Below are 144179 nucleotides of genomic sequence, written 5' to 3' on the forward strand. Positions count from 1 at the left end.
AAATAATGAACAGTTAGAGGGTGTGGATGGCTCTTTTTTTCCACAGAGCAAGAGCCCCAGCAAAGCCAGCAGCCTGGCTGGACGGCTGGAGCTGAATTCCCAGCAGAGCCTCTATGACCCTAAGAGTCCGGGTCCCGAGTTCCCAGAGCATGAAGGCTGTGAGTCCTTCTGAGCAGTGCCTGCAGCTTTGTGTCCAGAAACTTGTCTTTCATTAAGCAGAAGAAGCAGCAGTAACCGCAGCCCCTGCAGATGCTCTCCTGTAACACACTGGAGGGGCCCCCATAGCCTTCCCATTTGCCCCTGTTAGGTTTGAACATAGCACACACTAATCTTTCCTAGTGCTCAGCATTTCACTCTCCGGACAGCCCCTCGCTACACTCACCTAATTACACTCACCATGAGCAGAAACATGGATGCTTAACCATCTTAAAGTGATTTCAACTTAAGAAGCAGATGAAAAAATATTATACAGGAAATAAACTTTATTTATCTGATCCTCTGAGATGGCATAGCCAATAGTCACAGATCTGCATACAATAGGATTATGTACTGACTATTTACAATTTACAGTAGTATTGTTTCCTCCGAAAAATAATATAAGTACAAAAGCTAGGTAAACATGAGGCGCTGCCATTTGGGACTTATCGTAGATTAAAGAATTAGGCTTTCGCAAATATTTTAAAAAATCAATCTGTGAAATAGACAATTAAATTCTCTAATTTATCAGAAAAAAATCCTCCAAGTTTCACCTCAAAATGTATTGCACAAGTCTTTAGGAAGAAAAAGAAATCACCCTAAAATAAATAAGGAAGACAGACAGTTTTTTAAAAAGTGAGAACAGATGAAAGGGACACTGAGTGACCAGGCCACAACAGACCAATCAGAAGCCTTTAAACCACATAAAACCTCCCCAAAAAACCTGAAGAAAAAACAAACAAACAAACAAAACTATCGCCATTTCCCCACCAAGACCATCTGCATCAGCAGCAGTGCCTGTAATGACAACGCCGTTCTCCAAAAGCAGCAAACATGGACAGTTTGTCAAGCGGCAGTTGCCCAACCTCCCTCTCCTCATTTCTTCAAGATGAAGTTCGGAGCCATGACTGAAAAACAGAAAGGAAATTAGGGTGAAATAAGAAAAACAAACAAAGAAGCTTTTATAGACAACTTTTTGTGAGATTTGTTTTTTTCAAGGTAAGCAATTAACACTCTAAGGATGGCAGTATAAAAGTAAAACCATTTCAAATACTGGAATCTTGTAGAAACTGCTTTTAGAATAATTTAAACCAGCTGATAGCAATCCCAGAAAACAGTACTTGGGTGGATTTTGAAGCTGAGACGCTGACCATGAATCCAGGCTGTTGAGCCCTGAGGAGAGCCAGCCCAGAGCATTGCCTGTGCTGTGTAGAGACTTCCACAAAGATGCAGCTCTGCAAACAGGGCTTACAGGGAAGCAGGTGGTCCCACTTCCCCCCTGTGTAGATTTTCTACTTCCAGCAATGCTCTCAACATGGCACGTGTGGCAGAATGACAAATGCATTATGGTGTAAAATCATCTGTTCACTAAAACTCAAAAATGCTGTCTTTACCCTGCACGCCTTGTAGGCAGGCTGAGTTTTGGGTCAAAGTTTCTGTGGGTGGGTTGGTGTCCTCCTCTCTCTACTAGAAATCTTGTTTAGTTGGGGGGAGTCCTCTTCAGTTGCTCCTAGGAGTCTCTGCCATAGTCCCCTTCACATCCTCCCAGAGGCCTACCTGACTTAGGTCTCCAGCAAACCCAGACTCTTCCTGCTAAGGCTAGTACTCAGATTTGAGTATAGTGTTTAAGACGACAGAGAAGTACGCTTCAAGTAAGGTTACCTAAGACAGACACACTGTCAATTTACATTCAGTATTCTGAGCATTTATTTACAAAGCTAGCTCAACAACCATGTGGCTCTGATAACCTAAAAGAGAGATGGAAAACACTTCTGGTAAGGTTTTTCCTTTTCAATTATTATTTTGAAACCTTGCCTTGAACACATCTAAGAAACAAAAGTCAATTCAATAAAGTGGCACAATATCACTGTTATAAAAGCAAAAAGACCGAGAACTCTAGTTGAAAAGAGAGCTTAGAAAACATGACAGGGAGGGGGTTGGGGATTTAGCTCAGTGGTAGAGTGCTTGCCTAACAAGCGCAAGGCCCTGGGTTCAGTCCTCAGCTCTGGGAAAAAGAAAGAAAGAAAGAAAGAAAGAAAGAAAGAAAGAAAGAAAGAAAGAAAGAAAGAAAGAAAGAAAGAAAGAAAAGAAAGAGAGAGAGAGAGAAAGAAGACAGCCTGATGTAGTGCTCGCTCTTTGTGGAGCCTGGGGTCTTAACTATTTATGAAATATCTTATTCCAAAAGTGGAAAAATTGAGCATTCTATGTATCAGATAATAGTAAGTATTATCTGACTGTGTAGTTTACTGTGTGGGGTAATTCCCTTCTTAAGATACATCTATTCACTTTGTCTGCACCTGTCAGGTGTTTATAACTGCCAAATGTTACAAAATGGGGAGACGTATGGAGAGAAGCCAAGAGTGAGAACAGGGAGAAAATTTTACAACATGTTAGAAGCTGGAAAGTAATGGCAGACATGGGCGGTCACTCAAGTTATTTTTGCAGAGCTTAGGTCTGAAATGTTTCAAACTAGAAGTTGATTTGCAGATAGGCATCAGACTTACTGCTACTCAAGCCTCTTATTAAAGCAAGCTGATAATCCACTCTCTGCACGGCCAGCTACCATAATGGGGGCAGGAACGAGACAGCTCCACATAACCACGCAAGCAAGGATATTAAATGATGAGATATGAGAATCTAAAGGAGACTCACTGCAGGTGGTTAAACACTAGCTTAGAAAACAGAGGCACTGGAGAGATGGCCGTCGGCTTGAGAGCACTGGCTGTTCTGCAAAGGCTCTGAGCTCAGGTCCCAGCCCCCACATGGCTGATCACAACCACCTGTAACTCCAGTTCCAGGGGATCTAATGTTCCCTTCTGGCCTCTATGGTGAACGCACATATAGACAAACACAGAAGCATAAAGTAATAAATAAATCTTTTTAAAATAAAATAAACATTTTAAAAGCTTCTTAAAAAGCTGCATCCCAGCCCTTTACATCTTTGGTGCTGCTGTTGTTCATGTGAAGCGTACCATCATTATCACCAGGGAGGATCGGACGATAGTCACTGTGATTCGACTTACTTGTGACTTGTTAGTTAGCCAAGTTAGAGGTGCATGTGTGCCCTAAATATTTAAGGCAATGTTAAATCAAACTAATGACATGAATACTGTGCGAGGCAGAGAATCTTGAACATCAAGGATCAGGACACCATGGGAGACATTTTTGATATGTACATTTCATAGAAATAAAATGTTAATCAGAAACAGTTATATTCAATTAAGCTAGGCTGCCTAAGAACATCTACAAAACATATGTGCCATCTTGCACTGAGCTGTGAGATGCTAGGATGCAATAAAATTTTACTTTTAATCCTCTTTCTTTTCCTTCCTTCCTTCCTTCCTTCTTTCCTTCCTTCCTTCCTTCCTTCCTCCCTTCCTTTCTGTACTAGCATTCTAACTAGGCTTTGCAGTAATCTAGGTCTGGATGCATCTCTTCACTGGAATTTCAAACACAGCACACCACTATTTCCTCATGTCTCTAGGCATTACCTTTCATTTCTCTGTCACAATCTGCAGTAGTTTCAGAGGCCATACTTGGTGGCTTTAGTCTAGTTATGTCAGTCTATCTAACAGATCAACAGAAAGCAAGTACATAACCCAATGTCATAATCATGTCCACTAAAAAGAACAAAATGATGCCATAAAAAAGGTTAATCACATGCAATATACATGATTTCTGTACCAAAGATACAAACATATGACTCTCACTCACCACATGCTTACTAAGCACAGACTGATGGTTATCAGAAGATGCCACTGCGAGCTGAAGTGAACTACAAAGCCAAGAGGAAAAGCTTATTGGGTTAGTTTTCAGACAAATAGTACAGAGGTTATATTGTATTTATGAAGTGGACAGAATTACAGAGAGTACTTAAGTTCTTTTCAAATTTAAGATCATTAGGCAAAGCATAAGGAATGTGTACTACTTCCCCCATCCTAAATTTTTACTTTCAATTTTCATTTAAAAGTTTAAATGCTGAAAGGTGCACTTCATGTTAAAGGGTATATTTAACTACAAAGTAAATTAGAGGGTGCTATATTATGAAGTGATTTTTTATCATAATTTCATTACCATATAATTAAAATTTGATTTACCTAATTTTAATTTACCCCCAAGAATTTTTGGAAGTTGATGAATTTGAAACCAAGTATACCTGTATATTGAATTCTCATTCCTGAAGGCATCAACTTTATCACTGAATAATTCCCTTATAATTCAACAGACTGTCAAGAGTGGTTGCAGGAATGATGTATCATGCAGCAATTTTATATAAAGGCCCTTAATGTCAGTTTGTTTTACTGTGGCAGACCTCTTAAACAAATCCCGTGCCCTAATCTGAGGAGCCCTAATCTGAGGAGCCCTAATCTGAGGAGCCCTAATCTGAGTTACCCTAATCTGAGGAGCCCTAATCTGAGGTGCCCTAATCTGAGGAGCCCTAATCTGAGGTGCCCTAATCTGAGGTGCCCTAATCTGAGGAGCCCTAATCTGAGGAGCCCTAATCTGAGGTGCCCTAATCTGAGGAGCCCTAGTCCAGGGTGGCCACCGTCTATCATTATTAGCTTCATGGCTGGCTGTAAAATGGAAGGATGACAGCACAAAGGCTGTTTACCAAAGCGGAGTCTGGTTCTGGATGGTGTGACAAGCCTCTGAATATATAATGAAGTTAGTAAAAATTAGCAAAATTAAAACACATATTAGAAAAAATGTTTTTCAATACTCACAACCTAGTAAGGTTAGTATTCTGCAGGAAGCTCTGCAGAAACACACAAGATACAGGTATGTGGACACCCGTGTCTGTTTCGAGTTAAAAACCATTTAGAGAAACCCAGTGGAGCTAGTCAACATTTGGTCTTAAGTCTCCCACTTTGTGGCCCTCAACAGCCTTGAACTTGAGATTCTTCTACCTCAACCTCCTAAGTGCCAGGACTACAGGAATGTTCCCTGGCTTGCCACACTGTTAACAGAGATTATCTTGGCAGGGGCAAATAGTATAAGTAATTTTTTCAGTTGTTTTCAGCATTTTAAAAAGTGATCTGATAGTGCCTTATCCTAACAGTGTCAGTGGAAACCACTTTCTCAATTCAACACACATTCACATACATGCTAATTTTCATTACATATCATCTTTATTTGCACTTGTTTTCCAAACCCACCTGGCACGCATCTTATTACATGCCAGGGACTGATCAGCCTCATGGTGGAATGGAAGACTTTTCCACCTAAAATGCTGACAATTTATTAACTTAGGGGAGATTTTAAAATTCTGAGCCAAATGGAAATGAGTGAGACCAACAAGACCAGAATGCTGTATGCCAAGGACGAAGCCAGAACTAAAGGACGCCGAGGACGCGGCTCAGTGGTGCAGGCTCCAGCAGGCAGGAGGCCCTAGGCTTAGTCTCCAGTACCACACAGCACAGCAACAAGCAGACAACATGGTGGGTGAGATTGAAAGCTGAGCACAAGCAAGTGAGTGAGGAAGGAAAGCCACACCTTGCAGACCAAGGGAAGGAGACACTGCTAGAGCTGTCATTAGGGACAGACAGGTGGACTTATGTCTTTGGGGTCTGTAGCACTTCAATGAGAAAATATGCTTTTAGGGAAACTTTACAAGATACTTCTATACAACAAAACAATCTCTTGATTCCAATTTCAGCCAATTACAATAGACTTTATTAATGAAAGTCTCTTCAAGATATAGGAAATGATCCTAAATCACTCTACAAATAGCAAGAATCTCTATAGACTGACAAAAAGAACGTCAGTCAAGCTGATTAATTGTCAACATACATTATAGGATTTCTATTTCATGCCCATAAATTAATTCACATTTCCTACATGTCTATTTTTATCATTTGAATGATCTACAGGCCTATCTTTAATTCACACACGATTAAACAGAAGTTACTATGCACCCCTAAAAGTAGAGATTCCAGGAGTAGGTGGCTGCAGACTGAACTTATTCAGCAAGCAAAGGGTCGAGGCACGTGAGGCTTTGTTTAAAGCCTGGGCAGATTGGCCCCAAGGGCTAACAGAAGGCAGCCCCTTTCATCCCTTCTAAGAGTGAGTTTCCTTCAGATATGCTTAAGCGCTTCTCAGTCTGTCTTACAGAGTTTGCTTTTGGTTTTGGTATTGCTTACTACCTATCTGCCTTTAGCTGCTCAGCCATCTTGCCGCACGCACCCTCCCCCCAGATTAAATTCCTTTGAATCGATGTGAATGAAAAGACTTCACACTACAAGAGGGAACAGCGTGCTGTTTGGAAGCTGTGCTCTGTGAAACAGGAGGACAAGGGTCTTCTCCATCCTTCCCATCAGCAGCTCAGGCACTGCCTCCACACCACACATGCGGCCGCGACTGTCCACACTACTAAGAAGACCACTCTCTCCCTTCAGAGTCCCCATCAAATCAGCCCGGGAATAAACTTCCTTAGCACCCATCCACCGCCACTTTTTAAATTGTAGAGTAAAAGAACATTAAAATTTTTTCAATTTCTTTTATAAACACAGAGAAAGGCTCTACAAATGAGGCAGAAGATTAACTGTAAGAAAGCTGACTTCCGATAGCTTACTTCTAGAACTTACCATCAGCCGAGCATCTTCTCTTTCAAGAATTTTCTGGGCCTGATCATCAGGGAATTTCAGGACAGTGGTTATAACTTTGGCCATGGTCTGGAAGAACAGGGAAGCGCGTTAGCAGGCCCTGAGGCCGGGGTGCACAGCGTCCGACACTCTGCTGACGGTTCTCTAGTGCTCTCAATGGAAGCCAGGCACAAAGAAGTACGATGTGACGGTGCCGGCCGTGGCGTGCAGCCAGCAGCAGGGTTTCAGTTAAGAGGGCTCCTTACACGGCCTGCGTCTGAATTACTCTAGATGACGCATCTCCAACAGCACGAAGCTATACAAAGATCGAGCTCTTGGCTTTGGTCTTATTAAGATGAAACTCCATTATGAGCCCATCCACTAACCTGCAATGATGCCCTGCCAAGACATGTGCTGAGGACCAGGGCTCAGAGGCCCTGGCCTCAGTTCTAGCTGAGTCACATCATATATCCCATAGCCAGGGGCCACTGCGTGGACATGACCATGCTGAGCAGTTATGTTTCAAGACATGCAGCACGCTGGCCTAATAGGACTTACAAACTAAAGGAACACTAATGTTTTGTTTGGTAGAACACATGATGAATCAAAACATCACACATGGAGGCTTGCAAAACAAGATCAGAAACTGCACATCACAACAAACACACTGCTCCTGGAAAGTTCTCCTCAAAGGCTCAAACTCCCTACTGTGTATCAAGATGAGATGCTGTGAGAAGGACAGAGAGGGAAGAAGATGTCACTTATGAGAAAGGAAGGACGACGCGTTCGGTGCTTACATCTCAGGTCAGGTGGCACACTCTCCTGGGGATTCCTATAGGGCATGGTAGAGCGTCCCCGAAAAGGGAGCCAGTGCTCATGTACATGTGCTCTGTGTATAGGCCTGTGTGTGTGGTGGCAGCAGTGTGGCTCTGGGGAAAGTTGCAGGAAAAAAAGTCAGCACAATATTATCAACCCAGAATAATTTCAGAACTTTATTCATATCACTAGAAAAAATTTAATTATGAGCAAAAAGCAAGGAAACTAACATTTTAAAATTTCTATTACCGGTAGGGAGCCGAGGCAACACAGTACATATTCCTAAAAACTTAACAAGTCAACTGAGACTGTTTTCAGCTGTAAACCTCACACATAATGACTTTAGTTTCAGGTATCTTTTTTGTCTTCATCTTTGCCATTTTAATAATGTAAAAAAAAAAATCTAAAATGCTTTAAAAAGTCTAAAAAATAAAACTAAAAAAAAAATCTAAAGTGCCATTTATAAGAACCACATTCTTGTAGGATTTTTAAAGGCATCAGCAACACCTCACTTAAATTACACTAACCAGACATAACAAAAGCTAGTGCATTCTATCTGAGTACAGTGATCAAGCATAAGTATCAGGAACTGGAAAAAAGAAATAAGGAGGAGTAACTATTTCAGGATTTTCTTTTTGTTAACAGAGGCAACTTCCTGTGTACTACTTATAAAGATTCTGCCCCCACCCGACTCCAGGTACCAAAATCTAAAATTCAAAGTTTCACAGTTTCAGTATCACATAAGCTACCAAAGTAGACTTCATTTTGAAGGCACACACAGGCATGTATGTGCAAGCATGTTTACAAAAGTACACTTCATTCTGAAAGCACACACGCATGTGCAAACATGTTTATGAAGATACAACCATGAACTGTGACACTTCCAGACAACACAACACTAAATGAAAACCCACCCATAAGTCCCTCAGTGATCTACAACCCACAGCTGACAACCAACACGCCTCCAGGTAGCCAGAGTCCAGGGTCTTGCTACACCTTGGAAAGAAACTGGTTTAACCTTCCAAACCCCACCGGCGGCCCTGGGAAGTAAGGAAACGTTCCAAGGAGCCACCTGGTTCACAAACAGGCTCTTCAGCTAGTGGCTCTTCAGTGCCTCTTCAATGAAGCTTACAGAGCCAAAAGGAAGGCAGACTGGATTTCAGTATGAGAGAGAGTGTGGGACCGAAAGCCATGAAGGAGGAAGCAGAGGGGAATGAGGCAGCTCCCTACTACAGACTGTGTCCTAACTGCGCATTCTCCAACGCCTGCCTAATGAGGAATGCTGCAGCAGCAGCAGAAGAGGGGCGGGTGTGGCTCAGCACGTGGCCATGAAAGGACAGAGAGCTCACTACCCAACTTAGTCAGGACACACACAAGGTGGATCCCATGAACAGTTGACAAGGGTCAAAACCAGAAACTGATTACAACAAAAACTGATTGATAAAAAGCTCATAAAATTCCCTAACTATATTCAACTCCATTCAAGATATATTTACCAAATATCTAATTTAAGGTTTAAAATAAACAACAAACACAATCAAACTATACAAGACACAAATAATAAGGCAATTTAGACATATCAATATCCCACACATGCAGAAACGACTTGTAACAGGAAGTTACCTCTGAATGTTCCTTAGCAGCCACAGTCGTGGTGATGGCATGGTGATTCACAGTGCTAACTACAGCGTCCGAGAACCTCCTTTAAAATGCAACTGCTTCTCCTACTTTAAGATCTCAAGTCACACACATATACACACAAAGCCACACACTTCACTTTTTCTTTCTTGCTTTAAAAACTTGTTTATGAAATTTTCATTGTAGTAGTATTTAGTAACATCCAATAGCATTTTTAAAGTTAGTATTTAATAAATTGAGCAAGAATGTCAATCAGTTCACTTTTGTAAATACTTCTGCTCATATGACCTAAGGATGCGCAGACAGACCATCAAAGTGTGTTACAAGGAGCCTCACACCAAGTCACCAGGCGGGAGCTGTACCTTGGTCTCACGACCCATCATATATTCAAACAGCACTTTCCGCAAATATTCAAACTCAGTAGGTTCTCCGAAGAGCGAGACCTCAGTGTGGTACAAATTGCCACCTGTCAAAAAAGACAAAATCAAATTACAAAAGGAAACCCAAACAACTTACCACTCAGCAGACAGACACATTAGGAAACAGGGAGAGGCCTTGTTTCCCATCAGCTGCCCCGTGCTAGCCACAGGTCACACCATGGCCATCCCAGCTAAGGCAGCAGGAGCAAAACTTCCCACGGTTACATACCGTGTTTCCCACGTGCTTCTCTTACAGGAGCACACGGCCAGTGCAAAAGCTCCGGAACATCAGCATTTCTCTACCAGACAGTATGTAGATGACTTTAGACATTAGACTGTTAGGAGTGACTAACTACCATTTTCATTTTATCAGGGATTTAGTATCTTAGACATCTTTAGTTTCTTTTTAAACATCCCAATATTAAAGTACTTACCTTAAATCAAATTTTCAAAAGTGTTTGAAACACAAAATGACTAAGAAACCTGGAAGTGTGGAAACTATTGGTGTCATAGTGACTTTCAAATACCTTTATGTGAACTGTGCCCAGTGGCACAAGCCTGAGATCACAGCTAGTCGGGGGCTGAAGCAGACTATTAAGTATATGAAGGGAGAAAATACACAGAGGAGATGAGACAGAGTAGTAATGGCAGTGGATATGATAAATGTATATTGTATGCATACATGAAAATGCCCTAAAAGCTCACTGATTCGCATAACTATTGTATACAAATAAAAAACAAAATAAGGCAAATAAGCTGGATATTTAACATTTTACGAAAAAGAAAATGACAACCTAACTTTAGAAGACGTGAAAAACTTAAGACACTCCACACAGGAAGACGTGCATGCTGCAAGAACCAATGAGGGACAGATAAGGTGACCTAGTGATGCTCAACCCATTACTAAGAACAGGAACAAAATTAACATCCTGATAACACTGTAACAAATGCCTATCAGCCAAGCACTGAGGAGCCACGGCACACACAGTAGTAGAGAGGCTACGGTGGCAGCAAGGGAACGGACAGTAGTGCAATAAATTCACCAACAACTAGGTGTGCCTACTGCAGTATTATTTGCACAAAAATGTCACATCTTGTGACGTGTCAATTCTATTCTTGGTTCTATCCTACAGAAAGTCTTTCACATGTACACTATGGGAAACATGCGCAAGAATGTACCAATGGAATAAAATACACAACGTGGATGGCTCAAACTTACATTACACAAAAGAAAGGAATGGGTCATGTAAATTCCCCAACTTGGCAAATTAAATAAATGTTGCCAGAAACTTGACAGTCAGTGTCAAGTAAGAGCAGAGAAGAATGAGTAAGTCAGTGTCAGGTGGGTTCCGCATCAGGAAGGTGCTCGGTCTGTCATTGCACAAGCACACAGGTGTAGGTGGAACAAGCAATGTCCATTTTGCTCTACAGGAGGGGGCAGCATGGAGAAGACATTAGTGTGCACTGTGCACAGGTGCTGTAGGGTCTCACTCACATACGAAGTCTACACAAGCTGGAGTCAAAGAACACAGTAAGACAGTAGTTGTCATGAGCTGGGAGATCAGGTGGAGTGGAGGTGCTCATTGTTCAAAGGAGACAAAACTTCAGCATCCAGGTAGAAATAGCTTCAAGACAGCCATTGTACTGGTATAGTGATGTACTTGTTACATTACTGACAATCAGGACTAGATTTAAAGTGCTCTCACCACATGCTTGAGTGAACGAGAACGGCCAGCACAGACTCATATATTGGTATGTTAGGTCCCTAGTGGTGGGACTGTTTTGGGAAGAAGCAGGAGGTGTGGCTTTGTGGGAGGTAGTGTGTCACTGGGGAGTGCAGGCCCAGAGTGTCTCTCCACCTGCTGCCTGTGGGTCAGGACCTGAGCTCTGAGCTGCTTCCCCCTCAGTGTCTACGTCTACACGCCTGCCTGCTCTCATGTTCCCAGACATGAGAAACATGGAACTGGAAACAAGGCCCTAGTAAAGCTCTTTATTTGATCAGTTGCCTGGGCATGGTTCTCTTCACAGAAGCGTAGTAACTAAGACACACAGTAGGATGCACGAATGCGCTCAGCTGGTGCATCCCACAGAACTCGTATTGTACAAGCATCATGCTGCAGTAAGTATATATAATCTATGCTTGCCAACTACTCAAAATGATACAAAATGAAAACGAGAAGAGTATGAACTAGCAATGAAAGATAAACCCACTCATAAGCCTGCCAGTAAGAGCTGCACACAGGCGGTGTGGCAGAAGTCAGCTCACCTTTGTAAGGTGTCCCCACAGTTGTTGTACACACACTCTTTTCATATCTTTTCAAACGGTCTTCTAAATTATGGACCTAAAAACAATATTCAAACCATACCATAAAATTAATAATCATGTGTAAGAAAAAGAATAGCTATTGCCACTGCATTCTTTTTTAGTGCTGAAGGAACAACATATGCAGATAAAATTAAAAGAAATAGTTTCTTTGGTAGAAACTAAAAGCATATTTAATGGAAAAATACATAAATTGAATTTTATTAAAATCAAAAGCTTTTGTGTATCAAAAAGATTTTATCAAAATGTGAAAACAAATTATAAAATGGGAGAACATATTTGCAAATCACATATATGAGAAGAAAGCTGTGTCCAGAATACACTGTAAGTCCTTACGTCCAACAACAAAAGGAAAACAGAAACCAAAACAAGCAATCAATGCTACATCACTCCAAAGAAGAGACGCAACGGGCCAATAAGCTGATGAAATGGTTAATATCATTTATCATTAGAAAAACGTAAACTAACAGCACAAAGAAGCACTACTTCCCATGTCTTGGGTAGCTGTAATCAAAAACTCTTGTTGATAAGGATGTGAGAAACGGAATCCTTAGAAACCAGCACAGGGTAGTTGCTATGAAAACAGTGTGGCCGTTTCTCCAGAAGTCTCACTACAGAAAGCAACTGCATCCTTCACATGCATTTACTTCTTCATAAAGAACTGTAAAAGATTAAACAAAGAGGGGTCCACAGGCTCGGGCACTGTTGCACACTCCTTCAGTCCTGGCCCTCAGCAGGAGACCTCTGTGCCAGCCTGGTCTACAGTGAGCTCCAGGACAGCCCAGTCCCACAGATAAAACAAAAACTGGGTGCACATATGTTCCGAACTGCTTGCTATAGGCAAAGATGGAAATACACAAATGTGTATAAACTGGTGAACGGCTACAGACTGCTCACAGAAGGAGGAAGTGTGAGCAGCGTGGCAGCACAGGCCTCTTATTTCAGCCAGGGCTACACAGCGAAGGATCAAAGTGCTAACAGGCAACACGGGCACGTAGAGAGGACATAAGCATCATCGTAGGTTGTGCACTGTATTAAGTGAAGTGCCCACAGCTGCAAATCCACAGAGACAGAAAGCAGAGCAGCGGTGGCCAGAGTCCACGGAAGACGGCAACAAGGAGCGGCAGCTAAAGAAGATGGAGCAGAAACAGTACAGAATGACCACAACCACGAATTTATGATCCACAATACAAACGACCAGGACAAAGCTCGTGTGCTGTGGCGATTCTGACGACCTGGAGGCCCTGCAGGAAGGACTGCTGAAGCACAGGTTTGAGAACATGAGCGAGGAGCTGGCTGCTGAGAAAGGAGGGTGGCACTGAAACTCAGAGGCTGTCTTTGTGAGCTTTGAGAACATTTCAAGCACACTCAATATAGAGCAACTTAAGTGTCCCAGTGTCACCAATTTTCAAGACCTGGTTGTCTATTTTAAGGAAAATGGAAAAGCTGGGAGATTTAGTGTCCTCGTGTGGACTGAGGACACAGCCAGCCCTTCACAGTTTGAAGACAGACGTCACAAAGCATCACGGACCACACACGAGCACCTGCTGGCATGTGCTTGTGCTGGGTCCCTGGAGAGCACTAGCTCAGTGACAGACACTATCCATGGACACTGTGTGAATACATCATATAACATTAGTTCAGCCACTGGGGAAAAACACTGAAAGAGTGATTTTTCTATTTTTCCTTTTGCAAACCAGAAAAATAACTCCTTTTTAGAATAGAAGTTATTACAATGATATAAACAAAAAACATTATTCAAAATGTTAAACACCAGAAATAATAGAATACAAATGTTCAAGGTTGGGTCAGGAGCACTGGCTGCTCCTCTAGAGGACCCGGGTTCAATTCCTAGTGCCCACATGGCAGCTCACAAGTCTAACTTGTTCAGGGAATACATGGCAACAGGCATGCACACTGCGCACAGATATATGCATGCAGGCAAAGTACCCGTACACATAAAATAATCTTAAAAATATGTGCAATCATAGATGTAAGGACTGCCTCAAGCACTTGTGGATTTGGAAATAAATTTTCAAAGCAAGTAGTAAATCATTATCAACTCCACTGCTTCCTTATTGGCCGAGCCCCACGTCCAGAGCAGCAGAGGCCGCACTCGCCTTACCTGCTCTCTCAACTCCTGCTCCTTCAGCTTGGAGTCGCTGATCAGAGTCGTCTTCTGGGCTAGCTGTGTCTGAAAGAACAAAAGCCAGACCGACATGAGTGCGTCTCATCAATGCCTGGGCATGTTTCTGTACTGCTTGCAAGAAACTTTCTTTGTAGGAACAGGCAGCATCCTTACATCTTAACTTGTTAAAATGGGGGGAGGGGGGGTAGGGAGCATGTTCCTAAAATGTACTAGCGTCAGTAAACGTCAATGACGAACTAATCTTACCTGTAGCTCCACAATTGTTACCTAGAGATGGGGGAAAAAGAGAATGTAAACAATAAAGCCCACAAGTGAGGAAACAATCAAACAGCACTATGAAATGACAAGAAAAGGAGAAGCCAGTTTCGCCATCTTGAGAGAGTGAGCAAGTTCAAATCTCTGTTTTTAACCTGGTCTACTTGTGTTGTATAAAATGCCCACATGCAATCACACAGACACAGGAACAGACCGGAAGGCTGGGAGCTGACAGGCCAGCACAAGCATGGCTGGACACAAGAACATGTTCGTGGGTCACTCACTCAACTCTGAACAAACATGTCCGATCTCTCAAAGGCCTTTGGGGGTTTCTGAGCACAAGCTCTGAGGCTCATGCGGGCTCTGATTACAAAACGTTCTTTGTGTGACTCAAGGCCATCTAGACTCGAGAAGGAGTACAGCCCCAGTGAGATGCCAGCTATTCGGGAGGCCAAGCCGGGAAGACTGCCTGAGCACAAGGGTCAAGCTGGCCTGGGAACCATGCCAGCACTCCCATCTCAAGGAAAACCGAAATCAAAATGTTCAGAAACACTGGAACATGATCAAGGAGAACCAAGCCACTACAAGGAACAATTCTGTTTATAGTTATTTTCTTCTTTCTTTGAAACAAGGGAAGAAGTCAGAGCACGGACACTGGCATACTGTCCTGTGGACTGTGTACAGTTCACCCTTGTTCATTCAAATGCTGATTTCTCCACTGGTTTCAGTCCAGACATTGCATTGTGATGTTTATTCTAAGTGTCTCCTGTTTTAAGTTCGTGGAAACATGTCACCATTTGTCCTCTGTATTGCCAATAAAAACTAACTAGCCAATGCTGAGCAATAGCAGAGAATAGGGAGGGACATCCTGGTGAGCAAGGGAAAAAGAGAAGGAAGGACAGGATGGGAAACACCAGGAGAAATGAACAGGGCCCAGGAGGTGACTTAAAAGCAAGTATAATATGGGAAATCTGAATGGAAGCAAACTATACTAGCATGGAGGTTTAGGATGGAGTAATTATTGTGCAGCATTGTGCTCTAGGTTAATTAGATCCTAGTTTCTCTGTGTGGTTATTTGGGCATAAAGCTGGTTAAGGAGTAACTGCTGATTTTATTCAAATTATTATTAGTATTAAGTATTAATAATCATTCAACACATCTCTTATCAGCTTCACAGTGCGTCAACACTCTGGTAGTCAGGTGATGAACATCATGACACTACGGCAGGTCATGTTACTAAAATGCATTTTCACAGAAGTAGCTAATAGCAAAGGTGTGCCCACAGCCACGACCACTCGCTAGACAGACAGACAGACAGAAGTGCGTTCATGGCTGTCTTTCCACGCTCTCAGTGCTTATACAGAGGCAGCAAGTGAGGAGTGCTGCTTAGTGACGCCTTTTACAAAGGCTTCCACACCACATTCTGGGAAGGAGATTCAAGTAACTGCTGCTATCAGTGACTGATAATCTGTAAGAAATCTTCTCAAAGACAGAGTCACAGACCATGTCTGTCCATTTTCCCAAGAGCCTCATGACAATACTGTGAAAAAGACCATCCTAGAGAAGGGAGAACATTCCAAAAGAAATGCTCCAGTGTCAGGCTTCTCAAGTTGGGAGCCCACGTACTTTGTGGGTAACTGCTGGTGTGGAGGGCAGGACAAGCAGCCATAGGGCATACATGGCTTATCTTTCACAGCATCAATTTTACTTAAAAATTGAGATTATCTTAAAAATGCCAAGGACACAGAGCCAGCTCTCTCACGTCAGTCATCTCACTGCATCGGCAAGCAGTCCAGTGCCAAGGGAAGACTGCGGCCCAGCATGTTCACGCAGTACAACTCAGGACACATTACAAAGCCGAGTCCAGATGAAGCGTGACCAGAAAACTACCGACAGGTGAATGCTGCGGGGCTGGGGTCACTGTCTTCAGTGGGGTAACAACTAACAAGCGGCCCGTGCTTCAGTGGGGAGCTTCACGCCCACACTCATGTGGGTGGCTCAGGATAGAATCAGGGGTCACACACACACAATGCCATGAAGTGGGTGCGGGACTTGTCAGGAGGAGAGGACGGGCTGTGGAACGGAGAGTACTGAGAGGACGGGGCAGGGTGAGCGTGACAAACACGAGGTCTAGGCACGAGTGCATGCGTGCAATTGACAAAGAATGAAGAATTAAAAAAAAAAAACTAAAGAAGCAAACTTTGTTTTGTTTTGTTTAGGGGGGTGGGGTTGAGACCAGGTTTCTCTGTGTAACAGCCCTGGCTCTCCTGGACTCCTTTGTAGAACAGGCTGGCCTTGAACTTACAGCCATCTGCTTCCCCTAATGCTGTGATTAAAGGCATGCACCACCACACCTGGCTAAAAGCAAACATTTTTAAAGCATTTTTAGCACAATTCACAAAAATCTCAGTGTGTCCCATTTGCTATGGACAATTTCTGGCACTGTCTCCAGGGTGTGAAGTTCACTCTTGCTCTGCTCTTGTCTGTGGAAAGCCCAGGAAACACTGTGGGAAAAGAAAGTCTAGGCTTTGCATGTGGGAGCCTCAATTTAAAATCCACTACAACATTTAACACAAGATCTGACCGTGTGGTTAACCTCTTTGGTTTTAGTCACGCTGACTGAAAAAGGAACGAGCCCTAAAGGCTTCCTTGGGATGAAATGAAAAGAAGGTACAGCGTGGGCAAGCCAGCCGAGGGAACGGCAACATCTCAAGAACACCAGAAACTCCAAGTCTTCTCACAGTGCCCTCCGCGCTCTCCTCTTGCTCCAGCCTCAGCTCGTATTTCCTCTGTAGCTCCTCCAGCTGTGTCTGCAGGTCATTTACTTTTGCAGTCATTTCTTCTTCCCGGGCCTTTAGAATGAAAACAGCAACGTAGTAGTAACGTTAAAAAGTCATGCATAGAGAGAGCGGTGTAGAACAGCCACCACGTTTGTGAGACACACAGACTGCTTTTCTTATCACTGCCCTCCTGACCCAACTGAATTCTCCTCAGTGCCGCTCACTCTTCCTACGATGCCATACTCCACTCACACTCCCGTCACCTTCCTTCCCCTCACACTGGGTTTACCGGTCCTGTGGCTTAAGATTTGGGTGCCCCTGTAGCGGGACCCTAAAGATACTCAGGAAATGGAGTGGTCCTTTCGCACACAGCTGGCAACAGGCTGATCACAAGGAGCTGTAGGATGCTTTGGTTCCATTTTCTTTATCAACTGTGGATGCACTGAGTAACTCAAGAACTGGTCTTTGAACCCTGACATTGTCTACCTATCCATCCCCACATCATGTCAGCAGTTGGTAAGTGGCATAATAGTCTGTGTTGGTGATCAAGGGAATTTCTTCATTTTCCCAACACACTGCAAAAACAAGCAAAAAACCCAACAAGGCTGAACTAGAAAAATCTCCTAGGTGATTCTTGACCCTGTGGTGTTGCTTAGAAGTCTGACACACAATTCGCCTTCTGCTGTGTCCAGAGGGCACTGGGGTCGCCCCTCAAATCATCATCCTGCAGCGCCTCCGTGCAAAGGACAGTTAGATCAGGACTGCTGATCTGAGTGCATGCAGACTGAGCTAGCAGGAAAACCACCACAGGTGCCACTGGACAGGCGCGGACTGTCAGGGGCATGGGAAACACCGTTCTCACAGACAGTGTGATGAGCCACGAGACTCCTGAAAAGTCTGACTTGGTCCCGCCTCCAACACTATCAACCTGGACTTGAGATCTCACTGCCCGGGGTCTTAGCTGTACTGAGTCTACCATTGCACGTCCCTGTGGCTACCCAGACTCCACAGCTACTTCCTTAGGCACATTCCGACCGTTAGCAATGTCTGGCGCTTCCCTTGATAGGTGCAGACTACCAAACAATCTAAGGCAAGCCTTCTAAGAATTAGAGAAAAATCTCTGATAAGTTATCTAACTTAAAAAGCAGCGTTGGATCTGGGGGAGAACTCAGTAGTGGAGCTGCTGCCAACAAGGTCCTATGTAAACCCCCAGTTCATCAAAAAAGATAGGAAAAAAGAGGAGGAAAAGAGGGGAGTGGAGAACTCTAGTTTTCTTGGTTCTGTTCCTTAAAAACAAGAAACAAGAATGAAAGTGATTTTTCACTATACACTATTCTAGAATATACATGTAAATACATTTGATTCAAGTCTTTCCAAATAAAACTTAAATTTAAAATGTAAAGATGCAGGACAAAGTGGTCAGCGGGTAAAGCACCTGTTGCACAATCAGGACTCAGGTTCAGACTCGCAGCACCTCAGGAAAAAGCCAGGTGTGCTGGCACAGGTCTATACCCCAGTATTAGGAGTCAGCCCACCATGGGAGTGCCAGGTTCAGCGAGTGATCATGCCACAGAAAGTGAGATGGAGAGCATCTGCCTGAGGGACCTCTGACACCAGCACACCCACCATCTTAGCTGACTGCTCTCTTGCTGTGAGGAGCCACCGTGACCATGGCAATTCTCACAAGCACTTACTTGGGGCTTGCTTACAGTTCCAGAGAGTTACCGTCATCCTCCTGTGGGAGCACGGCAATACACATGGCACTCCAGCGACATCCTGATCTAGTGACCCGGCCTGGCATGAACTTCTAAAGCCTAAAAGGCCCTCCTAGTGGCACACTTCCTCCAACACCACCATGCTACTCAAACATCCACCACCTCGAGTCTAGACCTCCCAACGCAGGGGCCTGCGGGGCCCACTCTCATTCAAACTACCACAGCCACACACACACATCACGGAGAAGTAGTAACAAGTCACAGCACAAGCTGTGAGTAAGGCCAGTGAGGAACAAGCTCAACCCAAGTCTAACTGAACGGGTCCCCTGGGAGAGTAGAGCATCTCTGGGCACCTTCACAATCATCACACACAAGATAATACCGGCTGGTGGGAACTGATACACTGGGGGAGGGAGGAAGCACAGCACCCAGGAGATCAGGTGACAAGTTCAAACAGCAGGCTGGATCAGATTCGAGATGGCAGCATACACTAGTAACAGCAGTGCAGTGCAGAGAAGAGGGGCATGAACTACAAGAGTGTAGCATATGCTGACCCCATGCTGGGGATGCACACAGATCTCTTACCCAACTACAGGGCTGCACTCGTGGGAGGGGCTTAAGGACTTGTCAATCAAAGACAAGTTTCTCATTTCTTCAGATGTGGAAGATAAGAAAGTTATCTAAAGGGCAGCCAGCAATCTTGGCGCTTGGAATACAGAAGCTGGATGATCAAAAGTTCAAAGCCATCTTCAGCTACACAGTAAGTTCAAGGCTAGCCTGAGCTACATGGGACTATGCCTCAAAAAACCAAACCAAACCAAACATAAAAAGGGCGTGGTGGCGCACGCCTTTAATCCCAGCACTCGGGAGGCAGAGGCAAGCAGATCGCTGTGAGTTCGGGGCCAGCCTGGTCTACAAAGTGAGTCCAGGATGGCCAAGGCTACACAGAGAAACCCTGTCTCAAAAAAACAAACAAACAAAAAGAAACATTATCTGCAATAGAGAAGGGGAAATGAAATGTTTTGTGCTTAGATTTGTTATTAATACAGCCAGAACTATTAAAAGTGATGGGGAAAGTGAAGTCCATGGTCAATGTGACAGCAACTTTTCCAAAGGGAAAAGGGGAAGGAAAGAGGTGGAAAGGAGGACAAAACAACTTTTCTCTGGGTCCTCAAAGCATCTACCTAGCATGCTGACTTAATGTGGAAGCGTTCACATTTTGATTGGTTTAGGGCAACCGACACCCATTATTAAAATAAAGCTTCCTTGCTAGGCATGGTGGCAGGTCATTGTGAGTTCAAGATCAGCCTGGTGTACAAAGTGAGCTCAGGATAGCTAAGGCTATACAGAGAAAACCCTGGGGGGTGGGGATGGGGCCTGCTTCCCTTTCTAAAACTGTAGTTACTAGAAAATGTTCAGCTATTAAATGAGGCTTTCACTTAATTAAATGTGATTAATAATTAAAATCACATTAAATAACCGATTAGATCATGTTTAATAACTGTGGCTTAGAGTAGACGTGGAAGGGCAGTGCTAGCTGGGAGGCTAAGGAAGGAGCCTGGGAAAGCGTGCGCCTCACTCCTGCCCACCCGCACTGCTGTCCCACAGCTGCAGCGTGGAGCTCTGTCGCCTAAGTCCCTTCACACAGCTTCCAGACAACTCCAGTTACCTTCTTCCTATCCCTCAGCTGGTGACCTTGGAAGGCCCGTCATGGTGGAGATCTCCTCTCTGATCACCTGTGCATCCACAGGCAAAAGGGATGACAGGAAGGACCCCCTCCCTCCCTGAAGCGTCCAGTCTTGAGTTCTCACAAGAATGGCTGCCACCTTCTCAAGGCTCCTGTCCTGGAAGGATGTCTTTATTTATGAAGTGTGTGAAGGTGACGAAGCAGCCCTACAGCTCAACAGACAGTGTTAGGCAGGTCACTTACCTATGCTAACATTGCCTTCCCTTCTGTACAAAAGAACCATAACACAACAACAACAACAACTGCACAATAGCCAATACCAAAAGCTAGAACTAAACTAGGTGCATTAGGTGTACTAGGTACACTGCACCATCAGATGTCCCATAAGAAGTCAAAAGTGACTGTATTTATTTATATTGAGACAAGGTCTTAGAGAGCCCGGGCTAGCCTTGAACTTGATATATAGCCAGAGATGGCCTTGAACTCCTGATCCTCCTAATGCAGGTTCTGAACTGACAGGATCATAAGCATGCACCGCCAAACACCTCAATGGATTTCTTAAAAATGCATTCATTATGTGTATGTGCTACACGAGACTAGATATACCATGTGCATGCAAGTGCCCATGAATTTATGTGTACCATGTATGTGCAGTGTCCACAGAACACACAGGAAGAAACCGGACCTTCTGGAACTAGGGGTGACAGCTGTGAGCCGCCATGCAGGCGCTGGGAATAGAACCTGGATCCTCTGCAAGAGCAGCACAAGCTCTTAACTGCTGGCTGTATTTTTTTTTTCAACTTAGCACAAATAAACTCTGAAGTACAAGATAATATGCACTTACTTTAAATTTCCCTAATGAGTTGGAAGCTTACAAACTGCACAAAGGTGGTATTCTATATTCTATATTCTGGAATTTCACTCAACTCAGTTACATTTAATACAGCGATCATTACTATCCCCAGCTCACACATGCACTGCTGACACAGCTGAACATGGCTCTTCTGGAACAACAAATGTTGATAAATTCACTTTTTCCCTCCTACACTCCACCCCAGACCACCAGAACTCTGAAATGAGTGGAGAAGGAACGAGGGTGGCTGGCTATCCTGGGCAGACCCCGGCTAAGGCGAGCCACCTCAGACAGTGACCGCTCCAGTTCCCAGACTTCCCCCAAGCACAAAGCCTCCACCCAGTTTCTCTCAGAGGAAAAGACCTCTCTACATTCAGCACTACCATTTCAAAAGAGAATGAAAATAAGGTACATCAAGGATCTCCTCGTATCTTCTGGCTGTCCTTTTGAGATCATCATCTTTTTCTGCGATCTTTCTATGCAACTGCTGTGTCTCTTCTTGGTGGCTTTCCAGAAGCTCCGCTTCCACCTCCTGGGCCTTATCTAATAAAGGACAAGGGATACACAGAAGAAAGCATGCTCATTACTAAATGCCAACACAAGTAGGAATTTCACATTTCAAATTAATGTTGATGAAATTCAGCAGAATGGGCATGGGGAGACACTGCCTCTCTCCAATGGCAAGTCAGCTCCACGCAAGGCAGGCTGGACAAGGACCATCGTCCCTCTAGTTTAATGCAGACAGCACCCAGCACAAGGGCAGAAGAGAATAAGCTTCGACTGTGGACTCAGCCGGTGTAAAGCTGTGCTTACCGATGGTCTCCTTGACCGTCCTCTCTAGTTCCTGATCCTTCTGTGCCAGCTGTGTGTTAAACTCCCGCATCAGCTGCTTCAGTGTCGATGTGTGCTTCAACTCAAGGTCTTCCTGCTCCTGTCTGAGTTAACAAGAGCAGACAGTGATGACTGCTGCCTCCAAAGAGCGAGTTGAAAAGAGGTAACGGGTTTCAAAACAGTACATACATTGTGATCTCACTGCTACGGAATAACTTTGAGCGTGTGTGGGAAGGGGAAAGAAAACTAGAGAGATTCACAAGCTGTGAGCACCTTCGGCACTAACCCTGGACACTGGAGAATTGCTCTCTCCCACTTCCAACTTCTCCTCTAGACCTGCATGTTACAGTCACAGGGCTGCTACTAAAGAGAACCAGCAACGAGGGATTACTCAAGACACACAGCCAGCAGCGGAGATCTGCCTGCAAGGAAGGGTGTGTCCCCTAAATGAACATGGAATGACACTGCCTCCTGCCCCAAATTTTTATCTCTCCTCAGTACTTAGCTTACTAAATTTATGTAACAGTTTGGCAGGTAGAGGTATCTGTATCACACACACACACACACACACACACACACACACACGCACACGCACACGCACACAAACACACACGCACGCACGCACGCACGCACGCACGCACCCATGCACACACCCACGTGGGGTGGGAACACTTACTTGAGCTTCTCCTCCGCTTCCTGCTCACACTCTTTCTTCAGGATGTCCAGTTCCTGCTGATGCTCCTTTCTCAGGGCTCGAAGCTCTCTCTGCAGCCTGGCTACCTCCTTGCCCAGCTTCTGCTTTTCCAGCTCTGCCCCCAGTAACTTTGACTGCAGGTCATTGTGATGGCTGTCTATGCTATTCCCCACTTCCGGCTGGGTCACGTGTGACTTGGAGTTTTCCTCCTCGGGACTGTCCTCCAACATTGCCGCAGACTTGTCTTTCCCATCCGCCTCTTGCTGTGAAGCTTGAGATTTCCCACATCTTAAGGTCAACTTTTCCATCTCAAGTCTGTGTGCATCCTTCTCTCTCATGAGGTCCACCTCCAGCTCTTTTATCTTTTGCTCCAGGCTCTGGCAGGTCAGCTCCTTCTCCTGGAGAGTTTTCTGGATACTGTCAACCACACTTGCCCAATTCTGCTTCACTCCTGCATTGTTTTTACTAGTTTTTTCTTCCTCGAGCTGGGACACAACTAAGGAACACTTCATCATCTTTTCTTCGAGGTCTCTTTGAAGACATCCTATCACACACTGGTCTTCGAGATGCTCGTCTCTGGTGTGGCCAGACTTTACGGAGGGCTTCTGGTCCCCGTGCTGAATTTCAGACGGAGATGCCGCAGCCGCCGCCTTACCTTCCCCCTGCCCCAGCCTGTGCAGTAGCATCTCCTTTTCAGTTAAACGTCTTTGCAGCGCGCAGATCCTTTCTTCACACGCCTTCCGTGTGCAATCTTGGCCAGCTGCTGCTTCTTGCTGGGGAGACACGGCCATATTTTCTATGGATTGGGACACAACTGGCATTTCTGACTGTGGAGAACTTTCTAGGATTTTACATTTTTCTTCTAGGAAGTGAATTTGCTCCTCTCTTTCTTGTAGTTTTGCACGCAGCTCACTCAACTGGCTTTCTGTCTCCTTTTCACACTGCTGCTTTTTCTCTTCCATCTGAGCCAGTAACTGCCTCCTGATGGCCGCGACCTTCTGCTCGGCCTTCCTCTTCAGCTCCACCTTGGCAGCGCTTTCTAACTCAAGCCTGTCCTCTAGAGCCTTCACCTCCCCGTCCCTGCTCGTCACAGCCGAGGTCACACGTTCTAGTTCTTTCCTCATGACCCCAAGCTCGGCCTCCAGAGAGGATGCGTGCTTTTCTAGTTTCAGGACTTTTTCCTCAGCCTCCCTCAGTGCGTTGTCTTTCTCCTCTGCCACCTCTTCCAAGTGCTGAAGCTTCTGAAGCAGCTCCTTGCGCTCCGTGTCCTTCTGCTGGCTGTGACTCTTGAGTCTTTCGTTGAGGGCCTCAGCTTCTTTTCCTCTCTGAGTGACACAGTCCTCTAACTCAGCAACCTTTGCCGTCTGAATCTTCAACTCAGTCTCTAAGTCACGCTCCTTTTCCTCCATCTTGCTCTGCCTGTCTTGCGTCTCGCCCTTTAAACGCTCAAATCTTTTATTCTGCTGATCAAGGTCTTCCTTCAGTAAACGGATCTGCTCGTCCTTCTCGCCAGCTTCTTTGGCTTTGACGTCAAGCTGTGCCTGCAGGTCTTTAATAGTGCTTTGGTACTGCGCAAAGCGGGGCTGTGCTTTCCGTTTCCATTCTGAGAACTTGTTGGACCAATGATCCACCTGCTCAAGAGCAGATACCTTCTCTTTACTCAGAGCGTCCACTCTCACTGTCAGGTCTCGTAGCTGACCCTGCAGCTCCAGCCGCTGCTCCTCGTGCTGCCTGCTCAGTGATGTTATGGCTGCTGCCTTGTCACTCTGGCTGAGCTCACTGAGCTCACTGAGCCGCTTGTGAAGATTGTCAACCTCAGAGTTCTTCTCCGAAAGCTCTCCTCTCAGGAGTGTCACGGCATTGATGTTTTCCGATAACTCTTTCCTCAGCCGGGTGATGCATGACTCCTTTTCGGAGGCCACCTGCTGTTGCTGGCCCCCTTCCTTCTGTAAGGCTTCTTTTTCTGTGACAAGACCTTCAATATCGGCTTTCATGGTCCTAATCTGATTTTCTTTTTCTTCCAAGTGATGGGTTAGCTGTTGAAAAGAGCCCTTTAGTGTATCGTGCTCCGCTGTCTGCTGAGTAAGTTGTGCTTCCAACTCAGAAACTTGGCGCATTTTCAGGAGCAGTGCCTCCCTGACTGTGGCCACGTGCTGCTGACAGCGGGACAGCCTAGAGAACACGGCATCAGTCCTGTCCTGGCTAATGCTGAGTAGCTCCTGTGTTTTGGCTTCTAACAAAGCTTTACTTTTCTCACAGCGACTGCCTAGCTGAGATGCTAGTTCCTCAAGCACAGTTTTGAGGCTCAAGCTTCTGTCTTCCAGGCTCTTCTTGCTGCTTTCATGCAATGACTTCCAGCCCTGGAGCTCCTCCTCTGCAGCCTGCAGCTTGCCGGTGAGCTCCGAAACCCTCACCTTATCCTTTTCTGCCAGCATTTTCAGCTCAGCTAGCTCCTCTTGAAGAGAAACCTTTTCATTCAGAGAACAACCCAAATCAGCTTCCAGCTTTTCAACTTGTGATTTCAACTGTGTTTCATTCTCTGAAAGGGAAGCTATGTCAGCCGACTTCTGCTCCAGCTGCTCCTGCAGAGCGGCCAGGGCCTCGGCCTGCTTAGTGGCCGCCTCTGTCAGCCTGCTCACTTCCTGGGTCACCTCCTCTTTCTCAGACTGCACCATGAGGATCTTCTGCTTCAGCTCTGCTAACTGCTGTTCCCTCTCCTCTAGCTGCCTCTCGTGCTTGTCCTGAAGTTCTTCAGCTTGCTGACTCAGTTTCTTTTCCCAGGACTCCATGACATCATCAAGTTTCCGCTGGTGAGCCCCAGTCAGGCTTTCTATCTGCTGCCTCTGGTTCTCCTCCAGTCTGGACACCGCGTCACTGACCCCTGCTGAGTGAGCCTGGGCCATCTCCAGGATCTGGGCGTTGAACTGCCTCTCCTTCTGGCTGAGCTCGAGGACAGTGTTCTCAAGCTCCTTTTTAAGTTTGGCTTCCTGATCCAACAGCTTTTTCTTTGTTTCTTGCATTTCTTTTGCTTTCTGCTTAATTTTTTCCATCCTTTTTTCCTGATTTTTAAATTTGGTTTCATATTCCTCATGCAAAATACTAATGTTCTCTTCTTTAGAAGACAATTTCTGTTTGAGAATCTCAATTTCTTTGGTCTGTTCCTCTCTCATTTGTAAAATAAAGCTTTCCTTCTCCATCAGGATCTGCCTTGCCCGCTCCTTCTCTGCGTTGCTGTCCTTGAGCTGTGACTCGTGGAGCTGGGCTAACGACCTGACCTTCTCCTCCAGCTCACTCTTCTGCCTCTCAAGCTGCTGCACCTGAGCTCTCTGAGTTTCTAATTCCACACACGCGTGCTTTTTCTGTGCTTCCATTTCAGCTGCCTGCTGGGTAAGAAGGCTTTTCTCTGTTTCCAGCTCCAACAGTTTCTGCTGCATTTGGGCGAGCTGCTCCTCATGTGCCCCTGTCTGCTTGTGCGCGGTGCTCTGTTGTGAGTGGAGGAGGTCCAGCTGGGTGGAGGCCTGCCGGAGCTCGCCAGTGGACTTCTGAAGGTGAGCTTCAAGATCTTCTATGCGAGCCTGATGCTCTTGCAGCTGCTCATCTTTCTCCTTCAGGAGAAGCCCCAGCTGATTGATTTCATCTTTTAATGCCTTTTCGGTTCTCCGGACAGTAACTTCCTGCTCCTCACTGATGCTGTGCACCTCGCGCTGGTGCTGACGCCTCTGCTCCTCCAGCTCGGCCTCTAAAGCCTGCTTCATTTTACCCGCATCAGTCCGTAGGGCAGAGAGCTCCCCTGCGAGCTGGTCCCGGGCTTTCAGGGCTTCTGACAGCTCAGAGGACAGGGACTCCAGTTCCGACTGTTTCACGTCCAGCTTCTCCAAGGCCTTTTCACTCATGTCGTGTGCGTGGGCCTGGAAAAGACTCTCCTTCTCCTGTAGCGAGGCGTCTTTCTCCTGCTCTTGCTTGTCTCGGAGCTCCTCCACTGCAGCCCGGTGCTGCTGCTGCAGGCCCTCCACTTCCGTCCTGTGCTTCTCAGCCAGTGCAGCGAGCTCCGCACTGTGTTTCTTCTTCTCAGCTTCCAGACGGGCAGCCCAGTGCTCAGACTGAGCTCTGCTTTCTTTCAAAACGGTTTCCAATTCAAGAATTCTCTGTTAATGAAAACAGATATATTTTTACTAATACACACACTTGTTAATTAGCAATGATGTACAGGTTACTTGGGCCTAGCTAAAGGCTGTAACTCGGATGCTTCATATACCAGACCAAACATAAGGAAAGGCAGACAAACGTGCTGTGCTCAGTAATGAACACAAACTCAGCTCTGAACTTTTTCTACTGACTTGGATAATCATCTCAACTGTCTCTATTTAAAAATAAAAAATATTCTAACGGGATAGTCAAAAAGAAAATAAATCACAAAACAATAATGATAGAAAGTTTGGTAGGAAGAATGATTTCCACACTCCACATTTTTAGGTTTACAATTCTACTTTATTACTTTCATAATTTAATTTTTTTTTTGAAAATAGTATCCCATTTTCCTACCCACCAAGGCATATAGCTAAAAGCTTTTAAAATTTTATTCATTACTTATATGTGCTACGAGGGGGAGAGGGAGCAGCACACTGCTGTGGAACGCAGGGAGATCTGGGAAATGGCTCTCCCTGCACTGTGGGTTGGGATAAACTTCAAATAGTCAGGCTTGGGCAGCAAGCATGTTACGCTGCACTATCTCAGCAGCCTGGCATGGTTTTGTTATTAAAGAAGATTCTTAAACATATCTTACCAAAGGTTATTATTATCTCAAGAAATACTAATTTTTCACTGAGAACATCAGAGCTAAAAAAAAAAAAAAAAAATGCTAAAAACCTAACAGGTCCAGTCTCTTGGTGGCTGGCAAGGAAGTCAAGTGCAATGCATCTCAAAGGTGGCAGTGCAGATCCAGGCTGCTCCAGCACTATCTATGAGACAGTGTCACCTGTCTTAAGTGTCATAAGGGAAGAGCAAAGATAAGCTTACAACCACGGGAAGAAGTATGGCTGCTGGACTGTTTAACAGATCAGAAGACTTAAACACCATCAGTACCTCCTTACAACAGGTAGCACAGCTCTAATACTGAGGAGGAAAAGGGCCAGAAAGCCTTAAAACTATGTCACTGAGACCATAAACAACTGCATCCCAGCATCATGCTTAGTATGGAAAAGTGGGCAAGTTTAAACATAAGAGCAGGGCATTGGCAGACCTGCACTAAGCAAAAGCAGAAGATGGATTATACTGAGGGCACAGTATATGATGACACTAGACAAATAGGAAGGTGTCGGGACACATGCCAACTACTAAGTGAGGCCACGTCCTAGTGATCAAGAGTGGATAAGCAAGAGAACGCAGGCACTGCAGAGTGAAGAGATGCCAGAAACATGGGGGGCTGGGAGCAAACCAAGAAGGACAATGTGGGAAACGAAGCCCAAAGCCAAAAAGCAATCTCATGAACACTTCTCCCAAAAGATGAAGAGTATGCACACATGAACTCCACTCCATGAGCCAAAGCTCCTCAGAGCCTGATTCTGACTGGAGAGAAGTGCCTCCACAGACACACGCGCCCCAGCTCTGGAGCCCACCCAGCACGTGAGTGTTAGAGCGATGTTCCTGTGTGCTGTGTGAAGCTTGTCTGTGAATATTCAAATGCTGATTTCTATGCCAGGAGAGCTGAGTACAGACTGGACTTTGGTCTTGTTAGGCATCATCTCTCTCAACGCTTTGTAAACACTGCTCTCCATCACCTTCTGATTGGTTGAATAAAGAGCTGAACGGCCGACAGTAAAGGCAGGAGAGAACAGGCGGGACTTCTGGAGAGAGAGGAACTCTGGGAAAGAAAGAGGTGTCAGAGGATTTGCCTGTGAGACACCGAGGAAGTCACACCTATGAAACTGAGGAAAGGAAACAAACCATGTGGCAGAACTTAGATTAATATAAATGGATTAACATAGGTTATAAGAGCTAATTGGGAACAACAGTGAGCTAAGGCGTGTATCCATGTCATTGTTCAGAGGTGTGGCAGGCACAGACAGTCCGCACAGTTTTACATCAACTTACAGTCCGGTAAGCCTCTGCTTCTTGGCCAAGTTCCTGGAGTTTGTTGTCCCTCTCTCTAAGAACTGCTTTTCTCTGCAGCTCTAACTGTTCCAGAGCCAAGGATTCGTGCTGTTCCTTTTCTTGGGTGAGCTTCAGATATTCTGATTGACTCTTTTCCTGTGCCAAAAACAACCAGTACCATCTCAATTCCACACGAGTCCTGGGCTCCGCAGAGCACTCCGCCGCCGTGCAGAACAGGCTCTGCCGCGGTCCGGTGCAGCCTGCTCTGAGCACTTCCCATACTTAGCACACAGAAACACCCATAGCCAAGGCCAAAAGAACTTTTAAAATTAAATTAGCTGTGCTCGTCTACAGATAAACTGGTGCTCACAAAGCAAGTGTTGGTGCAGCAGTCACACACAGCACATCGCGCAGCACACATGGCTTTACAAGACGATTTCATACTACAGACGGACTAAGGAGACAGGTTACACACAACCTTGACTTGATTTTTAAGTATATTTTACAGAGGAAATTTTAAAGTGTGTTGAAGTAAGAAGGGGTTAGACCTCAGTGTGTATGCCTGTGTTTATGTCTTTTCATCTGTTTAAAATATAGCTAATTGTATCAGCCCCTAGAAGACAGTATTGATGTCACTGCTCAAGGATACAACAGGCCCCTTCAGCACTACTCCCAGCTTAATTTATGTTCCACTGTGTTTTTTATTTCCAGGCCTCTATTCTTATTTTATGCTCACCTACTGTATTTTAAATATTCTTATAAGCTACTTTAATTTCTTTCTGGAGCAATACAGAATGTAAATATGTACCTACATATTTGCAAATCTTTCTTTCTTTCCTTGTTTTTCTTTTTGGGTTTTTTAAGACAGGTTTCTCTGTGTGCCTTTGCTGTCGTGCTATGTATATCAGGCTGGCCTTGAACTCAGTGATTCCCCCTGCCTCTGCTGGGATTAAAGGCATGTACCAGCACACCTGGGCACAATTTCAGCCACGCTTTTTTCCTAGCCTTGCATAAGTGTACTCTTTTTTGTGTGTGTGTGTGTGTGTGTGTGGGGAGGCCTGATGGCACTCAAAGAAAGAATAAGCAGGCTGCCAAAATGAGACTTGATAGCCTATGACCATATAGTGGGGGAGGAAGTCCCCCTTGGTCTTAGACCTAGGGGAGGGGAATAGGGTGAAAGCGGGAGAGAGGGAGGAATGGGAGGATACAAGTGATGGGATAACAATTGAGTTGTAATCTGAATGAATTAATAAAATTAAAGAAAAAGTGTACTCTAAATCCATGTGCCTATTCATTTCCAGAGACTGGAAAATGCTGCTAGAAAGCTCAAACAACTCAGGGACAAGAAGACCGCACCGGGGAAGGAGGGAGTGAGGAAGAGAAAGAGAAAGAGGAAAGGGGAGGAGGAAGGGGGAGGGGAAGGGGAGGGGAAGGAGAGGGGAGGGGAAGGGGGAGGGGAAGGGGAGGGGAAGGGGGGAGGGGGAGGGGAAGGGGAGGGGAAGGGGGAGGGGGAGGGGAAGGGGAAGGAGAGGGGAAGGGAAAGGGAGGGGGAGGGGAAGGGGAGGGGAAGGGGGAGGGGAAGGGGGAGGGGAAGGGGAGGGGGAGGGGGAGGGGAAGGGGAAGGGGAGGGGAAGGGGAAGGGGAGGGGAAGGGGAAGGGGAGGGGGAGGGGAAGGGGAAGGGGAGGGGAAGGGGAAGGGAAGGGGAAGGGGAAGGGGGAGGGGAGGGGAAGGGGAAGGGGAGGGGAAGGGGAAGGGAAGGGGGAAGGGGAGGGGGAGGGGGAGGGGGGAGGGAAGGGGAAGGGGGAGGGAAGGGGAAGGGGAAGGGGAAGGGGAAGGGGGAGGGAAGGGGAAGGGGGAGGGAAGGGGAAGGGGAAGGGGAAGGGGAAGGGGGAGGGAAGGGGAAGGGGAACAGAAGGGAGGAAGAGACTCTGACCACAGAGAGCAGCTGCAGTCCTTCTGCACTGAATATGTTTAAAATCATACATATTACTTTATGAATAATAATTTAATATATTTTCTGGATAATTTCATACTAAAACATTTTATGGTAGCTCATATAAAAGGTTTACACAAGTGAAGAAAATTATTTTTTGCTTTAAATCTTCAAATTGCATCACTTACAGCAAAAATGTGATCTGCTTTTCTGAATATTATTTTCTTAGTTCAGTAGTTTGTTGGTTTTTTTTAACTCTATTTTTTAAACATCATATGAATTCAAAGTTTTGCTCTCTAAACTTCAATTCAGAATAAACTTTGGGAGCCCATTAGTGCAGCTAGCATACTGGGCTTTGAGACAAGTGATCCATCTTTTCCTTCCCTGACAGTCTACAAGTAGGATGGGAAGTGTAGGCAAACACACTAATGAAAGCTGGGTACCAGGACATTTAGTTAGTTTCATGCGAAGTCACACTAAAATAACAAGCCCTGGTTGCCTGCTCTCGTCCCTTCATGCACTCAGCCCCACCTCCCGAGTGGACGCCGACGCTGAGGTTTACCTCTAACAGAGACAAACAGCAGCAGCACTTACAAGAGCCGTCTTCATCTGCTCACGCAGCTCCCTTTCTCGGGCCTCAAGCCTCCTGGTCAGCTCCTGCTCCTTGCTGGCTAGCTCCACTGTATGCAGCTTCTTAAGCTCAGCGAGCTGTTCTTCTGAGGTCTTCTGAAAACAAGCCAAGAGGTCAGTGAAAACACCCAGGACAAAGCATGTAACTCCACAGCTAAGTCACCATTTCCGAATTAACCACGCTTGTAACTTATTGAGAAGAAACACAGGGACACACTCCAAAGTCACTGTAGATACAGAAGGCCTGAGATTTTCCTCTGGGCTGAAGAAACTGAGGGCTGCCCTGGGTCCTCTGGGCTGAAGCTCCATGTCCATCATCTACAGTGACCGCCCACGGGTCAGGACAGGGAAGAGGGAGTGGAGGAAAGCAGGAGGCGAGAGGGAAGGCTACTCTTCGACCAGACCCTCACTGTGGTCACGCTGCACCTAGCTTTCCAGGAAGGCATCATTTGTTTGAGTTACTGGCTTTGTTCTTTTTTGGAAAGGAAAACTCAGTTTTATAAAAATATCAACTTTCCCTATGTAAACCTAGGGGAGGCTGTTCCGGAGACAAAAGCTTACAAGTCAGAATAGCCAACAAACAGTTAGGGTTTAATGAGACGTTTCAGTGGTTACGGGCAGGCAGTGCACCCCTCACCACTACCAAAAGAAACAGTGGGGAGGGAGGCTACTGGCAGGAGAGCAGCTCGCCAGATGCAGCGCCTATCCCTGCAGCAGCCGTGCACTCTGGAGCCACAGACGGCCCGGGCATTCAAAGAAAGGGGAAAAAGTCACGTGCTGAACATCTTATAGACCTATTATGGAATAAAGACACCACCACATCAGGGGCAAAGGGTACACTAATAAATACATGGCTTAGAGTCTAGTAGCAGTCCCCTGGGAAAAAACCAAGTTGAATTTCAACCTTATTCCTCATACCAAATAAATTTCAGCCAGAACAAAGATACTATAATAAACAAATAAAAGCTCTGAGTGTCAAAAGAAAACAACAGAACTGGGGGGAACCCAACAACAAAACCCATACAGCATGGTGATTCCCACCTGAAGCCCAGCATTTGGGAAGCCAGAGAAGGATAAACAGCGAGGGTCTAGCTTGGGCTACATGGTGAATCCTGCCTCAAAACCAAAATAAAAACACACGAAGGACAAAACAAAACAAAAAAATAATGGTGTCAGGATTGGACATGTGTTTCTTTCCAGTGTGAACTGTTATCGTGTTCCCCTTAAGAGCTAGGGCAGCCCCCTCTCCTCTCCCTGGACGCTCACAGAGCAGAGTGGAAACACTGTCTTTGTGAACGAGGGAAACCAACACCTGGCTGTGGGAGTCTAAACTGTCTGTCCTAGGGCTTGTAGCAAGCAAGCCAATAATTTAAAACACATAGAACTTTTGCTAGAGAAAAAGTGAATTCACTTTAAAGAATTTAGCATAAAGAAATCTATCTACAAGGGAGCCAGTCTCGACAATGTTAGTGGCAGTGGGAGACTGACTCAAGTAGGAGAATGTTATACAAAGAAATCCTGAGCAACCCTTAGAATGAATGGCACCATGGCCAGCTACCAACGCAGACAGAGTAAGTGCAAAGCAAGTACAGAGCAGTGCACATAACGTTCTGTCTTCTGACTAAAGACAACAATAGAAAGCAAACGCAGGAGTCTGCCACAGGGACCCTCTTATCTCTGCCTCCCCAGCCATGGGACTTCAGGCATGCACAGCTGCCCTTGGCCTTTTACTTGGATGTTGGGATGCAAAAAAAAAAAAAAAAAAAAAAGAACTTTTATGTTTTAAAGGAATTGTGAAAAAGTCACAGTCACCAAATTCTGCTCTGTGTACATTGGACATCACTGTTACTGCAGTTGAGCTCCGTGTGCAGTGGATTAGAAGGAGCTGCAGAGCCAGGTGATGGGTGGGGCTCGTTCATTCACTTACGCTTTTCAACCATTTTCATTATTCTTCACAAAATGTGAAATCCTGCCTGTTGGAGTTATTTTTCTATAACTGTGTTTGTTTCTCTTTGCTTATTTCTTAAGCTGGCTATCACACAAATAATTGATACTTATTTCTGTTTAAAGTTAAGTGTCTCAACATAATCTTGAGCAGTCTGTCTATTGTTAAACGTCCATGTTATTTTGTCTTACCCCCAGCAAACACCCCAGCGACACTTGCACTCTCTAGCTTTCCTCAGCTCCAGCTTCTTCCTCCTGGTCTCTCTAGGCCTCTCCAGTGGCTCAATCCTCTAGTTGAATCCCCTACTTCCTCTTCTACTCCCCCTGCCCTGGTTGGCAGGAAGTCCAGCCCTCTTCTCTCCCCTTCTAGTTGCCTGGCTGTAAAGTGCTTTATTGGCATACCAGGGAGCAATTGGGGAGTAGTGGTTACATAACACTGAGAGAGATCAGCATTTAAACTACACTATAACCTTATGCCTACAACTGTCATGTGATGGTAAGGATGCTTTTGAGAAATGTTTTTTTTAATATCATATTTGTGGGAAATGTAATCTTAATTACCTTTTTTTTTTCTATTTAGGGGAGTAATTACTCTGACTGTGAAGTATCTTGGAACCTGACAGCTAGAGAACAGACAATAAGCTCCTTACCCCAAGGTAATTCACTACTAATCAGTTCATTAGTCATTTAAATCTACTAACTACTAGATCTCTTATTTAAAAGGCACACAGGTTTGCCTTGCTCACAGACCTCATGTAAAAACACAAACAGGCTGCAGATGCCTTCTCAGGCCTCCTTATGCTTACAAATCACGCCCCAGGCCTCATTCTCCTAGAGATGCTACCACTAGGTATACATGCAGTCTACCTTGCTACCAGAACACACAAAAAAAGTCTCCGGTGTAGCCTTTTACCACTGCTTTAGCTAAAGGACAGTGTCTGCTCCCAGTCATTTCACATGTGCTTCATGATAAATAGGAAAATACCTAAGGATACATGAGCTTAAGTTGTGAGGACCTAAACAAGTATTTTATGTTCTAAAAAAGTGTTTTAAGGTTAACAAATACAAGTGAACCCTAGGTCATTCTAAGATGGTGATGCTCCAGACCTCTTCCTGTTGCTGTGCTGCTGTGATATGCAGACTGTTCACAGCATTGACATTAATCATTGGAGCTCTTACTTTACTAATCTAATACTGGTTGGAAAAAAAAAATAAAAGAAACATTTCACTATGTGGAACACTATCACAGGCCCAAGCTCAAGATTTTAAATTTCCTTTAGTTTGCTTGTTAAGTTCACCCTTAAAATTGTTTCTTGTTGTGCTGAGTGTGTATGCATCCAATGTTCTGGACAGATGGACGACGTCCTTCTTCCACGATGTATAATCCTACTGAAAGTCAAGGTCAAGCTTCTGCCCTTCTACTTCATGGAAGGTTCTGCCTTCCCTGAGCTCACCTTAAAGTGTGCTTCTGTTGTTGACACAAAGATGTGTGTCTACTGCCTTTTCCTACAATGTGTATTTCAGTGAAGATTGCAAACAATGGTGATGCTAACATGTCTAAAGTTTACCTCCTTTGTAAACTTAAAAGGAATTCTTATAAGCTACAGGAAATCCACCTGACCCACCTCTCAGGTCAAATGGACTGCAGATGAGTACTGCCAATCATCCTAAGTTTCCCACCTATGGCCTATTTCAGAGGGTGGGACTCCTCCCCCTTTCCATAGTTTTTGGTCTCCTCTCCTCCAACTGCAAAACCATGGGTCCAAAAGCTTCAAATGTACAGCTAAAACAGAATTTTCCCCTTAACCTTTGTGACTCTGTCTTCTGCCCATATATATGTTCCAGAATCCTGTCAGGTGCAGATGTTTTCTACATCCAGGACCACACGGAAGCAGCTGTCCACAGGTGCTCCTGTCTAGCCTCACAGATTGAACCAGCTGGACCTGCATTTTCCCTCCTAGCCACAGATGATTTTAGATCCTGGAAAGCAAAAACAAAAGTCTGCTCTTCATGGACTTGGCCAATATTTTAGCCTTTTATGGCTAAGCCATCTCCCCAGCCTCATCTCTTGACCTCCGTCATATGGCCATATCATTATCTTCAAAATAATTCATAATTTATTACAAAGTTGTTAGACTCTATAGTAATATTAATACTAACCACATCATATGATCACTTACAAATAAAAATATACTGAAATTCCTCCAAGATTCTAATGCTCAGACAGCCAGAGGGATGTCTGTCTCTGGGAAAGAGATGTGCACTAAAACAGATCACCCTACAGGAGGGATTGCAACTGAGACAAGGGCAGTCAGTGCTGGCCGGGACCATGTTGGGCCGGGATGTCATGACTAGCTCTGGTTCTCTACCTAAGCCTTGACCCCAGGATGGACTAGATGGGTGTCCCCAAATCTGTCCCCTTTGAATGTGGCAGCATTCAATAAGTCTCTCCTTTTTGCTTTTCCTTATTTTTTAAAAAATTACAAACAGTCAGGAACTTTGGGCCAAGGCTGTGTATATCCAGTAACAGACCATAATTAATTGATACTTTTTGAGATGTTTAGTCTCATAGAAGGAAGTGTGTGAAAATTATTTAAATTTCTACCCGCTGTATCCTTATGCACAGTGTACTTACACAGTGTCCCCTCTGCACTAATAAGTAAAAGCCACAGACCTTTCTAGGTCATTGTAAGACACATGCTGTAGATCTTACGTCTTCCATCCAGCCTCGTGATTCACAGACATGCAATTTTTAAAATTAATTTTAGTGGCCATAATCAAACACCAAGAATAGAAATGAAAACTCAGTAAATGAACAGAATAAAATGGAGAAATAGTCAATTAAGGCAAATATGAGATGAAGAAAAAGGGGATGGAGCTTGGGACAGGGATCGGCACTACAATTACCTGTTCACTTGGCTGGAAAAACTGGAAACCTATGGGATTTTGAAATTTACTTATTCTTTCTTTTCCTTGTGCATCTGTAGTGTGTGTGTGTGTGTGTGTGTGTGTGTGTGTGTGTGTGTGTGTGTATGTGTGCGCGCGAGCATTGCTTGTACATGAGTGTAGGGTGTGGCTGCCACGTGCACATACACGGAGGCCAAAGCAGGACACTGGGAGTCTTCCTCTGTCATTCGATAACTTCTTGCCTTTGAAACAGGGTCTCTCATTGGATGAAAGCCTTGATGTTTACAGGCTGGCCAGGCAGCGCTCAGAATCTGCACATCCACAGTCTGTCCGATTTCTCAGTTGGGCCCTCATGCTTGCGGAGCAAGTGCTCTCACCTACTGTTTTTCGGTTCAGCCCCAAACTTCTTATTTGCACAAGACAACTTTATGGGCTCCACGATGGCTCAGCAGGTAAAGGCCCCTGCTGCCAAGCCACCAAGCCGCCAAGCCTGATGACGTGACATCAGTCTATGGACCCCACATGGTAGAAGGAGAGAGCCAACCCTCTCAAGCTATACTGAGCTCCACACATATACTATGGAACTTATACACACACTTTGTTTTTTGTTTTTGTTGTTGTTGTTGTTTTGTTTTTCGAGACAGGGTTTCTCTAAAGTAGCCTTGGCTGTCCTAGACTCGCTTTGTAGACTGGGCTGGCCTCAAACTCACAGAGATCCACCTGCCTCGGCCTCCAAGTACTGGGATTAAAAGTGTGCACTACCACACCCGGCCATGATAATTTTTAAGTTATAAAAAGATAATGTTTTATAAAAATTACTAATTTTGAAAATATTATCTATTTGTAGTTTTAAGAGTAACCAGAGCCTTGATAATTATCCTTTAAGGGTCTGGTAACTCAGTGGTAAAACAAGTGTTTAACATATGTGAAGCCAAAGGTTTGATCTCCACCAACATCTAAATACCCACTCTCGGTCACATACTCCCAAGCTAGAGAGGCGTCTTGCCTGAGCTCTGAGAGTGTGCACGGAAGCGGACAAGCAGTCCTCCTTCAGGAGCCTCAGGTCAGAGCCAGTAAGGAACATGCTGACTGGAGAGGGGCAAGGTCTTGAAGGACGCAGAGACCTGTCTAAGTGTGAACCTCTCTGCCAAAGTGCTTTTTCACTGTACCCTGAGCATCATTCAATGCTCAGGGTCTAAAAGACAAATGAACTCTTTCTTACATCAGGGGTCTGGGCAAAGAGCATCAGACGGAAGCCATTCCGCTCAATCAGCCTTACTTTCACCGTGCTGATGGCCTCCTGTCTCACTCGACTCAGTTCCTGCTGAAGACGGAGGCGCTCCTCCTCGCTTGCTCTCTCAACAGCCTTCATCTGTTCATCCATCTCTGCCTTCATTCTTCTCTGGGCTTCTTCAGTTTTTTGGGCTGTACTCAAGGCTTTTTCAAGTTCCTCAAAAGCTATGAAAACAGCAGAAAATAAGTATCTCAAGAAACATTGTAATCGGGCTGGAGCAGTTCCCAATCAATGCACAGACTCTAAGAGCAGCTGCAGCAGGGCAGTTAGAAGACGCATTGCTGTTCTAAGCCTGAAGAAGTGCCCGTTACTAAAGCCAGTGTTTTGTTGTTGCTGACTCCTGGAGAGGGATATTACGACTGCTTACATGAGCCTAAGTTCAAAACTATTAACATGTCCCTGCTCTGCCCACTAAGTAACCTACAGCTAACAAGTTCAACAGACACGCCAGGCCACCACTTGTGTGTGATGCAGTGTCAACTGCACTGTTTGCTCTACAGGGCCTAGTTACTCTGTCACCAGCAATCAGGTCATGCCATATGTACTCACTAGGCCTTGTTTCTTTTTGTGTTTTGAGTCAGGGTCTCATTATGTAGCCCAACTGGATCTGAACTTGCAACATTCCTGCTTCTTCTTCCTGAGAGCTGGGGTTACAGGCATACGCCACTATGCCGGGCTCACTACAACATTTTTAAGAATGGAGAAACCGTTCTTTGGGAAATCTTATTTTCAGACTTTTTAATCATAATATAAAAGACAGGGGTTTTGTTTCTTTTTAAAAAAACATTTACTGGGTGAATCAAATACTCAAACACTGTCCTTCTAAAATGAATCCTATCATTTGCCTAAGTTTCAAATTAGGGCTGTTCTCAGATGACTAGGAAGAAACGCACCTAGCTCAACGGTGCACAGGAAGCACTACCTCTGCTCATGGGTAAGATAAAGCCAGGCCTGTACACAGTATCACCTTGAAGGGACAAAACTTCTCGTTCAGCATCCAGCCAAGTCAGACACAATGGGTGCAACAGGTGAGTAACTTGGTACCAAAGTATGTATGCATGTGAACCTATGGATATGTGTGTGTGCATGTATACATATGTATATGTATGTGTAGATCCATATACACATTATTAACAAATACCCTGGGAAAACCCTATTGCTACTCTCTTCTTAGATTATTTCCTTTAGCCCTTATAGAAGTCCCAAAACTTCCCACTGTACACTCAGTGGTCAACAAGGGCTCCCAAAGCCATCAAGAAGCAGTCCAGAGGATATAGTTCACCAACATGTCCAGTATCTTGTGAAACTAACTAGTTTAAGAAATGTGGGGGCTTCAACTTAAGGTGACCCCAAGTTGGCTTCAGACAATACTTTAGGCACAGGAATTACACCTGAGCACAAGCACCTATACTAAAGCAATTTTTTATTTAGTTTTTCCAGACAGGATTTCTCTGTGTAGCCCTGGCTGTCCTGGAACTAAAAACTCCACCTGCCTCTGCATCCTAAGTGCTGGGATTAAAGGTATGCGCCACCACTGCCCAGCCGAAAGCAATTTCTTAATGGTAAATAGCACTAGGCATGGAAGGGATATGGCTGAATTCTGGAAGCATTGGTCAGTCATCAACAGAATTTTTAAAAATTAATCTTTCTGGCAACTAATAGTCTTTGATATAAAATGTAAATCTATCCAATTTACTCATCTTGCATACTTAAGAGTATAAAACTGAGGCTCAAATAATCTCTGTATTTCAAAGGGTCAAGAAATTGGTTGAAATCGTATCTCAAGAGTCTTATTCTAACTCTACATTTGCCTGAAAACAGCACTATAATTCTTAACACATGAAGATGCTAAAAAGTAAGATATTTAAGAAAAACAGTATCTTTGCTTTATTTAGCTGTTTTTACTATAAAGTATCAGGCATAAGCAACAGTTAGCTATTGCTACTACTAAAAAAACTAGCTAGTTCCCTCACTTAAAACTCAGCCTGAGTTTGGGAGACTCTCCAAGAGTGCCCACTGCTCAGCTTGTGCTCAAGATGTCCGCCGAGCACGTAGGGGTGGAGCAGGAACTTGTTCAAGGCTCACAAGTCACCAGCACACTCGCACTGTTCACAGGAAACCATCCATCAGCTGCTGGTCTACATCTACCACCTGCCTCTCACTTCTGGAGACAGAGTTCTCTGTGTAACAGGCCTGGCTGTCTTGGACTTCCTTTAAAGAACAGGCTGGCCTGGAGCTCCCAGGCCTCTGCCTCTGGCCACAAAAATCTCTTAAGGTAACTCTGTAGAACCTGAAAACAGATCTGCCATTCATTCAAAATTTAGATGAAATGATAAAAGAGGAGTAGATTTGACTCTAGTTTTTTCACTTAAATTCACTGCCTGTTATGTCAGAGAACCAAATAATTTCATAGCTAGAAAGAAAATCTTGTAATCTTCTAACCTGTCCTCAGTCAAATACAGAAATGGAAACACCCCAACCTTCCCATGAGATGGTAAATTTACTTTAACATACAAACTTGATGGGAGAGCTTCAAAGGGGAGAAATAACCCTTGGTTGCCAGTATTTTGTAATCTAAATAAAGTATTGCAGACACTGATCAAGTTCAGTGGTTTCTGGACGAGTCACCTGCAAGAGGCTTCCAGGTGTCAGCAAGAAATGCTGTGTTATCATCTGACAGACACAAAACTCACTGACTGCCACCTCCTCCTTTAAAGAAATATTGTCTTCCCAAAGCATTAAGATAAGTTCAAATACCCACATATCATAAACAGACAAAACATACTCACACCTACTATGGATTCTACACTATACCACAATGAAAACCACTTTCTCACAGGAAGCCTGCTTCTAACAGTGACTCCCAGTTAGTTGTTTAATAGGAGATACTGAGAGTTTACTTAGGAATCAGACATGTGTGTGAAGTGGTAGCCATATCCTTTAACGTAAAAGCGAGTTCCCAACTCTTTCCTAACTGAAAGCACTAACAAGTACTTCTGAATGCCTATGTCATCTGTTGTTCAGTCATAACACAGGATGAGCGTGTGAGGCGAGAAGCGTGCGTCAGCAGCAGCCGGCAAGCTGTCCTCGCGGCATGCAGCAGTGCAGACACCACAGTCAAGGCACACACTGGACGGGAAGGCTAAGCACAAACAGCCGTAGTGTTGGAAACACACACTGTGTTCTTCCAAAGCAAAATTCAATGTACCTCAGGCAATTTTTATTAAAAAAAAAAAGAAAGAAAAAACTAACAGTCTGATTATACTTTCAAAACTTTGTAGGCAAAAATGTAGCCAAATAAGTGTGAGTGCGGTACGATCTCTTGTGAGCTAAAGCAAACGCAGGGCTGGGATGTGATCAAGCTCTCCACTTCAGATGCGGCTTATCCTGTCTATGTGGTTATAAAAATGGAGTTAAGTGAGCAGGACTGGCAATCTACAGCTAATAATCCCATCACTTATCAAACTCTGACTGGATGTTCACTACATGCCAACTGTATGTTAGGGAGCAACATACAGGAAATACTCCAGGATAAGTGAACAAAGGGAAGAAAAGAGCACTCAGAGAAACTACTGTCCACCACAACCAGCCCAGCGCCTGTCCCTCTCCTCTCTGGAGCATTCCAGGCAATGCTCACAGCAAATGGCAGTTCTTGGCTCCAGAGTGTCACTACTCTGTTCCCATGCCAGAGGGCACTCCATAGAGGGCCACAGGAATAAACAGAAATGCCACCCTCTGGATTAACTGTTGACCCTAAAACAGTGATGAGATCAAAATGAGTCAGCTGGGCCTATGTCTTTATTCTTGGGGAGGGGGAGGAGCTTTAGAAACGCATTTATCATAGGGGCAGGGGGGCTACTATGAAGTCAAAGAATGAAAGTCAATACTACAACAAAAGACTTGTCCCAGCGGCCTACCCAATCACTAGCAGTCTACAACAGAGCAGCACACCTAGAGCAGCAGTGTCCCGGTGCGACCCCGCAGAGGACCTAGGAGGCAATCTCTTCAAACAGCTACCTGAATGAGCAGCTTCCTTAATGTATCACATGTCTATCAACTGACTATAGACTAAAAGAGGCACAGAAACCCTGTTGTGTTCCACTGTGCCAAGTAACACAACAACAAAAACATACACTAGATTTTGAAAAGCAGTTATATTTCATAAAAACCTATGCTAACTGCTAACATGTGACAGGCATATATTGTGAAAATTTCAAAACATTTTCAGTTTAAATTACTACCATGGCCAACAGGAGTACAGCACCCCTGGAACTGCCCTCAGTTTAGAGTGTGTAAAGAAGTCTCTCTCGGAGATTTAAAGGCTTGGGGACTCTTCTGCTCCTGCTTATGTAAGTGAAAATAAAGCACTACCACATAACGGCCTAAGTCAGCAGTGCAGTGCTCCTGTGTGCACCAGGACTCTCTCCAGTCTAAGAGGCAACGCATCTCCAAGCCAAAGCTACTCCTTAAGCCGCTTCCCAAAGCACACAACAGGCTCCTTCTAATCACCTCGTCCTGACTGTCAAAGGCCTGAAGATCCACGCAATGTCACTCTTTAAAACACATCAAATACTTTAAAAGCCTCCGATCTTGGAAAATATTACATCAAAGCAAAGCTAAGTAAATTTAAGTGATTAGCCACAAATTTGTTCTTCCAGATGTTGAGGCTTTCCAGTAATAATGACAGTGTTTGGGACACACATAAAACCCCAGGAAGAGCCTATTTAAAACAATAAATCTTGCTAACAGATATTCATTTAGTATTAAAATAAAAATAAATTACTTCCAAACAGAATGTCTACTTCAATTTGTACTCTTTTTTTTTTTTTGCCTGAGAAACATGGAATTTTCTTTTAAAGGCTCATTCTAAGTACCCATAATAAGAAAAAAACAGAAAGAAAGCCAGCCTTACCCCAGTCCTGTTCATACAAGGCTTGGGAAAGGCACCGGGATTCACTTATTGGCATGTGTGGATGCACAAAAACAAGACGTTCAGTGAGACTTGAGATTCAAGGGAACTGTCACACAAGCGTCAACAGCTAACACAGCACTTAACACAGGTGGTTTCCGTTTGTTGTATATGCACAAAGTGGACATGTTAAAGAGATAAAGTCTTATTTCAAAGGTTCCCCTGGGATTCCAAAGCACACATTCTACTTCTGCCTGGCTTATCAGGCTGTTCCATACAAAGGAAAATACACCATGACAGTAACAAAGCAAAGGATGTCATGAGTTAGCCCAGGTGTTTACATGCAGCCAATCATTTAAAACACACGAATTCAGCAAAGATGGGCATAGAAAAAGGAAACGAGGCTTATGAAAGTTAGTACACCCTGAGAAACCTCCTAATCCATCTGCAGAACTGTCAAAAAAAAGAATTGTGTGTGTGTGTGTGTGTGTGTGTGTGTGTGTGTGTGTGTGTGTATGTGCATATGCACATAGAGGCCAGAGATCAACCTCAGGCTTTGTTCCTCAGAAGCCATCTGACTTGTGTTTTTGCAACAAGGTCTCTCACTGGCCAGGAGCCCCAGAGATCGCGGTCTCCACTTCCCCGGCACTGGGATGCATGTGCACACCACCATGCCAGCTCCCCCAGGTGCTGGAGAACTGAACTTCTCACCATTTGTAATGAGAATTCTGGAACTCTGGTTTCTTTAAAAACACAGAAATCTGTAAGAATAAGTTTTCGTTTTAATCTCAGCAATAGGGATCTGGGGCTGCTTCCCAGCAGCTGACTATGAGTTGCCCTGTGCTCTGGTGAGGGCATGATTTTGCCAGCTGCAGACAGTTTCTGCGGCTGAGTGATGTTTGGAATTCTGGGGACTTCTCAGAGGGTATATAAATGCTAGGACCCTGAGAAGCGGGGTGGGTTGTTAAGTAGTGATACTCAGTGAAACAACAAGAAAACGAAATTAGATATCCTGACAGTGAAGATCGAAGCCCCTAACCAGCAGGAACTATCTAATGATAATGTTGCCCCTTTCCAATCCCTGACCTTATTCAGACATCTCTTTCCTTTCTTCTCTATCCTTTTTTTCTTCTCTTACTGAGTGTTAGGGGTTGACGGGGAAGGTGGAAGGGGTGAAGGAGTGTGGAAGAAAGAAGAAGCCATGAAGTAGCAAGCCTTGGCTACACCATTCTTGCATGGCAAGCACATCACCACCTGAGCTACAGTACCTCCTTTCTTTGGGGAGAGAGCTAATGCTGTGGTTTGAGGTTTCTTTTTTGCAATAGCTATATTTGAGTCACTTAAAAGTAACTAACAAAAGTTTAAAATTAAGCTGCTAGTTATCAACAAAAGAACAGTTACCAAGGAAATTATGTACATGCACTATGACTCAAACCATTCAAACATGTTAGTACCTGTTTGTATATATGTACAGACAGCAGTACATACAATGATTCCTAATACAGTGATAAATGGCATAAAACATACAGTTAAATTTACAATATTATTATAATATAAAACCATGAATTACTATAAATACTAAAATATACTCAAACAGTGATGTACTTTTATTTTCACTACTCATGTTAAAGATATGAAATCAACAGTTGTTGCAAAGTGCTTATAACAGCTGTATCTTATCTGTTAAAATGAGTAATTTTGAACAAAGCAAGAGTGCTGTAGTGAGAGACTTCAGAACAGCACTGACATTCCCAGGAGACAGTTAAAGTGCTAGAAGTAGACTGTAGTGTCCTGGTAGAAGCACAACATCACACTCATGTCTTAGCAATTTTTACACATGTGTGTGTGATATGTGTGCACGTGTGCTCATATATTTGGGCAGATACAGATATGTGTAAATGTGCGCTCAGCAAAGAGTCAACAGTCACACCTCCAGAACTACTTTCAAAATCAAATTCCTTACAGTGGAAGATGTATCAGGATAGTTTCTTTTCTTTGGTAACAATTTTATGTGGATACATCTGCTTTTAAAATCCCAACAACCAACTATAATGATATTACTGTTTCCTTTGTTCAAAGACTTTACTCAAGACAGAAGACAGATATTCAACAAAGCAACTGACTATGATCACAGGTTGTTCATGGAAGCTCTGTTTGCTGGACATTGACTGTCTTCCATGTTTAGAGTTTTGCTTTGCTTGGTATCTGTGCTTTACACTTGAAACTGAGAACCAATTTCTGTTAGACAGTCCTCAACTAAGACCAGAGCTGGGGTGCAGCTGGTATGCAGAACTAGGTTTCATTACAGACTTAATGTATGCGTCTTCAGTGCAGGACCGGTCTTGCTATAAACGTCTACCATAGCACTTAATAGTTAGGACTACAGACAGAAGTACATGCAACTATGTCGTTTGGTGCTTTCCAAAATCAATGTATATATTAAATATTAAATATCTATTCTCTCCCTCAATGTTTATTAATTAGTACTCTTCTGATATTGACATGCTTCTGTGCACTGGGCTTCTGCACATTGAGGCTGCACTTGGCATCTATACACTGGGCATCTGTACACCGAGGCTGCACTGGGCATCTGTGCACCGGGGCTGCCTGGGCATCTGTGCACTGAGGCTGCACTGGGCATCTGTGCACTGAGGCTGCACTGGGCATCTATCTGTACACGGAGGCTGCACTGGGCTTCTCTGCACTGAGACTGCACTGGGCATCTGTGCACTGAGGCTGCACTGGGCATCTGTGCACCGGGGCTGCCTGGGCATCTGTGCACTGAGGCTGCACTGGGCATCTGTGCACTGAGGCTGCACTGGGCATCTATCTGTACACGGAGGCTGCACTGGGCTTCTCTGCACTGAGGCTGCACTGGGCATCTGTACACGGAGGCTGCACTAGGCATCTGTGCACTGAGGCTGCACTGGGCATCTGTGCACTGAGGCTGCACTGGGCTTCTCTGCACTGAGGCTGCACTGGGCATCTGTACACTGAGGCTGCACTGGGCATCTGTGCACCGAGGCTGCAATGGGCATCTGTGCACCAAGGCTGCACTGGACATCTGTGCACCGAGGCTGCCTGGGCATCTGTACACCGAGGCTGCACCGGGCATCTATACACTGATGCTGCACTGGGCATCTGTGCACTAAGGCTGCACTGGGCATCTGTACACTGAGGCTGCACTGGGCATCTGTGCACTAAGGCTGCACTGGGCTTCTGTACACTGAGGCTACACTGGGCATCTGTACACTTAGGCCGCACTGGGCATCTGTGCACTGAGGCTCCATATGGCTTCTGTGCACTGAGGCTCCACATGGCATCTGTGCACTGAGGCTCCACATGGCTTCTGTGCACTGAGGCTGCACTGGGCTTCTGTGCACTGAGGCTGCACTGGGCTTCTGTGCACTGTGGCTGCACACACTGAGGCTGCACTGGGCTTCTGTGCACTGTGGCTGCACACACTGAGGCTGCACTGGGCTTCTATGCTCTGAGGCCGCACTGGGCATCTGTACACTGAGGCTACACTGGGCATCTATCTGTGCACTGAGGCTACACTGGGCATCTGTACACTGAGGCCGCATTGGGCATCTGTGCACTGAGGCTCCACATGGCTTCTGTGCACTGAGGCTGCACATACGTTTCTGTGCAATGAAAGCAAACCTGTCTCCAGTATCTCACAATGTTTGTTTTCAGGAGCTTAGATTCTTCAAATAACTATTCCTCCTTGACAGGAAATTTTCTTATGTTTAATGAGAACAAGTTCATCAAGTAAAATCTCCAGTTCATTTCATAAAACAACACAAAAAAGACAGATATGCATTTAGGAGCTCAGGTGGTATTAACCAAATGTTTCACCGACATGGCTCCATTTCCCTTTTTGGTACCTTATACTATGTTTTCTAAGACCATTTCTCATAACTGTGTCCTAGAAATCAAATCTTTATCAAATTCAAAGGCCATTATAAAACTTTATCCACTCTCCTCAACTTCATGAAACATCTACTGTACTTCCCCTAATGCCTAATCATTTACAGCCCCTGTAACATCCTGAGCAACTTCTTTCTTCTAATATATTTCCATCAGTCAAACTCAAGACCACTCACCAAACACTCTGGAGCCATAATGCTCAGGTTAAAATCCCAACTACATATTTACTTTCTGTGCATCAATGGAGACACATTACTTAAAATGCAGCCCTAAATCCTCCTATTTATAAAATGATAATAACAATGGTCCCCTTTGACAGAATGCAAGAACTAATAAGTGTAAGTAAAACTGAGCCTTGCTCATAGACAGTTAGCACTGCTGGCTGGAAGTAGTACTTACAAGCACTTGCAGCCATAAACACTAACCAAATGGCTCTGGGCCTCACCAGAAACACTACTGGAGCCTGTATCAGCCTATCCACACAGCTACCTGCAGGCTGTTACCTTAGGCTAACGACGCCAATGTCAACTCTTCAAATGTGTGCAAGTTAATTCCACTGAAAAATCCATGGCTAACTCAATTCAAACTGTCCTAAACATTCTAGCACTCAGCCCCCAGTTTCTGGGTTTAGAACCTATACTGTCCACAATTCTCTTTATTAAATAAACTGTTGGGCCATTTTGAGGCTGACTTCTCTTTTGCTCCTCTCCCCAGAGCCACCACACCCTAGGCAGCCAAAGTGTTCTCTTCCTCAAACCTGGATTTCCTGCTTCTGCTTCCAGCTTCATTTCCTTCGCACATCAAATACAAGCGTCCGTCACACTGTGACACCTACACTGCTTCCTCTGCTCTATGTGCAGACATTTAGCTGCAGCTGCCCACCTTTAACATCCCAAAGGCCAGCTCCTTCACATTCTACTGCATTGCCCGCTTCAGCAAACGCAGTTTCCAGTGTGACCCCTGTCTGGTCACAAGCTTGCAGTGACTGACACTTGCTGCCCCACCTCTCTTAGTTCCACTCTGCTCCTTGCCTGAGGCCCTTCCTGACCTGCCTCACCTTTCTAGCACCACTCGGTCCTGAATGTGATGACATTCCTCTGGCCTGAATTCCACTCAGCTAATACGACTACCACTTGCTGATACCAGTGGAAGCAGATATATACCTTCTGCTTTCTGTTTACCCTATATCACCTGTAAGGAAGCAGTTATCTTAAATAAGCCCCATGCTAGGACTACTTGTGAGTTCCTGAAACCTGAATTTTAATACTCTAAAGCAGAGGTCAGCAAACATGTCTGTAATGGATATATATATGTATTTCTCATATGGTCTTCTCTGTCACATTTTCTTCTACCATTTAGAAATACACACACACACACACACACACACACACACACACACACACACACACACACACACACACACACACACACACACACCCCACCCTTGGCTTGAGGGCTGTGGCTTGGCCTGGCCTCAGCAGGACAGTCTTCTCCAACAAGCACTTCCCTGTCTTAGAAGGGATCACTCTGGTTAAACATCTGTATCAACAATTAACTCACTTGTTAAAATACTTTGACTTCTGAGCTGATATAAAATACAAACCCCTGAATTCTTACCAGCTCTTTCAGACTTTTCCTTCTGCTCCCGCAATTCCTCTCCCTGGGTAGTCAACTGTTTGATATGACTACGAAGCTGAGCAATTTCTTCTTCTTTCAGTTCCAGGGTCTCATGCATCTGCCGCTTTGTCTCTGTTATAACCATTGCCTGAACAGAAGTGCAGACTCTAAAGCATTTGCATAATAAAACTGTATCACCAACACACAGGGCAGCTAGCTCCAATGATGTGGGAGGCAGAACAAATAGCTCTTACTATGGACAGTGGAAGACTCTCTTTAGTAGCTCAAGCTGAAGCCTGTTTTCACCCTATGCCTCAGCAGGCCAGGGTGTTTCCATATGGGAGTATTTTAATAGTAAGTTTAGTCCCTTAAGCATCAGAACGTGTTTCAGTTACAAGATTTAGTTTATAGTCATGCTACAGATGTGCATGTTAATAAACAGTAACAAACAATACTAGCCCTGAATGTGACTCGGGGCTAGAATAAGCCACAATTAATATCTGTGTTTTCACACATAACTAATTCCAGACATGACACAGGGTAGGTGCCGCCACAGCTGGGTGGAGCAAGGCTGGGCCCAGCTGTGCCTACTTCCCCCTTTTTCCCTGTGACTCCCTCTGGCTCCATCACTACTTAAGTAACTCAACTCCATCCTCTAACTTAAGAAAGTCTCTGCCACCTCTCCACTTTGCTAGAGGCTTCTCCTCCCTCTGTGGAGAATCCATATAGAAATGAAAGTCAGTGTGTGGAAAGGATCTAATCAGCAAGTATTAAACAATCGTTTGGAACAAACAAAAACCCTGGGTAGTTGATCTAGTCTCGTTCTTACCTGCATGGCCCCTGACCCCCGCTTTGGAGTATGACTCTTCCAGATGGCCAAAGCTATTGTAAACTAAGGCACAGTTAAGGAAATTTAAAACAAAGTAGTGGGCCTCCATTGTCTTCACAACGCAAGTTACAAAGGAAAGCAAGTATCAGAGGGGAAGGACAATGAAGTTTACAGATTATAAGAAATCTTAAGGATCATCTCAATTACAATAAAAGTTTACTTGTTCATTAAAAAAAATGTATGAGAGAATAAGAAAAACCAGAAAGTGACTAGACAGCAGATGGTACCACGAATTACAGATAAACTGCAGGATGTGACCACCAGGTGGCTGCACTTGTGTGAAGATGAAGAGTACTTTGTTTCAAACTAGGTTAAACTACTACATTCATGAACCAAGATGTGAAAAGAACAGGGAGCTGTTTTACAAAAGGGCCAGAGCCTGGAAGCGAGCTGTGGCCTCCCAGGTATCTGCTAGGGCGAGGCTGCTCGTGCACCTGTGACCTCCCAGGTGTCTGCTAGGGCGAGGCTGCTCGTGCACCTGTGGCCTCCCAGGTGTCTGCTAGGGCGAGGCTGCTCGTGCACCTGTGGCCTCCCAGGTGTCTGCTAGGGCGAGGCTGCTCGTGCACCTGTGGCCTCCCAGGTGTCTGCTAGCCGCTCTCCACCTCCAAATGGCTGCAGTGCGCTCAGCCTTTCCTCAGGCCTCAATGACCTGGGCAGCCTGGAGTTTTATGCTGATGTATATATTACCACGTCTTCACTTTCCAGACGACTCATCCAAATGATCAACCTACTTCTACAACGCGCTGAAGAAAACCCTGAGACCATTCACACTCGGCCTCCCTTACCTTTAAGTAACTTAATTTCTCTCTGAGAAACAGGCTTGTACTACAAACACAGGTTTCCTTTGTCACCAGCTAAGACTGCTGACTAATACTAAGGAATCATCAGAGAATCAGGCTTATTAACGCCAATACTGCATACACATCTAGAAATTAAAATTAGTTTTCATGGAAGCAGCTACAAAATTTTGAAAAGCAGATGTATCTATAAATGCTTCTAACTGCTTTCAAGGCAAATTTGGGGGCCCCTGACAAATTTCATACATTTGGGAATTTTACCTTATCTTGTTCAAGCTGTTCAATTAAGTTCTTTGCATCACGCAACTGAGTGATAAGTTTAGTCTTCTCAGCCATATGAAGCTCCTAAAAAAGTTTTAGAAATTCATTTCCATCTCTAATGAAGCTTTGCCTCACATGAGAACTTATCTAATCTAGACAAACCTTACACTCTAATGGGGAGTATGCAGGAAGTCTCAAACGTATGTAAATGCTATAAACCCCAGAGCACTGGGGTGCTCACACAAGGACACCCCTCTCCACCCTGTCTATGGACAGGGGGTGAAGGCGGCTTCCCAGAGGAGGCACAGGCCATGCAGGAGCCTGCAGCCTGGCTTTGCAGTTAAGCAGAGCAGAGCTCGGTGCTCACTCACCTTCATCTTCTCCAGCTCCTGCAGCCTTTCAGCCAGCTGCTCCTGCAGGGCTTCCTTCTCGCTCATCAGAAGTGCGCACTGCTCCTTATGAGACCGGATGGTTTCTTTACAACGCTGAAGCAGATTCTCCTGACGTTTCACTCTTTGCTGGAGCATTTCCAGGGTTTTAACGGAAGCTCCACCTCCTATAGGGTAAAGCAGCATAAGCAGGCAGACCACAAGTGACCAGACCAGTGAGACGGCTTAGCGGGGAAGGTGCTAGCTGCAAGCTTGATAACCCAAGTTCAAGCCCCAGGACCCACAAGGTGGAGCGAAACAACAACCGGAAGCAATCCTCTGACCTCCTTATGCTCATCACAGCACACAAACACTCACAGATACTCAATAAGTAAAAGAACCAGAATTGCCAGGTGTGGTGGCGCACGCCTTCAATCCCAGCACTCGGGAGGCAGAGGCAAGTGGATCTATGTGAGTTCAAGGCCAGCCTGGTCTACAAAGTGAGTCCAGGGCAGCCAAGACTACACAGTGAAACCCTGTCTCAAAAAAGAAAAAAGAAAAAAGAAAGAAAAAAGAAAAGAAAAAGAAAAGGCAAGAAAGAAAGAAATGGAATTATGAACATTTTTTAAGGAATGCAAGAGGATTCTGGGAACAGCACACTTTTTAGGGGTGAGGAGGGCAGGGATTTGGGAAGCTTTGTTCAGCCTTCTGCAAGCTAAACACACACTCTACCACTGAGCTACTGGCCCAGTCCTTGCAAAGCTGTCTTCTACCCAAACCTAACTATCCTCTGAGACAAATAAGGAAAAAAGAGAGCGACAACAGTAATAATTAATAATAAGCCAAGTGGCACTCTTCCAAACTACTCTCAAGTTCTGTTTACATGAACATGCCCAGTATAAACTCACACCATTAGTGGTCCAACCGTACCCTGGAACGGCACAGGTGTTGGCATTAGCTGGATCTAGCCTACTTAAAAGACAAAGTATGTGGGGAGGGGGGGGTACAGGGGGAGGGGAGTCATCCCAAGCCATGATAAGCTCCCATCCCAAAAGTATTATTAAGCATTCTTTCTAGTCACATTCTGATCTCTTCCTGGAAGCAGCTCTGGTTACTCCAGGCTTTATCTCCTAAGCATACGAGGGTATCTTCACACCCACAGAACTGTAGCCTTGTAGGTTCACTGCTCACAGGCAGCTAGCTGCTCAGCAACTTCCTGTGCCTCTGACAGGACCCAGCCTATGGTGGTCTCTCTGTAGGAGCACCAAGACTGAAGGCAGGTGTGGACACAAACCTGCAAGCCTGGACGTGGGAGGCTATGGCAGAAAAATCACAACTTGGATGATCTGGGTTACATGAGACCCTGTCTCAAAACCTGAAATAGTGTGGCATAATTTATATACTTCAGTTATTAAAAGTGAGCTCTCCTTAAATTATATGTAATTTTCAAGTCTTAAATCAACTGCTTTTTTTTTTCTGAAAAAAAGTCAGCTGTTTTTGTTTGTTTGTTTTTCTTTTTCAATTTTTTGAGACAGGGGTTTCTCTGATGTGGCCAGGGCAGTCCTGGAACTCACTCTGTAGACCAGGCTGGTCTTAAACTCAGAGATCCATCTGCCTCTGCCTCCCAAGTGCTGGGATTAAAGGCACATGCCACCACTGCCCAGCTAAAAAGTCAGTTGCTGTTTTTTTTAAACCAACTTGAATCTTTGAAAAAAACATTAGGGTCAGGGGCACCTTCCTTCTGCCTCAGTCTGTTCTATCAGCTTGAGTCCTGAACTCTCTGAATCCTGTTCTCTAATTTTTAAGTTATATCTGACAAGAATGGGGCTTACCCACTGCCTCCCCGACATCCTCGGTCTTCTCACTTTCAGCGTCCACCTCTGCCTGCAGTTCCACTGGAGGGAGTGGCTTTAGTGTATCAACACTCATTGGGCCATTTTGTAATCGTTGCTTTAGAAGAGAAACCTTAAAAAAAAACAAATTCATTAGTAGAAAAAAAAATGTACAACAGAAGTATTTTCTTTAAAATTTGTAAGAAATAGAGTGAAGCCAGGTGGTGGTGCACACCTTTAATCCCAGCACTCAGGAGGCAGAGGCAGGCAGATTCCTAAGTTCCAGGCCAGCATGGTCTACGAGAGCAAATTCCAAGACAGACAGGGCTCCACAGAGAAACTATCTCAAAAAAACAAATCAACAATAACAACAACAACAAAACAAATAACAAAAAGAAAGAAAGAAGGAAGGAAGGAAGGAAAGAAATTGAGTGAACAATGTTTACTATAGTACTACAGTGAGCACAGTACAGCTGTGTGTTGCATGTGCCGTTAGTGGGGATACCACAATCAGTCAAAAGGTACAATAAACAAAACACACTGTTACAATGGAAGAAAAGCAGAGTTTTAAAACAAGTGTTTTTTTTTCTTGACATTTGAAATTCTTCAGCTTTCCAGCTACAACCCGTTTTTATATCCCTGGTGCCTGTGCCTCTGCTGGCCCTTTTACCTGAGTTTGGAGAACACTGATATACTGATCTTTCTCCTCCAGACACGCATCAAACTCTTCCTGGAGATGTTTCTTTGCTTGCTGGTCCATTTGTAGCTCCTAAAACATAAAAAGTATTACGATAGTTTTCAATATAAAACAAAAGGTACAAACTTCAAGTTTACAACATCTTTGTTTCAGAGTTGATTCACTCTTAAGATAAAGTACAGAATCATTAGAGAATCCTTAGTGTTTAAGACATTAATATTTAAAACCTTAACATCAATAAATAATTTTGTTTCTTAAACAATATAAAGGTCTCTAAAGAAAATGTATTCTTTTAAAGAACTGCAATGACAGATAGTAATGTACAAGGGAAAAAGAAGGCTTGAGATCACAGTACAACCTGGGACTAAACTGTAGCCAGGCCAGCAGTGCGCCAGCAGCGCCCTCCGTGCAGCCTGAGTCACACACACTCCCCGCTGCACAGGGCAGGGGATGAACTAACTGGCCGCCCAGCAAGGAAGAAGACTTCCAGCTCCTGATATCACTGCAAATACTACTTCTTAAGGTGGTTAATCCCAAACGCAATGTTTATCTCTGCTGCACCAGGCACAAGGATGACCTCCTCAGTCGCGGCACCTGCTCACCACACATCCTCCTAACTCCTCCAGTCTTCTTTTTCCTTTCCAAACAGTTGTGTGCTCTCTGTTTCTCCCTCAGTCACAATTCCTTAGAGACTCGAGGCTAGAATACATAGCTAGGACACCAAACTCCCTTAATGTTCTCGGGTTGCTATCTCACCAACTCCCTAAATTTAAAACAGTCAAAGTTATTGTTTTAGTTACTTTGTTGACATGTGCATAAGACTGAATATCTCTATCTATCTATCTATCTATCTATCTATCTATCTATCTATCTATCTATCTCATGCTTGTGTTCTCTCTTCTACAACTATGGACGCAGCCCAGAAGTTGGCATCTAGATTTGTAATTCCCATCAACAGGGCTCTGGAGAGGTTTCTCATGTCACCGCCCTTTGATTTCATCTGTCTTCACAGATCTGCTAGAGTCTCTCTAGACACTACTCAAGAGCTTACAAGGAACTTCTGATTCTTGCACTGTTTCAAGTTGATTAATTCTCAAAACACCAAGGCACTGTCTTATACAAAAGTGCCCTGTATTCCTCCCTGCACCTAAGATCACTAACAGGCAGCAAAAAGGAATATCGCATGTGCTTACCCATCTATTAACAAAGCAGAGGTCCACGCCCCATTTTCTTGAGGATAGCTCCCTCAGTGAGGGACTCCTTAGCAGAATGATATGCAGCAGGACAAAAAAAAAAAGTATTCTGTGTCTCTAGATAAAATACCATTATAAACAGCCTCAAAACTTGCACCCACCTCTAATATCCATCCTCTGAATTCAAACAAGTCTGCTATTCATTGCTAGGTGTATCTAATCATTAAGTACATAAACCTAGACAGTGAATTTCTTGTCCCAAACAGAATTGGTTATTTATTTATTTATTTACTTATTTATTTTTCCCTTCATTTATTATTATTCCCAAAATGCAAGAAAAAGGAATAATACATTAAAGAAAAGAGACATTGTTTGTCCCTCTAAGAAAAACAATGGTTCTTGTAGCTTGAAAAAACTTCCAGATGATTTCTCCCCTGACCAGCTTTGCTGCACCCTCAGCTGACACTCTCCAGCACCAGCTGTCTTCCAAGTCAAACCAGCAATGCAGACTTGGGAATACTAGGGTGAGGCTTTGTCCCTCCTCCATCAATTCACAGCATAGGGAGAAATAATTCTTCTAGGGTACTAGTTCAAAACATGGAAGAATGACTACCATTATCTGTGTGACAAGGATCAATGGTTATTCTTGGTGTTTAGAATGTTTTAAAGGACAAAACAGTAAGAACTGGGTATATACAAAATGTAACAAGAGACTAGAAATTAAACATAATTTTAATATAAATGAAACAATAATGTGACACAAGAAATTCATATATGAGTAATATGGACAATATGTCCTTAAAAATAACAAATGCTCTGAGGACAACAGGGCTGTGATGACTTGATCCTCAAAGAGAATGCTCTGCTCCACAAAAACTTAGCTTGACTTTTCTTCCCCTCCCTCTCTCCCTCCCCACCTCCCTCTCTTCCTCTACCTTCTCAGTACTAGTCTACCACTAAGCTAGATTCCCAGACTTACACTAAAAATTGCTATTTGTAAATTTACCAATCTACTACTTTTAAAACATATTTGTACTTTTAACACATCATATATCTTGAACTGATAAATTCCACAAAAGTCTACCAAGAATACATAGAATTCAAAACTCTTATTTGTCCTGAAATCCCTGGCCTCAAAGCTTTTAAAATAAAACTGAAGCCCATGAAGAACACTATGAGGAAACCAGGCAACAAGACATCCTGAGCAGCACTAAAGCAGCTGTGCAGAAAGCTTGCTGCTAGGCTCCAGGCAGGACAAAGCAGAGGAGCAGGAGACCAGCACTGTCCAAGTGTCTGAAAAGCCTCCTCACTGGGGCTCACTGCAAAGGTAAAATGCTGCCCACAGAGTGGCATTAAGGAGCTCAATCAAACCCTAGAAAAAAAAAATCACCACTCCAAACTGCAAGTCATTTTAGTGCACCACAGCCACCATGTCGACTAGGAAAGGCAAAAGGAAATCTAGACTCTTTAGCAGTGGGGACAAGTTAGCCTTGGGAGTTGACACCAGCTACAAACACTGCAGACTTACTATTTTATTTCATTAATTTCAACATCCTGTATAGGAAAACCACACAGACAGAACTACAGAGATGGTGTGTGAGCTCAGAGCTGGGCTTGTTGGAACCAGTGTCACTTCCTAGTACACATAAGGCCAGCCTTGCATGTGAAACCTCTACTAAACTAAGAGGTTCAATTACTGTTCTCAAATCACTAAACTTACCTCTCTTAATTCTGAAATTCTCCGAAGTGATTTATCTTGACTCTGACTCAATATACCCTTTAATTAAAAAAAAAAGTTAGATATCTATATAGCAAATTCATGCAAAAAAGTAAAAATCAAAACAAGATCAATCAATCAAACAAACAAAAACAAACCCGAGGCTATGTTGACACAGGAAATCTGTTGAACTAACTTATGATGGCACAGAAGTCCTCTGACTCCTGGCCATGTGAGTAGTTACATCTGCTAAAGTGTACAGATGTGGACGTCACATTACAAACTAAACTATATGCTAACTTGAACAACAGAAAATTTGTAAGCTCAAACTTCAGAAGCAAATGATTTCACTCATAAGTGTACACAGATCCTGTTAATTATCATTATCCATTGTAAAGGTTTATGTAAAATAGCTTTTCTTTTAAAAAAAAAATCTAATTTCCATGAACAGCATTACAGATAGTTAAATTAGTAACTGTCCATTAAAAAGAAATCAAGTCCTAGAGAATCAGGAAGCTGCTGACAGAGACCCTGCCTCAGGAAAACAAAAGAAACAGAGCAACTTGCGGCTTCTCAGACTTGTGTGCCTAATAACAGCAGCAAAAACAAACAAATAAGAGGGTACACGTAGACAAAATGTCTGCTTATCAATGCAGATTATAGGGATCTGCTTCTTTGAGTTTAAATGTTTTAGACTACTATTAAACTTAATGATAAACTGTTATTATAACACCTTTAGTGTTTATTCTTTTAAAGAAGATAAAATGTGGGGAGCTGGGGCAATGGGGCACATTGGCAGCTTTAGACCCTTCTCTGTTACCCCATGTCAATGAAAGACTATCAGCCAAGCGGTAAGCCAGACACCCCTCAGACAGCACCCTTACTCTGAGCACTTCACAGACACTCAGGAGCTTTTGGCTTCTGACGGTCTGTGTCCTATCTACAACGGTTTAGTTTGTCCTAACCTTTTTGCCCCTACAAGCAAAAAGTAAACTGTAGTTGCCCAGAAGCCATTTGCAGAAAAAAGGATGTTTGCCCTAATGACCCAGCAGAAAGCATATGACTGGTGCAAATACAACCGTTAACTCCCATGCGGGACTGATGGTATAAATGTGGTCCCTTGTTTGAATGCAGGTCTGCTGTGGCTGGTGCAGACACTACGCCCACACCTCCTGGTTCACACACACTGTGTGGTTCTTCTGGTGCTGTTCTGGGTGCTGGTATCATACTCAGTAGCAGGGTCCTGGCTGCTGGGGTTGCCTTGCCTACTTGTGGTCTTTATCATTAATTACAAGTGCTGAGCCGCTCGCAGGGAGATGGCTGAAGTGGCAGCACAGTGGTGGCCATGGTGACTGGCAGCAATAACACTAGTAACAAGAGGGCAATGAAGAGTTCCAGGAGCCAGGCATGGTGGCACACACCTTTAACCCAGCACACGGGAGGCAGAGGCAGGCAGATCTCTGTGAGTTCCAGGCCAGTCTGGTCTACAAAGCAAGTCCAGGACAGCCAAGGCTACACAGAGAAACCCTGTCTTCAAAAAAACAAACAAAAAAAACAAAAACAAAAACAAAAGAGTTCCAGGGACACATGTGGCAGGAATCCGCATGGAGCTGAAGAGAGAAGGGCTATACAACACTGTAAGGGCTAAGGGGCTTGGACGCTAGAAAAGTCAAGTTACTCATTAGAGACTGTATAGTTTCATGTAACGCTATATCCAAGGCAGCAGCAGCTGGTGCCTGGGAACAGTCCCAAGTACTGAGTACCTGAAAGCACTCGTAGAGCTCAGAATGTCTGTACACTAACAAGGGGCACCCCTGCAGACCGAAGCAGCAGGGAAAGTGCTCCAAAGAGGGAAAGATGTCCTAAATCGAAATCTCTTCTACAGTGGGGACCTGGAACTCAAGGGAGCTAGGATGTACTACCTAGAAAACATCTCTGGGGCCTCCATAACCCACTCTTTGTCAAACCTCTAGTAATAGTAAAATCTGGAACACACAGACTAATTTAAAAGGAAGGTTAGCTGGGTGTGGTGGCGCACACCATTAATCCCAATGCTTAGGAGGTAGAGGCAGGTGGATCACTGTGAGTTTGAGGCCAGCCTGGTCTACAGAGTGAGTGCAGGACAGCCAAAGCTACTCAGAGAAACCCTGTCTCAAAAATAAATAAATAAATGAACAAATAAAAAAATAAACAGACAGATAAAAAGAGGGTTAATATTCCTATGAGAACTTTTCTAACTTTAAAATCACATATGACTCAACAACGGTCAATAAATCACTTACTTGTAGCTTTTTCTTCTCTCTCTGAAGAGTCTGATACGCAGTGACAAGCTAAAACAAACCAAGATAACATTAGTTATTTACAATAAATACAGTTCATTATGCTAACTGCTGCTAAAACTTTTCTCTTTATAAAAACATCAAGCACCAATCAGAAGAGTCCTATAAAGACAATTAACCTTAATTCAATCCATAACAAAACTAATAACACAGCAAGTCTGTTTCTAAAATACAAGCTGTAAATTTACTATAAGTCAGTGAATTTCCACATACATCTTTAGATTTCAACATCTAATTTATAGGTGAGAACTGCAGCCAACTTGCCTGAAGGTAAAAGGCTACCCAACTATAGTCACAGACTAACTACATCTGCAACCAACAGCATTGTGCAGCTGTTGGCTAGAAAGAAATTCCAGGACCTAACCCAAAACTGACTCAACTGACTCACTGAGAATTAAGGACTATGGTGGGGAGACAGGAATCTGCTTTTAAAAAACTCTCTAGGTGATTTTTTTTTTTGGACTACAACATTAAAGATTATAATAATAAAAATCTAAGGAAGGAAATGCATAACTAACAGATAAAAATTAACAATCCTAAATAGAATAAACACTCTAACACAACTTGATGAAGTGATGAAATGACATTGGTTTTTTGTTTTTTTTTAAGACAGGGTTTCTCTGTGTAGTCTTGCCTGTCCTGGAACTCATTCTGTAGACCAGGCTGGCCCTGAACTATCTGCCTCTGCCTCCCAGTGCTGAGATTAAAGGTGTGCGCCAGCACTGCCTGGCTGAGTAACATCTCTTTGCCCTGTACGCCTCACACAGCTGACCTGGTGTTCAGTGCGCTCCTGGGATCTACAGCGCAGCTCTGGGAAGCATGGCCTAGTAAATACGTCTCCATTTTCCCTGGAGAGATGATGTGTGCTCCTAAATGTCACTGCTGATGCTGGAGTCAAGAGGCAGTCAGCTGTGTGAAGGAGAAGGGAGTCTAGGAAGAGGCCTAAGGATTAGGAGCAGGGCCCCCCTTGTTAGCTGTAGGCTGAAAAGGTTACTGTGTTCAAAAACAGAGGCGGGGTGTGAGGAAGAGCAGCTCCTGAGTTAGGAGCCACCCAGCTGCCTAGAGCAGCCATGAAAGGGACAGGCAAAGGTTACAAAGCCTCCTTATTCCTGGACAGCTGCTTGACTCTACTATAGCCTAGACTGGAGACCACCCGCGGTGACTGAGAACAAAGTACAGGTTCCGCCGACTGCTCTGTGGCTGTAGTTTAATATTTATTTAATATTTATTAAAATTGAATGTGATGTTGATTTATTAGCCATGTCAAAATAAAATGATGTATATTGAGTATGGACAACAAAAGCCATAAACACAAAATATTTCCTGAAGAAGAATTTTTCCTTCCTTTTTGCTTTTCTCTTTGTTTTGCAAGACAGAGTTTTTCTGTGTAGCCTTGGCCGTCCTGGACTTGCTTTGTACACCAGGCTGGCCTAGAACTCACAGCGATCCACTTGCCTCTGCCTCCCTGAGTGTGGAGAAGAATTTCTTTCTCTCTTTCTCTCTTTCTGTCTTTTTAAATTAGATATGGAGAAGTTAATTAAATGAGCATGGGGAGAGAAGGAAAGGGGGAGGGTACAGAGAGAGAGAGAGAGACAAAGAAGAGAGGAAGAAAGAGGAGGAGGGAGAGAGGTAAGCGAGCAAAGAAGAATTTCTTAACTGCACCTGACAGAAAGAGACTCAAGGGAGGCAAACAAAGTACCAAAACCAAACAAATAAAAAACAAAAAAGGAAAAAACAAAAACAAAACAAAACAAAAAAGGAAAGCACTTTTTACTTCCTCCCTTACACCAAACAAAGTGAGTCTTTAAAGATTTACTAGCTGTAAGATTCAAGGCTAGAGAGATGGCTCAGTGGTTGCTCTTAAGCTCTTAAGCTTTGAGAGGACCCTGGTTCAATTCCCAGCATGCACATGGCAGTACACAGCTGACTGCATCATAACTCCAGTTGCAGGGCATCTGATACTCTCTTCTGGGCACCAAGCATATAAGTGGTGCACACACACGTGTACACACACACACACACACACACACACACACACACACACACACACACACAAAATACCCATACATAAAATAAAATTTAAATTTTTTAGAGTCATGTTAGGCAAAAATTTAAGTGTCTAAAAAGATAAAAACAGAGCCTGGCAACATGGCTCAGTGGTAAGGGCATTTGTGGCCAGGTCACGAAGTGCCTGAGTTCAATCCATGCTATCTATATGGTAGACTGAGAGAACCAACACCCACAAGATTTTCTCTAACTTCTCCTCCCATGTGCTATGGCACACATTCACACACACACACACACACACACACACACACACACACACACACACACAATGAAAATTTTTAACTTAAATATTGGTACAATGAAAATGAGCCAAATCTTTGGAGTCATCAAAGTGTGTAAGCCACGGTCATTTTGAAGGTACTCTAGTCAGCTACGAGGATCATGGGGGACTAGAGAAAAGAAAGAAAATTACCTTGGCCCTAGGTGTCCATAGACACTGCAGAGAATGTGAGAACTAGAAGGCTATACACATAACCTCCAAAACGTCAGCCTACTAAAGGCACCTGGACCACAGGAAGATTTGAACTAGGCCCTGCCAGACTCCCTGCCCTCAGGCTCAGGTGAGAGCGGGCGTGTTCTGTGTGCGGCACGCGGTCAGTACTCCTACCTCTGAGTACTTCCCTCTGTAGCTACTTAAGCTTCGCTCCATTCTTCGCAACCGCTGAAGCAGCTGCTCTCTGTTGAGACTGTCTGAATTCCCTGGTGTGTCTTCAGCCTCGCTCTCCATGTCAGAAGGTGGGTCAAAGGTGGCAGCAGAACAGTCCAGGTCAAGTTGGTTCAGGGACTCTCTGGAAGATGTTCGGACCAAAGACTCTTTAGAAGACCGGAATAGAGATTCCTTTATGGGACTTCGAAACAGAGACTCCACTGAAGGTACTCGGAGCTGGAGCTTCTGTGCAAAAGTCTGTGTGTCACCTGACTGTAACCAAAGCCAACAGAGCAGGAGTTAAAATACACAATTCCGACATCTACTACACCGTCACCAGCAGGGGTCTGGCAACAGCTCTAATGATTCAATTTGCATTCCAGGTAAGTAATACAAAACACTGTGTCTGAGCAATGAAAGACACTGGCAATTTCTGTACAAGGTTTGGACCTGCAATCAGAGAACTCTCGGGCCATTGCCTAGCAGTACCAGTGCCCTCACTAAGTCACTGCCCTTCAGTTTGCCCATCTGTACAAAGGGAAGCACGTTTCTGGGCTGACCCTGCAGAGATGCTGCAGAGTCCCTCACACTCGCTTGCTAGATTCTTTAGAGCACACCATGCTTAAAGTGTTGACATCCAGAGTGAAGTGTGAGGCAGGAGCTCAATTCAAGTCTACTTTATCTGGTGAGTCTTCATGGACTTAGTGATTCCAGATCATTCTTTTCAACAAAAAGGAAAATGGGCTGTGGAGAGGGTAATGCACTAATGAGGCAGTTTCCTTTAGAAAAGGTATGGAACAGAGTAGACCAGTGACACACAGCTCTACTGGAGCCCTGTCCTGTGAACTCAGGCTGGTTTGTTCACCTCAGAGAACACACTGAGGAGTGTATACACAAGCTAACAATGCACTACTAAATGGAAAAGATTACGTTAGAAAGCAGTGTGCATACCATGAACTCATTTTGTCTTGTTTATAAATATGTTTTAATTTCTATTTATATTTTCACAGATGCCATTAGAACAAGTCACGAAGGACAGGCATATGCAGAAGTAAACAGTGTCTTCTTGTGGAAGAATTTTGGGTGTGTTCAGTTTTTTTGTTGTTGTTGTTATATTATTCTGTACTTTCTAGTTTGTTTTCATAATGTGCAAGTTTTACCCTCATGGTGGAATGCTCCCTGTACAAAATCTAAGACCTTCTTTTGCTGGCAATTACCAGTCACTTGTGGCCCACCTGAAAAACTGCTTTCAGTTCCCTGACACACAGCATCCATATAAAGACCCTAGGATAGACAAACAAAGCACATGTGATATTTCAGTGTCTCCAGAAGCTAATGAACTGTCAACGCCTGCACCTGTAAATCCTAATCATCTTAACCACCATGCCGACTCTGACTGGCAGTGGCTTTATTGTTCACTCTTGGAGCTGGGAGGACCACAGGGCCTACACATTCTGGCAAGTGTGCCCCACTCTGCCTCAGCCTCTTCTCAAGAGAGTGACTAGTGCCTTCAGCGGGAGTCAATCTCACCATAGCCCAAATCCCAGCGCATCTGTTGTTCTACAGACCTTGAACAGGTCCCTAAGCCAACAGTCCTGTTTCCTCCTCTGTAAAATGGGGGTGGAAAAGACAATGACGATGACGACAATGATGCCATCCAATCTACATGACTACTGCAAAACTGAGTGACTTAATACAACGTGCAGCAACAATTCCTACGAAGAGACAGGCAATGAAAAGAGATGCAGCTTCAAACAAAAGTAAGGGGAGAAACTAGAGACTCCTCACCATGGTGGACGAGCTCACGGGCAGAGCACGTGCCCTTCTGGTTACGAGAACTCAGGGCTTTAGCTATGGGGCCTGACTCACCTTTTCCGCAGTAGGTATTGACACAGCCTCATTCTGCCGGTCTCTAGCTGTCTACAATGAACCAGAAGCCCCCTTTCCCTAAGGTGGTTGTGAGGAATAATAAACTAATCTGTGTTAAGAACTTAAGCTCACTTAAGGCAGATACGACTTTCACCTGACACCTACCTTCCATTCTTTCTTCACACCACACCCAGGCTTTGTAGAAGTGCAAACCCCCTCCTCAGCCCCACCCCACCCCATCCAGAAGATTGTTAATGAAAACTATGGTAACACAGAGCACAAGGATGGGGAGCAAGCACAGCTGTGGCTGAAGCTGAACAGAAGCACCCTCTCTGAACCAGCAGCTGCATCCCTACACCTACACCAACAAAATGTGTACATGGTCAACAAAAGACACTATTCAAAATGAACCCCAAGGGGCTGGAGAGATGGCTCAAAAGTTAAGAACACTTTCTGTTCTTCCAAAGGTCTTGAGTAAAATTCCCAGCAACCACATGGTGGTTCACTACCATCTATAGTGAGATCTGGTACCCTCTTCTGGCCTAAAGGCACACATGTGGGCAGAATACGTACTGTACAAATAATAAATAAATCTTTTTTAAAAAATGAACCCCAAATCAAATTAGCCAATTAATAAAGGGATTCTTTTTTAAACTGTCTTATTCACCATTGGAATACCAGCCAACAATCTTATTCACCAATGGAATACTAGAAAGCAATGAAATGGTGCGAAATCAAAGTAACAATGTAGATAAATCTCATAGAGTATAAAACAAAAGAAGCCAGGCATTCTGGGCATGGTGGCTCACACTGTCGCTTCAGTACTCAAGAGACAGAAGGAGGGCCGCTGCTAGTTTGAAGCCAGCCTGGCTTACGTAGTACATTCTAGACCAGCCAAGGTGAGATGCAAGGCTGTCTAAGCCAGTCATTTTTAACCTTCCTAACACTGTGGCCCTTTAATACAGCTCCTCATGTTGTGATGACTCCAATCATAAAATTATTTTTGTTGCTACTTCATAACTGTAATTTTGCTACTACTAATAATCATAATGTAAATATATCATGTGCAGGATATCTGATATACAACCCCTATGAAAGAGTCATTAGACTCCCAAAGGATTTGTGACCCTCAGGTTGAGAACCACTGATCTAAAGAAATGGAAGGCAGGAAGAAGGGGTGGGAGGGAGAAGGGAAGGGATGGAGGGAGGGACGGAGGGAGGCAGGGAAAGGTGAACAGGCAAGCAGGAAACCAGACACCTTTACTGTGGGGAGCCCTGCTAAATTCTGCCATGTCAGAAATCCCATGCTTGGGTTGCACTCTGTGACCTTCCAGTTGCTGAGCTTTGCCGGAGGAGGTCTTTGGACATCCTTGGACTATTTAACTTTGAAAGAAGTGGGGAAGTCCCTACTGAGAAACACCCAAAGGGTTAAGGAAATCCTTTCAGGGAGCTACTCAGTAATAGGAAGTTCTTACAGAGAGCTATTCAGGCTATTGTGTTCTTCCTGGGAGCTAAGGAGAAAAGGATCAGAATACATCCTATTGACCTTGCTATATAAAGTCTTACTTGTCTGCATTAAAGTGAGTCTTGAGGGGGGCTGGAGAGATGGCTAAGAGGTTAAGAGCACTGGCTCCTCTTCAAGATGTCCTGAGTTCAATTCCCAGCAACCACATGGTGGCTCACAACCATCTATAATGGATCTGGTGCCCTCTTGTGGCCTGCAGGTGTACATGCAGACAAAATACCGTACATATAATAAATATCTTAAAAATAAATAAATAAATAATTAGTGAGTCTTGATCTGAAATTTCCCAACTTGACTCGTTATTTCTTGCGTCTCTGTACCCTACTTTCAATCCGCACTCCCTCTTTCAGGTGAACCCTGATTTGATCTGCCCTGCAGGCCGGGACTCGTCACTTTACATATAAAACAGCCATGTTAATTTGCAGTCTAGAAGCAAGAATAGTGGTGACCCCTGAGGATGAGGCAAGGGACCAGGAGGAAGCCAAGGGCCTTTAGAGCACTAATAACTTCTGTGTCTATGGAATTTTTATTTTTAATTTTTTATTATATCTATTAATTTATTTGGGCACATCAGGATACAAAGCAAATACGTCAGAAGACAACTTGCGGGGGTCAGTCCCCTCCCTGCACCTGTGGCTCCCAGGAATCAAACTCAGGTCATCAGACTTCATGGCAAGCACCTTTACCTGCTGAGCCCTTTGTCTGCCCTGAGTAGAAAGGTGTATTTATGGGGTGAATGTGCCATACTTTTCTACAGATATTAAAATTTGATACTATTAATTTTCAATTATTATTGCTTGAATTTGGCTTTTCTGAGACTCAGTAGGGCTGATAACAGACACTATAAAGGAAAATCCGCAGGCTGGGACCTTTTGATATAGCTATCATTCTACTGACAGAACTCGCTAGACCAGAGATGTTACTTCCTGAGGGCCAACCTGTATTCGTAAAGTGGCAAGGGTCAGGTAGTTAAACCGAGTGGGGTACAAGAAGTTACAGTGTTGCACCACGCCCTGTCTGCAAATGGGAGCAGTAACAGCCTCTCCTGCAAAGCTGTCATGTGTCTCAGAGCAAGCCTTTAAAACACCCTTTCCAGGCAGTCACATACTAGTAACAACAGGCAGGCCAACACTCTGAAGGCCTGACATTTTAATAAATTAGTAACAAACCTGAGGAGAAGATGATTCACTTCTATTAACACCATCTGGAGATTTTGTAGCTGGAGTGGATGCATTCTAAAAACAAGAAAGAATATCATTAAAAAGAGAACAGGAAACGCTTAAAAACAAAATATTGAGACACAGTAGACACTATGATCTACTGAACAAAATTAGTAATTGTTTATTAGAACATTTTCATGCAGGGTGAAGGTAGTATAGTTAAGTATTTTATTAAATCACTTTGCTATAAAAAAAATTAAAGAAGAAAGAAACTAAATAGCAAAGATTAGTGTGTAGCAATTTTTTTTTAGCTAATGTGGAGCTAATCACATTAGGGGAGCTCTTCCCCTCATGTCCCCAATTCTGTCCCCATGGCAAAAATCAGCATCAGGGAGTCAATAGGCAAAGCTCACTCAAACAGAAAACTACCAGAAAGAAGTCATGTCAACTGCTCCCTACAGGAAAACCACATTCAAATTAAGATTATCTGGGCAAACTTATAAAAATAAAATATCAAAATGCTTCATTCACTTGAAGCCAGCAACTTAAATGAAACTAATGTAAACATTTTCAGGAAAGTTTCTTCCACACATACTGGCTTTTTGTTTCCTTCTGTTGGTGAGCCCACTGCTCCAAGGGAGAGCTGCTGGTTACCTCATGCGGTGGACTGCAGAGGTAGGCCCAGGACGGTCTGAGCTTCAGAAGTCTACACTGTGTGTACAGTGCACTGCCTCTCCAGTCCCTACCACTACAGAAAGAGCTCATGAGGCAATCACCACTTGCTTTACACACGGCACTGTACCATGTGCAGCAGCAGGCACTGCCCCAGCTTCTTCCTTTACAGATAACCCAAGTAAAGATAAAAGGAGAAACGGGTGACTTGTTTGTTTTGAGTCGGGGTCTCGCAAAGTCCAAACTAGTCTTAAATTCACTAAGTTCCTGAGGTTGGCCGTGAACTCTGATCTTCCCTCCCTCACTTCCTGAGTGGTGAGATTACAGGCATGCATAACCATGCCTAGCTCTGGAAACATTTTTAAATGTAAATACTGTATTACATAGCCAAGTAAGTAGTCTGTCTAAAGAGCACCGGCCTAATGCACTGTGTGAACGGAAGTCGGGGCTCTCCATAAGCAGTGCTTGAGGTGTTGCCACTGTCTGCGGAGTTCTCCTTTCTGCTGTGGTCCTTGCTTGTGAAGCCCCATCTGGCTCAGCTGTGGAGCCAACCCCCTCTATGCTGCAACACTGCACCTTCTGCAGCACTGCTCTACACACAGCGACAGCTCTGCCACCAGCTGCAAGAGGGCAGGACACAGTATTCCTCTCCTGGTGCCCAATACCTGATGCTGCCTCATAGTAAGCGCACTACAAACGCTTGCTAAATCACTGCCTAGGCACTGCCCTAAGCACAGGAACTCACTCCACACAATGAGGCTCTGGGTCACCAACACTTTCCCTAGAGGGAGTTCTCAGACAACAGGAAGCCTGCTCAGCTGACTAGACATACTAGGGCTTCTCTGACAAACCTGTCTTTGTTTATATTTTTTTTCATTTTTCTGCAATCTTTTCAATTATACCTGTTCAATTTTTATTACCATTTTTTGGCTGCTGAGCACTAAAGATACAGCTGTATTTAAGAATGACCAGAGAAATATGTTTTTAAAGCTAAATTAAATAAAGCCCTGTTTGGGGCAGCATATGCTTTTAACTAGAAAAGCAGGAGGGTCTCTGTGAATTCAAGGCCAACATGTTCTACATAGGAGAGCCAGAGCCAGAGCCAGAGCCCCTGCCCACCCCCAATAAATAAATACAAACCTTGAAGAAAAAAAAACTAAATTAAGGAAAACTCAGCTCGTGGTGAACTTGTACTTAATCCCACTAAATCTTTATTATGACACCAAATAACTATTCTGGTTTCCCTTTGTCTCATGGAGAAATGCAGTTTTCAATCATGAGCATATAAAACTTATGTAAGATTAGTTTTCTAGTCTACTAAAGTTTATTTCTAAATAATTTATAGCACTCATTTTTACCTTATAACATTTTTTAAAATAGACGATGAACTGAAATTATTTTTATACTGTACTCATGACAGGTGTGCCTTTGAAGTTTCCATTAGTCCTATATGCGGTGTACAGCATATGTTCCTTTCCTTTCTTTCTCTTCCCTTCCTTCCTTCCTTCCTTCCTTTCTTTTAAGTAAACTGGTAAGTCTATGTACTAAGACTCCTGATTCAGCCACAAATATGTTTGTAAACAATAAGTATTGCATTCCTTGTACCCAGAGGGAGAGAGAGAGAGCAGCTTTCTAAACGTCATCTAGTCATTTGACACCTAATCACCCTGAGCTCCTTGCTTCTCTAGACACAAGTTTAGAATGAAACTGAAGCCCACTGTTGGCGGTGTGCACACCAAGCCTTCACTGCCCACTGATGTAAGAACACAAATGCTCTGTTTCTGCCACTGGCTACCAAGTTAAGCCAATTCTCAACACTTGGAAAATCTACAAACCCAGTTCAGCCATCCTCCTGAGTAAGTAAACTGCTACATTATTAAATCATCAGTTCACCAGATACTTCAAATAGAAAATGTCTGCTTTCCCCAAATAAATCACACATAAAGTTAAAATTAAGTGAATTCACTCATAAAAAAGAGACAACTGTTTCTTTTCATACTCAAAAAATTAATAAAGTTACGAAGCACAATATGCTTTGTACTTACTTCTTACCTTTATTTCAAAATAAAGAAATGAACATGCTATAATATAATCTATCTACCTATGCAATGTTACTAATTACTGATTTATACAATGCATTGTTTTCCTTTAAAAATGTCAGGCACATTTCAAACACTCTTTGCTTCCTCCCAAGAGTAAAATGGATTTCTAACCACACATACTGGTTTTTGAGAATGAGAAAACATTTCCAAGGGACGCTAGTTCCATCCAGTGAAGGCGGCTCTGCTCCGTTAGTGGGAAGGGGAATGGTATTGTGATGCTGTTAGTGTTGTCAGGAAGCAGTTCACCGCCAAACTCAGCAACTAGTTCTCTGAGATTTTAGGGCATGGTTAGCAACACAACACAGAAGACACTCTGAGGGAAGTGATAAGCCACGTGAGACTAGCTGCTAGAGCTGCCCAAATGCTGTGATTCCTCACAAGAGAATGCAGAAAGCGGTGGAAAGACTCACCACACTGTCACTCTGTGTTTTGGGTTGTTTGGAGGAATCCAAAGCAAAGATAGTATACTCAGAGAGAAAGGCAGGCTCTGCTACCATCCCGGCTAGTAGCTGTCTCAGTCAGAGTAATAAACAGAGGTACAAAAACAAAACAAATGATGAAATACAGATCATGACATGTTACAAAGTGATCTCACAGCACACAACACTCAAAATACTACAGCCACCATCATGATGACCACCCCACCCCAAACACTACAGCACCATCATGATGACCACCCCACCCCAAACACTACAGCACCATCATGATGACCACCCCACCCCAAACACTACAGCACCATCATGATGACCACCCCACCCCAAACACTACAGCACCGTCATGATGACCACCTCACCCCAAACACTACAGCACCATCATGATGACCACCCCACCCCAAACACTACAGCACCATCATGATGACCACCCCACCCCAAACACTACAGCACCATCATGATGACCACCCCACCCCAAACACTACAGCACCGTCATGATGACCACCCCACCCCAAACACTACAGCACCATCATGATGACCACCTCACCCCAAACACTACAGCACCATCATGATGACCACCCCACCCCAAACACTACAGCACTGTCATGATGACCACCCCACCCCAAACACTACAGCACCATCATGACCACCCCACCGCCCAAACAACACAGCATTGTCATCATGATCACTCCCACCCTTAAAAAACGACCAGGAATGGGATGAACTAGTGAGTTTAGGATTTCAAAACCCAACTTGGAAGCCACTTGCCAGCTGGCATACATATAACATCTGCAGTGGGCACCATGGCAGCCAGTATATCTGGCTATGTGGTATAAAGATTGCTCTAATGCAAACAGGGCACAAGAGTGCAGACCTTTAGCAATGTGTGATGAAGAAGCCTTGAAGATCTACAGAGAATAATGCACACAGCTAACAATACTGTACACTTCAGTTTCTCTAAGTACTACATCTTAGATGTTGTGTTAACTCTTATTAGACGCCATTCTCTTCCTCTTCCTGCTCCTCCTCCTCCTCAGCAGCAGCAGCAGCAGCAACAGCAGGAGCAGCAAATCATGACAGGAGGAAGCGCGAGGAGCTGGCGGAGGTGGTATAGTAGCTACAGCCCCAACACTGCCCACTTCACAGGTCTACACTCAGCCTCCACTCACTGAGCTCCACACACCAAATACAGATAGCATTTATGTCAATCACGCCTGCCAGTGAAGTGGGCTTAACGATGCATGCATGCACCACAAACACTTAGCATGACTTTTCTAAGTACTAAGATCAAATCTTTAGATACTTAAAAAGACAGCACTGAAATATATAGGAATGATAAATTACAAAACAACTTTATTATTACTTATATTACATGAAAAATTCTTTTATCAAAAGTACTTACAAAAGAAAGCTCTGAAATAAAATGTATAACACTAGTTCTTTTGACACATATGTGCCCACTAAGCTTCTCCCCAGACCCTCTCGACGGAAGAGACTACATATGTATTCATGTGTAAAACTGCACAGATTACTAACATATATGCAAGCACACAAGATCAGTGCATATAAGACAGGTGATCTCTAAATAGAGGCTCTGTGGGTGTTGCAGATCTCTCAGTGGCAACTGTTTTTTTGGACACCATAGTATAAGTTTACAAGATGTCATTATTTAGGCAGGGCAGCGGTGGCGCATGCCTTTAATCCCAGCACTTGGAAGGCAGAGGCAGGTGGATTATGAGTTCGAGGCCAGCCTGGTCTACAAAGTGAGTCCAGGACAGCCAAGGCTACACAGAGAAACCTTGTCTTGAAAAAAAAAAAAAAGATGTCATTATTTGAGGAAACTAGTTGATCCCTAGTTTTTTATAATCTCCTATGCATAGACAATTATTATAAAATGAAAATGCTAAAAATTATTCCAATGAAATATTGATGGCAGTTGTTTTAAGAAAAATTACATAAGAAAGTATAATCTACTCTAAGGTATATAATACTATATAACACAATACATAATATACAATAAATTATATATCCTGTAAAGGACATGTCTGAAAATAAGTATGTGCAAAAGTTTAAAGGCATACACACTTTCCTCGGGCCTTTAAGGCTGCAGATACTGACTGGAACGCTCCCTGGCTCTTCACCCAGCACTGCACTAGAGTCCGTCATAACTACAGACAGACAAACCTCTGGTTTCCTTGGTCTGGTTAGCATTTAAAACATGCTCTCATACAGCTCAGGCTGGCCTCGGGCTTACGATGTAGCCAAGGACCACTCTGCAGCACTGCATCTCCTGCCTCTTGTTCCTCACTAGCTGGATTAGTTAGGTGTCATTATGCCACTCTAAGACAAAATTAAATTACATTAAAAACAATTTTAAATGGTGTGTTGTACATCCGTATATGTATACATGTGAGCATGTGGGTAAATGAAGAGGCCAGAAATTCATATTAAATGTCTCCCTTCACTGCTCTCAACCTTATTTTCTTGAGAAAAGGCTTCTTATTGAAACTGAAACTTACCAGTTTTGCAAGACTGGCCAATGAGCAAGCGCCAGGGACCGTCCTGTCTCTGCTTCCCCAGCTCTAGGAGTCCATGTGTACACCACCACAGCTGGCCCAAACTTAAGTCTTCATGCTTGTACAAGTATTTTACCAACTGAGCAATCTCCCAAGCCCAGAATACAGATGTGTTTAAAGCTCTTTTTTGTGATATTAATGACTAGTACTCCTAGGATAGACTCCAAAAGATTACTAAATTCTAAACTCTATTACCAGTTATATATTAAACTATGACAAATGCCTAACTGGCTTCAGGAATCCCATCCAAACTTACTGAAAATCTGACTCAGAAAGGCCATTATTTGAAGATATGTTAACTTTAAGTTGAAAGCTCAACAGATTTACTTCTCTTAGGCTCCCAAAGTTATTATTTTTTTAAATAACCAAAACACTCTTACCATACAAGTTTAAAAAGTCCAAGTTTAAAAGAGAGTTTACAGCCAAACATAGTAGTGTACACCTTTAATCCTTGAGGGGCAGAGGCAGGAGGATCTCTGTGAGTTCGAGGCTAGCCTGGTCTACAAAACTGAGTCCAAGACAGCCAGGAATACACAGAGAAAACGTGTCTCAAAAAAAAAAAAGGGGGGGGAGAGGGGTTTATGTAAAGCTTTAAGAGACAACTACTGAAGTTTGATGCCTATCATAAAGAAATGGTGACCAGCAATCCAAAAGGTGGCCAAACAAAACTGAGCAGACTAGACGCAAGCCTTTCTCTCCCCAGGGCAGAGCAATCTAAGACGAGTTCGGCAGGCATACACGTGAGAGCCTCGGATGCCTTTCTCCTGCCCTGTCTCATCAGCACCAGATCTTGGCTGTCCACACAGCTCAGTGGGAGAAGTTGCACAGCAGCTGCAAGGCAACTGGGTCCACTCCAACACCAAACAAGTAGAGAGCAAACAGCTCTTGTCTAACTTTCAAAGGGATTCCAGCAATTCATTTTCTCAAATTTGTCAAATTCTATTCTAAAACAGCTAAAAACCCAACTGACCTCTTCTGTGTGGTCCACAGTGAAGTCATCCCTAAACTACCACTGCGTGAAGTCTGTGCCCTGGCACTCATGTCACTAACACTGTGGAGTCTGTGTCCTGACACACTGTGGAGTCTGTGTCCTGACACTCATGTCCCTAACACTGTGGAGTCTGTGCCCTGACACTCATGTCACTAACACTGTGGAGTCTGTGCCCTGACACTCATGTCACTAACACTGTGCAGTCTGTGTCCTGACACACTGTGGAGTCTGTGTCCTGACACTCATGTCACTAACACTGTGGAGTCTGTGCCCTGACACTCATGTCACTAACACTGTGGAGTCTGTGTCCTGGCACTCATGTCACTAACACTGTGGAGTCTGTGCCCTGACACTCATGTCACTAACACTGTGGAGTCTGTGCCCTGACACGCATGTCACTAACACTGTGGAGTCTGTGTCCTGACACTCATGTCACTAACACTGTGGAGTCTGTGCCCTGACACTCATGTCACTAACACTGTGGAGTCTGTGCCCTGACACTCATGTCACTAACACTGTGGAGTCTGTGCCCTGACACTCATGTCACTAACACTGTGGAGTCTGTGCCCTGACACTCATGTCACTAACACTGTGGAGTCTGTGCCCTGACACGCATGTCACTAACACTGTGGAGTCTGTGCCCTGGCACTCATGTCACTAACACTGTGGAGTCTGTGTCCTGGCACTCATGTCACTAACACTGTGGAGTCTGTGTCCTGGCACTCATGTCACTAACACTGTGGAGTCTGTGCCCTGACACTCATGTCACTAACACTGTGCAGTCTGTGTCCTGACACTCATGTTACTAACACTGTGGAGTCTGTGTCCTGGCACTCATGTCACTAACACTGTGGAGTCTGTGTCCTGGCACTCATGTCACTAACATTGTGGAGTCTGTGCCCTGGCACTCATGTCACTAACACTGTGGGAGTCTGTGCTCTGGTACTATCTGAAGCCTCTAGATTATTTTGAAGTTTTCCAACTTACCCTGCATATCTTATGCAGCTAGTCCTTCCACATATATGTCAGTCTATGGTAGGGTAGTCAGGGTTTTTTCTGAATTCACCTATTTTTCCTTAGTTTTATTATAATTGACACATTTATTCCTAATGAGTTCTTTTTCATATAAACCTAATATTTTTGTTGTTGTTTGTTTGCTTGTTTTTTTGTTTTTCGGGATGGGGTTTCTTTGTGTAACAGTCATTGCTATCCTAGATTCACTTTGTAGACCAGGCTGGCCTTGAACTCACAGATTTCCCCTGGCTCTATCTCCCTAGTGCTGGGATTAAACGCATGTGCCGCCACGCCCAGCTTACCTAGTCTTATTGTTTGCTCTGCTTTTTCTCACAATATTCTGTTAAGAAAATTATGTCTTCACTTGTCTTTTTATTTTATTTTATTTTATTAATTTATTCATATTACATCTCAATGGTGTATCCCCTCCCTTGTATCCTCCCATTCCTCCCTCCCTCCCATTTTCCCCTTACTCCCCTCCTCTATGATTGTGACTGAGGGGGACCTCCTCCCCCTGTATATGCTCATAGGGTATCAAGTCTCTTCTTGGTAGCCTGCTATCCTTCCTCTGAGTGCCACCAGGTCTCCCCATTCAGGGGATGTGGTCAAATATGAGGCACCAGAGTACATGTGAAAGTCAGACCCCACTCTCCACTCAACTGTGGAGAATGTCCTGTCCATTGGCTAGATCTGGGTAGGGGTTTAAAGTTTACAGCCTGTATTTTCCTTGGCTGGTGCCATAGTTTGAGTGGGACCCCTGGGCCCAAATGTGCCTATCAGAATTTTCTTCTTGTAGGTTTCTAGGATCCTCTGGATCCTTCAACTTTGCCATTCTCCCATGTTTCTCTCATCTAGAGTCCCAATAGGATGTCCTCCCCTCTGGTCTTCACTTGTCTTATTCTAGACCACTCTACTAAATTAATCTAGAATAAACTCACACTTAATGTTGGGGTGATCTTTCTGTTCCCCGTGGAAAGATGTCTTTGTATTATTCAAATGCTGATTTCTGTACCAGCAAAGACCTGGCTACAGGCAGAGCTGAATGCGGGTAGACTTATTCATATTGCTATTCTTTGGCTGCATCCTATTTTGTAAACACTCCCTCCAACACCTTCTGATTGGTTTAATGGAGAGCTGACTGGCCAATAGCAAAGGCAGGAAAGGGAGGTGAGACTTTCAGGCAGAGATGGAACTCTGGGAAGGAACATGAGAGGGGAAAAGATTCGCCAGCCAGCCACAGAAGTAACAGGGTGCCAGGAATGAGACTGAGGAAAGGTACCAAGCCACATGGCAGAATGTAGATTAATATAAAAGGGTTAAGTTAAGAGCTAGTTGGGGAATAAGCCAAAGCTAAGGCCAAGCATTAATAGTAAACATAAAAAGTCTCTGTGTGCAGTGGTGGCACGAGCCTTAAATCCCAGCACTTGGGAGGCAGAGGCAGACGGTTCGCTGAGAGTTCCAGGTCTGCCTGGTCTACAAAGGGCCAGGGCTACACAGAGAACCAAAGACTCCCTGTCATAATTGGGAGCTAGTGGTCCAGGAAATGCGGTTATATTTGGCACCCAAATGATTATACCTTAGTGTCTAGTTCTGCTACCTGACTTCTTGGTGTTTTAGAATTGGCTTTACTGTGGTGGTTCCCAACCTGTGGGTCATGAACCCTGGGGTGGTTAAATGACCCTTTCCTAAAATTACTGGAAAACACAGATGTTTACATTGCAATTCATAACTAGCAAAATTACATTTATAAAGTTGAAAAAAATAATTTTATGGTGGGGAGTCACCACAACATGAGAAACTGTATTAAAGGGTCACAACATTCAAAAAGTTGAGAACTATTCTTTACAGGCTCATTTGGAGAAAAGTATTGTCTTTTTCATTCCCTCTGTGACCCTCCCTCTCATCCAGTTAATCTGGTTCCCCAGGCTCCAGCTTAGGTCAGATTCTATGGCAAGAGCCATCACAAGTTCAATCACAAAGCCCAGCGGAACATGACTTAGGTTTTGATCATGAGGCCTCCCCAGTGACAAAAGCTTCCCACAAGCCACAGAGATCCCTGGACAGCAGAGCACGGCAGCTCACTGCTGTAGCCAGGAGAGGCAGCCCAGCTCAGCGGCTGCTCACAGCACATGCTCCAACTTACCAACAGAGAACGTGCTCATTTTCATTGCTCTCCATCAGTCCACAGGCGGACTTAAGTAAACGCCTACACTACCACACTCACCTAGCTCCTCGGTAGCTCTGTGGTACCAGCTTAATATCATCCCTGGGGAAACTTACAAAACTTCACTGAGCAGGTTTCCATTCTTACAGGGCTGCAGTTGGAAACAGCTGCCTTTGGTCTCACCTTCAAGCCTCTCAGGAATGATTTCAGTCCCTCTTGGCCTAGAGGTGTTTACCATGTTTGTGAACCCAGAGACACCCCTCGCTGACAAGAGAGAAAAGCCTTATCTTCCCGTCTGTGTCTCTAGCACAGTAAGAGTGATGATGGCTGAAGGCTCGGCCAGCAGGCAGCACTGCACGACAGCTTCTACAGCTCACAGAGAACCCACTGCTAATTTCAAGTAATGTTTTAATTTCGTTTTATTCACAGTCTTTTTCTGTCTGTTTTCATTCTTTTTCACAGTCTGACTGCCATCCCTCCTACATAATAGTGGAGATGCCATGCTGAGGAGCTGAGCCTCAGAACTCAACACTCTCTCACCTCCCTTAGCCTCTGCTGTCCGAATGCACAGCCTAAGGCATTTGTTCTTACTCGCAGCACCAGCCCCTTAGTAAGCGCCTGTGGTGATACTGCTGCAGGAGACTGATGGCGTGCACACTGAGGAATGCCCAATCACAACTAAAGCTCTACTCTGTCTACACGGCTACTTCTACTTCACACGCAATCTTTATAAACAAACCGTGCTATGTAACTCTCCCCAGCCCCAACACAAACCCCGCAAATGTAAACAGATGGAAGAAGAACATACAGACTATAAAATGATTCCCTCAAGGTAGCTAAGACTGGAGAAAAATAAGATTCCAACCCCACCTTGCCACTCCCACCCTGCAGATGCTCACCACTAAACTCAAGTGCAAACAAGCCGCTAGCCAAGGTGGAAGAAAGAACAAGACAATGCGAACTTACTGTTAACAAAAGAAAATTCAGATGAAATGGAAACAATTTTTCAAAATGGAAAGAAACAAAAAAAACCTGAATAAAGCTATAGAGATTAAATTAGTAATCAAAAGAGTTGCACACATTAAGAGGTGAGGGGAGTGGGGTGAAGAGAGTTACAACAGCCTAAGACCAGATCAAACTCTTTACAAACTCTTCAAAAAAAACAAAACAACAACAAAACAAAACAAAAGAATACCAATATGTTCTATGAAGTCAGTACATCTTATTACCAAAATCAGAAATCACAAAGCAAAAACAGCAAAACTGCTGACAAACATCCTTCATCAACACACGAGATTCCTCAAAACGATGAAACTATCAGAAGCAAATCTAGCGTCACAAGAAAATGGTTCGCCCTAATCAAATGAGTCCTAAAGGAAGCAACGTCCATCTAATTTCAACACCAATTAGGACCATACCACCATCTACAGAGTAACAGACCAAACCGCAGATCCACCTCAACACACATGGAGAACGGCACGGCCTACAGCGGAGTGCCAGCTGGCTGGTGTAGTTTGGGGAGGCAGGAGAGCTTACCAGACAAAGACCTGAGTTCACTCTCTTGGACCCACGGGGTGGAGGAAGAAAACTTGACTCCCAAGTTGTCCTTGATTTCTACCATGTACACTATGATGCACACAGCCACACCCACTCCACACCCACAGGATAGATAACTAAGCTTTTCTAATGTTAAGTCTTACTGTTCTGGATGCTAGCTGTGGGTAATTTAATCAAGTTCCCTTCCTTTGTCCTTACCATGAAGCAGAGTTGGGCTCTGTCAAGCACCTCCTCTATGGCTCATTCACTTCGGGGCGTCTTAAAACTACTATTCCATAGAAATGAATGTTTGTAAATTAATCTCTTATCTGCACTTATTTGCTAAACTCATATATAAGTTCTAATAGGTTGGGGGTTTGTGTTTGTTTGTTTGTTTGTTTTTTAACTGAAATCTTTGTAATTTTCTATATGTAAATCCTCTGGAGATCAACATGATCTTATACTCCCCTTACCCTTCACCTTTTGTTATGTGTCCTGCCCAGCCTCCACTGCTAAAATGCCAAAGAAAGTAGCACACCTCGCCTCTCTTGTTCTTTTAGGCAAAGTCCTTCAATTCATTTGTTTTTGAGGTGGGGTCTGTCTGTGATGTCCTGGATAGTCTCAGAAATCCTGGACTCAAATGGTATAGTAGCTGTCTTTAGTTGATTTTATATTTCCATATCTGGTTTGCTTCCAAGTTGTTGCTATAACAACAATTTCTTTCTCCTTTCGGAGTGTTGTTTGGCATTGGGCCTTCAAGAGAAGGCTGCTCACAAAACCACTCCATATTAAACTGGAAGAGATAACCATTCAGAGAAGCAATTGCAATTTCTATGCATGATGCACTAGCATACATGCACGCAAACACTCATATACATAAAATAAAAATAAATAAGTATCTTAGGGGTGTAGGGCTAGGAAGATGGCTCAGAGGCTGAGACAGGCTGCTCTTCCAAAAGACCCAAGTTCAATTCCCAGCATCCACTTGGTGGCTCACATTCATTTGTAACTCCAGTTCCAGGAGACCTGATGCCCTCTTCTGGCTTCTGTGGGTACCATGCACATATGTGACACACAGACATAAATAAATGTAAAATAAAATAATTGTTTTAAAGGATTGGATATCTCTTGGGCCGGATAAGTGTTAAGAGCACCTGTTCCTCTTGCAGAGGCCCTGAGTTCAGTTCCCAGCATTCACAGATGCCTGTGACTACAGATGCAGCAGCTCCATCACCTTCATGGCAGTTCCTCGTATGGAGTCAGAGCCCCTGGAACTGGAGGTATGGCATGTGTCCCATGTGGCTGCTTGGAACCAAACCTGGGTCCTGTGCAAAAGCAGCAAATGCTCTCAACTGAGTCATCTCTTCAGTCCCTTTACCACCTTCCTGTATTTGTTATACCTCAGAGAAAGAAGAAACAAGACACGCGCGTACACACACACACACACACACACACACACACACACACACAAATAATTTTCATGATAGTTATTAGTTATATGGAACTGGTTGTTACTTTTCAGTTTCTAACCACCAGCTTGAAAATGATGCTACATTGAACAAAACATTACTGAGTTATTCTGATAGCTCCAAACATGAAATAAACATATTTATCCTCTGAAATTACTTTTTCCAATGAACAACTTATAAGACCTAATTGTTACTTGTGTTTAGAAAAAGACCAGCTGAATTATTAATAAATACAATACCCGGAAGTTAAATAACTAACTTGTCACAATTGTTTCCCATATTGTTACCATCACCAGCATTATAGCTTAGCTTCCAATGAGAAGCACATCAGAATGGCACACTAACCTCTCTGTTGGGTGTCACGTCATCAAGCTGGTCTGTAAACGAAGATGTCCTGCTTCTAGTCCTTGTTGGTGTTGAAGAGCTGGAGGAAACCTACATTTAAAAATCATCGCACAAATTAGAAGACAGTACTGACTAGTACACATTATGCACTGAGTGGTTCTTTTCTCACTCCATGCCCAGGAACGCAAAGAAAAGAAAGGGACACATAAAAAAGCAGGAAAGAGACCCCGGCGTGGTGGGATCCACCTTTAATCCCACCTTTAATCAGGAAGGCAGATGGGCAGATGGATCTGTGAGTTCGAGGCTAGCCTGGTCTACAAAACAAGTCCAGGACAGGCAAAACTACATAAAGAAATCCTGGGGGGGTGGGGATGGGGGGGGGGGGGAGAGCAGGAAAGAATAACTACAATAGAACATGTAGCAGACTTAACTACCATCCACTAAGTCTCTGATCTGACAGTCAATGTTAGCAACATGTATACATGGTAAGACTGATTATACTTAGGATGAGACTTTTGGGGGAAACTGAAGCCAAGTGATAAGAATATGAAACTCTACTATCTTTGCCATTTTTCTGTAAAACAAAATGATTCAAAATTTTAAGTTTGTTAAAAACAAGTTGTCAATTTCAACTTTAAAGTCCCTGAAACATTCAGTACTATCAAACTTATAGGTAAGTAGCTGGGCCCGTCTCTCTAGTCAAAAGCCTTTCTTTGAACCTATTAGCACAGCGCAGCTGGACAATGAAATGCTAAGAGTCTGATTAGTAGAACCCAACACAGAACAGAACCCAAACTCTAAGCCTGGTATCTCAAGTCTATTCTAAAATGAGCTAAAATCAGCCCTGAAAGTATAAAAGGAAAACATTAAGGCCCCTCTGTACTTAAAACAAAACAGCTCTGAACTCACTCAACCTGAACGCTTGCTTCCTCACTCTTTCACATCTACACAGCTTTACAGAGAATACAAAATTTACTAACTACCTGTCATCCATGAGAGAACAAATGGACAAATGAAACTCTAATTACTGTGTGAACACACTGCTGTGGGCAGGGTGGAGCTGAGGTCATGGGCACAGTGCATACACATACAAACAAACAACACACACAGAAAAACAGATGTAAGCTAAGCTTCCCATCAGGGCAGATGTTCAGAAAGCAGTGTAGAAACAATTGGCCACGTACTCTGTAAAAGATATAAATGTTGACCTCTGAACAGGAATAATGTTTATGTCAAAAGCAGGACTTAGAGTGAGCTTAAATGGCAAGAAAGACACTTTATGTATCCAAGCTTAATAACTGTCCTCAACAAACAGCTCTTCTAAGGCCCTAAGTTAGTCCTCAGAACTCACTAGCCCAGTCCTCCCTTCCTCTGCAACAGGGAACCTAAGCTCCACCATCAGGCACACCACATGAGCCTGAGTCACAAGGAAGAAAATAGATGTGTAAAGGTGAAGGTCAGCCTTTAGCAAGCACAGGACAGAGCTGCAGACGGACCAGGGAGTGCCATGCAGTGGGAGGTGCCATGCTGGTGCCAGCTGGGAAGAGTTGCAACATTTTTATGAAGAACCCAGGATGTGGCAATCAGGCCAGGCTACTGTACAGGCTAATCTTCTGTAGCTACTGGAGAAACCATGAGCTAACAAGCATTCCTTAGTAAACTCTTTTTCTTCTTGCCTAAACTGAATTCTGTCACTTACAACAGAGAATTCCAACATGTCCCTTCTAAAAATCACCTGAAAATCAGCACACAATCCACTACAGTCAGCTAAGTGAAAGTCACATTAAGGGGGACGACATCCTCCACCATCCAAGACAAAACAAGGAAAACCAGGCTTCCTACGATTCTAATCAGAAGGCCTATCAACTCTGGATGAATATAAAATAAAGTATATAAAGATAAAGAGTGAATGAGCTCTAACATACCCTGTGCCCAGAAAAATATAAAACCTGATAACATTCGGCCTAATAACCGACTGATCATTCCCTGGAGCAACGAGAAAAGACTCACAAGAAAAGCAGTGGTCTCTGGGGCCTGGATCCTCCATGGGCTCTCACACTCAGAGACTGGTAATGAATTTAAGGAGCAGGAGACCAGCTCAGTGTTAGAGCACTTGCCTAACATGAGCAAAGCCCTGGATTTCATTTGGTGTGTGTGTTTATATGTGCAAGCTATTTGCAGAAAGAAGGAAAGAAAGAAAGAAAGAAAGAAAGAAAGAAAGAAAGAAAGAAAGAAAGAAAGGCAGACAAACAGAGTGCTATCCAGGCTCAGATTCATATTCCACTGCTCACTAGCTTATTATTAGCTGACCCTCTAGAGGGCTCAACTTCAAAATAAGAAAAACCAGGCTAATATGGTAGATCCCACATGACCTTTGCCCTGTTAATAACATATCACTCTCACAACTGTGCTACTGTACATGGAAAAAGGGGTTCTGAAAGCATGATTTTAGCTGAAAATGATTTTACTCTAAATAATAAAAAAAAATACCCAGATAAGTTTAACCTAGTTACATAAGCCCTTCAAATCTGGAGAGAGACCGAGGCTAGACACCTGCACTCTTGCTAGGCTGAATAAAAGCAAAACAGCAATCTCCAGGAGCTGAAAGCCACAGAGCACTGACTGATCTACCATAACCGCGTGGGCACAGAAGGAAGGAAGACAAGCTGGGCAGCACCATGACAGCTGTGTGACAGAGACCCAGTTCTGCCACCCCAGACTTCTGACCTACAGACCCATGGGGTAAGTAGGGTAGGAGGCACTAATGCTGTGTGTGAAAACAAACAGGAGCCTTTGGGGATGATAAGCTTTGAGTCCCTGTCCCCACTCCTTGGCTTTTCACTACCCATCAGGGGTTCCTCAGGTAGTGCCCTAGCCCTCCCACAAGAGTCTTCCCTCCCCTGTGCACACACAGCACCTTATGCACACCACTGGAATACTGGAAGCGCCTGTCTCAGCCGTGCGGGACCAGGTGTGCCCTCCAAGGCAAATGCAACACCAGCCCAGCATGCTGTGTGCACTAGTTAGTAAAAACATCAACGACTACAAATGTCTTCTTGCATTTTGTCACTTTGGGTCCTCACAATCAATTTGAAAAGCACAAAGGGCACAAGATATCATACCCAATTTCCTGGTAAGATTACATGGCTTGTCCAAGTTAGATGCTCTAAGACTAGGCTAGCCCCCAGACCTTCTAACTTCCTGTCTGCTTCACCAGTTCACTGTAGATGACTAATTCTTTAACTTCTCCGGGACCCACAGTAAGAACAGTAATAACGCCACCATACTTCTACCCAATTCAGAGAGACACCCCTAAAATCAAAGTTTTACAGAACTACAGATTATAGGGGCTAGGCCTCAAACCCAGGCCTTCACCATCTAAGCAATCACCCCAGTGTTGGGCTGCATGCCCAACATGTACAGCATGTAAACTTTATATACTAAGATATATTTTCTTTTTGTGGATATGATTATATCCATCATCCATTTCCTTCCTCCAACCCCCTCTCCCCTGTACCCCGTCTAAGCTCAACTAGTGCTGCCCATGCGTGTATGGACGTGGGCATCCGCTGAAGCCTGAGGAGCCCACCAGTGAGAAGGCCCACTGAGTCTCCCGCCAGTGGCTGCTCACCGAGGAATGGGTCCTGGAGGAACCTCCTCTCCAGACCGCTGTCTTCTAACCTGTATTTTCATTAAACACACAAGGAGACGTCCAGGCACAACTCACAAGCCACCAGGAGTGTTTCCACTGTTCCAAGTTATCTCTGCAAGCACAAAGCTCCCATGCCTGGCCACCAACTCTCAAGTCTATATACTATATACATCAATGTATTTCATGCTTTTAACTATGATTTTAAAAAATAGGAATTAAAAGCATTAATCCAGGTTGGAACAACATGATTTAAAGACAGCAAAAGCACAAATTTTGAATATTCATATAATAGGATGTGCTATGGTTAAACTGACTCTACTGGAGGCTGGGGGTTTCAAGGACACTTGAGAGTAGAATTGTTAGAAACACAGGTACAGTCTGTACATACAGATCTCTTTAGGTACAATCTGTGCATACAGATCTCTTCAGATGTCACTAAGGCTTAACTATCATCAAGGTGTAACTTTCTGAGATCACCTAATCCCTGCTTTCCAAGAGAAAAGGGAGGAGCAGTCACACTATTTTTTTCGTCAGCTAGCTACTACAGGAAGTCCTCTCATGCATTACCGACTGCTGCAGGAACAGGGCTGCTCTGAGTATTGGAGCTGTAGACAAAACATGCATGAGAAATCTCAAAATGAGGGGTTTCAACCTTTCCTCATGAGTAACTTATAATTTCCATCAGCTATGGACTCTCTAGCATGCTGGGCTGCTCATGGGCCTTGACTTAGCTCCTGTCTCTCAAGTTTTGCCCCAAGCAGATGCTCTGTCAGAAACAGGTGTGGCATTGGGCTTGCTCCAGCACTCAATGCACCTACTTGGTAACTCCTCCCACACACACACCTAGGGCACGGACAGGCCACTAGGCCTTTCTGCATCACAACACTGCTTCAGTCACTGCAAATCAACCTGACAATCCAGTTAAGGAAGAGTTACCTATCATGGGCTTGGTTTGCATGTTAATGTCTACACTTGAGTCACTAATGGGAGTTTTTCAGCATGCCCTTACACAAGCATCTGTCACTATGCATAGTTCAGAAACAAGCCATCACTCCTATGGTATAAATGCTTCACTTCCCAACATAGTCTCCTAACATGTGAAACTCACTCATCCAAAATTAACTCAGGGCAACTTCCAGTTAAATATAGCATATGAGCTATGTACACCAACCTCCCCAAAGAGTTCTGAAGTCTCAAGCAATTTTCAGAAGATTGGAGGTAAATGAGAAATAGAAGAACCAGCATAGTTGAGGTACCACAACCCCAGGATCCACAGAAGAGGATGCTGACATGAAGAGGTAAAGAATGTTCACCCCAGAGTCTGATTGCAAGCGGAAGATGCAAGCTGTAAACATAAAGAGGCAGCATGCAAACAGGACGATGTGCTAAGGAGCCCTGAGCTCTCTTGTCTGACCCCACGCAGCCAGGGAACATCAGGTTTCTATTCTGGAACAAGGAAGGCTTCAGACTGGGCATCACTAACAAAGTGAGATGGGGAGGAGGCCAAGTCTGTAGACAAGGCCGTACCTGGAGGACAGCTCCAAAGTGCACAGTGGAACCTTCCGCTCACTCCCTGAGGAAGGTCTGGAGGGGAGAGGGTCTAGAGCACTAGAATGGAAGATCCCGGCACTCCTCCAGGAGACTTCGGATCTATACAACAAACAGGTGCTCCACTCAGCAGCCCCCCATGCAAGCACATTCCCAGAGATAACAGTGCAAAGAGTGACCTTCTCAAGCGTCACTAGTTAAGAGCTGGTGACAAAGGCAAACAATGTGGCCCAGTTTCCCATGACAATCTCTGTCCTAGCACAGTCCAGCTCAGATTCCAAGGTAAGTACGTAATCATTCACTTTCCTTCCCATCTCAAGGGTGGAGTTCAGCCCTGGAGCTCTGTGCCTAGCACACCAAGGCCCTGGATATGGTGGCCAGCAAAACACACACACACACACACACACACACACACACACACACACACACACACTGAATTAAGAAATATAAGACTAGCCAGGTGGTGGTGGTGTATGCTTTTAATCCCTGCCTTAATCAGAAGGCAGAGGCAGGTGGAGCTCTGAGTTCAAGGCCAGCTTGGTCTACAGCGTGAGTTCCATGACAGCCAAGGCTACACAGAGAAACCCAGTCTCGAAAAACCAAAAAGAAGAAAGAAAAGAAAAAAAGAAAAAAAAAAGTATAAGGCTAAGTTTAGCCCCCGACCTGCTGCCTGATGTGACTGTACATATTCAGTCCTAAAATAGGATCAGTGGAAGCAGCTAGGTTAAAATTCTGAAAGCAACAGAATAAATAGAAGGAAGGAATAGAAACAAAAATAATAAGTATAAAAGATTTACCAAAAAATACTAATAAGAATCAGGTGATGGTGGTGCACATCTGTAATCTCTGAACTCTGGGAGGCAGATCTTTGGGAGTTCAAGGCCAGTCTGGTCTGCAAATCGAGTCCAAGACAGCCAAGGCTACACAGAGAAACCCAGTCTCAAAAACCCAGAAAGAAAAGGAAAAAAGAGTCCCTCACCAAAACAAGGAATTTGAAAAAACAGTAACAAGAACAACAACAAAAACCCTAGTAATTGTTAAAAATCAAGGGGAAATTCAAAATAGTACATTAATTACTAAGTTTTTTTAATTGGCCTTTGGAATTACATTTACAAATCTCAAAGACATGATTTTTTAAAAAGGAAAAACTGTCCTAAGGAAATGTGATTTTTTTCCAACTAAGTCTGTGTCCAGACAGGTAAGCCTTTATCTTCCTAAGACTGTGTGCGCACACATGTGTCCTCAAGCCCATGTGAGGAAGCCACCATTGTAAGTGAGATCCAGACCTTCATTTACAAGTTGAGATGCTACAGTAATTTGCCACCTTCTTTTCTCACCCAGCACGGTATGGCGATCTGGGAATTTATCTGCATTTGCCCTGGGGTGTAAAGCTGAGGTGAGGGTCCATAAAAGGCGCCCTTGTTGGCATCTCAGAAGCTCACAAAGTAACAAATAAGGCTTATTTATGCCAGTTTCTCAGAGCTTTTATGAACCTTTATGTAAGCATTCACATTTCTCAATTTTCTTTTTTCTTTTCTTTCTGAGTCAGACTGACCTCAAACTCTCCATTCTCCTGCGTCAGACTCCCATGTGCTAAGATTCAAGGTGTATGCCACCAGGGCTGGTTCTGAGACAGGAAAAATCTTGGCACCTAACAAAAGGGAAAGCAGCTGTGCCCAGGAATGGGCTGGTGGCAGAGCTGGCACAGCCAACTACTTGTGGCCTTTCTCCCTTTCCAGCCAGAAACCTGCAGCTCCTAGGAGTCTCAGCAGAAACCCATTTACAGGGAGGGACTGCACTATACTCTGTGCAATCCTGTGGCTCCTGCTGTCACTGTACCGGATTATAACTCCACCCAAGGCATCCCCAGGGCCAATTCACGTATCTCACTTAGCAAAACGAGACAGAAGGAAAAAGAAAGCCTTTTCAGCAACCTTTCCAGATGTGAGCTCAGAGCCACCACCAGGTCTACAGCTAAGGTCAGGAACCCTTACTCCCCCTGGAGGAGCCCAGACCCACTTGGGCACATCTTCCTTCTGTACCTCTTTCTCTGGGCAGCCTCTTTTTCTCAAGTCTTGTGCTTGAGACTGTATCAAAATATTGTTAATAAAACCTACAACTCGGCTTCCTAAGTGGGGAGTTCTGAGGTTCTTTCCAGTCTCAAATTCAAAACTCCTGGTCCCTAAGTGCAGGGCAGCAGCTCTCAACTTCTGAGTCTCAAGTCTTTTGAGATCGGAAGACCCTTTCACGGGGGTCGACTAAGACTATTGGAAAACATATTATGTTTACGTTATGATTCACAACAGTAATGAAGTTACAGTTATGAAGTAATAACGAAAATAATGTTATGGCTGGGGTCACCACAACAGGAGGGACTGTATTAAAGAGCCACAGCATTAGGAAGGCTTGCCCACTGCTCTAGGGGCGCTTCTCAGGTTAGTGACGGTGGTGTATGGAACTGTCTGTCCTCTCTCTCCTCTCTGATGACAGCTGCACGGAAGATTCTTAAAAAAAAAAAAAGTCGCATAAACAAAGTTTGTTTTATTAAAATATAACAATTATTTCTATATAAAGCATTAGCAATATTAGCAATAAGCAGTGAGCCCTCACTGGTAGGAACACAGATTATGAACAAGCTAAACTCAGGTTCTTCCCATCGCTGTACTTTCTTTGGGGATTTAAGACAATTTAATATTCTGTAAACTCAAATGCACAAAAAGGCCATGCCCTTTCAGAGGGGACTCCTCTACCATCCAGAGACATCCTGCTGGAATTGCATTCACTGTTACTTCAGGGCCCTACTTAAAAAAATGAACAACTTAGGCCAGGCAGTGGTGGTGCATGCCTTTAGTCTTGGCATTTGGGAAGCAGAGGCACGCAGATCTCTTATAAATTCAAGGGCAGCCTGGTCCAGAACAGCCAGAGCTATTACACAGAGACACCCTGTCTTGAAAAATCAAAAAATAAGCAACTCTGCAGGCTTCAAATGGGGTTTATATGTTATTGCTGGGTTTTTTTAATGTTTCAATTGTGATAAAGCAGACATACCGTACAATTTAGAACTCTGAACTGTGTACATGTCCAGTACCATGAAGCATATTTACACTCTGAGATCATCACAGCCAGCCATCTCCAAATGTCTCATTTTCCCACTGCAAGGCAGCAAACCATTAAACAGTAATGTCCACCCAAGTGCCTGGGGCCAGGTTCTGTTCTCTAGACTGAAGTCTGGCTACTCTTACGTATTCCAGATAAGTAGACTCAAAATATTGTCCTTTCCTATCTTCATTTTCATAAATAATTAGCATGAGAACAAAAATGCCAAAAACATTTTTACTTATGCAACATACACACAAGCAGCATGCACACATCCCCAAATTTATCACATACACAGTACTAGAGATAGAACCGTGGTCCTCAAATATGCTTGGCAAATGCTTGGTTTATTTGTTTACAGTGCTGGGGATTTAACACAGCGCCTTGTCATGCTAGGCCGGCACTCTACCACTGAGCTACATCCATAACCATATGTTTAATGCTTCTTTTAGTAAATTAATCCTAGTGTTTTTTAAAAATCCAAAATGCATGTGTGCTTAAAACAAAAAGCAAAACCTGATTTGAAATGTTTTAGATTCAATTCACACTTGTAATAATAATCATATAAATAATCAAATCTAATGAGCAAATGATTACTTAAAATATTGGCCACAAAGAAAGGGTCAAAATAACCTTAGCATCAACCAAAGAGAAATTACTAGGAATTAGATGGCTGTCATGGTAAATTATCTGGAAGCCTAGGAAGGCAGGCAGGCAGGCAGGCTCTATACACTATCACTACTGCTACTATATGGAATATTTGAAAAGCTTACCCAGAACTACTAGCATCTGACAGGAACTCAATGGAAATGAATACACAGAGACAATATTTCTTATGGAAAGCAAGCTAAAAAACAGAAAGCATCCACACAAAAGCTTCTAAAGAAACAAACTGAATGAAAAATTTAGGTTACTACACTAAAATTCACTAAAGAATCATTAATTTATACAAAGTTTATGTATATTATTTCAAAGCTCACAATAGTTCAAAAAGCAGGGAGCAGATTGATAGCACGTAATGAGAAAATATGGGGTGATCTTCCTGTTCCCCTTGCAAAAATGTCTTTGTATTATTCAAATGCTGATTTCTGTACCAGCAAAGACCTGGCTACAGGCAGAGCTGAATGCAGGTGGACTTATTCATATTGCTATTCTTTGGCCTGCCTCCTATTTGTAAACACTCCCTCCAACACCTTCTGATTGGTTTAATGAGAGCTGACTGGCCAATAGCAAAGGCAGGAAAGGGAGGTGAGACTTCCAGGCAGAGGTAGGACTCTGGGAAGGAACTGGAAGCAGGAAAAGCTGGGACTAAGGTATTGAAAAGAGGTAATGGTAGGGGTAGGGGACGTAGACCAGGCCAGTACTGTCCGGTTAGAACAGCTGAGAATCTGCCCAGCTATAGAGCCTAAGCTATAGCAAATATAATAAGTCTCTGTGCCATTATTTAAGAACTGGCAATCCAAAGAAAGTCCTAGTTTAAGAAACATTACAAAATACAAAAAGTAACCGAAAATGGGGGGTGGGGCTGAAGGTGTGCACATTAGATGCTTAGGGCAGGGACGGGCAAGAATAAAGGTAAGAGCGAGGAAAAAAGAGTCTTTCATGCTGTGCAGTAGTGGAGCACACCTCTAGCCCCAGCACTTGGGAGGCAGAGGCAGCTGAATCTCTGAGTTCAAGGCCAGCCTAGCCCACAAAAAAAGTTCAGGACAACCAGGGCTACATAGGGAAATCCTGTCTTAAAAAAACAAGAAACAAAACAAAATCCAAAAACAAAAAAACAAAACATGAAAAAAAGAGTCTTTCATATGTCATCAAAACCTTCAAGACACAAGGGGTGGGAAGTAGGATGGCTCAGGCATTTATCCCAGCACTAGGAGGCATGGCAGGCGGCTCTCTGAGTTTGAGACCAGCCTGGTCTATAGAGGGAGTCCCCCGACAGGCAAAGCTACACAGAGAAACTTTGTCTAAATTTTAAAAAAAAATTTTTTTAAATTAAAAAACATCAAATCCTCAAGGCATGGCAATTTCAAGAGAAAACAATCTACATCCCAAACTGATGATCTTGAATCATCAAGACAATATGCAAATTGAAGACATCTTGCTTTAAAAACAAGAATAAGAGAGGCCTTCAAAAGGTCCTTAACTCTTTGAAAACACTAATTCGGATTATTTCTCCCTCTTGAGAGCAAATGAAACCAGAGTAGGCTCAAGCTCCTCCTGGTAGCAGACAGAGACAATTCATTTCTCTGTTCTAGGTAGAGAAACTGATTTTCCAAATGTTCTCTTAAGTCTAACATACAGGATTGTGTGACCCAGATGCTTGCTTCTCTGACAATATTAAGCTACAGGAACACGGAGCTCTAACAGTTTAATGTGCAACAAGCTTTTGTTGTTATTAAAATTCCCTTTGCTACTGAACTGCAGTTCATCTTTAGAGAAATGTTAAATGTGAGAAAGTATATTAAATATAATATCAATACTTTATCCTACTAATATCTTACAGCATATCCTTTTAAACTTGTATTTTCATTACACATACATAGACACATTTACTGGTTTTGGCTTTAGGGTACATGGGCTTGATGTGTAGTCTAGGATAGATCTGAATATGAAATTCTCATACCTCCCAAATGCAGGGATTACAGGTGTAAGCCGCCATGCCACTTATAAAAACACCTTTCTTTTTGCCACAAAAACTGGGCAATAATTTACATGCTGCATTTAATTTGCCTCTTGTAACATCTATCACTCTATGTAAACAATGCCTGTCTGCAGCTCTGATACTATGTAGAAATTAGGTTATCTGTGGGCCTCATGATATCTTCATCTATAGGAGAAATAGTATCTACCCTATAGGTTTATATGAGAGTAACCTATGTAACTACTAAATCAGTGCCTAGCAGAGAAGCAACTCAATGTTGCTGATTTTTAATGCTACGTGCTAATCAGCTGCCTGATAAGAACTTATTCAGCCAATTGTTTACTGGCCCCTGAGTGTTACCAGTGCTGGCAAAACAGTCCAGATGGTAAAGTGCTTGCCTGAGTTCCCGCTCAGAACCCCAGCGTTCAGGGGGCAGAGACAGGCGGGTTCCCGGGCTTGCTTTGGTGAGTCCCAGACCAGGAAGAAACTTTACATGTAAAGGGGGGTGGGGTAAGGTATTGAAGAGATGGCTCAGAAGGTTAGAGCACTTTGTTCTTGCAGAAGGCCAACCAAGGTTCGGTTCCCAGCACCAAATAACGGCTCAAGTTCCCTGGAATTCAACGCCCTCTTCTGGCCTCTGGGGGTACTAAGCACGCACACAGTGTGCAGACATACATACAGATAAGACACACCCATAAAATAAATAAATCCATTTTTTAAATAGTAACATAAAAGGGACAATGCCTGATGAATGACACCCAGGTTGTCCTGTGGTCTCCACACACAGACATACACAGATGCACTCACACTGAAACACACATCAAACAAACAAAAAAAAATATTAAAACCTTGTAACTAAATCTTTTTGCATCCTAAATCCTCTCAGAATGTGTTTCTAGAAACAGAAAGCTGGGTCGTTATATTTTAACACCCAAAGTGCTCCCCAATTAGCCAAACCCCAGCCTTTCTTGAACTACAGGTTTTCTAGGTTTCTAGGAACCTTAAAGGAAGGGAGAAGCTCAATCCACTGATACTCAGAAAGACGCGGGAGGGAGTCGGCATAAGACCTCCGTTCATTCACAGCATCAGCACTGCAGAGTGCAGGGAGAAAGCCTATTCTGTTTCTTACGCGAACACGCCCCCCTCTGCCCCCCGCCCCCGGAAACATACCCCCTCAAAAGCAAAGACCTTCCCGAAAAGATGCAGGATCAGGGTTGCTGCCAGGCTCCGTGCCCATCCGGCTCAGTGTCTGCCCCTCCGCCCTGTCCGCCATCACCCAAGTTACGCGAAGTGACTAACTACTCGTGACAGCCTTGGTGGCTGGACCGCCGCCCTCGGCTCCTGCAGACAGCCTAGGCCAGGTCGGCGGGGTACGGCTCCATCAGGGTTTGGAAGCAGGAGACTTACAGGGTCCCGGCCATCCCGGGTTCAAGTCTCCAATGGACACAGAGCGGGACCTCGGTCAGAGGTCACATATCACAAACGAGCTGGGTTGCCCCAGCCGCCGCCATCACTCCAGAGTCAGGGTCTCGCATGGGCGGGGGGGAAGCTCCCACGCAGAACCCAAACCCATCGCCCCCATCTCTCAGGCCGGCTCAGTCCTTAGTGGGAAAGCTCCCGGGTCAGACGTCACGACGGGTCGCGCCACCCAGCAGCGCGGGGACACAGTTCGGGAGAAGCCAGGGCGAGCCAAAGCCCATCCTAGGCTCGGTTTGGGGGGGGGGGGGGCGGGGGAGTGAGGAAGGTCCTGGGGCGGGGGTCAAAGGTCACGGAAGAACTTTCTCCCGCCTTCTGCGGCGCGGCGCGGGGGGACGACGGCGTACCTGGGCAGGGCTGAACGCCTGCTGCAGCTGCTGCTGCTCCTCGCTGATCTTCTGCTTCAGCTTCTTGAACATGGCGCGGCGAGGGGGCCGGCTGCGTCTCTACCCGCGGGGTGGCCGGGCCCGTTCCTCGCCGCCTTCCCGTGGAGCTCGCGGGCAGCTCGGGGCGCTCGCCCTGCGGGTGTCGGCGTCGCCGCCGCCGCGTCTCTTCTTCCTGGGTGCCACTGGCTGGCCCCGGCCCCCCATCCAGCCCCGTCAGCGGCGGCGGCGGCGGCGGCGGCGGCGGCGGCGGCGGCGACAACGGCAGCAGGTGAACGTATCTAGGGCGCCTGCGCGGCCGACGTGGAGTCGGCCAAGGTCTTGCTACGGAACGCCGCTGTGGACAATACGGAAGCGGTGTGGATGAACGCGTGTGTTCTGTGACTCCTGCGTAAAGAAGGCTGGAGCGAGAGAGGAATGGAGCTAGGGAGGCGGGAGTGTGTTCAGTGTCGATTGGCCCTAAAACTGTTAGAATTCTCTCTAAGGGTTTTTGGTTGGTTGGTTGGATGAGAGATCTGGGGCTGAGGATGAAGAGTGTTTGCTTAGCATATGCAGGAGGGCTTGGGTTCTGACTCTGTAGCACGTGAACTGGGTGTGACTGCGCACATCTGTAATATCCAGAGGTGGAGGAAATAGGGACCATTGTTGCCGACGTAATGAGTTTAAGGACAGACTGCGCTACAATGCGACCCTGTCTCAAAAGTAAATAAACCATCTGGCCATATTACCTAGACCGGCCTTGAGTTTATGAGCCGAAGTGATTTTCCTGCCTGGACAGTAGCTGAGACCTACCTGCTGGTGTACAACTCCCTACCTCGTCAGAATTATCAGCCTTTACTTAATATTTGTGACTGCACTCCAGAGGGGCTATCTTCTCCCACCTACACTTTTCCATACGATAGACAGGTGCCTACACTTGCACAACATCCCATATGTCTGTGACCTCTGCTCACCAACATCCATATGGCATTTCTCAACATTCTGGATTCTGCACCGGCCACTACCTGGATGGCATCCATTCAGTTCTGATCCTTTGGCCAGAACATTTAGATCTGGGTATGGTGCCAGCTTTAATGCCAGCACTTGGGAGATCTGAGGCTGGTTGATTTCTGTGAGTTCTAGGCCAGCCAGGGCTCCACTACGTGGTGAGACCCTGGCAGAGAGCATTTACAATAACCGAGCAAAACAAAACAAAGAAACCCCCTAGGAGGATAACCAATCAAAGAGGGGAGAGGGTCCTCCAATGACAAATGTAAAAACAGTGCAGAGAGAAATTGTAAAAGGACACCCTCTCCTCCCCAAGGATCAGCAGGGTTAATATTGTGAAAATGATTGGTGCACATGCACGTTATGTGGGCAAACATACGTATATGTACACTTAAAAATAATGAAGCCCTTTAAAAATCATATAGAAGGGTCCAAAAATCCCTGAAGGAAGACCCCAGGACTCAAATAGTATATAAAAACAAAGAGCATTTATTCTGCAGAAACAGCCTGCATGCAGGGGTCAAAGATTCATACAAAATGGTGGCAACTCCAAGGAGGAGCTCCCAGGCTCTTTTAAAGGCTTCTAGGGGAATCCTATCTGTGGCTATATGACTCTAGCTGGGATTGACAGGTGCTACATGACTCTGGCCATGGGCATGGGCCTTTTAGCAATGTCTGGTCTTCTCATATATACAAGTAAATTAATGAAATTCAAATATAAAGTCCAAGACTCTAAGATTAAATGTCTTCCCTGATGCATGACAGTTTGCACATGATTGAGGCATCAACCAATCTTGAGAGTTTTCATCCCTATGAAACCTGTGCCCACACACATCACTGATCACACTTTGAGGCCTGTGCCCACACACACACACCACTGATCACACTATGAGGCCTGTGCCCACACACACACACACCACTGATCACACTATGAGGCCCGTGCCCACACACACACACCACTGATCACACTATGAGGCCCGTGCCCACACACACACACACACCACTGATCACACTATGAAGCCTGTGCCCACACACACACACCACTGATCACACTATGAGGCCCGTGCCCACACACACACACACACACCACTGATCACACTATGAAGCCTGTGCCCGCCCACACACACCACTGATCACACTATGAGGCCCGTGCCCACACACACACACACACACACCACTGATCACACTATGAAGCCTGTGCCCACACACACACACCACTGATCACACTATGAGGCCTGTGCCCACACACACACACACCACTGATCACACTATGAGGCCCATGCCCACACACACCACTGATCACACTATGAAGCCTGTGCCCACACACACACACCACTGTTCACACTATGAGGCCCATGCCCACACATACCACTGATCACACTATGAGGCCCGTGCCCACACACACACACACCACTGATCACACTATGAGGCCCGTGCCCCCACACACACACACACCACTGATCACACTATGAGGCCCGTGCCCACATACACACACACCACTGATCACACTATGAGGCCCGTGCCCACACACACACACACCACTGATCACACTATGAGGCCCGTGCCCACACACACACACCACTGATCACACTGTGAGGCCCGTGCCCAAACACACACACCACTGATCACACTATGAGGCCCGTGCCCACACACACACCACTGTTCACACTATGAGGCCCGTGCCCACACACACACACCACTGTTCACACTATGAGGCCCGTGCCCACACACACACCACTGATCACATCACCCCTGGAGCCCTTGCCTTTGACTCACAGTTTCCTAGTGACACTGATTTCTCTACGTTCTCAAACTCTGCTCCAAAATGGCTAACTGATTGGCATTCCATTTTCTCCAGCAGTGTAGCAGGTCTTCTGGGTTGCAGTTTTTATGGTAACTCGTGCATTTGCTAAGTATCCTCAAATGTATTTTCTTTACATACCAGATTCCCTAAACACTTTTATCAGAGAAGAAATTATACATATACATTCATATGCACATATGTTAGCGAAGGGGAGGTAGAAACCACTGAGAGAGAAAGACTGAGAGAGAGAGAAAGACTGAGAGAGAGAGAGAGAGAGAGAGAGAGAGAGAGTGCTGGGAGATGGATTCCAGGGCCTTGCATATACTGGGTGAGTGCTCCAGACAATAAGCTATTAACCCAGTGTTTATTAGAAATACTGGTATTTCTCTTAGACTATTTCTCATTTGAGCATTCACATTATCTTTTGTATGTGGCTATGGAAATCACTGTTATAAAACCTTGGAAAACTCCCTCTGGAGCCAGGCCTCTACGTCAGAATCTAAACTTAGATAGTGATTTGACTTGGCAGTTTACCAATTTTTTGGCCTGGAGTAACTTCCTTAGAGGACTTTTTTTCCTTATTCATTTTTAATTTATTTTCCAGTGTAGACCAAAAGTGAACTAAGGAGGGAAAGCAGGCTTATATAATTACCAATATTGCCTTTATTTTATGAACAGGCACAAGTTGCAGGGGGTAGTGGGGGGGAGACAGCAAAATTGCGCAGAGGCATCTGATCACAGGGACCTGGCAAGGAGGTGCCACAGGCCCCACTTATTATTTATTTGGTCCCTAATTGTAATAGGCTTAGTACTTTTGAATTTCCTTTGAGATACATGTGGCTGTTTTTTTTAAAAAAGCTATTCAATTTCATTATTAACAGTTTTATATTTAGTTACATGGCATGTTCCAGAAATAGTTGCAAAACTAGTGACTCAAAAATTCAGTTATAACAACCATTTGAAGGGGAAATCCAACCCATAGGACTGAGATACAAATCTTATTTTAAGAACCAGTACTTTGGCTAGGTGGTGGTGGTGGTGCATGTCTTTAATCCAAGCACTCAGGGGCCAGAGGCAAGTGGAACTCTTGAGTTTGAGGCCAGCCTGGTCTACAGAGTGAGTTTCAGGCCAACCAAGGCTACACAGACAAACCCTGCCCCTCCCCCCAAAAAAGGTCTTTTGCTAACAAGGGTTGATGGATGGTGGATGATGGATGGTGGATGATGGATGGATGGATGATGGATGATGGATGGATGGATGATGGATGGATGGATGATGGATGGATGGATGATGGATGGATGGATGATGGATGGATGGATGATGGATGGTGGATGATGGATGGATGCATGATAGATGGATGGATGATGGATGGATGGATGATGGATGGATGGATGATAGATGGATGGATGATGGATGGATGGATGATGGATGGATGGATGATGGATGGATGGATGATGGATAATGCAACGAGATAAGAAAGAACCAAATCCCTGTTCCTTTATAAACACTTGCTAAGCACACAGATAAACTCTTTCGAACATCTGGATTGTGGGTGTGTTATTCAGAAACAAACACTTGCTTGTGTTAATATTAGGTTCTATGAAGAGCGTGAGTGTGGTTTTGGAGCGATGGTGCCCAATAGTTAAGAGCACTTGCTCTTACAGAGGAGCTAGACTCCATTGCCAGCACCCGCACGGCTGCCCACAACTGTCTGGAACTCCAGTCCCAGCATCTCTTCTGCCCTTGGGGGCACCAGGCACACATGTGGTGCACACACATACATGCAAACATACTCATTTAGAAAGGGTGTGTGTGTGTGTGTGGTGGATGACCATATTAATAGGAATGTCAACCAGATGGACAGGAAGTCAACTCATGGGTCCAAACCCACAAGCTCGCTACTTATTACCTGTGATGGGAGAAAACACTCAGCCTTCTTTTTTCCCCATCTTCTTTAAAAACTGAGACTGAGCTACATTGCCCAGTTTGGTCCCAAAGTCTGGGCTCAGCCTCCAGAGCAGCTGGGACTCCAGGCATACACTACTTGACCTGCTAGTTTCTTGACTCTAAGATATTGGCCACCATAAAGTTCCCCTGAGAATAAAATGATTATAATGGTTATAAGTTGTCTTAGAAGCTTCATTCCCTGCTCCTAAAAGTGAAATTGTTGAAGTGTTGAAGGCTGTGGAAGTAGCGTAAGAGTCAGGTGTTTACCTCCCCTGCTCTGGACCCTGGGTTCACACCCCAGCAGCACAGAAAGATGGAAAGCCATCTTAAAGGACTAGCAGCCGGACCTGTAATCCACACACATACACACCCCGCCTCATAGCAGCCGGGCCTGATGACACAGACCTGTAACACGCACACACATACACACCCCGCCCCAATACTCAGGGAACTACAGGAGAAGGATTACATTCAAGGTCAGCTTGAGCATTTAGCAAAACCCTGACTTTAAACAAGAATATTTTAAATGAGATGGAGCCATAGACTGGTGGTAGAACATTCGCCTAACATGCATAAGACCCAAGCTTTACTACTTCATAAAGCACACACACACACACACACACACACACACACACACACACACACACACACACACGTACATACCGCAATATATATATTATATAGTGATACCATCATTCAAATAAAAATGTATGTATACACACAAATATATGACCCTCAGAGAATTTTATGTTCACTTCAGGGGCTCAATTTTATATAGCTTAGCATATGTATTACAGAATATACCTAGAAAAGTAAATAAGAAACCAGTAACAGTGTTTGTCCCCAGAAGAGGGACTAGATGTCTGGAAGCCTCGGTCTTTACTATCGCTCACACATTTTAAATTTACACCCTAAGCATGCATTACCTCCTCCAAAATCTATTTTAACATATTGAAGAAGAAAATAGGGAAATATATTTACCCCTTGAATTCATTTTTTTTCACCAAATAATAAGTATATGTGTGTTCATAAATGCTAAGTTACATACCGTTAGCGGCAGACGTGTTAACCTTGACTGGGGTAACCAGCCAGGGGAACTGAAGCCTTTAGATTTCCATTTTGTGTGTTTCTGTACACTTTGAATGTTTATAATGAGATTTTAATACTTTTTCCCAACATGGAGCTGAACAAAGACCGGCCTCGACTTCAGAACAGGAGCATAATGGGTAATTTCAGAATTTTTTTCAGGGTCTGCAAAAAGAAACAGACTCAGAATGTTCTACAGTGGCGTGTAGAACTGTTAAGCTCTAGACTGTCTTTGGGGAAAGGGTTTGGCTGGAAAGATAGTGCAGGGTCCCTGATTGCCAGCATAATGGGGTTTAGAATCACAATAGGAGGCATAACTCTGGTATGTCTGTGGAGCCCCTTCCAGGCCGATTTAACAGAGGAGGAAAGACCCTCCATGAATATGGGTGGCAATCCCAGGGGCTGGGCCTGCAGAGGAAAGAAAACGCAGCAGCAGCCTTTGTCTCTCTCTGCTTCCTTCACTGTGGGTGCTGCCCTGCCTGCGACCAGCTGCCTCTGCATACCACCCTGATGGACTGCGTCTCCAAACTGTGAGCAAAAATAAACTCCTTTAAGCCACTTCTGTCAAAGCAGCGAGAATAGTTAACTAATACAGCATTTTACTCCAAATAACTCTTATTAAAAATGTCCTGAAGCCAGGCGGTGGTGGCGCACGCCTTTAATCCCAGCACTTGGGGGGCAGAGGCAGGTGGATCGTGTGAGTTCGAGGCCAGCCTGGTCTACAAAGTGAGTCTAGGACAGCCAAGGCTACATAGAGAAATTCTGTCTCAGAAAACTTAAAAAAATAAATAAAGTCCTGAGGCTGGAAAAGTGGCTCAACGGCTAAGAGCACTGGCTGGGTTTGATTCCTGGCACCCACATGCTGGCTCACAACTGGTTAAATATTCTGGTTCCACAGGTTCCATCATCTCCCGCTCCCATTCCTGCAGGCACTGTACAGTGCACATACATTCATGCTGGCAAAGTGCATCTGTGTGTGTGTGTACATATATATATATATATATATATATATATATATATATATATATATATATATATATAAGAAAAAAAGTATTTTTAAATGCCTTTTGACCCATGTAAGCCTGCCACACCCTCTGAGTAGCTATCTGACCTTCTCCAGCAGCCTCTGTCCCCAGTGAGGACACCTCCTCCACCTCTCAAGCCTTGAATTCTTGCATCTATCACTTCGCTCTGTCCTTTAGTCAAGGAAAGGCAATTGTTACTCTTGACAAAAAAAAAAAAAAAAAAGAACCTCAAAATTCTTTTCTTTTTAAAATTATCTCTACAGGGATGACTTCTAAATTGTTTTCAAGAAGAAAAGATCTTTTTGTCATCAATTTTTAAAGGGTCGTTCTTATATCTTGGGAACATTAAACAATGAAAAACAAAAACCCTTTAAGCTGAGTTTTCCTCATCATGGGAAATAAATTCTTCAACACTTACGGGCTTTTTAGTTCGGAAGAGGGTTTTTGCATGCTGATCTTCTGTAACCGTAGGGAGAGGGGCTGGGGAGCTGACCCTGCAGTTAGGAACACTCACTGCCTGTTCTTCCAGAGGATCCAGAGTTTGGTCCCCAGGACCCACCTGGTGGTTCACAGGTAGCTGTAACTTCAGTTTCAGGGGATCCAATGCCGGTTGTGACCTCCAAAGGCACCAGGCACACATGTGGTGCACATACCCACATGCAGGCACAGACAGACAGACACACACTACACACACACACACAATGAAATGCTTTTCTTTTCTTTTCTTTTTTTTTTTTTACAGATAGAGAAAATCCAAGCCTGTTCAGCTTTAGTAAAAGACTCAGGCTTGACAATGCCGAGGCACCTGAGCCAGTCAGAGTAGGACCATTCGTGGTTCCCATGGCAACTGGGGCTGGGAGGTGGAGAGTGCAGGGCCACTGGGCTCACCTGTGAGGCAACTGCTCCCTACCCTCTCCACACCCAGGACAAGCGGCATCTTCAGTATTCTTTCCTCTAAATAACTGTCAACCCTGACCTCCCCATGCACCTTCCCAGGTGGGTTCTCCCAAAGCCCTCAGAGGGACTGACAGATATCTGGATCGGTCAGTGGCCATCTTTGCTTCCAGAACTCCCCATGAGTCCAGGCCCCTCAGCCTCAGCAATTGCCTGCATCAAATATAGTGCAATCCCGTGTCTGGATCCTGAGGACCTTACTCTGCACACAGACACACATATATAGATGTGCACGAGTGCGCGCGCGCACATACACACACACACACTCTTGTCTCACTTTGAGACTTAGGTTTCATGACATACTCAGCTGCTGTCTCACATTTCTCAAAGTGAGTGGATCTACTCTTTTGCATTTGAAAGTCCATTTATTCAGTGCTCCCTGACCTGCTCCTGGCTTGAACAGTCTTTGAGAGAAAAAAAGAGTCTCTCGTATCTTTTCCTATTATGTGTGAGACTTGTTTGTCCTCCTAAGGGACAAGGAATGGAGGCCACAGTCCTGCACTGTGGGATGACTGTGAAAATACTGACATTTAACAATTCAGCAGCTGGCCGGGCAGTGGTGGTGCACGCCTTTAATCCCAGCCCTTGGGAGGCAGAGGCAGGCAGATTGCTGTGAGTTCGAGGCCAGCCTGGTCTACAAAGCAAGTCCAGGACAGTCAAGGCTACACAGAGAGACCCTGTCTCAAAAACCCAAAAAACAAAACAAAACAACAACAAAAACCAATTTAGCAGCTGGCCCAACCCAGCTGGTGCAGCCAAAGAAATTGTCCCCAATCTGTTCCCAGATAAAGATGTTTCTGTCATGGGACAACTCCTCTGGATCTGACTCACATCCTGCCAGACAACTTGCCCGACTGGCATCCAGGAATGTCACTTCTGGGCAGAGAGACCACCTCGTTCTGCCACCTCACCTCTGCTCATAAACACCTAACCCCCTGCCCTAGGATAAAAGGACCTTATTGTGGAAGGAAGCTGGTGTCAGAATGAGGCTCGCAGACGTTGTCATATTGACATTGTGCGCCAGGGTTCCCCCTCTCTTTCTCTAACCCCTGTTCTCTAATACACACACACACACACACACACACACACACACACACACACACACACGTCAGTCAGGATGAACCTGGTAAAGCACACCCATCCTGGGAGGACAGAGCTAGTTACCTATGTGTTCGGGAAAACCAAAGGTGATGAGGAAACCTAATTTGTAAGGATGCAACAAAGGACCCAATTGCTTCCTAGTGTGTTTTTAAAACAATGATTTCTTTATTTTATGTGGAGGAGGTGTGCGTATGTCACAGAACTTTGTGTGACAGTCGTTCTTTTTTTTTTTTTTAATGATTTTTTAATTTAAAAAAATTTATTTTTTATATTGATGTTTTGCCTGCATGCCTGTCTCTGTCTGTGTATATGGGGGGGTGGGGTCAGATACCCTGGGACTGGAGGTACAGACAGTTATGAGCTGCCATGTGGGTCCTAGAAATTGGACCTGGGTCCTTTAAAAGAAGAGCCAATGCTTTCAACAACCTCCTACCGCCCAGCCATCTCTCCAGCCCAAAGGTCAGAGATCTTGCCTTCCACCAACCTGAGGCAGTCTCTTATCACTCCTGCTGTGTACAACACCCCACCTAGCTGGCCTTTAAGCTTCTGGCAGATTCTCTTGTCTCTATCTGCCATCTCCTCAAGAGTTACAGATGTGTGTCACTGCATACAGCTTTCCTCATGGGCTCCAGGGATTTAAACCAGGTAGTAGGGCTTGCATGGCAAGCACCTTTACCCACTGAGCCAGGCCCTACTGCACTTTCATATCTAGACTGATGTCAAGTCATTGTTTGGTTACTTCTGTCCCACCCACCCCCCCTTTAAATAGTATTGAGGATTGTAAGCCAAAGAGAAAAATACCCATTAAGACACACATAAGGGGACTGGAGAGATAGCTCGAAGGCTAAGAGCACCGCCTGCTCTTCCAGATGACCCAAGTTCAATTCCCAGCATCCACATGGTGGTTCACAATCATCTGCAAGTCCAGCGCCAGAGGATCTGTCTCCCTCTTCTGGCCGCTGTGGGCATCAGGCGTGTCTGTCCTCCATAGCCTCAGCCATGTATGTGGTGCATAGATGTTCATCCAGGGAAAGCACAGACACACATAAAACAAAACAAAAAATTGATAAGGAAGACCCACATAAAACAAAACAAGCAAAATTAATGGGAGAAAAAAAAACCCAACAAGATGGCTCAGTGGGGAAAGGTGCTTGCCACTAAGCCTGGTGCCCTGAGTGTGAGTGATCTCCAGAACACACATGGTAGGAAGAGAGAATCAACTCTTGCAAGCTGCACTCTGACCTCCATCCATACAACGTGGAGCAGCCCCATACATATACAATAAATAAACATTTTTTTAAATGTTAAAAAGATTGGGGTGGGGAGATAGATCCATCCCAACAGATGCCCAAGTCAGCACAGAGAAACAAACAAACAAACAAACAAACAAAACAAACAAACAAAAAAAGAAAACTCAAGCCAACATGAAATGAATCGCTAGAAATTCAACAATCAAAACAAATACAATGAACTGATTGAGACAAAGGAGAGACAGTTCTAATCCATACTGTAAAGCGTGACCAGTTCCAGGGCTTGGTGGCAGAGGCCACACCTTCAGTCTTTACAGAGGCAGGCAGATCTCTGCGAGCTTGACCTCGAGGTCAGCCTGGTTTACATACTGAGTTCCAGGACAGCCAGACTACATAGAGAGATGGTCTCAAAAAATAAAAAACAAAACAACAACAACAACAACAAAAACCCCAAAACCAAAAAAAAAAAAAACCCAAAAGGACAAACAAACAAAAACAAAAACAACAATGAAAAACAAACAAGCAACAATGACCATTTTTTAAAGATGGTTCAAACAAGTATATTATAGAAACAGTAAGGAAATCATAAGACAAAGTAAACAGAGTGAGTGATAAACAACAACACGAAGGAAACAGTTTAAAAACTACACAACAAAAGCAGAGATGTTGGAAGTGAATCACTGAAGAAAAGCCACAATTTGGAGGACTGCTGACAGACTAGAACAAGCAGAAGACTAAATGTCAGGAGGGCGCAAGAGGCGGCTCAGAGGTTAGTGGCACTGGCTGCTCTTCCCAAAGACCTGGGTTCAGCTCTCAGCACCCACAGCTGTCTATAACTCCAGTTCCAGGGAGAACCTCATGCCATCCTCTGACCTCTATAGGAACTGCATGCACATGGCAAACATACACACAGGCAAAACAGTTCTGCACCTAAAATTAAAATAAATCTTTTTTATAAATGTAAATCCGAAAGACCATAATAACTAGGGCAAGGAAATACTACATTCAGGTAACAATGAAGAACAGAAATCGGGGCTGGAGAGGTGGCTCAGCAGTTAAGAGCACTGGCTGCTCTTCCAGAGGTCCTGAGTTCAATTCCCAGGAACCACATGGTGGCTCATAACCATCTATAATGTGATCTGATGCCCTCTTCTGGCCTGCAGGTGTACATGCAGGCAGAGCATCATCATCATCATCATCATCATCATCATCATCATCATCATCATCATCATACATAATAATAAATAAATCTAAGAAAGAAAATAAAAGAAAAGAAACCAAAGGTGACTGCAATTTTAAAGAATTCTGACACATATCAAGAAATCAAATTTAAGAATGAATAGGGTATAAGGACAAAAGCTAAAGTAAGAAACTGTTCAGTGAGATTAGAATAGACATTTCCCAAACTGAGGGAGAGACCCAGACATGCAAGCAAAAGAAGCACTTAGAAGTCCAAATAGCCGGGTGCGGTGGTGCACACCTGTAATTCCAGCACTTGGGAGACAGAAGCAGGTGGACCGATGTGATTTCAAGGCCAGCCTGGTCCACAATGCTAGTCCAGGACAGCCAAGGGCTACACAGATAAACCCTGTCTGGGGGTGGGGGGTGGGGCAGAAGAAGAAGAAGAAGGAGAAGGAGAAGGAGGAGGAGGAGGAGGAGGAGGAGGAGAAGAAGAAGAAGAAAAAGAAGAAGAAGAAGAAGAAGAAGAAGACCAAATAAACACAGCCACTGAGCCAGCTTGACTGGGGTGTGGTTGTGCACATCTAATTGGGACTGGCTGACAATTCAGAGGTTTAGTCCTTTATTGTCATGGTGGGAAGGAGAGAGAGAGAGCTCAGAGTTCTACATCTTTATCAGCAGGAAGCACGAAGACAGAGTGAAACAGGGCCTGCCTTGAGCATCTAAAACTCTCAAAGCCCAGCCCAGTGACACACTTCCTCCAGCAAGGCCACGCCTACTCCAACAAGACCCCGACTCCTATAGAGCCACTCTTTAGTAGTTTCTTTTTCTTCAAGCAACTACATTCCACTCCCTGGCTCCCATAGGCTTGTAGCCACACCATAGTCCAACATCAAAAGTCCCCAACCGTCTATCACAGTATCAGCACTGCTCAAAAGTCCTCACAGTCTACCGCAGTATCAGCACTGTTCAAAAGCCCGAAGGTCAAAGCCTCTTCTGAGACTCATGCAATCTCCTAACTGTAACCTCCTGTGAAATCAACCTGGACAAGCAGATCACGTATTTTCAACATTCACCATTCCAAACGGGAGGAAAGGGAAAGTTAAAATGCCAAAACTCACCAGGCAAAGGAACAGTATCAAAACTGCCAGAAGATAAAGACAAATACTTAGAGCCAAGCCTGTCCACCTACTTCTGCCTCCCGAGTGCTAGGATTAAAGGTATATATATCCAACTACTCCGGGCTTGAGTTCACTCTTCCCCCCCCCCCATGTGTTTTGCCTGCATGTACCGTGTGCTTGCCTAGTGCCTGGGGAGCCCAAGAGAGGGTGTTGGATCCCCTGGTACTGGAGATGTAGATGGCTGTGAGCTGCCATGGGCGGGGTGGGGTGGGGTGGGGGGGTGTTGGGAATCGAACCTGTCCTGGCTGCATTTCTGTAGCTGTGGTAAAATACCTTGGCATAAAGCAACTCGGGGGAGAAAGGGTTTATTGTAGCTTACAACTCCAGGTTACAGTGCGGAGTTTGTGGGGGAAGTCTCAGCGGTGGGAGCTTGGGCAGCGGTCACATCGCATCCAGGCAAGAGGAGCAGAGAGAAGTAAATGGATGGGTTCTCCCTTGCTTGCTTGTGCTCAGCTGTTTCTCCACTATCAGTTTAGGGAGGAGGGGGAGGGGTGGCTGATAGGGAATGATGCTGCCCACAGTGGGCTGGGTAGTCTCCTACCAATAAAACTTAATTAAGACAGCCCCTCCCTGCAACAGACTTGTCTACAGGCCAATCTAAAGTCCCTCATTGAGATTACCTTCCCAGCTGAGTCTCGGTCGTATCAAATTGACAGCGAAAGCCGACCCCCATAGCCACGTGCTCCCGCTACCCTCTGTGTAGTCATGAGATGCAAATACATGCAATTGTAGGAAAGCTGCCAGGGAGCATTTATTAAACACAGCTACCCAGAAGACTCGGAGCCTGAGAGAAGATTGCTTTCAAAGGAAAACATCGGGATGATAACGTTTCCAATTACCATGCAGAAGCTGTCAATCACTCCCCGAGGTTGTGCTCCTAAGTCGTAAATACACTCTATTATGAAAATGCTTCTTAAAGCAATTCTGAAACACAAGCAAGCAGAGGCTCCTCCAGTAGCATATGCATGCATTAAAAGGTGTGTGTGTGTGTGTGTGTGTGTGTGTGTGTGTGTGTGTGGTGTGTAAGGAGGGGGGGCTTTCAAACACCAAAATGAGATTCTTCTTTTCCACTTTCCTCTATTTAATGTCCATAACAGTCGTTCTGAGGCAGAGGGACCCAGAAGGCCCCTGAGTGTGAATGATCTTACATTGGCTGGGGAGCTGGAGCAATTGCTCAGAGGTTAAGAATGCTTACTGCTCTTGGAGCGGACCCCAGTTCTGTTCCCAGCACCCACGTCAGCTGGCTCACAGGCACCTGCGACGCCAGCTCCCAGGGATCTGACGCCATCTTCTAGCCTTTGTGGGCAACAGGCATACACATAGTTCACATATGTATGTGTACACAAACACTTATACTCGAAAAAGAAAAATAATTTTTTTTTTCCAAAATAGAGGTACCTGGATTTCTATGGCCGTTGTTGCTCTATTCACAGAATTCTAGCCATGAGATCAGCTTAGGCTTCTATCAACAGATTAGCCGACAGAGAAAATATGATGTGTTTACGTGTGTGGAGTTATTCAGGCATGAAGAAGGAAGCTTGTCATTTACAGAGAAATGGTTGGGACAAGGGGTCATTTTGTGAAGGAAAATAAACCAGACACAGAAAGACAAGGGTTTCATATTTCTTCTCACATGCAGAAGCTAGGATTAAAAACAAAGCAAAATAACCCGAAGATAATACAGGGACTCTTTAGGGAAGAAGTCTGTGGGTGAGGGGTGAGAGCGGACAAAAGTGTAGTTGGGAGGGTGGCATGGCCAAAGCACTATAATATATGTATGTAAGGAAACGTCACAGTGAAGTCCACTAGTATGTACAGTTGACATGCATTAATAACTATCGCAGTAAATAGAACTAGTAATTAAAGCCGGGCATGGTGACACACACCTTCAATCCCAGCACTCAGGAAGCAGAGGAAGTCGGATCACTGAGTTCGAGTCCAGCCTGGTCTACACAGACAGCCAGGGTTACACAGAGAAACCCTGTCTCTAAAAACAAACAAACAAACAAACAAACAAACAAGCCCACAAAACTAGCAATTAACAACAACAACACTTCACAAAGCACTTATGATCTTATTTTTAGTCTCCTCAATACTACTTGTGGCTGTAGGTGCTTTCCATTCTCGGCAATCACAGTAGAGGAAACAAACGCGAGCGGCGGACAGTGAGGCCAGGGCATCTGTTCTTAGAGTCTTAACTCCTGGGCTCCCTCCCTGCACTAAGAAGCTTGTAAGCTGCTGAGGGGCTGGGATGAACAAGGACACCTACACCCACCGGTGCAGCATGCCTTACACACAGACCGTGGGGGGCAAGTGGCAAGAAGTACTTGTTCTGCTGGGAGGAGCAGTACTCGCGGCGGCCACCAGATGGCGGAGGGCACCCGCGGCTGGAAGCAGAGCGGTGCAGGCTTGGGAAAGTCAGCCACACCCCGAGACCCGGCCTTGTTAACGCAGGTTTTGGCTGTTTGGAAGGGGTAGGGGTGGGAGTGCTGCCTAAAATAAGCAGCGACTCTGGCATCCGAGGCAGGCCACCATCTGGCGCGGGCCACTCTAGGGGCCAAAGTCCTCTTATAGATAGAGAATGACCAGGACAGAAGGGGTACGAGTGACTCCCGCGAGGCGGCTCACCTCTGTAATCCAGCACACGGGAAATGAGTTTGAGGTCAATCGGTGTCCAGTTAAAGGGCAACCTGGGCTGCTTGAGGTCTTGTCTCAAAAACAAACAAACAAAACAAACAAAAAACAAGACCCCGAAATAAAGTAAGATAAAGTAAATAATAAAGAAGCAAAACGAAACAAAAATGAAAGGAAGGAAAGGGAGAAAGCAAAGGGAAGGGAAGGTGACTGCCACTTCACACTTGCGGACACTAATCGCCCAAGCTTGGGCGCTGGGGGAATGAAGCCCACCCTGGGTTCACTCAGGCGGGCCGCGGTGCAAGCCCGGGAGCGCGCCGGCCAGGCCTCGGCGCCGCCAGGAAGGGATCCCGTTACCGGCGCGCACCGTTCCAGGCTAGTGAGACCTGCGAAGCGGGTGTCTGAAAAATCCAAACTTGAGGCCTAGGGGTGTGGCTGGGGGGTGGGGGTATGGAGAGTTCCTCTGGGTGCAGTAGCACAGGTTGTTTTTTTACTTTCTTCTTCTTATTTTTTTTAAACTGCGATTTTTAAAAGTCTACTGGTTATTTAGAAATCTCCACCCGGTGAGAGCGAGATTTTTGAAATCCGGGAGGAGCGGAGTAGAGGACAGTTGGAGGCGCGTCAGGGAAGCAAATAGGAGCAACCTCCAAAGGCATAAAAAGCCAAGACTTTATCGTCCTTACCCGCTACTGAATGTGGGCAGAGAACCAGGATGTTGCCATTCGCCAGCATTTCGATGACACCCGCAGGGATCTCTTCTTCTTCTTCTTCTTCTTCTTCTTCTTCTTCTTCTTCTTCTTCTTCTTCTTCTTCTTCTTCTTCTTCTTCTTCTCCTCCTCCTCCTCCTCCTCCTCCTCCTCCTCCTCCTCCTCCTCCTCCTCCTCCTCCTCCATCCTTACCCCTATTTGAGAAAGTCCGGGAGCCTGCCTTCTTTATTCTGGCATTAAAGCTTAGTTGGAAAGGAGGAAATTTGGAGCCTTTTTAGGTTTGGGGCACAAATTACTGCAGTGACCCGCCTCCAACCGCAGCCCCAACACCACTCAAGATGAAGATCAACTAGCGAGCAGCTTTCCCCTTAGACCCCAAATTCTTTTTGGGCTCTTCCCGCCTTTCCCAGTTTTCCCTCCAGGCATCAGAGGCTCCCTACCGTGCTCAGGACACCCACCCTCCAACCCAGCAATTCTTGGCTTTTGCACCGCAACATAGAAAACCTGCATCCACCGAGAAGGGATGAGGGAGGAAGGTGTTGCTCCGATTTTTTCCTCCAAAGCAAAAAAAAAAAAAAAAAAAAAAAAAAAAAAAAAAAAAAAAAATTAATTCGGGGATTGTTGACTTGCTTTTTATACCTTTCCTTTTAATCTCGAAAAAAGAAAAAACAGACTGTTTGGCGATGAAGACATGTTTCCAACCACGAATCGTTTTGGGGTTTGTGCCAATTTTTATTCTTCCGTTGTAGTTTGTCTGTTGAAGTAAGCGTTTTTATTTGCGGCAAGAGCTGAGGACAAGCGAACTTGGGTGAGCCAAGAAGACCCCCCCAGCGCCAGCCGCCGCCCAGCCACCGCCTCGGCTTTGCGCGGGACAACGGCCCGCGCCCGCGCAAAAGCGCGCTGGGCCCGAGTGGGAAAGATAAACAAGTCGGCCGGGCTCCCAGCCCTTGATCTTTATTTAAATGGGGGCTTGTTTATCGATGTCATCCTAGGAGGATTAATTAGATACATGTCTTCACAATTTGGTGTCTGACGCTCCATCTTAGGAATGCCTTATCACAAGGTGTTAATTGGGGCCACTCAGCCATTTACGTTTCTATTAAACACTGTGAGGGACTTTTCACAAGTACCGGATTCTTTTTACTGTACGGTGCAAAAATATACAAGACTTGAAATAGACTAGGGCCAGAGTCCTCTTTATCCCGGCGAGCGATTAGCATTCTCCCCCCCCCCCTTTTTTTTTTCTTCTAGAAGACAGAAACTGCAGAGCATCGCTTGATACTCCGGATCCCCAACCTTTGGACATGGGTGCAGTATGTTGCTGCTGACTAGATTGGGCCAACTATGCATTTCTCTCGCAAAGTTCCCAAATTTGCTCACACAAATACATATTAAAAAGCCAGTCTCTAGAGAACACACACACACACACACACACACACACACACACACACACACACACACACAACCTGCCACTGCGGTAAAAGTCGGGGCGGCTTTACCACAATTTTGAGCAGGCACTCGTGGAAATGCGGAGATAGTAGGCCCCCAAATCGATGGCAGTGCGGGGAGGGGTCTGGCCCAGAAGTTTGGAGGTACGAGTCTGTCCACGATTCAGGTATATCTTCTGGCCGCCTTAATTGGGCACACAAGGGTGGGAGGGCCCGGCTGATTGCTTGCCCCCCCGCCCCCCCCCCCCAGCTAATCCTCTTAGCAGCTGCATTTCCGCGCTCCGCAGTTAGAGTGACCCTCCCAGGCAGACCTTTACCCCAGGGTGGGAAGGGGGTTCCAAGGTTTTGCAAGCCGTCTGCAGATAGCCCGGCGGGACGTCTGACAGGGGGCAGGGAGGGCCCTCTCCCCCTAACTGCTTAGTCTTCCGCACACCTAGGGTTCAGGGAGGGCCTGGGGTGCCCTTCGCCGTCCCGGGTTACTAACTAAAGCGGAGCAAAGAGCCAGAGGCTCCGCTGTCCAGATGCTGTTTGCAGGGCTGCAGTGCATGAGAAATGGAATATTATTTTTTGACTGCTGCACCCAGTGCTAGCCTGTGCTCAAGCCCTGAAAACCTAGCTGAGGGTAAGGCAAGTGAGGACAGCAGCTCCACCAGCCGCGGAAAACCGCAGATGCGCGCAATAGGGTGCGCTAACATCGCGCCCCTGCGGTGTTTAAGAGACCCGGAACTCGTGGGCGCTCAAATGGCCGCGGGGGTTCCCAGGGAGCCTACGTGGGTCTAGGAACTGGTAGCCTAAAGTAAACCCAGGAAAAGAACTGAATGACTAAGGGCCAGGGGCGGAGGGTGGGAAGCTAGGATTAGGCATGCAGAGCGCAATCTTGCATCCCCCAAGGCAAACACTCCCCACCCCCACCCCCAGGCAACACCCATTGTCCACACTTCCTAGTGGGGCAAGGAAGTAGATCCCATTCATCTTTGGAGTGTGGGGAAATAAAGAGAAGGCACTCCTGGCCGCCGTTCACCGCCACAGTATAGTAAAAAGATTTTAGAGCTGTCTATGGAGGGGCAAGCCAGGAGCGCGCGCGCGCGCGCGTGTGTGTGTGCGCGCGCTCGTGTGTGTGTGTGTGTGTGTGTGTGTGTGTGTGTGTGTGTGTGTGAGAGAGAGAGAGAGAGAGAGAGAGAGAGAGAGAGAGAGAGAGAGAGAGAGAGAGATCTGGATAAGGGCAGAAGGGAAAAAAATTAGATAAGTAAACCCCACAGTACAGAAGACAGAGCTATACCCGTTCCCTTATTGAACCACATTTATTAAAAATGACTTACAACTGTACATAAAAATTCAGAATCTCTAAAAAGCCTATAGGAACTGTGGTGTCAGACTGCATTTTTTTTTTTTTTCACATTTACTGGAGGAGGAAAGAGGATTACGCAGGGTGGGTTTTTTTTTTCCTTTTTTTTTTTCCTTTTTTTTTTTTTTTCTTTTTTTCCTTAAGCGAGAGGCTGAAGTGAGGATGGGGAACTGGGTGGTCAGAGTACCCTGGCAATGTGAAGCCCTCTTCTGACTGCTGCTCTTGTGTTCCTGCAAACTCTTTACAAAGCCAAAGCACCAATTCTGCATCATTTTATCTGGTATCGAGGCAGCTGAATTTGTACAAATATATTCCAAATTATTCTACGGTGTCTAAACACACAGCTGTACACTTAACTTCTCCCTTTCTTTCTCGTCCCTCTTGGTTTCTACAGGTCATCTCAGCAAATCAGGGCCATCCCTATAACAAATGATTTATTCCAAAATTGTGCAAGGAATTAATTACAAGCAGCTAAGATTAGCTAGCCATTTTCACATTAGGTTTCCCCCTACCCCCTTGGACTCTCAGGCCCAGGCTCTTTAGCTGCTGGCAGAAGATTTCTGTGAAGAGCCAGGCCACTCTGTAACTCAAGGCCCAACCCTTCTCTTCCTGAAGCAAAAATACCTTAGCCCTCTGGGCTGCTGCTGTTTGCTTAAAGATTTACAAGTAGAAATGAGAGCCAAAGGTTTTTCTTCTTCTTCTTCTTCTTCTTCTTCTTCTTCTTCTTCTTCTTCTTCTTCTTCTTCTTCTTCAAACTCATTTGATAGCACCAGGCATTCTGTCTTCATAGCCTGCTTTTTTCCGAATGTTTCTTGTTTCCCATAAATAAATCCAGCACCTTGAACAACATCTGAATTTCAAAACACTCCGAGTCCTCCATCAATTTTATTTTACAAAGAAACCAAAAAACCTGCTAGGTTGTCTTCAGTTAGTTACCTGCAGCAATGGCAAAGCTTTGGCACCTCTCAGAGAACTGCACAGAACAGGGCGCATGGAAGGTGGAAGGCAAAAGTCTTTTTGGTAGCCTAGGCAGAAAAAAAAAATAAAAAAAGCCAACAAAACACCACCAGGCCCATCTGGAAAACGTTAGATGGTTAAAATAACTCCTTAGGGAGTTGTGTAAAAAGCATAATACGCCCCCATGCCTTTTGAGGTGTCTTTACTGTACTCCTCGGCGTTAATGTCCTCACACTTGATGGGGGGAGAATTCCCATTGCTAGAGCTGGGAGACAGACGCTTTCTCTTGCAAGCACTGCTGTACACTCCGGAGTCACTGGAGTCTAGAGACTTGATGGAAGGGGGGGTTTCTATCCAGGGGGAGCTAATTTCTTCTTTGACTTTTTCCTTGGCAAGCTGATCTTCTGGGAACACAGGTGGGCTCATCCTGGATGTCCATGGTAGTCCAGCTGCCATCTTCCTCTGATAAGGGCCTCCTCGGCCTCCCCACCCTGCCATAGCAGGGAAGGTTGGGTCAGGGTAGTAACCCAGGGCATGGGACGTCTGGAGGGGCAAGGACTTGATACCATAAGGGAGCAAGGTACTGGAAGTGTATTCGGACTCATAGGAACCGATGTCTAGCTTGTTGCTCACAGGTTGCTGGACAGGTGTGACAAGCCACCGCTGGGGAGGGTTGGTCACCTCTTCGCTCTGTTGGGGTGAAAGGAGGCCGTTGGTCTGTGGCACGGTTCTCTCACCATTATAATATCGGGCTGGAGGTAAAGTGTTGACAAAGGGCTCCGGGAAGAAGTTTTGAACGCCGTACCGACCTCCGGGGACAATCTGATGGGATCTAGGAGAATCCGTGGGAGATGGAGTTAACCTGTCATTTTCTGAAGCGGTGTACATGCTACAATATAAAGAGAGACACTTAAAAAAAAAAAAAACAAACCAACAAGCAACAACAACAAACCAACAAAGCAACAAAAAACAAAAACCGACCCTCATGTTATCCCCGAACAAACTGCCTCCCAGAAAGTAGAGCTGTTCTGCCGATTGTCTGAGCCGAGCAGGCTGTTGGGTTGCACAAGGGAACGGAGTGGGTTTCCCTGAAGAGGTTTCAGCCTAGGGGTCAGGATCTGTGGGTATAGACCGTTTGGTAGAAGGCTAGCCTTGTCAGCATGCGCCTAGGTCTGAGATCCACCTCCGACATTAACCAGGGATGGCGGCAGAGCCCTGTAATCCCAGCACTGGGCAGATGGCAGCAGGAGGTGGGAAGTTAAAGGTCATCGGAGCTACATAGTCAGGTTGAGCTGATGCCAGCCTGAGTCACATGAAAGCCTTTCTCAAAAGAAATCAATATCAAAAATCTACATGAAGGAGTAGGAGCAACCTTCCCTCACCAGTGTGATGAGGGTGCCAGGGAGCCATATCTCAAGATGTGTGAAAAGCGCATCCTTTCAGATTCTCCCTCTTATAACACAAAAGGAGGGGAGAAAATCTGCTAGTGATGCTTTTTAAAAGTTGGATCAGGAGGGTCCAGGCCTGCTTTTGTACAAGACCGAGCTGGGTTGAAAGCACACACATCAAGTGGCTGACAACCACCTGTAACTCCATCTCTAAGGAATCTGACTCTGGCCTGCTGGTACCCATGTGCATGAGCACATACCTACACAGAGACACAAATACACATAATTAAAATAAAAAATAAAGCCCTATTTTTTTGTTTTTGTTTTTTGAGACACAGTTTCTCTTCTAGTCCTGGACTCAATTTGTAGACCTGGCTGGCCTCGAACTCACAGAGATCCGCCTGCCTCTGTCTGCCAAGTGCTGGGATTAAAGGTGTGCACCACCACGCCAGGAAAGAATAAAACATTAAAAAAGTAAATAAATAAAAGTTGGGCCTGGAAAAAAAAAAAGCTGGGCCTGGATGTCTTTAATCCTAGCTCTTGGAGGCAGAGGCGGGAGGAGTTCTGAGTTCGAGACCAGCCAGGTCCGCAGAAAATGTTCCAGGACAGCAAAGGCTACACAGAGAAACACTGACTGGAAAAACCAAAAATAAATAAGTGAAGGAAGAAAGGAATGTTGGATCAAATGAAAAAATAATGGACATAAAAACTGGCCACGCATGGTGTCACACACCTGTAATCCCAGCAGTAGGGAGGCAGAGGCAGGTGGATCGATATGAGTTCAAGGCCAAACTGGTCTACAAAGAGAGTTCCAGGACAGCCTTACACAGAGAAACTCTGTCTTAAAAAACCAAAAGAAAGAAAGAAAGAAAGAAAGAAAAGAAATGGACATAAATTATGCAGATTCTAAACAATTCAAATCTCTACTTAAAGTGTAGAAAAGAATAAGAATTTCATGCTTAAACCTTGAACATTCTTTAGAATAATAACAAAACCTGCTTTAAACATTTAAAGCAAGATTGTTCAAGGCAAATATTTGCAAAAACAGGGCTGGGGATATAACTTAATGGTAGAGTGCTTGCCTTGCATGTACAAGGCCCTGGGTTCAATCCCTAAGCACGTGTGTGTGTGTGTGCGCACACACACTCGTGCAAAAATTAACATGAAAATAGGTAAGAAAAAAATCTCAAATATCAAATGTCATCTAAACATGTCCTCAGGGAAATGATGGTTCATTTCCTGTTCAAAGGTGACCCAGCAAATGGGCTTGAAGACGGAGCTCAGTCAACAGGATGACTGTCTAGCACACACAAAGCCTGGGTGTGGCAGTCCAGGTCTGTGAGCTCTGTGCTAGGGAGATGGAGGCAAAAAGATCAAAAGTTCAAGGTCAGGCTAGAGAGATGGCTCAGAGGTTAAGAGCACTGGCTGCTCTTCCAAAGGTCCTGAGTTCAATTCCCAGCAAACCACATGGTGGCTCACAACCATCTATAATGAGATTTGGTGTCTTCTTCTGGTGTGCAAGTGTACAAGCAGGTAGAAAGAAGACTGTATACATAATAAATAAATAAATCTTTAAAGAAAAAGAAAGAAAGAAAAAAGTTCAAGGTCATCTCAACTCCACAGCAAGCTGCAGGCCACCTGGGATACAGGACTCGATGTGGGCGAGAAGATGAAGGAAAGTGGTACTTACGAATCGTAATTGTCCCGGAAGCCTTTGGCAAAGGGGTTATGATCAATCTTTAGCTGAGTAATCTGGAGAGGGGAGAAGAACACTGACTGAGTACTTTCTCTTGCCAGACGGAGCTGGCGAGCTCCCGCCACGCGTGGGGCACTCACGTCGGTGTTTTGGTAGGCAGTCACTGCGATGAACTGTGTCTCTGAGAAGGTGAAGGTCTGGGTCTTGGAAGGCTCATTCAAGTCCTCCACGCCATCCTCTGTCACTTCCACAATGTGCAGTCGAGGTTGGTACTTGTGCAAGGACTGCAGCACTATCATCTGGAAATGGCCAGGAGAGAGAGAGAGAGAGAGAGAGAGAGAGAGAGAGAGGCTTTCAAAGGTCTGAAAAAGCAGACCCTAACAAAGGGTGTTTTTTTTGAGATGGGGCTCCTGCTTGCTCACCACCAGCCACAGCTGTTTTGATATCATGTTTAAGATTCTCGGTGTGAACACGCTTGAAACTTAAAGTTAGCAAGAGTGCGGTAGAGCACAGCTGCAAGCACTGCTTCCCCGATGAGGCCGGAGGAGGACCCAGCGGATGCAGCCGCTGGACATATACAAGACCCACCACTCCCCAAGATAAACAAAACAACAACAACAACAACAACAAAATCTGAGTGTATGTGTACTTGATAAACACTCTTTCCTTTTGGCTCCCCGAAGTCTTCCTCCCACCCCCAAATTTTGATTTTTCTATGTCTAATAGTAAGAAACTATAAACAACAAAGGTTAAGAGAAATAAAATATAGAAGTGAGCAGAGTCATCACAAGTGCAAATATTAATTAAGCACAGTGACAAAAGTGTGGGCTCTCCAGGAGGCAGCCCCCCCCCCACCGCACCCCACCCCCCGCCAGAAGACACCCACTCTTCTGGCCTCTTTACCTGTGTGTTGTTGTTGTTTGCGCCTTTGTTATTGGTGAGCTTCAACTTCCCAAAGGAAATCTCCTGCCTCATCCAGTGGGAACCAGTGTTAGGAGATTCTGGGTGAACGTACATTTTGTTGCCTAAGAGGAAAAGTAAACAGAAGCATTTACACAGACAGCACTGTTTAGTGAAGGGTTAGGGACGATGATGTCCCTTAGCTACACTTGGATTTGCAACACCCTTCTCTTCCTGGGGGGTGGGGGGAGGTGTGCTGGCAGAAATCAGTGGATCACAGCAGGACTCCAGTCACCCCCTCCAGTGCTCCCAACCTTCCTTAATCAAGGCATTCCTATCACCAGCCTCTCCAAACTAAAAAACAGAGAGGACAGGAGATGGCTCTTGACTGTTAATCTGAAAGCTCTCTAAAACTGGAAGGAACGAGCTTCACCGAATACTTTACTTTTACAGCTTAAGTTAAAGGTGGCATGTGTTTTCTCAAGAGAATACTAAAATGCCAGAAACCTTTGCCAGGATCTTTTCGCCAAACCCGGAAACTCATTTGACTATTCATTTCTCAAACAGCCTGGTAAGGCCAAGGTGAAGTTTTGACATAAAATGGAAAACAAGAAAAAACGACGGAACAAATCCCCCCCGCCCCCCTGTCAACAGAAGGCAATTCATGTTACTATCTGAAGACCCCAGGTAGGGGTGAGGTGCTTTTTTTAAAAATGCGACCAGTCCAGCAGTGGAGTTCTTGCCGGCCCAGGCCTCTGGTCTACCCACCCTGCATGTTATTGTCCGCCTTGCCGCATGTCACCCACTTGCCCCCCTGGAAGCGCCAGTGGTTAGGGTCGGCCAGAACCACTTCCACGAACACGTTGTAGTGGGCAGTGGGATTGAGTCCGTTTATGTTGAAGCTCAAGAAAGGAAACATGCGCCTGTGCAAAAAACAGAACCAAAAATGATTTAAGACTTTCAGGATACGCCCTTGTCCCCTGGACGCGCCAGAGAACTCTACAATAAACGACAATAAAACCAACCAACCAACCAACCAACAAACAAACAAACAACAACAACAAAAGGGGGATAGGCAATATGACCTGAAACCACGAAAGTGGTTTTAAGTGAGCAATTTTTGCAACAGTCTCCAAATTAGTATTTTCCCTAATTCACGTGCTTCTGAGACCTCCATCCACTCAAACTCTCTGGTCTTTCAGATGCCTACTAGTTTTCCCCCCCCTGGAATGTCGAAAATTATTTTTAAAGGCACAGGTGACACAAAACATTAAGCAGGCAGTAGCCTGCCTGTCCGCGCGCGCGTACACACATACACAGACACACAGACACACAGACACACAGTGTTCTTTTGAGTTCCTGTCTCCCAGTACCCACTCCTCACTTCCTCCATAAGTAGCTGTTGGCAGTTCGAAGGTGTGCCCGAGCTATTTTGTTCCTTCCTCGCAAGCACACACCCCACCTTGCCAATCATCTGGCCCTAGAAACTGTCTACCCACCCACCGGCTCAAACTCGACTTCTTTCTGCTCTTCTCACAGAAGTGCCTCACCAAGACCACCGACCTTGAAACAACCGCGTTTCAAATACTTGCGCTCAGGCCGCAGCCCCCCTCCAAGCCTCTTCCCCATCCTAGCCCGCCAAACTGCAAACTGCAAACCCAAGAGCCAGCGGGTCACGTAGATCCGCCCTAAAGGGTCCACTCCTAAATTTTCAGCTCTGCATCTTTCTCCTCATCAATCCCGGTGAGGGTGAATAGAAGGGAGAGTAACTTGGGCTCCGGGCCCAAGCCACAGGTGTGCGTTAGGATGAAAAGGGCCATAACTTTGGAGACAAGATGTTCCCTTTTATACAGCGCGTTTAAGCACCCCAAGCAGAGCTCACAGTGAGCTGACACTACTCCCTCAACCCGGCGCCCAGGGGCCCCTCCACGCTCTGCTTACCTGCCCTGTTTGGTGATGATCATCTCAGTTTGGTGACGGTGGAATTTAAGCCATAGGGGCCGATTGCACAGGTAAACGTGGGCGCGGAAGCCCGAGCCCGGCACTCCCAGGCTCCCAAGTCCTCCACAAGATCCGGCAGCTGCGGTTCCAGCATAAGGCCCGTACAGCGGAGAGCCCTGGCCGTAGGGATAGGAGCCAGGACCGCCGGCCCCGCCGCCGCCGCCACCGCCACCAGCGCCGCTCCCGGAGCCCGCGGTGGGGCCGAACTGCGCCCTCGCGGGCGGGCACACGGTGGCGGGGAATCCACCGGGGGGCAGCATGGAGCCGTAGGGGTAGCGCGCGCCATTGGACGCGGGGTACACGGATCCGTGGGCCGCTCCGGCTGCCGCCGGGTACTGGAAGAGCGAGCAGGGCGCGGCGAGCTCGGAGCCCTGAGGTCCCGGCGACGGGAGGTAGTAGCGCTCGGAGCTCAGGGTGTCCATGGAGTAGCGCGCGGTGGCCGCGGCAGTGGCCGCGGAGGGCAGCTCCTCCTCCGCGCACGGGGACCCTTTGCGGCCGTCAGGGGGCCCGGGCTTGCCCACCGCAGAGGCGCTGCCGAAGGTGTCCCCGGCGTCCGCGTCACTGAGCATGGCCGCGGGGGCCCCCGCGCCGGCGCCTGCGGGTTCTGCGCTCCCCGCTTGGCACGGGAGACTGCCCGGAAACTTCTTGGACGCTTTGTCTAAGTCCAGCCTCTGGGGCGAGGGGGAAGCACTGGGGAGGAGGCTGACGCTCCCGCCACCTCCCCCTCCTCCTCCTGCTCCTCCCCCTCCTCCTCCTCCTCGAACACTCTCCAGCGAGTAGAAGTGCGCGCCCGGCAGGTTCACGGAGCTCACCAAGAGCTGCTCTCCTAACTGCATGCTTTTGCGAATCGCAGACGGCAGCCGGCTGCCTCCTCACCTCCGGCGGCCTGGTTATAAAGGCCGGCTGGGGGAGCCAGCGCCCTCTTCCGAGGGGAAGGTAACGTCCCCTTCCTCCCTCGCCCGGGCTACCCACCTGCGGACTTGCGGGGAGGCTTCAGTGCGCACCCCGAATGCAATGTCCTTTCCGCAAGGCAACAAACCCGGGATTGTAGGAGGGAGATGGAAACCGAGCAAGCAGCGTCTCACTTTTCTTCCTTCCTTTCTTGTCTATCCTCTCAGGACCCCTGCACTCACACCAGGGAAGAGGAAGACTTAGCTCTGAGTTCCCATTGAGCAGCCAGCCGATCCGCTGGCTCAGGCCTGCTAAACCCTAGGCCTACTTGACCGCTTGGAAACTTGCGAGCGGTGGCTGGCTGCTTATATACGTGCTGCCAGGGAGGGGCTTCGCAATCCCATGCCTAGGGGACTTTGCTATTGGCTGATAGAGGTGACATTAATTCAATTAAGCATTTATTAATTGGATCGAGTTGCCTGCAAGTTTCTTTTTCTCTTACCCTGTTTGGCTGTTATTGTTAGTGGTGGGTTTTTTTGTGTTTCTTCAGAGGACCTGTATCCCACTGTAAGAATCAATGCCCCGGTGTCTGGAGTTTATGACAAACCGGTCTACCCTATGTATAGGAGTAATTCCTGCGCTCGAGACTCCTTTGGCAGGGCAGGTCCTAGAGACCTGTAGACGTCTTTGCAAGCTCCCTGCTCGCAGGAAGGCTCAGGTCTTGGAGGGTGCAAATCTGGGGGGAGGGTTGGAAAGCGACCCAAAGTGTCTGCGCACACCTTCCTTCTGACTTCCTGGCCTTCCACACACAGGAACCTAACCGCGTTTTGGTCTGTCCTATCTTTTTACGTAGAGGATTGGTGAAGAGAAATCTCGCGCTCAGCTTTTGGGATTCCAGGCATGGCGAAAGGATTCCGCTCTGGTTCAGAAGCCCGAGCGCAGTGGGCTTCTGAAGACTCAACCAGAGCCAGACCGAGCAAGCCAAGGGCTTAACTCTCACATCGGCGCTAGCAAACCGGCTTTCCAGAGGCTGTCACTTTCACTGCTTACAATTAAAAAAAAAAAAAAAAAGCACTCCGCTCGGTTTCCCTGAACCCTGGATGTTTCCTACCTCCTCCAAGCCCCGCTTTCGCCAACATCTCTGGTGGGGACTGACACTAAGACACAAAGGTTCCCCCAGCAGCTGTGCAGTTAAGATTCCCGGCGCCTCTCCTCTGAGGCACAATACAGAAGGCAGAATAATTAGTGAAATAATCAGTTTGATATTGAATTAAGCTCCTTTACCCCAGCTGCCTGTCCCCCCCGCCCCTCAGCCCCGCGTTTCTGCAAACAGTCAAGGACGAGGCCGTCATATTTTATTGTTTTATTATTACAGAAGGGGGCACGTTTCGTTGAAGATGAGAAGCCAGAAGGTTTTCCTCTAATAAGCAATTACGGATGCCTGCAGTAATCGCTCCAGGAGCGCATTTTCCGGTCGAGATGTGGGGACTCTGCTTCTCCAACAGAACACGATCACACGGGAAACTTTCTGCCCAGAACAGATGAGGTGGCCGCGGGATCTGCTTTGCACACAGACGCCGGCAATGGAACCACAAGAAGCTTTCCAACTTGGGTCCAAACCCCGCGCAGCACCAACATCCAAACTCCCGGATTAGGTAGTGGAGCGGTCCTTCACGCACTCGGATGCTGTGTGGGGTTTTAATGAGATGGCGTTGTGAATCTTGGGCACTCCCAAAGGATTTCGGGGCCAAGGCACAGGCTAGGTGGTTTAGAGCGATAGCCTTGTCAATTTTGTTTCAGAAAGCCCGGGAGCTGGCACCCTGCACGCTCAGTCCTGAGATCCCAGAATTTGGTCTCAGTTCGGCTCTGACATGGCAGCCAGCCTGCTCGGGTCAGCTTACTGTTTTTATTTTGTTTTGATGGAGAGAAGTCTTAGGGGTTATTTTTTTTTATTCCCTTCAAAGAGTTCGAGATCTTCAACGTGGAGATTCCACAAGGGGGATGCGAGCTCCGGGAAAGGGCCTCACGGCGCTGGCCACTCAGCCAGCCCCGATTTATCGAGTGCTGATTCTAAGTCCCCGTTAGCCTTGACCAGAGCTGCAGGATGTCTGAGGGGAAAGAAAGTAGGTGCGAGACTGAACCTCACGTTATCTGCAGATGGGGTGACTGAAGGTATATGTCAGTTTTTCACTGTAACACAGCCAGAAACGGGGGTCCGTTCAAAATGCTTTGAAGAGACTAGGAAAACGCTGGCGTGGCACGGTGCCACCACAGGCAACGGGCACCGTTCAGACCCACTCTGGCGCAAGTAACTCAGACCAGCTGTCCCCCTAACCACATCAGAACCGGGTTCATTTTATCCTACCCCTAGAGCAAGCTCATGGAGGCGCGTGGGTTCATTCCGAGTGCCACCAAATTATTAACTCGGTACAATTTAATCTGTGTAACCAGGATTTGAATGGATCCCTGGCCACCCACCTATTTCATCTGACTTCTGACACCTTTTACAGATGGAGAAGTAAAGAGAAATCCAACAAGAACCAAGGGGAGAGCGTTAGGAAACTCTTTTGGGGCCTAGAATTTTTGGGACATGGGAGACCTACTAATATTAATATTGCTATTATTATTATTACATATTTTTGTAACTCACAATTATGTGATGATTTCCCTTTTTAAAATGGTGAAAATCACCATTTCAACTAAAGATTTTTTTTCTGGCTTCAGAGACAAAAATTAATTAGCTTATATTTTATTATTATTACTTATGAACTACATTAGTCTAAGCTGCTGGAACACTATGGAGAACAAATCTATGATTTCCTACTTAGAATGGGCTTTTTTCTTTCTTTCTTTCTCTTCTTTTTTTTCTAGCTCTGAAATACAGAGAAAGAGAGGTAAAAAGATCAATGTTTTCTTGTGTCTCAGCCACACTTTAAAATCCAAGTCCTCTTTTCCAGAAATAAGAAAACAAAGCAAAACCCATGGCACTGCCACATGCCCGGCAGCACCTTCCTTAGACACGGTGGGCAAATACCAGAACCTTCCGTTCTGTTTGCTGTTTGATTTCAGCTACACCCCAAGCTTCATGAAATCCAAATGAGACATTTATTGAAAGGTGTCTGGTTTTCTGTGGCTTAACCGACACTGATACAGTGAACACAAACATCAACACTAGGAGAGACCCCTGGCAATACCAGACCCCAGTGGTGGCTGGGTTAACTCAAATGCCTCACTTTGTAGCCTGCGATGGAGCAAGCAGGAACCTCTGGAGGCTGAAGAAGCCAAGGCCGAACTTGGGTGTGAGCATAGTAAAGATCTCGTACTTACTTGTCTCAAACAATACCAACTTTGTACCACCACATCCAGATGATGACACCAACTTGGCCTACGGCCTCTTTTCTTCTCTGTATAGGTAACCAATAACAATGCTTTAATTTGTTAAAAGTAAAACTAAGAAGCCTTGGGGACCACAGCAGTGTCATGCATCACACACACACACACACACACACACACACACGCGCGCGCGCGCGCGCGCATGAATGAATTACAAGGAGAATTACAGAGGGGTTGCAATGATACGTGGCCTGGAGCCCATCCACTCCCCCCCACCCCCACACACAACCAAGGGGGCCCATATAAATGCCCCAATAAATTCTATTATTTTCACCCTCACTAAAAATGTGTTATCAAAACACCATTTGTGTTATTCAAACACTTTGTAAACTCTGAACAGACTTGCTGCACGCCCTCCCTTTAACCCTAGGAAAACATTCCAACATTAACGGGTCACCAGCACTTTGCCTGGACTCTGGGAAAATGTCAATGGTTTTTTTGTGGCAAGTTGGTCCTTTTACTATGTATCTATGGCCCTCTCTTTGTTGATGTTGCGTTTTATTTTGCTGTCTCAGGTTCACTGTTTGGTCCTTTGTTCTCTGATGGCCAGATCTCCTAGTTCTGCTGTGTTTCCCAGAGGGAGAAGGAGCTTTCTCCACTGTAGGCTGCCTTGCTTGCTTTTCTTCTTTCCTATCCTTCCTCTCTCTACTCCCATTTTTTTTCCTTCTAGAGAATGTCCCACAAAATAAACATTTTGACAAGGACAAGTAATCCTTGAGAGATTTCATGAATACAGTTTCACTTTTGTAAGAATGCATGTAAGTTTTTCCTATTGCGGCATTGAAATAAATGGATCATTTTGCTTAAAAACAAGACATTATTATATAGGCTGGGGCAGATCATCCATATATATACATACATATATATATATATACATATATATGTATATATATTCACATATATTCATACATATATACATCATGCATACATACTCAATTAAAAGGAGGCCAGAGGTCATGGATTTGAGAGGGGGATACCTGGGAGGAGTTGGAAGGAGGAAAGAGATAAAAGAAAGTGAAACAATCATATTTAATTTCAAAAAAATAAAAATAAATAAAACACCAGGCCCACAACTGTATGAGGCAAAGGATTATGGTAAATTCACTTATCTTTTCCAAACAAACAAACAAAAAATAACCAAGTTAAATTGTTGTCTTCACTAGTGCAATTGTAGGTCACTGTTAAGATATGAAGAAGAGAGAGAGCATCCTCGAATGAAAGTTAACACATATGTTAAAAGTTGCTTATTACAAACAATGCCTTTTCTTATATGCCAACCCAGGAATTTCTGTCAGGAAGCCTATAATCTTCATTTACATTTCTTATGAAAGTTTTTTTTTTTTTAACTGCAAGTGAATTTCAAGATTTAGTTGCTGCTTTATTATCACATCCTTTTTCTTCATCCTATTTTGGGAGTACATTTATTCACACAGATAAGAAAAGCCACACAAGCAAAACCCCAAAATGCTCTCAGCAAATATATTATCCAAATATTTGGTTAACTATTGCAACTCTAAAGTATGGGAATTGCGTGAAGCCCCATACGTCCTCACTTCTCTTCCTCGGACCACCTGGCACTTGCTTGGTGCTCATCTGCCAAGGGGAAGAAGTGGTCACTTCATCTGAGCTGGAATAGCTCCCTAGCACAGCTCCCGACCCAGCACTCTGCCCTAAAGTGAAGTCATAGCAAAGCCTTTTTACCTGCAGGAACAAAAATTCAGGCCCTTCTAAGTTAATAGGCACAACATTTTTTACCCTGTTTACACTTAAAAAGATTTAAAACTATTTTTTAGACCTTTTCTATCCTCAAAAATGTACACATGCTCCTATACACATGGCCGCCTTCCTCCTCCTCCTCTTCTTCTCCTCTTCCTCCTCCTCCTCTTTCTCCTCTTCCTCCTCTTCTCCTCCTCCTCTTCCTCTTCTTCTTCCTCCTCCTCTTCTTCTTCTCCTCCTCCTCCTCTTCCTTCTCCTTCTCTTTCTTCCTCCTCTCCTCTTCCTCCTCCTTCTCTTTCCTCCTCCTCCCACTCCCACTCCTTCTTTTCTTCTTTTTTTGCATGTATTTCAATGCTAACATTTCCTATAGGAAAAATGGAGGGGAACAGATATTCCTGGACTTATTATAGCATTGATTGTTAAGAGGACTATGTTGTCTCCAGGTAGAAATAGCATCCCAGGCCAGGCGTGGTGGCACACACTTTTAATCCCAGCAGAGGCAGGCGGATCGCTGTGAGTTCGAGGCCAGCCTGGTCTACAAAACAAATCTAGGACAGCCAAAGGTACACAGAGAAACCTTGTCTTGAAAAACAAACAAACAAACAAACAAACAAGCATCCCAAGTGTAACTAGACTGTGCATCACTAGTAGAGTACGTAGAGCTTTGGAAGTGCTCCCTCAGCAGCCTCTCCTCTGGCACAGGCACTCTGCACATGGGCTGCCCCACTCCCATCCATTGGGTACCCACTCCCATCCATTGGGTACCCACTCCCATCCATTGGGTACCCATTCCTATCCATTTGGTAACCACTCCCATCCATTGGGTACCCACTCCCATCCATTGGGTAACCGCGCCCATCCATTGGGTACCCACTCCCATCCATTGGGTACCCACTCCCATCCATTGGGTACCCACTCCCATCCATTGGGTACCCACTCCCATCCATTGGGTACCCACTCCCATCCATTGGGTACCCACTCCCATCCATTGGGTACCCACTCCCATCCATTGGGTACCCACTCCCATCCATTGGGTACCCACTCCCATCCATTGGGTACCCACTCCCATCCATTGGGTACCCACTCCCATCCATTGGGTAACCACTCCCATCCATTGGGTACCCACTCCCATCCATTGGGTAACCACTCCCATCCATTGGGTACCCACTCCCATCCATTGGGTACCCACTCCCATCCATTGGGTACCCACTCCCATCCATTGGGTAACCACTCCCATCCATTGGGTAACCACTCCCATCCATTGGGGAACCACTCCCATCCATTGGGGAACCACTCCCATCCATTGGGGAACCACTCCCATCCATTGGGGAACCACTCCCATCCATTGGGTACCCACTCCCATCCATTGGGTAACCATGCCTGTAATCCCGGCATTCTAGAGGCAGAGGCAGGCAGATTTCTATGAGTTCCAGCCTGGAGTTCCAGGACAGCCAGGGCTACACAGAGAAACACTGTCTGGAAACAACAACAACAACAACAACAACAAAACCAAAAATCAAAAAACAAAAACAAAACCAACCAATCAGGCCAGGCGTGGTTAATCCCAGCACAGAGGCAGGTAGATCCTTGTGAGTTCGAGGCCAGTCTGGTCTACGGAGAGAGTCCAGGAAAAAACAACAAACAAACTAACAAACAAACAAACCAAAAGAACAAAACCCCACACCCCTCAATTCTCCTGTAGCAATAAAGTGCTAACAGAATAAAGTGAGTACAACAGCACAGAGACGGGAGGAAGGCTCAGGATCATCTGTTTTCATTAGACAAATGCTCTGCTGCTCTCTCTTTTTTCCCCCCTTTCTTCCTAAGACAGGAGGTTAACTGAAGATGAACAAACCCCAGCCTGTTTCTTCCCAGGGACCCCGAGTCTGGGGTCGGGGAGGGGGGGAGGGGAGGGGGTGGGGTCGAAGGCAACAGGAAGCAGGAGTAACTGTGAAGCCTAGAAGGGCGTCCCCAGCTGTTCTAGTCTCTTTCCATTTCTGGGGTGGATGGCAGGAATTCTGAGGCCTCTCTAGGGAGCTAGGCTGGAAAGATGCACTTCAAAGTGAGGCACGGGTCTGGGGCCCTAACCCTGGCAAGCCTTCCGTCTTCTTCTCAAAAGGCCATTAGCATTCTGTTTCTCCCACCACCCCAACCCCCAGCCTGGAATTTTGCTCTGGGGTGGGGGGATGGGACCTCAAGCTTTGGGTTTCTTCTTCATCTATTGGTTACAGGCCAGACCCCTTGAAGAAGCTGAGAAATGGGAGGCCTAGGGCAGATGCTGGCTCCAGAATGAACCCAGAATTGAAAGTGTGGAAACATCCCCCTCTGTCCCTCTGTCCCCCCATCCCTGTCCCCGTCCGCTCCCCCCCCTCCACCCCCGCCTCCCGTCCCGCTAGATCACTTCCCTCTGAGTTTCTGTGATCATGTCTGTCCTGGCCTATAGGCCTGGATGGCTAGACTTCTTGGCGGGGCCTGGAAAGGTGCATGGGACCACATCCTCCCCAGGGAAGGAGTACTCAGGACCCCACAGAGCATCTTGAAGCCACCCTGCACCCAGCTGGAGACTGCAGGTCCCCAGCCTCACTACAGTGTCTTTGGCATAAGGTCCCCGAAGGAAGCCGTTGTGCAAGGTGCACAGCTGAAAGGGGCAGCAGAGAAAAGTGGGGCTGGGAGATTCCCAGGATAAACCAGGGTGGGTCCTTGGGTTTGAGGGCCCTGGGGGAGGAAGAGTTCAGAGGAAGGCTGTGTGGCTTTAGGAGAAAGCAAAAGGACAACATTCAGTGCCTGTTCTTTATTTTGTAGTGGCCATGACCCCATTTTTTTTTATACCGTGCTGGGGTGGAATTCAGGGTCTCCTGCAACCTGGGTAAATATGCTAAGTGAGCTCCATTCCGCAGCCCTGTTGCCCATTCTTTGGGAAATACCGCAACCCATAGCTTTTATATACGAACGAACGCGTGTATATCCCATGCTGGCCTGCAGCTCCAGAGATCTTGCCTCAGCCTCCTTGAATACTTGGATTATGAATGTGTCACACAATGCTAGGCCTACAGTTCCAGTTTAAAGTCTTCGAGCTAGAAGTAACTGTAATGTGTGGGGTAGGGGGAGGGAGCAACCACCCTACCAGCTGGTACTAGGCCAAGGCTTGGCATAACCTTATCCCAGGAAGTCTCTCCTTAAACTATGTTAGCTACGTTCATCGTTTCCTGCACAAGAAACCCTATCTCAGGGGCCAAGAAGCTGAGTGAGGGTAGATGACATGAAGTGACAAATTGAAAGGTGTATATACCCTGTGTGTAGCAAGGCCAGGCGAACGGGAACCGGAAGCTAGGGAAGGGGCTTTGTTTGCCCCTCAAATTTCGAAACCCTTAACAGAAAACAACAACAACAACAACAAAACTCACAAGAAAGAAAGAAAGAAAGAAAGAAAAGAAAAGAAAAGAAAAGAAAAGAAAAGAAAAGAGAAAGAAAGAAATAGGAGGCCTGGAGATCTTTCGTGGGGGCATTTGCAAAGAGAGGCATTGGCTAGTTCACTCTGTGACCTTCCCTCCCTCCAACTTTCCTTTTCTCTTCCCTCTCCCAGCTTGGGGTCCCCACCGCCAACGTCAAGGCCTGCTCCTAGGCTAGGGTTGGTTGGGGATCTTGGGGTGACATTTCCCTGTTTCCTGGCCCGAGGCTTACAGCAGGGACGCTGTCCTTAGTCCTGTTCCTGGGGCTACGCAGTAGGTAGGAATCCTCCTTGCTTTCCGCCGACGCTGCGCACAAACCATTAAGCCGGCTCCTTTCAGCACTAGGAGGGCACTCGCTTGGCCAACCAGCTCTGGTCCGCTCCGCAAGTGCAGCGTGGGGCCGGTGGGTGAGTTTCAGCCTTGGGCCGGAGCCTAGGCTTCCAGCGCATACTTAATTTCACCTGGCAGAATGCCGGAGCACCCCCTCCTCCCCAGGGCTTAGATCTTCGAACGCATTCCGGTATGGGAGCACCCCTTTCCACCCCACCCCCCAAACACTCACCTAGCACAGATTATCTTGATTGCAAAAGTATGAGAAACAGGACCTCGCCTATCGCAGTTAGGTTTCCACCCCACCCCCCACCCCCCGCCTCCAGGGCAGATAGTAATTAGGCGTCTTCGAGACCACAACGGTTGGAGAATCTAAGAAAAATTAAGTAAGTTATAATGTAGTAACACGTTACAAAATATAAACTTAACATATACTTCGCGATATTTGGCAGGGGCTTCTTTCTTTCTTTCTTTCTTTCTTTCTTTCTTTCTTTCTTTCTCTCTTTCTTTCTTTCTTTCTTCCCTCCCCCCCCCCCCCCCGGCCTGGTTACAGCGTCTCCCAGTTTCCAGAACCCAAGACAAACAGGATTCGTTTATAATCCTGTGTCCTTTCTGGGGCTACTATATATAGGACATAGGTGCGCTCGAACCGTCCCCCACTCATCTGCTCGCCTTTGTATCCGCACCTTGCGTCAGTTTCCACTTAAAATACATCTTGAAGTTATAGCCCAGGGAAAGTCAGCACATTTGCACAATTAGTAGCGCTTTAAGAGTTTAGTACTGGAAAGGGAAGGAACATGATAAAAAATATATTGTACGTAAACATTTTTAATTAAAAAAAATCGTGTTGGTTCGATGCTTTGAGAACTCCGGGTGTAGCTGCGCACTCACGCTGAGGTCCTGTCTGCAGTGCTGTGCCAAGCGCTGGGAGATGCCAGTTTTGGCTACTGAAGGCGCAGCGCCCCGTCGCTCATAGCTCACAGAATCCCCACCTGCGTTCTCACCGCAGGAGCTTCCTTTTCTAAGAGGAAACCCCATTGTTTGTCCTCTGGGACCCCCAGAAGCTGATAAACAAGCTCTGGGACTCGGTCTTGAGTTTCCAACACTAGTGAGAGGAGGAGCTATCTGCTAGACAGCCCCCAAAGCTGCCGAGGTCACATCAAAGCTGAGAGCCTGGAAGAGACCTTCAACTGTGTTAGCATCCCCACTGAGCTTGGCTGCTGGGGCTGGGGGTGGAGAAGGGGTCTCAGGAGAGACCATCAACTTTGTAAATCCCACCCTAAAACCCTTTTCAGAGGTAGAGCACGCTACACCAATACACCAATTACCTCCAATAGAGTAGCTTTCGCGCGGGCAGTTGTGCGGGAGCCGGGGTGCAAGCTACATGGTGTTGAAGTCTGGCTGGCAGTGTGCTGGGAAAGCTGGTGGTAGCACAGATAAACTCAAGTCCACCAAAGAGACACTGTAAGAAAATAATCAAGCACGGCAATGCAATGGCTTCCAGTTTGGGCTGCATAATATTAAAATAATCTGTAGTTATTAAAAGTCTCGGTGCCAGAACAATTAAATTAGAATGTCTAGGGATGAGATCCAGGTGGTTGTTTGTTGTTGTTGTTTGTTTTTGTTTTCATAAAGATTGTATCTTGCAGTAGAGTGGAAGATGGACTAAGTTTATGGGTTTGGGGACTGGGTAGACCTGTCATGAGGCCAGGAGAAAGCCTATGGAAGCACTCCTGCCCCGTCCCGTGTGCGGGTCATCTGAATTTGGCAATAGAAGTAAGAAAGAGATTTATTAATTTTAGTTTTGAAAGAGGGCCTCACGTAGACCAGGCTGGCCTCGAACTCATTATGCAGTCAAGGATGACCTTGAACTCCTGATCTTCCTCCCTCCATGTCCTGAGTGTTAAGATAAATAACACTTGTGTAGATTCACCATATTCTTGCTATTAGTAGTGATAATAATTCCAAAGTTTGGGTTTTCAGTGGGTTTATTTACAGCCATGGAAATGGCATTATTCCCTCTGATGTGGTGATGATGATGATGATGATTTTACGTGTAGTACACATGCTTGCTGGCATGTATGTCTATGTACTATGCCTGTGGGTTGCTACTCCCAACTGGAGTCACAGAGAGTTGTCAGCTGCCATGTGGGTGCTAGGAATTGGACTGGGTACTCGGGAAAGCTCCCAGCATGCTCTTAACCTCTGAGCCCCCCGCCCCCCCTCCAGCTCCATTGTATCATATTTATATTACTAGCTCTCTGTTAGTCTGGTGGGGGAAGGGTCCCTGCTTTTCCTGTCTAAACAGTCATGAGCATACATCATATTTTCATTTAATGAGAGCTCCTTCAATATAATACATATCTGTACCTTGTCCTGTATTGCAAATACTTTCTCTTATTTTATTTGTCTTTTGACTCAGTGAAGCTCTGCACAGTGCCAGCATTGGAGCCAATAAGATTTATCCAAGCTGCAATTATTGCTAAATAAAAATTTGACATGTAGAAATTTAAGCTAATATTTGCTTTTTCAGGTATGTGTTGTCTATGTAATAAAATATAATGACAGTGGGTAGTATTTTTAAGGTATTTGATGAAATTTTATAAAACTTGCTGAGACCATCTGTAAAGAAGCATCCAAGCTGAGCTTGTTGCAGTGTGCCTGTTACCCAGCATGTGGAAGGGCAATGCAGAATCATATACATGTGAGGCCACGCTGGACCACAAGACACAAGTTCAAGACCAAGCCTGACATAAAAAAAAAAAATCAAACTTCTCTTTTCTTGTGAAAATGATTAAAGAAGTAAACTTTTCTTTTTGATCACTAGGAAGAAAATTAAACTTAGCAGTTTTTTATTGTGAGTATTTCAAACAATAGCCACTTAAGAATGTATTAGAAAGCAAATGACCTTCCTTCCTTCCCCCCATTCCGTGCGCCAGTGTGTGTGTGTGTGTGTGTGTTGTGCATGTGCATGTGCATGTGTATATGTGTGTATGTATAGTGTGTGTGTGTGTGGTGTGCATGTGTATGTATGTAGGTGTGTGATGTGGATGTGTGTGTTGTGCATGTGTATATGTGTGGTATGTGTGTATATGTGTAGTGTGTATGTATGTGATGTGCATGTGGATGTGTGGATGTGTGTGTGTGTGTGTGTGTGTGTGTGTGTGTGTGTGTGTGTGTGTGCAGAAGCCAGAAGAAGACAATCCTTCAAGTGTGACACAGGAGGTGTCCCCTTTTGGTTAGATTATGAGAGCTGAGCCTTCATGAATGTGATCAATGCCTTCAAAAGGAGGTCTGAGGGAGCTCATCGCCCCTTCGACCACACTAGGGAGCAGTAAGACAGTACCCATACCATCCACAAAGAAACAGTCCTTACAAGATGCTGTGTCTTCCAGCGCCTGCATCTTTGCAGGCTCTGGAACTGCCAAAGAGAATTTTCTGTTGTCTATAAGCCTCCCCAGACTGTGGCCTGAATGGACCAAGACACCAAAGCTTGGACATGGGTTGTAGGGCACGGAGGCTTAGGATGTCATGGAGCGTTTAAGTCTTATCCGATGTGGGGATTCATCTATAAGGGTACACCTGGGAGAGACTTGGTGGAGCAGCTGATGACAAGGTCTGGTAGCAAAAGGAGAGAAGATGCTTCCCAGCTTCTCAGGGCATGGCCTTGCCTTCTGTGTGGAGGAGGCGGGTCCTGAACAAACTGTGGCAGACCTGGATGACAAGTCCCAGTTCCCCTCATTGACTGGGTCCAGCACCATCAGAGACAGTTACAGGCAGGCAGGATTACTGTCCCCCTTACCACACTCTTCCTCTCCCTGCTGCTTTGGCCCCTTAGAGGGGTCGAGAGGAAGGGGAGGAAAAGCGAACAGCACTTGTCAGCATCCTGCCTTTGAGAGTCCTACAGCATCCAGAGAGGGCTGGGTTCTTTTTGTTGTTGTGTGCTTTTCCAGAGACAAGGTAGCACTATGCTGCCTGGGCTGGCTTTGAACTCCTGTGTGGAAGCAGTTCTCTTGCCTCTGCTGCTAGAGTTAAGAAGGGGTGTTTAAGCCAGGCGTGGTGGCGCGCGCCTTTAATCCCAGCACTCGGGGGGGGGGGGGGGGGCAGAGGCAGGCGGATCGTTGTGAGTTCGAGGCCAGCCTGGTCTACAAAGCGAGTCCAGGACAGCTAAGGCTACACAGATACACAGAGAAACCCTGTCTCAAAAAACCAAAAAAAAAAAAAAAAAAAAAAGAAGGGGTGTTTAACTGAAAACGATATTTCAAGCTGTGATTGGCACATTTAACCGTGCACCATGGAGCTCGCCTACAATTTCTACTTTCAAATTTCTGCAAGTCACCTTCTATTTACCTGTTTTCAGAGCTCATTATTTTCCTATCTATCTATCTATCTATCTATCTATCTATCTATCTATCTATCTATATCTGTCAGCCTCTCTATCATCTGTCTATTATCTGTTTGTTTTCCTACCAACCACCTCCCTGCCTATCTACCTTCAGAGTTATTAGAACTGCTTTGAGCTGACCACTTGATTCTCATCCAGGGGCAGAGATGATAAGTAGATTTTAGTGACAGAGCAGAGACCTGAGGTAAGGTCTTTCTGATCAGAGGACACATGTTCCTCCAGAGCCTCCCACTGCTTAGACTTTTAGGCCACACTCAGTTCACAGCTGAAAGGTGCTGATATGTTAATTTTCCCAGAGAGTTTATTTGGTAAAGCTAGACACCTTATTATAATCCACAGTACTAGTTTTAATCCCTGTCATTGAGCTATTATTTATTAGTGGCTTAGTCATGAATCAATATAACAGAAATATTAATTTGTCAAAGCATTTTGATCTTAGGGACTCTAACAGGAAAGGACTAAGGAACATGGAAAGATATGAAATATTTTAATGTCACTAAGAAAGAATGGTATGGAGATGCCTCTCGCTACCTAACAGGATTGTTCACATTCATGTTACCTGTTTTAGCTTTGTGTCATCCCTAGCTTTGAAGGGCTTATAATTGACAGATGGTTCCTAATGCAGCCTTTTCCCCTTGCCTATTGAGAAAAGGAAACCTTTGCCAAGGCTTTACAATATGAAAACGATTTCTGGTTCCTAAAGGGCAGAAATGAATCACTTTCTTTTTGGAACAAGCTGAGAATGTCCCAGAAATACCTACAAACACCTATGTGCCAGCATCCTGGCATTCGAAGATGTGTGTGTGTGTGTGTGTGTGTGTGTGTGTGTGGGTGGGTGGGTGGAGAGAGAGAGAGAGAGAGAGAGAGAGAGAGAGAGAGAGAGAGAGAGAAAGAAAGAGAATTTTTTTTTGTTCGACACCATAAAACAGGCAGCTACTTGTGTGTTAAAAACAATCCTCCTAGGTCTTCTCGACCTGAGCTAAATAAATTGAAAGCCTCCCTTTAGAGAAAGCTTTACAATGTGGCCCCATTACTGCTCTTAGTTGGAGAAGTGACCATTTAGTTGGCAGTGAAAGATCAAAGCAGTTCAGTTTATCTTTACACTTTGTGACTACATTTTGTTATTTCACAGTGTCCTACATGTGCACTATGTGCTCTTGGTCCCTCTTCCCCTCCTTCTGGCTACTTCCCTTCTGCCTCTAGCAGCATCTCTCCCTGAAATGTTTCTCCTGTTTAAGTTCTTATCAAATGTTTGGCTTTTTTTTTTTTTTAAAGAAAGCATCACCTCCAGAAAATTTTTTCTTGTTGCGACATAGTCCATCTTGGTATTAGACTTTTGTTTATTTTAAAGATGACTATTATTTTTGGAGACCAGGTCTCACTGTGTAGCTTTATTTTGTATTTTGAGATAGGGTCTCACTAGGTGGTATTGGCTGGCGTGGAATTTACTAAGTAGACCAGACGGGCCTCTAACCCAGAGATCCGCCTGCCTCTGCCTCCCCGAGTGGTGAGATTAAAGGAATGCTCTACCGTGCCTGGCTAGATTCTTCAGTGTTTTCCTCTATTTCTTTCTTGAGGCAGAGTTTCAACTATGGCAGGCTGGCCTTGAGCTAGCTATGCAATTGAGGATGAACCTTAAATTTCTTATCCTCCTTTATCTACCTCCCAAGTGTGGGTAGGGATTACGTGTATGTACCACCATGCCTTTAATTTTTTTTTTCTAATTCATGTAGGGTTGGCTTCTCCATAAGCTTCTGTGTATCATGATTCAGGTAGATTTTTATAATACATATATGATGCAGGTATCTACAACTAAATTATAAGCTATCTCCCTGTCTTAATTTGCTTTCTATTGTGGTGATAAACACCAAAGCAACTTGGGAGGGAAAGGGTTTATTTTACTTTACAGCTGATAGTCCATCACTAAGTGAAGGCAGGGCAGGAACTCAGGGTGGTAACCAATGCAGAGGCTGCGGAGGAGCGTGGCTTACTGGCTTGTCCTTCATGCCTTGCTCGGTTTGATTTCTTATATAACCCAGGATCACCTGCCCACAGGTAGAACCACCCACAGTGGACTGGGCCCTCCTTCATCAATCATTAATTAAGAAACTTCTCCACAGACATGCCCACAGACCAATCTGATGAAGGCATTTTCCCAGCTGAGGCTTCTCTAGATGGCTACAGATTGTGTCAAGTTGACAAAAAAACAGCTAAGAAAGGGGCACAAACTCACAACCTAGAACCATCCATTCTACGTCAGGATACAGGGAGACTTCCATGAACACTAGTCAGGGAGTCATGTACTTTCTAGAAATTAGTCCTAATAAGAAAGCAGGTTATGGGCTGGAGAGATGACTCAGCAGATAAGAGCTCTGACTGTTCTTCCAGAGGTCCCAGGTTCAAGTCCCGGCACCCACATGGCGGCTCACAACTGTCTGTAGTTCCTGTTCTGGGGGAATCTGACATCCTCACACAGACACACATGCAGTCAAAACATCATTATACATAAAAAAAAAAAATTAAAGATCTATTTTATTTTATTTTTTTATGTATACAATGTTCTGCCTGCGTGTGTGCCTGCCCGCCAGAAGAAAGCACCGAATCTCATTATAGATGGTTGTGAGCCACCATGTGGTTGCTGGGAATTGAACTCAAGACCTCTGAAAGAGCAGCCATCTTAACCATCTCTCCAGCCCTCATAAAATAAGTAAAAATAAAAAAAAAGAAAGAAAGTAGGTTATTAATTAAATAGTTTGGATAATGAAAAAGTTCACAAGAGAGCCACTTCCCCCTCTAATCATCCCTAAACTATCCTCCAAATCAGCATCTCACTCAGGTTTCATTTCCTTCTTTTCTTTTTTTCCCAGACGATGCCCAGGATTGAACCTCGGCTTCACATAGGCAAGTCCTCTACCGCTGAGCTACAAGCTAATAGTCCTCCGTAATGGTGCTAGTGCCCTTTTGAAAAAGCTGCAAACCTGATTCAAAGTTCTCCATGGTCCTTTTCCAAAGTAGCAGCTGTAATTAAAAACCCTAATTGGACCAATGCGAGACTCTCCTCACGATAACACCCACAGCGGCATGAAACGGGGCCTTTCGTGCTTTGGCGCGCACTTTAGTGAAGAGCTCGGTGGCCGTCCCCGTTTCCCTAAGAGTTTTCCGCTGTTCATCTGTTGGTCTCAGGAAATTCACCACGGACCCGGACAGAAAGGGAAAATGGGGAAGAGTGGAAAGCTCGCATTTGTGTCATAAGTAAATCCTTTCTAAATCATCAAGAGACTTTAGGACCGGCCACAGAGAGATTCATCGGGGTTTTTATACAACTAAAATCAATCTGTCCACTTTATCTGCTTTGAACATACTGAGGCTGCAATGAGAAATGTCACTAAGAGTTAGAGCCTGCATGGAAACCTTCAAGGTGTCAATTGAGCACATTTTAGGTGTAGAAATGTTACAGGGGCATACCACAGATTCACCAGTGATTTACTTTTTTTAAAAAAATCGGCAACAAATGGACCCAGGAATCTACAAGGGAATAAAAATATCATGAGAGTCAAGCTGAGTTGAAGCAGGGTAACTCAAAAATCAATATTTTGCTTTTAAACTCTTAAAGGGAGACCCAGGAGGGCTGGACTCATTTTGTCCTTCTGAGTGCCGCTCCTCAGAGGATGGTGTTGGGGGGGGAGTCGAAGAGGGGGGGAAGGTGGCGTGCTTGCTAGGACTTCAGCCAGGACAGTCTCTGCCAACAAGCCACTTGTTAGAATTCTCAGCTTCAGTTTCCTGGCAAGTAACTTTTTAATTGTTCTTTTTATCAGATGCTGGTTAAAAAAAAAAAAATCTCACACCACACATTCTATAGGTGAGACTTGGCACACGCACGCGCGCATGCGCAGTTGGCTAACTGTCTGGCGTAAAGGGAAAGATTCTCTTCTTAGATGCACTTGGCAACAAAGGGAGCTAAAATGCCACCCACTGAAGCTCAGCTGGGCTTTTTGGAGGGGTAGGAATTAGAACCCCCCCCCCCCCCCCCGTTGTTAAGTCAAACTATCTTATGCTCCTTGTCCGTTGGGAGGGAGAAGTGTGGCGTTTCCAGTATTCTCCCGGTGTCTTCGATAGGTGCAAATGAAAGATTTTTCTTTTAAGGAGCAGCCTGTGGAAGGTTCTCCCCCGCCCCCCCCCCCCCCCCATAGAGTGATATTTTCCCTTAAAGATCCGATTTAAAGCAAAATGTCAGATGATGTCTACAGCTGTTAGGAATCACAGATGCAGGTTTTGGTGCAGAGTGAAGCACCTCTCAGTTGCGTTCTTTATTTTTGTCTGGCCTGTAGCTTTCACTCCATAATACTGCTGCCCAAGCCACTTCCTAGGAAAGACAGGAAGAGACGACCTCACCAGCTCTAGTTTTTCTCTGTGTATACGTGCACATGTTTGTATATCTATGACATGTGTTGGTATGTGTAAATATGTTTGAATGGTGTGAGTGTGCATGTGCGCGGCTGCATATGTGTACACATGCATGTAGAGATCAGAATTCACATTTGGATGATGTTCTTAAGACTCTGCCCATATATATATATATATATATATATATATATATATATATATATAATTTTTTTAATTTTAATTTTTTTTGAGATAGGGTCTCTCACTGGCCTAGAGCTCTCCAAGTAGGTCAAGCTGGTTGACCAGTAAGAGTCACCAATCCTCCTGTCCCTGCCTCCCAAGCACTGGGACTACAAGTGTATGCACCACACCTAGCCTTTTTAACATGGGGTCTGAGTATCGAACTCAGTTCCTTATGCTTGCATGGCAAGCACTTCCTACCCCCCAATTCTGTCCCTTCTTGATGAGAAAGGAAGGACAATAGCGGAAGATGAATGAGGTAGACATAAAACTGATGACATTCACATACAATAATAGTTCTTTTTTTTTTGTTTGTTTGTTTTTGTTTTGTTTTTGTTTTTTCAAGACAGGGTCCCTCTATGTAACCTTGGCTGCCCTGGACTCGATTTGTAGACCAGGTTGGCCTCGAACTCACAGAGATCCACCTGTCTCTGCCTCCCAAGTGCTGGGATTAAAGGCGTGCGCCACCTTGCCCGGTTCTCAATAATAGTTCTTACAAGACCATAGGAGCAGTTCTAGTGGTTACAAAGGCTTCTTTTCTATACACATTGTGAGATATCCTTGGAGTCCACAGGAGATGACTGAAGAATTGTAGAGCTGGTAGAGGAAGAAGAGTTAACTAAGTGATCCCAATTGCAGCAGAAACCAAAGCCACCCTGCGTTTTCTTGCTCTGCACATTGGGAGGACGTTGGGCGCTTGAGATGGGGCAGTGAAGGGCAGGAGGAACGAGGGCATGGTCACCTGCTTTCAGAGCGAGCCAGCAATTTCTATCAATAAACAATTACTCAGTATGTCATACCAGTCAAATATGGAAATACACACGCATTTCAAGATAGGAAACACTGGATAAAGTAGAGTAAGGGGAAATCCTCCGGGAATTAGAGAAAGGACAAACACAGATATGTATATTTGTGTGCATTACAGCGATTTTATTATTGTTCATCATCATTATTATTACTTAACTATAACTATTATTACTTAATTATAACTATTATAATAGGCAAAATTCTGCCCTTAAGAGATTTATATTGTAGGGCTGGTGAGACAACTCAGTGCGAAAATGCACTTGCTACCTACCTGACAACCTGAATTTGATCCCAGCACTCAAACAGTGGAAAGACAGAATAGACTGTAATAAACTGTCCTCTGACCTCCAAGCATATGATGTGGCATGTTCACATACATGCATATGCACATGCACACACAATAAGTAACATGTAACAAAAAAATTTATTTTTAATTTACATTATAGTTTGGAAAAAACAATAAACAAAATGACAGACAAAATACTGAGGATATGTCTAATTTCTCCTATTCATTTTATATTTAGCCTAATTATCTTATATTTATTTTTTTATAAGTTGTTTTAAATATTTGGAAACAAAATATAAGCAAATACATGTGAATATTATTAGATACCTATTTAGTTTGTGCTCCAGAGACTTAGAGGTTTGCCCTCATTGTCTGTGTCTCCGTCATTGTGGTAGGCCATCTCTCCATGGACCTGACGAGTTGGGAGTCACCCAGGATGTCGGCTGCTCAGCCTTCCCTGGAAGTTAATTCATCTGCTGCTTGTATTTTCGGCAGAGCATTGAAGTTGCCAGGGTCTTATTTTTGAAATTCAGGGAGTGATGATAAAAACATTTGCCCTCTTCTTCTAGGAGGGGAGTCACAAATAAAGATCAGTGGGATTTCCTCTACAGGCAGGAAGAGGTGCTGGGCACCCAGAGGGGGGTGGAACTCAGTGCTCTCCGTGGAAAGATCAAAGAGTCGGGCTCACTCCTAGTTTTGTGTTGAGGTTGTGGGTGGGGGTGGTGGGTACAGCTGAAGGAGGACAAGGAGCCGGTGTGTGTGTGTGTGTGTGTGTGTGTGTGTGTGAGAGAGAGAGAGAGAGAGAGAGAGAGAGAGAGAGAGAGAGAGAGAGAGAGAGAGAGAGAGGACACACATTACCTACGGTACCCTGGGAGCCACAGCCATAGCGACCCTGAATGTTAACTGTCTCTGATAGTGACCACGCCTTCCTGTGTGCTTTCTTTATATTTCCAAGGCTGCAGAACTGACTTTTTCTCTTTTCTCATTACCCTTCTCCTCTTTCTTTGTACCACAGTGCACACCTCTCCACAGGGCACAATGCTCACACTCTGCAGTGTGAAGCCTTCGATTTCCTTGCAGAAGCCAAGAGCAGCTGCTTCCTCTCTTGCCTTTCACCGATGATTACTTCTACGTTCTTTGCACTCCACACTGACCCATGGATTTCAGTTCATTTCTGTTCATTTGGTTCTTTTGGTGGTGGGGTGGGGATTTCCAGACAGGGTCTCTCTGTGTAGCCTTGGCTGTCCTAGAACTCACTGTGTAGACCAAGCTGGCCTCGAACTCACCAAGATTCACCTGCCTCTGCCTCCTGGTTGCTGGGACTAAAGGTGTGAGCCACCACCACTGCCCAGCAATTTCTGTGTTTATTAAAGCTGCTTGGAATCCTTTCATTTCTCTTGGCTAGTGATCTATTGAGGCACCTGCCCCCCCCCCCCCACTTAGGCTTCTGTTCCCAGCTACTGAGAAGTCTTTCTCTTGTCTTGCTTAGGCAGAACAGTGCAGCACAGTAAGCACAGAAGGGGGGGTTGGGGGGTTGAGGGGGGTGGGGGGGATGAGGGGGATGAGGGGGGTGGGGGGGATGAGGGGGGTGGGGGGGATGAGGGGGGTGAGGGGGGTGGGGGGGTGGGGGGGATGAGGGGGGTGGGGGGATGAGCCCCTGTCTGTTTTCCCTCCCCAGCTCTATAAATACCACTTTCAGCACAGAGCTCTGTGTCTCTGATCCAGTCCACTCAGGTACTTAGCTCTGGTACTGACGAGGCAGCAGCGGTCTCTAGTTGGCAGCTGTTTAAGCCCAGGGTCTGACTTGGGTCACCTTTGCACCCTTCTATTGACTGCTGCCTCTGGGAGCCTCGTTCACAGAGCTATTGAGAGTAGCCTCCTTCTCCCCCTCCCCCCTCCTTCCCCCTCCTCAAGGCAGTCACCCCCTCCCCCTCCTGAAGGATGTCTGGCAGTTTATCTTCTCTCCACAGTGGGGGACAGATTCAGCTTCCCTTCCACATGGCAGGTCTGTGCCTGGTGTTCCCACCCTCCCCTCAGTCTCCCCATCAGCTGCATAGAACTGCAGCCCTACTGTTACTTCCTGTTTCCTTAAACCCTGTGCAGAAGGAGATCTCAAAATTTCAAAATGACCAAAAAAAAAAAAAAAAAAAAAAAAACAAACCCTGAGGGAAGAGGCTTTCTTCACTGGAACCAGCCTCACCACTGGAATAGACAGGGCATCACAACCCCTCCTGCAGAGGCCCTTTCCAGTCACCGGCAGCATTTGATGTGCAGACATTCAGAGATAAGATGGCAGTGGGGGATCTAAACTGGCCTCAAATAGGATTAAGCTTCAGGTGCCCACAACTTCTCTCTCCCCCCCCCCATCTCTGTCTGTCTCTGTCTGTCTGTCTCTCCCCATCTCTGTCTGTCTCTGTCTCTCTGTCTGTCTCTGTCTCTCTGTCTGTCTCTGTCTCTGTCTCTGTCTCTGTCTCTGTCTCTCTCTCTCTCTCTCTCTCTCTGTCCAGATTGGTGTATCTGTCTGTGTGGGTCCACTTGAGTGTCAAAAGTCAGCCTTGGGCGTTGTCCCTCTGGAGCTGTCTATGGTGGGTTTTTTTTTCCTTTAAAAAGAAAAAGAAAAAAGAATGACTTGGGGCCGTGAGATGGATGGTTTGGTAGCTCAGTCCTGACAACCTGGGTTCTATCCCTGGATCCACATGGTAGGAGAGAGAACCAACTCCAGTGTGTTGTCCTCTGACCTCCACACACGAGAGAGCGCGCGCACACACACACACACACACACACACACACACACACACACACATGGAAAACAAACAGAAACAAAACAAAACAAAACAAAAAAACTGGGTTGGCATAGTTTTACATTTCTTTTGTGGAATTACATGTGTGTGTGTCTCTGTGTGTGTATGTGTGTGTGCGCGTGCACGCATTCACAAACTTGTTGAGGACAGGAGGAAGGAAACAGAGAAAGGGGGGGGGGAGCCCCTCCATAGCCTCAACTATTGAAACCATTTTGCTAGAATCAACAAAACTCCCTGAGCACTTGCTGCCTCTGTGGTGTCGGGAGTCTGCTGCTGATGCCAAGAGCGAGCGAGCGCTGTGGCAGTCTCAGACAAGTATCGCCATATTTCAGTTTGCGTGGAATATGTTCTCTCCGTATGGGCAGGGAAGCTGTAAGGAGAGAAACACAAACAACACATTGAAGACTCGTCAGTGTTGACGCTGTTCTTTGCCAGGGCAAACCACTTGTCTTCATTTTGTGAATTTTCCCCGCAGAGGCTGTCATGAAATTTACTAACGTGATTGGGAAGCCAAAAACTCTTCCATTCAACGGGAAAAAAAGGAGCAGATTTCTCAGAGGGCTGCCCATAGGCTAAAGACACATGACACAGTTCTGCGCTGAGCAGAGAAAAGCTAAGTAATTCCATGATTAGAAAGTCACATACATTTCACACATTAACATAGAGACCTGTTTGTGGCTTCCCTACCCTTATTTCCAAGGAGGAGTTCAGGGTATGAAGTCAGCATCCCCACAGGAATTCAGACCAGAGGTTTAGTTCTTTCCAAGCCAGGTTTTAGATGAAGGAAAAAAAAAATCAGAACATGATTGTCCGAACAGACTCCTTTACACATATAAAACACACTGAGACAGACGGAGAGTTTCTGTGCCCCTGAATCCTTCTGCTAAATCCCAGTCCTGAGCGTGGGGGAGTCTGAGGTGTCTCTGAGATTTTTAAGTCCCAGGAATAGGACTATTGGCGCTATAAAAGGGCCGAAAAAAAGAAGGTCTCTATAAGCAGAAGGCAGGCTTCAGTGGACACCGAGTCTGCGTGAGCATCGCCCCATTGAGTCTGCATGAGCGTGGTCCCACGGAGTCCGGAGTCTGCGTGAGCATGGTCCCACGGAGTCTGTGCGAGTGTCCTCCCACTGAGTCTGCGCGAGGTCTCTGCTTGAGAGTCCTTGGGCTCTTTAGCCTCCAGAACCATAACAAACAACCTTCTGTTTGGCTTTGCTGTTGTCTCCTTGACCATATAACATCTTTGGATCAAACCCAACCCTCAAAATTCTGCTCCTCCAATGTGTCCCTTATCTGCTCCCCGACTTTCCCCTCCCAACTTCATGTGCTATCTATATTTTTAACCCTACCGAGTCCACTTAAGCCCTGCCTCTGTGTGTGTGTATGTGTGTGTGTGCGCGCGCGCGCGCAGATGCAGGACCATCTACTGGGCATGCGTAGACTGCCAGGAGCTGCTTCCCACAAGAGAACGGACACTCCCGTGCCTAGCCAGTAGCTTCTCAGTTAAGGGTAGGACTTCTCGAGCCCCTCCCCCATCCATGCTGAGATCTGGGCTGACTCCATCTTGCGGAGGTCTTAATGCGTGCAGTTACATCTCTTGGTTGGTTTTGTTTTTGTTTTTGTTTCCCTTTCTAACCTACCGTATTTTTCCTATTGAGTCAAATTTTTCTCTTATTAGGAATTTAGCTATACATTAAGCTATACATTTGCCATTTAGTGTATATTTCAGTGGCCTCTGACAGGTGCATGCCACATTCTAACCACAGACGGGTCACATTTCCATCACTAAACTGCTAGTCAGATTCTACCCTAGCTTTTACATCCTTAGAACCTGGCCTCTTACAAAATTTGATGCAAACAGAACCATAAAGTAGCTCATATTTTGATTCCAACTTCTTTTTCTTAATGTTCTATATATCTATTCTTCATATATCTTTTAAGAATAATTTGGTTTTAGTGTATGAATGTTTTACCTGCATGTATGTCTATATACCACGTGTGGGCAGTGAAAATGGAGGACAGAAGAGGGTATCCACTGGGGCTGTAGTTGTAGGCAGTTGTGAGCCGCCTTGTGGGTGCTGGGAACCACACCCTGATCCTCCTCCCCTCTGAGCCATCTCTTCAGCCCCCACTCCCCATATGTCTTAGACACCCATTCTCTTCCTCTGTTGTATCACAACGATGGCGGTGTATGAGCCAGTTGAGGATCAAGACTCAAAGGTCCTTTCACTCAAAGGTTATTTTATTTTGTGGCTCGTTGAAATATAAGCATACAAAGCCAAAATTCAGAAAAACAGAATAGTGACTTTCTCTTAATCTCCAATGCACGCACGCACGCACGCACGCACGCACGCACGCACGCACGCACGCACGCACGCACGCACAAGTTCTTACCCACACAGGCTCTCGTAGATGCCAGACAACACTGCCAGGATGTTATCCTCAGTTACTTTCCCCATCATTAAAAATTTTGAAATAATTTCTACTTTATCCAGGGTGTGTCTGTGTATGGTACGTGTGTGAGGGTCGGGGCATACATGTCACAGTGCATGCGTGAGGAAGCTTGTAGGAGCTAACTCTCTCCTTCTGCTCGGCCTGGGGCACACACTGGGACTTCTACTTTGAGCCATTTCTACCTTCCTTTTTGGACAAACTCGTTCTCTGAACCTAGAGCTTGCCATTTTGGCTGTCATGCGTCTGATTGTGCCTGAATCTGAAGCTCTCCCGCCGCTGCTGCTCCAGTGCTGGGGGCACAGTGTGGGGCTGCCGTGTGCGCCTTCTATGTGCGTACTTTGGATCTGAACTCTGGTCCTCCTGCCTCGCATGGCAGGCACTTTGCCCACTGAGCCATGCCCCCTGTCTATCGCTGTTAACAAACCCAGGATATTGTTCACCGAGAATTAAAGCATTAAAATGTGCCGCCTTTTCATAACTAAAAGTGGAAACACTGCCATCTGTGTCCATCCCGGTGTACTTCATTTCACGTGTCCGTTTTTCCCTCCTGGACCACCCACACCAGCCTGTCCTCCCTCTGACCTCAGCCTCGGAAGGCATTCTGTGGAGATCATCTCTGCATGTAGGTATGATCTAACTGACGTGCTCACGCTGACTTCATGCATGTTTCCTGGCAACACACTGTATGAGATCTGCTGAGGAGAATCTGTGGATGGTAGGAACTCAGGATGCCCAAGGAGCAGGAAGAAATGTACCAAAACACACATTATCGTTTCCCCGGTGTAGTTTGGAGAATTCAAACCAGACCTTCCTGCAGTTACTGCAGTCTTAAGTGAGGGGAAAGTGAAAAACAGGGGCACAACATGCAGAACTGTGATATCCTTTCTCCCAGTTTGGGTAGAGAAGGAAACACCAGACACCACTAAAATGGATGCATAAGGTAGGATTTGGAGGCATCAAAGCAACGCAGGGTTTTGTTGATTTTCCAAAACTATTTTTCTTCAAAACATCTCTTTATTTTGCGTATGCTGTGCATACTAAACATGTGGAGGTCAGAAGACAGCTTACAGAACCTATTTCTCCGTTCACATGATAAGTTCTGGAGGTCAAACTCAGGTCCCCAGGCTTGGCAGTAAGCATTTTTATTTGCTGAGCCATCTCACAGGTATTGAAATTATTTTTCTAAGCCACAGTTCTAAACTTCAGGTATCTCCACATTTTTTTTTGACGTTTTTATGCTTTCCTGCTATTAAGACAAGTTGATCTTCAATATAATTCTGCTGGCCAGGCGGCAGCCATCACATAGTTGGGCTTGCCATCTAGCAGTTTTGGTTGCTGATGAGGCATGGCAGTAGGCACAAAGGGGTGATGGGATGTAGACCAGCCAGCTACTGCCTTCACGGGATTTTCAGGCTAGGGGCTTTTGTTATAGCTTACAAACTGATTGCAGCCCATTAGACGTTAATGCCACGGCATCTGTGTACCACATAAGCATCGTACAAAAATCAGTCTCTTTTAAATTTTATTTTTAATAGCCAGAGGAATATACAAGAAGTGTCCAGGGCTGGTGAGATAGTTCAATGGGTAAAACAACTTGTATCCAAGCCTGATGACTACAAGGGTCATCAGTGGGTGGACAGAGAGAACCAACATAAGTGTCTGCCACTTGCTGTGTAAGGCTCTGGCCCTAGTAATAGTGCTGACTATAGGTTTCTCTCCTGTTGTCTTGTGGGGTGGTCTCAGCTCCAGGTCTTCAGATAGACTCCCGTTCCAATTCAGTCCCTACATTTG

At 45.2% G+C, this 144179-nt stretch overlaps 2 protein-coding genes and 1 long non-coding RNA gene across 12 annotated transcripts in view; all 3 read right to left on the reverse strand.

Annotated features, from left to right (window-relative positions):
- Positions 1–464: 464 nt before the first annotated feature.
- On the reverse strand, positions 465–91901 carry GOLGA4 (golgin A4). Of its 9 annotated transcripts, none has more exons than XM_084754889.1 (26): positions 91612–91901; positions 78852–78941; positions 68736–68834; positions 65561–65626; positions 60959–61270; positions 58228–58275; positions 55949–56005; positions 53009–53107; positions 52339–52471; positions 50510–50694; positions 50139–50222; positions 48192–48339; positions 37721–37899; positions 31555–31683; positions 29027–29182; positions 22919–27081; positions 22225–22346; positions 21824–21954; positions 17118–17228; positions 14368–14388; positions 14098–14166; positions 11916–11991; positions 9593–9696; positions 6780–6866; positions 3910–3970; positions 465–1103 (listed from the first exon to the last, which is right to left on the reverse strand). In XM_084754889.1, the coding sequence occupies exons 1-25, from the start codon at positions 91681–91683 to the stop codon at positions 3941–3943; spliced, it is 6771 nt and encodes a 2256-aa protein (XP_084611015.1). In that variant the 5' UTR covers positions 91684–91901; the 3' UTR covers positions 465–1103; positions 3910–3940. The 9 variants fall into 9 exon arrangements, with proteins under 9 accessions (XP_084611015.1, XP_084611014.1, XP_084611019.1 ...); XM_084754888.1 differs by having other exon boundaries at positions 31555–31686; XM_084754893.1 differs by lacking the exon at positions 68736–68834 and having other exon boundaries at positions 31555–31686.
- An 18331-nt stretch (positions 91902–110232) lies between these two features.
- On the reverse strand, positions 110233–118073 carry EOMES (eomesodermin; the record flags this gene model as incomplete). Of its 2 annotated transcripts, none has more annotated exons than XM_084755098.1 (6): positions 110233–112084; positions 114331–114392; positions 114477–114635; positions 115240–115361; positions 116005–116159; positions 117178–118073. In XM_084755098.1, 6 exons carry the CDS (start codon positions 118071–118073, stop codon positions 111403–111405), a joined length of 2076 nt encoding a protein of 691 aa, XP_084611224.1. In that variant the 3' UTR covers positions 110233–111402. The 2 variants fall into 2 exon arrangements, with proteins under 2 accessions (XP_084611224.1, XP_084611223.1); XM_084755097.1 differs by having other exon boundaries at positions 110233–112141.
- A 22075-nt stretch (positions 118074–140148) lies between these two features.
- The window catches only part of LOC311582154, a 66076-nt gene continuing 62045 nt past the window's right edge, over positions 140149–144179 (reverse strand). The window contains exon 4 of the long non-coding RNA XR_014774022.1: positions 140149–140308. This is a non-coding gene — a long non-coding RNA (uncharacterized lncRNA). The remainder of the gene's footprint in view (positions 140309–144179) is intronic.

The sequence above is a fragment of the Acomys minous genome (assembly GCF_964271855.1).
Source record: "Acomys minous genome assembly, chromosome: 13".
NCBI lineage: Eukaryota > Metazoa > Chordata > Mammalia > Rodentia > Muridae > Acomys > Acomys minous.

Excerpts from the sequence above, each read along its gene's own strand:
- GOLGA4 (XM_084754888.1), bottom strand. The coding sequence starts at position 91,683 with ATGTTCAAGAAGCTGAAGCAGAAGATCAGCGAGGAGCAGCAGCAGCTG. Across the intron at positions 68,835-78,851 it reads ACGTGACACCCAACAGAGAG|CTACTAGCCGGGATGGTAGC; the intron begins GTTAGTGTGCCA and ends TGACTGAGACAG. Across the intron at positions 50,223-50,509 it reads AGGAGCTGGAGAAGATGAAG|GAGCTTCATATGGCTGAGAA; the intron begins GTGAGTGAGCAC and ends AAACTTTTTTAG.